Source organism: Atractosteus spatula, chromosome 15, assembly GCF_055471065.1.
Source record: "Atractosteus spatula isolate fAtrSpa1 chromosome 15, fAtrSpa1.hap1, whole genome shotgun sequence".
Classification (NCBI taxonomy): domain Eukaryota; kingdom Metazoa; phylum Chordata; class Actinopteri; order Semionotiformes; family Lepisosteidae; genus Atractosteus; species Atractosteus spatula.
This window is the reverse complement of record NC_142720.1, coordinates 8,893,759-9,037,937: the sequence shown is the minus strand read 5'-3', so window position 1 is coordinate 9,037,937 and position 144,179 is coordinate 8,893,759.

The window sequence follows — 144,179 nt, the reverse complement described above, 5'->3', positions numbered from 1 at the left end:
CATTAAAATATCACATTTCCTAAATTTCACTTCTGTTCTAAAACACAGCCATGCCATCAAGCATCCTCTATGTTTTCTAATAATGCTAACCCTAACCCTAGCTAAGGGTTTGGGCAGTTAGGGTTAGGGGTCAGATTTTCTTCAATGCAACCTAACACTCATTTAAGCAGAAAATAGAACTCAGGGCATCAAAATATTAGTCTGAAAAGACTTAGCAGCCTTGCAACTACAAACAAAATGTCTCTACTGTAGTACAGTTTCATTTTTTGACAAGTATTCTGTTATTGGAAATTTTGAGTCGAATCGTACTCTCCACGAGCATGGTATCAGCCTTCAACAGCCTAGGAGTCTGGAAAACCCAAAATATTTCAGCTACAACTGTAAAAATGGCAGTGCATTGATTGCCAAATGCAACAGATTGAGACGTTTAACCACTTTCTTTCAAACTTTTGCTGTTCGGGGATTTAGACAACATCCTCATTTAGGGCAATGCAGCATATAGAGCCATATATGCAACAAAATTAAAAAGTGAAGAGAACATTAAAATATCACATTTCCTAAATTTCACTTCTGTCCTAAAGCACAGCCATGCCATCAAACATCCTCTATGTTTTCTAATAATGCTAACCCTAACCCTAGCTAAGGATTTGGGCAGTTAGGGTTAGGGGTCAGATTTTCCTCAATGCAACCTAACACTCATTTAAGCAGAAAATAGAACTCAGGGCATCAAAATATTACTATGAAAAGAGTTAGCAGCCTTGCCACAACAAACAAAATGTCTCTACTGTAGTACACTTTCATTTCTTGACAAGTATTCTGTTATTGGAAATTTTGTGTCGAATCGTACTCTCCACGAGCATGGTATCAGCCTTCAACAGATTAGGAGTCTGGAAAACCCAAAATATTTCAGCTACAACTGCAAAAATGGCAGTGCATTGATTGCCAAATGCAACAGATTGAGACGTTTAACCACTTTCTTTCAAACTTTTGCTGTTCGGGGATTTAGACAACATCCTCATTTAGGGCAATGCAGCATATAGAGCCATATAAGCAACAAAATTAAAAAGTGAAGAGAACATTAAAATATCACATTTCCTAAATTTCACTTCTGTCCTAAAACACAGCCATGCCATCAAGCCTCCTCTATGTTTTCTAATAATGCTAACCCTAACCCTAGCTAAGGGTTTGGGCAGTTAGGGTTAGGGGTCAGATTTTCTTCAATGCAACCTAACACTCATTTAAGCAGAAAATAGAACTCAGGGCATGAAAATATTAGTTTGAAAAGACTTAGCAGCCTTGCAACTACAAACAAAATGTCTCTACTGTAGTACAGTTTCATTTTTTGACAAGTATTCTGTTATTGGAAATTTTGTGTCGAATCGTACTCTCCACGAGCATGGTATCGGCCTTCAACAGCCTAGGAGTCTGGAAAACCCAAAATATTTCAGCTAGAACTGTAAAAATGGCAGTGCATTGATTGCCAAATGCAACAGATTGAGACGTTTAACCACTTTCTTTCAAACTTTTGCTGTTCGGGGATTTAGACAAAATCCTCATTTAGGGCAATGCAGCATATAGAGCCATATATGCAACAAAATTAAAAAGTGAAGAGAACATTAAAATATCACATTTCCTACATTTCACTTCTGTCCTAAAACACAGCCATGCCATCAAACATCCTCTATGTTTTCTAATAATGCTAACCCTAACCCTAGCTAAGGGTTTGGGCAGTTAGGGTTAGGGGTCAGATTTTCTTCAATGCAACCTAACACTCATTTAAGCAGAAAATAGAACTCAGGGCATCAAAATATTAGTCTGAAAAGACTTAGCAGCCTTGCCACAACAAACAAAATGTCTCTACCGTAGTACAGTTTCATTTTTTGACAAGTATTCCGTTATTGGAAATTTTGTGTCGAATCGTACTCTCCACGAGCATGGTATCAGCCTTCAACAGATTAGGAGTCTGGAAAACCCAAAATATTTCAGCTACAACTGTAAAAATGGCAGTGCATTGATTGCCAAATGCAACAGATTGAGACGTTTAACCACTTTCTTTCAAACTTTTGCTGTTCGGGGATTTAGACAACATCCTCATTTAGGGCAATGCAGCATATAGAGCCATATATGCAACAAAATTAAAAAGTGAAGAGAACATTAAAATAGCACATTTCCTAAATTTCACTTCTGTCCTAAAGCACAGCCATGCCATCAAACATCCTCTATGTTTTCTAATAATGCTAACCCTAACCCTAGCTAAGGGTTTGGGCAGTTAGGGTTAGGGGTCAGATTTTCTTCAATGCAACCTAACACTCATTTAAGCAGAAAATAGAACTCAGGGCATCAAAATATTAGTCTGAAAAGACTTAGCAGCCTTGCCACAACAAACAAAATGTCTCTACTGTAGTACAGTTTCATTTTTTGACAAGTATTCTGTTATTGGAAATTTTGAGTCGAATTGTACTCTCCACAAGCATGGTATCAGCCTTCAACAGCCTAGGGGTCTGGAAAACCCAAAACATTTCAGCTAGAACTGTAAAAATGGCAGTGCATTGATTGCCAAATGCAACAGATTGAGACATTTAACCACTTTCTTTCAAACTTTTGCTGTTCGGGGATTTAGGCAACATCCTCATTTAGGGCAATGCAGCATATAGAGCCATATATGCAACAAAATTAAAAAGTGAACAGAACATTAAAATATCACATTTCCTAAATTTCACTTCTGTCCTAAAACACAGCCATGCCATCAAACATCCTCTATGTTTTCTAATAATGCTAACCCTAACCCTAGCTTAGGTTTTGGGCAGTTAGGGTTAGGGGTCAGATTTTCTTCAATGCAACGTAACACTCATTTAAGCAGAAAATAGAACTCAGGGCATCAAAATATTTGTCTGAAAAGAATTAGCAGCCTTGCCACAACAAACAAAATGTCTCTACCGTAGTACAGTTTCATTTTTTGACAAGTATTCTGTTATTGGAAATTTTGTGTCGAATCGTAGTCTCCATATGCATGGTATCAGCCTTCAACAGCCTAGGAGTCTGGAAAACCCAAAATATTTCAGCTACAACTGTAAAAATGGCAGTGCATTGATTGCCAAATGCAACAGATTGAGAGGTTTAACCACTTTCTTTCAAACTTTTGCTGTTCGGGGATTTAGACAACATCCTCATTTAGGGCAATGCAGCATATAGAGCCATATATGCAACAAAATTAAAAATTGAACAGAACATTAAAATATCACATTTCCTAAATTTCACTTCTGTCCTAAAACACAGCCATGTTATCAAACATCCTCTATGTTTTCTAATAATGCTAACCCTAACCCTAGCTTAGGGTTTGGGCAGTTAGGGTTAGGGGTCAGATTTTCTTCAATGCAACCTAACACTCATTTAAGCAGAAAATAGATCTCAGGGCATCAAAATATTAGTCTGAAAAGACTTAGCAGCCTTGCCACAACAAACAAAATGTCTCTACCGTAGTACAGTTTCATTTTTTGACAAGTATTCTGTTATTGGAAATTTTGTGTCGAATCGTACTCTCCACGAGCATGGTATCAGCCTTCAACACATTAGGAGTCTGGAAAACCCAAAATATTTCAGCTAGAACTGTAAAAATGGCAGTGCGTTGATTGCCAAATGCAACAGATTGAGACGTTTAACCACTTTCTTTCAAACTTTTGCTGTTCGGGGATTTAGACAACATCCTCATTTAGGGCAATGCAGCATATAGAGCCATATATGCAACAAAATTAAAAAGTGAAGAGAACATTAAAATATCACATTTCCTGCATTTCACTTCTGTCCTAAAACACAGCCATGCCATCAAACATCCTCTATGTTTTCTAATAATGCTAACCCTAACCCTAGCTAAGGGTTTGGGCAGTTAGGGTTAGGGGTCAGATTTTCTTCAATGCAACCTAACACTCATTTAAGCAGAAAATAGAACTCAGGGCATCAAAATATTAGTCTGAAAAGACTTAGCAGCCTTGCCACAACAAACAAAATGTCTCTACCGTAGTACAGTTTCATTTTTTGACAAGTATTCTGTTATTGGAAATTTTGTGTCGAATCGTAGTCTCCATATGCATGGTATCAGCCTTCAACAGCCTAGGAGTCTGGAAAACCCAAAATATTTCAGCTACAACTGTAAAAATGGCAGTGCATTGATTGCCAAATGCAACAGATTGAGACGTTTAACCACTTTCTTTCAAACTTTTGCTGTTCGGGGATTAGACAACATCCTCATTTAGGGCAATGCAGCATATAGAGCCATATATACAACAAAATTAAAAAGTGAAGAGAACATTAAAATATCACATTTGCTAAATTTCACTTCTGTCCTAAAACACAGCCATGCCATCAAACATCCTCTATGTTTTCTAATAATGCTAACCCTAACCCTAGCTAAGGGTTTGGGCAGTTAGGGTTAGGGGTCAGATTTTCTTCAATGCAACCTAACACTAATTTAAGCAGAAAATATAACTCAGGGCATCAAAATATTAGTCTGAAAAGATTTATCAGCCTTGCCACAACAAACAAAATGTCTCTACTGTAGTACAGTTTCATTTCTTGACAAGTATTCTGTTATTGGAAATTTTGTGTCGAATCGTACTCTCCACGAGCATGGTATCAGCCTTCAACACATTAGGAGTCTGGAAAACCCAAAATATTTCAGCTAGAACTGTAAAAATGGCAGTGCATTGATTGCCAAATGCAACAGATTGAGACGTTTAACCACTTTCTTTCAAACTTTTGCTGTTCGGGGATTTAGACAACATCCTCATTTAGGGCAATGCAGCATATAGAGCCATATAAGCAACAAAATTAAAAAGTGAAGAGAACATTAAAATATCACATTTCCTAAATTTCACTTCTGTTCTAAAACACAGCCATGCCATCAAGCATCCTCTATGTTTTCTAATAATGCTAACCCTAACCCTAGCTAAGGGTTTGGGCAGTTAGGGTTAGGGGTCAGATTTTCTTCAATGCAACCTAACACTCATTTAAGCAGAAAATAGAACTCAGGGCATCAAAATATTAGTCTGAAAAGACTTAGCAGCCTTGCAACTACAAACAAAATGTCTCTACTGTAGTACAGTTTCATTTTTTGACAAGTATTCTGTTATTGGAAATTTTGAGTCGAATCGTACTCTCCACGAGCATGGTATCAGCCTTCAACAGCCTAGGAGTCTGGAAAACCCAAAATATTTCAGCTACAACTGTAAAAATGGCAGTGCATTGATTGCCAAATGCAACAGATTGAGACGTTTAACCACTTTCTTTCAAACTTTTGCTGTTCGGGGATTTAGACAACATCCTCATTTAGGGCAATGCAGCATATAGAGCCATATATGCAACAAAATTAAAAAGTGAAGAGAACATTAAAATATCACATTTCCTAAATTTCACTTCTGTCCTAAAGCACAGCCATGCCATCAAACATCCTCTATGTTTTCTAATAATGCTAACCCTAACCCTAGCTAAGGATTTGGGCAGTTAGGGTTAGGGGTCAGATTTTCCTCAATGCAACCTAACACTCATTTAAGCAGAAAATAGAACTCAGGGCATCAAAATATTACTATGAAAAGAGTTAGCAGCCTTGCCACAACAAACAAAATGTCTCTACTGTAGTACACTTTCATTTCTTGACAAGTATTCTGTTATTGGAAATTTTGTGTCGAATCGTACTCTCCACGAGCATGGTATCAGCCTTCAACAGATTAGGAGTCTGGAAAACCCAAAATATTTCAGCTACAACTGCAAAAATGGCAGTGCATTGATTGCCAAATGCAACAGATTGAGACGTTTAACCACTTTCTTTCAAACTTTTGCTGTTCGGGGATTTAGACAACATCCTCATTTAGGGCAATGCAGCATATAGAGCCATATAAGCAACAAAATTAAAAAGTGAAGAGAACATTAAAATATCACATTTCCTAAATTTCACTTCTGTCCTAAAACACAGCCATGCCATCAAGCCTCCTCTATGTTTTCTAATAATGCTAACCCTAACCCTAGCTAAGGGTTTGGGCAGTTAGGGTTAGGGGTCAGATTTTCTTCAATGCAACCTAACACTCATTTAAGCAGAAAATAGAACTCAGGGCATGAAAATATTAGTTTGAAAAGACTTAGCAGCCTTGCAACTACAAACAAAATGTCTCTACTGTAGTACAGTTTCATTTTTTGACAAGTATTCTGTTATTGGAAATTTTGTGTCGAATCGTACTCTCCACGAGCATGGTATCGGCCTTCAACAGCCTAGGAGTCTGGAAAACCCAAAATATTTCAGCTAGAACTGTAAAAATGGCAGTGCATTGATTGCCAAATGCAACAGATTGAGACGTTTAACCACTTTCTTTCAAACTTTTGCTGTTCGGGGATTTAGACAAAATCCTCATTTAGGGCAATGCAGCATATAGAGCCATATATGCAACAAAATTAAAAAGTGAAGAGAACATTAAAATATCACATTTCCTACATTTCACTTCTGTCCTAAAACACAGCCATGCCATCAAACATCCTCTATGTTTTCTAATAATGCTAACCCTAACCCTAGCTAAGGGTTTGGGCAGTTAGGGTTAGGGGTCAGATTTTCTTCAATGCAACCTAACACTCATTTAAGCAGAAAATAGAACTCAGGGCATCAAAATATTAGTCTGAAAAGACTTAGCAGCCTTGCCACAACAAACAAAATGTCTCTACCGTAGTACAGTTTCATTTTTTGACAAGTATTCCGTTATTGGAAATTTTGTGTCGAATCGTACTCTCCACGAGCATGGTATCAGCCTTCAACAGATTAGGAGTCTGGAAAACCCAAAATATTTCAGCTACAACTGTAAAAATGGCAGTGCATTGATTGCCAAATGCAACAGATTGAGACGTTTAACCACTTTCTTTCAAACTTTTGCTGTTCGGGGATTTAGACAACATCCTCATTTAGGGCAATGCAGCATATAGAGCCATATATGCAACAAAATTAAAAAGTGAAGAGAACATTAAAATAGCACATTTCCTAAATTTCACTTCTGTCCTAAAGCACAGCCATGCCATCAAACATCCTCTATGTTTTCTAATAATGCTAACCCTAACCCTAGCTAAGGGTTTGGGCAGTTAGGGTTAGGGGTCAGATTTTCTTCAATGCAACGTAACACTCATTTAAGCAGAAAATAGAACTCAGGGCATCAAAATATTAGTCTGAAAAGATTTACCAGCCTTGCCACAACAAACAAAATGTCACTACTGTAGTACAGTTTCATTTTTTGACAAGTATTCTGTTATTGGAAATTTTGTGTCGAATCGTAGTCTCCACGAGCATGGTATCAGCCTTCAACAGATTAGGAGTCTGGAAAACCCAAAACATTACAGCTAGAACTGTAAAAATGGCAGTGCATTGATTGCCAAATGCAACAGATTGAGACGTTTAACCACTTTCTTTCAAACTTTTGCTGTTCGGGGATTTAGACAACATCCTCATTTAGGGCAATGCAGCATATAGAGCCATATATGCAACAAAATTAAAAAGTGAAGAGAACATTAAAATAGCACATTTCCTAAATTTCACTTCTGTCCTAAAGCACAGCCATGCCATCAAACATCCTCTATGTTTTCTAATAATGCTAACCCTAACCCTAGCTAAGGGTTTGGGCAGTTAGGGTTAGGGGTCAGATTTTCTTCAATGCAACCTAACACTCATTTAAGCAGAAAATAGAACTCAGGGCATCAAAATATTAGTCTGAAAAGACTTAGCAGCCTTGCCACAACAAACAAAATGTCTCTACCGTAGTACAGTTTCATTTTTTGACAAGTATTCTGTTATTGGCAATTTTGTGTCGAATCGTACTCTCCACGAGCATGGTATCAGCCTTCAACAGCCTAGGGGTCTGGAAAACCCAAAATATTACAGCTAGAACCGTAAAAATGGCAGTGCATTGATTGCCAAATGCAACAGATTGAGACGTTTAACCACTTTCTTTCAAACTTTTGCTGTTCGGGGATTTAGACAACATCCTCATTTAGGGCAATGCAGCATATAGAGCCATATATGCAACAAAATTAAAAAGTGAACAGAACATTAAAATTTCACATTTCCTAAATTTCACTTCTGTCCTAAAACACAGCCATGCCATCAAACATCCTCTATGTTTTCTAATAATGCTAACCCTAACCCTAGCTTAGGTTTTGGGAAGTTAGGGTTAGGGGTGAGATTTTCTTCAATGCAACGTAACACTCATTTAAGCAGAAAATAGAACTCAGGGCATCAAAATATTTGTCTGAAAAGACTTAGCAGCCTTGCCACAACAAACAAAATGTCTCTACCGTAGTACAGTTTCATTTTTTGACAAGTATTCTGTTATTGGAAATTTTGTGTCGAATCGTAGTCTCCATATGCATGGTATCAGCCTTCAACAGCCTAGGAGTCTGGAAAACCCAAAAAATTTCAGCTAGAACTGTAAAAATGGCAGTGCATTGATTGCCAAATGCAACAGATTGAGAGGTTTAACCACTTTCTTTCAAACTTTTGCTGTTCGGGGATTTAGACAACATCCTCATTTAGGGCAATGCAGCATATAGAGCCATATATGCAACAAATTTAAAAATTGAACAGAACATTAAAATATCACATTTCCTAAATTTCACTTCTGTCCTAAAACACAGCCATGTTATCAAACATCCTCTATGGTTTCTAATAATGCTAACCCTAACCCTAGCTTAGGGTTTGGGCAGTTAGGGTTAGGGGTCAGATTTTCTTCAATGCAACCTAACACTCATTTAAGCAGAAAATAGAACTCAGGGCATCAAAATATTAGTCTGAAAAGACTTAGCAGCCTTGCCACAACAAACAAAATGTCTCTACCGTAGTACAGTTTCATTTTTTGACAAGTATTCTGTTATTGGAAATTTTGTGTCGAATCGTACTCTCCACGAGCATGGTATCAGCCTTCAACAGATTAGGAGTCTGGAAAACCCAAAACATTTCAGCTAGAAATGTAAAAATGGCAGTGCATTGATTGCCAAATGCAACAGATTGAGACGTTTAACCACTTTCTTTCAAACTTTTGCTGTTCGGGGATTTAGACAACATCCTCATTTAGGGCAATGCAGCATATAGAGCCATATATGCAACAAAATTAAAAAGTGAAGAGAACATTAAAATATCACATTTCCTAAATTTCACTTCTGTCCTAAAGCACAGCCATGCCATCAAACATCCTCTATGTTTTCTAATAATGCTAACCCTAACCCTAGCTAAGGGTTTGGGCAGTTAGGGTTAGGGGTCAGATTTTCTTCAATGCAACCTAACACTCATTTAAGCAGAAAATAGAACTCAGGGCATCAAAATATTAGTCTGAAAAGACTTAGCAGCCTTGCCACAACAAACAAAATGTCTCTACCGTAGTACAGTTTCATTTTTTGACAAGTATTCCGTTATTGGAAATTTTGTGTCGAATCGTACTCTCCACGAGCATGGTATCAGCCTTCAACAGATTAGGAGTCTGGAAAACCCAAAATATTTCAGCTACAATTGAAAAAATGGCAGTGCATTGATTGCCAAATGCAACAGATTGAGACGTTTAACCACTTTCTTTCAAACTTTTGCTGTTCGGGGATTTAGACAACATCCTCATTTAGGGCAATGCAGCATATAGAGCCATATATGCAACAAAATTAAAAAGTGAAGAGAACATTAAAATAGCACATTTCCTAAATTTCACTTCTGTCCTAAAGCACAGCCATGCCATCAAACATCCTCTATGTTTTCTAATAATGCTAACCCTAACTCTAGCTAAGGGTTTGGGCAGTTAGGGTTAGGGGTCAGATTTTCTTCAATGCAACCTAACACTCATTTAAGCAGAAAATAGAACTCAGGGCATCAAAATATTAGTCTGAAAAGACTTAGCAGCCTTGCCACAACAAACAAAATGTCTCTACTGTAGTACAGTTTCATTTTTTGACAAGTATTCTGTTATTGGAAATTTTGAGTCGAATTGTACTCTCCACAAGCATGGTATCAGCCTTCAACAGCCTAGGAGTCTGGAAAACCCAAAAAATTTCAGCTAGAACTGTAAAAATGGCAGTGCATTGATTGCCAAATGCAACAGATTGAGACGTTTAACCACGTTCTTTCAAACTTTTGCTGTTCAGGGATTTAGACAACATCCTCATTTAGGGCAATGCAGCATATAGAGCCACATATGCAACAAAATTAAAAAGTGAACAGAACATTAAAATATCACATTTCCTAAATTTCACTTCTGTCCTAAAACACAGCCATGTTATCAAACATCCTCTATGTTTTCTAATAATGCTAACCCTAACCCTAGCTTAGGGTTTGGGCAGTTAGGGTTAGGGGTCAGATATTCTTCAATGCAACCTAACACTCATTTAAGCAGAAAATGGAACTCAGGGCATCAAAATATTTGTCTGAAAAGACTTAGCAGCCTTGCCACAACAAACAAAATGTCTCTACCGTAGTACAGTTTCATTTTTTGACAAGTATTCTGTTATTGGAAATTTTGTGTCGAATCGTAGTCTCGACAAGCATGGTATCAGCCTTCAACAGCCTAGGAGTCTGGAAAACCCAAAACATTTCAGCTAGAACTGTAAAAATGGCAGTGCATTGATTGCCAAATGCAACAGATTGAGACGTTTAACCACTTTCTTTCAAACTTTTGCTGTTCGGGGATTTAGACAACATCCTCATTTAGGGCAATGCAGCATATAGAGCCATATATGCAACAAAATTAAAAAGTGAAGAGAACATTAAAATATCACATTTCCTACATTTCACTTCTGTCCTAAAACACAGCCATGCCATCAAACATCCTCTATGTTTTCTAATAATGCTAACCCTAACCCTAGCTAAGGGTTTGGGCAGTTAGGGTTAGGGGTCAGATTTTCTTCAATGCAACCTAACAATCATTTAAGCAGAAAATAGAACTCAGGGCATCAAAATATTAGTCTGAAAACACTTAGCAGCCTTGCCACAACAAACAAAATGTCTCTACCGTAGTACAGTTTCATTTTTTGACAAGTATTCCGTTATTGGAAATTTTGTGTCGAATCGTACTCTCCACGAGCATGGTATCAGCCTTCAACAGATTAGGAGTCTGGAAAACCCAAAATATTTCAGCTACAATTGAAAAAATGGCAGTGCATTGATTGCCAAATGCAACAGATTGAGACGTTTAACCACTTTCTTTCAAACTTTTGCTGTTCGGGGATTTAGACAACATCCTCATTTAGGGCAACGCAGCATATAGAGCCATATATGCAACAAAATTAAAAAGTGAAGAGAACATTAAAATAGCACATTTCCTAAATTTCACTTCTGTCCTAAAGCACAGCCATGCCATCAAACATCCTCTATGTTTTCTAATAATGCTAACCCTAACTCTAGCTAAGGGTTTGGGCAGTTAGGGTTAGGGGTCAGATTTTCTTCAATGCAACCTAACACTCATTTAAGCAGAAAATAGAACTCAGGGCATCAAAATATTAGTCTGAAAAGACTTAGCAGCCTTGCCACAACAAACAAAATGTCTCTACTGTAGTACAGTTTCATTTTTTGACAAGTATTCTGTTATTGGAAATTTTGAGTCGAATTGTACTCTCCACAAGCATGGTATCAGCCTTCAACAGCCTAGGAGTCTGGAAAACCCAAAAAATTTCAGCTAGAACTGTAAAAATGGCAGTGCATTGATTGCCAAATGCAACAGATTGAGAGGTTTAACCACTTTCTTTCAAACTTTTGCTGTTCGGGGATTTAGACAACATCCTCATTTAGGGCAATGCAGCATATAGAGCCATATATGCAACAAAATTAAAAATTGAACAGAACATTAAAATATCACATTTCCTAAATTTCACTTCTGTCCTAAAACACAGCCATGTTATCAAACATCCTCTATGTTTTCTAATAATGCTAACCCTAACCCTAGCTTAGGGTTTGGGCAGTTAGGGTTAGGGGTCAGATTTTCTTCAATGCAACCTAACACTCATTTAAGCAGAAAATAGAACTCAGGGCATCAAAATATTAGTCTGAAAAGACTTAGCAGCCTTGCCACAACAAACAAAATGTCTCTACTGTAGTACAGTTTCATTTTTTGACAAGTATTCTGTTATTGGAAATTTTGAGTCGAATTGTACTCTCCACAAGCATGGTATCAGCCTTCAACAGCCTAGGAGTCTGGAAAACCCAAAAAATTTCAGCTAGAACTGTAAAAATGGCAGTGCATTGATTGCCAAATGCAACAGATTGAGAGGTTTAACCACTTTCTTTCAAACTTTTGCTGTTCGGGGATTTAGACAACATCCTCATTTAGGGCAATGCAGCATATAGAGCCATATATGCAACAAAATTAAAAATTGAACAGAACATTAAAATATCACATTTCCTAAATTTCACTTCTGTCCTAAAACACAGCCATGTTATCAAACATCCTCTATGTTTTCTAATAATGCTAACCCTAACCCTAGCTTAGGGTTTGGGCAGTTAGGGTTAGGGGTCAGATTTTCTTCAATGCAACCTAACACTCATTTAAGCAGAAAATAGAACTCAGGGCATCAAAATATTAGTCTGAAAAGACTTAGCAGCCTTGCCACAACAAACAAAATGTCTCTACCGTAGTACAGTTTCATTTTTTGACAAGTATTCTGTTATTGGAAATTTTGTGTCGAATCGTACTCTCCACGAGCATGGTATCAGCCTTCAACAGATTAGGAGTCTGGAAAACCCAAAACATTACAGCTAGAACTGTAAAAATGGCAGTGCATTGATTGCCAAATGCAACAGATTGAGACGTTTAACCACTTTCTTTCAAACTTTTGCTGTTCGGGGATTTAGACAACATCCTCATTTAGGGCAATGCAGCATATAGAGCCATATATGCAACAAAATTAAAAAGTGAAGAGAACATTAAAATAGCACATTTCCTAAATTTCACTTCTGTCCTAAAGCACAGCCATGCCATCAAACATCCTCTATGTTTTCTAATAATGCTAACCCTAACCCTAGCTAAGGGTTTGGGCAGTTAGGGTTAGGGGTCAGATTTTCTTCAATGCAACCTAACACTCATTTAAGCAGAAAATAGAACTCAGGGCATCAAAATATTAGTCTGAAAAGACTTAGCAGCCTTGCCACAACAAAAAAAATGTCTCTACCGTAGTACAGTTTCATTTTTTGACAAGTATTCTGTTATTGGCAATTTTGTGTCGAATCGTACTCTCCACGAGCATGGTATCAGCCTTCAACAGATTAGGAGTCTGGAAAACCCAAAACATTTCAGCTAGAAATGTAAAAATGGCAGTGCATTGATTGCCAAATGCAACAGATTGAGACGTTTAACCACGTTCTTTCAAACTTTTGCTGTTCAGGGATTTAGACAACATCCTCATTTAGGGCAATGCAGCATATAGAGCCACATATGCAACAAAATTAAAAAGTGAACAGAACATTAAAATATCACATTTCCTAAATTTCACTTCTGTCCTAAAACACAGCCATGTTATCAAACATCCTCTATGTTTTCTAATAATGCTAACCCTAACCCTAGCTTAGGGTTTGGGCAGTTAGGGTTAGGGGTCAGATATTCTTCAATGCAACCTAACACTCATTTAAGCAGAAAATGGAACTCAGGGCATCAAAATATTTGTCTGAAAAGACTTAGCAGCCTTGCCACAACAAACAAAATGTCTCTACCGTAGTACAGTTTCATTTTTTGACAAGTATTCTGTTATTGGAAATTTTGTGTCGAATCGTAGTCTCGACAAGCATGGTATCAGCCTTCAACAGCCTAGGAGTCTGGAAAACCCAAAACATTTCAGCTAGAACTGTAAAAATGGCAGTGCATTGATTGCCAAATGCAACAGATTGAGACGTTTAACCACTTTCTTTCAAACTTTTGCTGTTCGGGGATTTAGACAACATCCTCATTTAGGGCAATGCAGCATATAGAGCCATATATGCAACAAAATTAAAAAGTGAAGAGAACATTAAAATATCACATTTCCTACATTTCACTTCTGTCCTAAAACACAGCCATGCCATCAAACATCCTCTATGTTTTCTAATAATGCTAACCCTAACCCTAGCTAAGGGTTTGGGCAGTTAGGGTTAGGGGTCAGATTTTCTTCAATGCAACCTAACAATCATTTAAGCAGAAAATAGAACTCAGGGCATCAAAATATTAGTCTGAAAACACTTAGCAGCCTTGCCACAACAAACAAAATGTCTCTACCGTAATACAGTTTCATTTTTTGACAAGAATTCCGTTTTTGGAAATTTTGTGTCGAATCGAACTCTCCACGAGCATGGTATCAGCCTTCAACAGATTAGGAGTCTGGAAAACCCAAAATATTTCAGCTACAACTGTAAAAATGGCAGTGCATTGATTGCCAAATGCAACAGATTGAGACGTTTAACCACTTTCTTTCAAACTTTTGCTGTTCGGGGATTTAGACAACATCCTCATTTAGGGCAATGCAGCATATAGAGCCATATATGCAACAAAATTAAAAAGTGAAGAGAACATTAAAATAGCACATTTCCTAAATTTCACTTCTGTCCTAAAGCACAGCCATGCCATCAAACATCCTCTATGTTTTCTAATAATGCTAACCCTAACCCTAGCTAAGGGTTTGGGCAGTTAGGGTTAGGGGTCAGATTTTCTTCAATGCAACCTAACACTCATTTAAGCAGAAAATAGAACTCAGGGCATCAAAATATTAGTCTGAAAAGACTTAGCAGCCTTGCCACAACAAACAAAATGTCTCTACTGTAGTACAGTTTCATTTTTTGACAAGTATTCTATTATTGGAAATTTTGAGTCGAATTGTACTCTCCACAAGCATGGTATCAGCCTTCAACAGCCTAGGGGTCTGGAAAACCCAAAACATTTCAGCTAGAACTGTAAAAATGGCAGTGCATTGATTGCCAAATGCAACAGATTGAGACGTTTAACCACTTTCTTTCAAACTTTTGCTGTTCGGGGATTTAGACAACATCCTCATTTAGGGCAATGCAGCATATAGAGCCATATATGCAACAAAATTAAAAAGTGAAGAGAACATTAAAATATCACATTTCCTAAATTTCACTTCTGTCCTAAAACACAGCCATGCCATCAAACATCCTCTATGTTTTCTAATAATGCTAACCCTAACCGTAGCTTAGGTTTTGGGCAGTTAGGGTTAGGGGTCAGATTTTCTTCAATGCAACGTAACACGCATTTAAGCAGAAAATAGAACTCAGGGCATCAAAATATTTGTCTGAAAAGACTTAGCAGCCTTGCCACAACAAACAAAATGTCTCTACCGTAGTACAGTTTCATTTTTTGACAAGTATTCTGTTATTGGAAATTTTGTGTCGAATCGTAGTCTCCATATGCATGGTATCAGCCTTCAACAGCCTAGGAGTCTGGAAAACCCAAAATATTTCAGCTAGAACTGTAAAAATGGCAGTGCATTGATTGCCAAATGCAACAGATTGAGAGGTTTAACCACTTTCTTTCAAACTTTTGCTGTTCGGGGATTTAGACAACATCCTCATTTAGGGCAATGCAGCATATAGAGCCATATATGCAACAAAATTAAAAAGTGAACAGAACATTAAAATATCACATTTCCTAAATTTCACTTCTGTCCTAAAACACAGCCATGTTATCAAACATCCTCTATGTTTTCTAATAATGCTAACCCTAACCCTAGCTTAGGGTTTGGGCAGTTAGGGTTAGGGGTCAGATTTTCTTCAATGCAACCTAACACTCATTTAAGCAGAAAATAGAACTCAGGGCATCAAAATATTAGTCTGAAAAGACTTAGCAGCCTTGCCACAACAAAGAAAATGTCTCTACCGTAGTACAGTTTCATTTTTTGACAAGTATTCTGTTATTGGAAATTTTGTGTCGAATCGTACTCTCCACGAGCATGGTATCAGCCTTCAACAGATTAGGAGTCTGGAAAACCCAAAACATTTCAGCTAGAACTGTAAAAATGGCAGTGCATTGATTGCCAAATGCAACAGATTGAGACGTTTAACCACTTTCTTTCAAACTTTTGCTGTTCGGGAATTTAGACAACATCCTCATTTAGGGCAATGCAGCATATAGAGCCATATATGCAACAAAATTAAAAAGTGAAGAGAACATTAAAATATTACATTTCCTAAATTTCACTTCTGTCCTAAAACACAGCCATGCCATCAAACATCCTCTATGTTTTCTAATAATGCTAACCCTAACCCTAGCTTAGGGTTTGGGCAGTTAGGGTTAGGGGTCAGATTTTCTTCAATGCAACCTAACACTCATTTAAGCAGAAAATAGAACTCAGGGCATCAAAATATTTGTCTGAAAAGACTTAGCAGCCTTGCCACAACAAACAAAATGTCTTTACCGTAGTACAGTTTCATTTTTTGACAAGTATTCTGTTATTGGGAATTTTGTGTCGAATCGTAGTCTCCACGAGCATGGTATCAGCCTTCAACAGATTAGGAGTCTGGAAAACCCAAAACATTACAGCTAGAACTGTAAAAATGGCAGTGCATTGATTGCCAAATGCAACAGATTGAGACGTTTAACCACTTTCTTTCAAACTTTTGCTGTTCGGGGATTTAGACAACATCCTCATTTAGGGCAATGCAGCATATAGAGCCATATATGCAACAAAATTAAAAAGTGAACAGAACATTAAAATATCACATTTCCTAAATTTCACTTCTGTCCTAAAACACAGCCATGTTATCAAACATCCTCTATGTTTTCTAATAATGCTAACCCTAACCCTAGCTTAGGGTTTGGGCAGTTAGGGTTAGGGGTCAGATTTTCTTCAATGCAACCTAACACTCATTTAAGCAGAAAATGGAACTCAGGGCATCAAAATATTACTCTGAAAAGACTTAGCAGCCTTGCCACAACAAACAAAATGTCTCTACTGTAGTACAGTTTCATTTTTTGACAAGTATTCTGTTATTGGAAATTTTGAGTCGAATTGTACTCTCCACGAGCATGGTATCAGCCTTCAACAGCCTAGGAGTCTGGAAAACCCAAAACATTTCAGCTAGAACTGTAAAAATGGCAGTGCATTGATTGCCAAATGCAACAGATTGAGACGTTTAACCACTTTCTTTTAAACTTTTGCTGTTCGGGAATTTAGACAACATCCTCATTTAGGGAAATGCAGCATATAGAGCCATATATGCAACAAAATTAAAAAGTGAAGAGAACATTAAAATAGCACATTTCCTAAATTTCACTTCTGTCCTAAAGCACAGCCATGCCATCAAACATCCTCTATGTTTTCTAATAATGCTAACCCTAACCCTAGCTAAGGGTTTGGGCAGTTAGGGTTAGGGGTCAGATTTTCTTCAATGCAACCTAACACTCATTTAAGCAGAAAATGGAACTCAGGGCATCAAAATATTTGTCTGAAAAGACTTAGCAGCCTTGCCACAACAAACAAAATGTCTCTACCGTAGTACAGTTTCATTTTTTGACAAGTATTCTGTTATTGGAAATTTTGTGTCGAATCGTAGTCTCGACAAGCATGGTATCAGCCTTCAACAGCCTAGGAGTCTGGAAAACCCAAAACATTTCAGCTAGAACTGTAAAAATGGCAGTGCATTGATTGCCAAATGCAACAGATTGAGACGTTTAACCACTTTCTTTCAAACTTTTGCTGTTCGGGGATTTAGACAACATCCTCATTTAGGGCAATGCAGCATATAGAGCCATATATGCAACAAAATTAAAAAGTGAACAGAACATTAAAATATCACATTTCCTAAATTTCACTTCTGTCCTAAAACACAGCCATGTTATCAAACATCCTCTATGTTTTCTAATAATGCTAACCCTAATCCTAGCTTAGGGTTTGGGCAGTTAGGGTTAGGGGTCAGATTTTCTTCAATGCAACCTAACACTCATTTAAGCAGAAAATAGAACTCAGGGCATCAAAATATTTGTCTGAAAAGACTTAGCAGCCTTGCCACAACAAACAAAATGTCTCTACCATAGTACAGTTTCATTTTTTGACAAGTATTCTGTTATTGGAAATTTTGTGTCGAATCGTAGTCTCCACAAGCATGGTATCAGCCTTCAACAGCCTAGGAGTCTGGAAAACCCAAAATATTTCAGCTAGAACTGTAAAAATGGCAGTGCATTGATTGCCAAATGCAACAGATTGAGACGTTTAACCACTTTCTTTTAAACTTTTGCTGTTCGGGGATTTAGACAACATCCTCATTTAGGGCAATGCAGCATATAGAGCCATATATGCAACAAAATTAAAAAGTGAAGAGAACATTAAAATAGCACATTTCCTAAATTTCACTTCTGTCCTAAAGCACAGCCATGCCATCAAACATCCTCTATGTTTTCTAATAATGCTAACCCTAACCCTAGCTAAGGGTTTGGGCAGTTAGGGTTAGGGGTCAGATTTTCTTCAATGCAACCTAACACTCATTTAAGCAGAAAATAGAACTCAGGGCATCAAAATATTAGTCTGAAAAGACTTAGCAGCCTTGCCACAACAAACAAAATGTCTCTACTGTAGTACAGTTTCATTTTTTGACAAGTATTCTATTATTGGAAATTTTGAGTCGAATTGTACTCTCCACAAGCATGGTATCAGCCTTCAACAGCCTAGGGGTCTGGAAAACCCAAAACATTTCAGCTAGAACTGTAAAAATGGCAGTGCATTGATTGCCAAATGCAACAGATTGAGACGTTTAACCACTTTCTTTCAAACTTTTGCTGTTCGGGGATTTAGACAACATCCTCATTTAGGGCAATGCAGCATATAGAGCCATATATGCAACAAAATTAAAAAGTGAAGAGAACATTAAAATATCACATTTCCTAAATTTCACTTCTGTCCTAAAACACAGCCATGCCATCAAACATCCTCTATGTTTTCTAATAATGCTAACCCTAACCGTAGCTTAGGTTTTGGGCAGTTAGGGTTAGGGGTCAGATTTTCTTCAATGCAACGTAACACGCATTTAAGCAGAAAATAGAACTCAGGGCATCAAAATATTTGTCTGAAAAGACTTAGCAGCCTTGCCACAACAAACAAAATGTCTCTACCGTAGTACAGTTTCATTTTTTGACAAGTATTCTGTTATTGGAAATTTTGTGTCGAATCGTAGTCTCCATATGCATGGTATCAGCCTTCAACAGCCTAGGAGTCTGGAAAACCCAAAATATTTCAGCTAGAACTGTAAAAATGGCAGTGCATTGATTGCCAAATGCAACAGATTGAGAGGTTTAACCACTTTCTTTCAAACTTTTGCTGTTCGGGGATTTAGACAACATCCTCATTTAGGGCAATGCAGCATATAGAGCCATATATGCAACAAAATTAAAAAGTGAACAGAACATTAAAATATCACATTTCCTAAATTTCACTTCTGTCCTAAAACACAGCCATGTTATCAAACATCCTCTATGTTTTCTAATAATGCTAACCCTAACCCTAGCTTAGGGTTTGGGCAGTTAGGGTTAGGGGTCAGATTTTCTTCAATGCAACCTAACACTCATTTAAGCAGAAAATAGAACTCAGGGCATCAAAATATTAGTCTGAAAAGACTTAGCAGCCTTGCCACAACAAACAAAATGTCTCTACCGTAGTACAGTTTCATTTTTTGACAAGTATTCTGTTATTGGAAATTTTGTGTCGAATCGTACTCTCCACGAGCATGGTATCAGCCTTCAACAGATTAGGAGTCTGGAAAACCCAAAACATTTCAGCTAGAACTGTAAAAATGGCAGTGCATTGATTGCCAAATGCAACAGATTGAGACGTTTAACCACTTTCTTTCAAACTTTTGCTGTTCGGGAATTTAGACAACATCCTCATTTAGGGCAATGCAGCATATAGAGCCATATATGCAACAAAATTAAAAAGTGAAGAGAACATTAAAATATTACATTTCCTAAATTTCACTTCTGTCCTAAAACACAGCCATGCCATCAAACATCCTCTATGTTTTCTAATAATGCTAACCCTAACCCTAGCTTAGGGTTTGGGCAGTTAGGGTTAGGGGTCAGATTTTCTTCAATGCAACCTAACACTCATTTAAGCAGAAAATAGAACTCAGGGCATCAAAATATTTGTCTGAAAAGACTTAGCAGCCTTGCCACAACAAACAAAATGTCTTTACCGTAGTACAGTTTCATTTTTTGACAAGTATTCTGTTATTGGGAATTTTGTGTCGAATCGTAGTCTCCACGAGCATGGTATCAGCCTTCAACAGATTAGGAGTCTGGAAAACCCAAAACATTACAGCTAGAACTGTAAAAATGGCAGTGCATTGATTGCCAAATGCAACAGATTGAGACGTTTAACCACTTTCTTTCAAACTTTTGCTGTTCGGGGATTTAGACAACATCCTCATTTAGGGCAATGCAGCATATAGAGCCATATATGCAACAAAATTAAAAAGTGAACAGAACATTAAAATATCACATTTCCTAAATTTCACTTCTGTCCTAAAACACAGCCATGTTATCAAACATCCTCTATGTTTTCTAATAATGCTAACCCTAACCCTAGCTTAGGGTTTGGGCAGTTAGGGTTAGGGGTCAGATTTTCTTCAATGCAACCTAACACTCATTTAAGCAGAAAATGGAACTCAGGGCATCAAAATATTAGTCTGAAAAGACTTAGCAGCCTTGCCACAACAAACAAAATGTCTCTACTGTAGTACAGTTTCATTTTTTGACAAGTATTCTGTTATTGGAAATTTTGAGTCGAATTGTACTCTCCACGAGCATGGTATCAGCCTTCAACAGCCTAGGAGTCTGGAAAACCCAAAACATTTCAGCTAGAACTGTAAAAATGGCAGTGCATTGATTGCCAAATGCAACAGATTGAGACGTTTAACCACTTTCTTTCAAACTTTTGCTGTTCGGGGATTTAGACAACATCCTCATTTAGGGCAATGCAGCATATAGAGCCATATATGCAACAAAATTAAAAAGTGAAGAGAACATTAAAATATCACATTTCCTACATTTCACTTCTGTCCTAAAACACAGCCATGCCATCAAACATCCTCTATGTTTTCTAATAATGCTAACCCTAACCCTAGCTAAGGGTTTGGGCAGTTAGGGTTAGGGGTCAGATTTTCTTCAATGCAACCTAACAATCATTTAAGCAGAAAATAGAACTCAGGGCATCAAAATATTAGTCTGAAAACACTTAGCAGCCTTGCCACAACAAACAAAATGTCTCTACCGTAGTACAGTTTCATTTTTTGACAAGTATTCCGTTATTGGAAATTTTGTGTCGAATCGTACTCTCCACGAGCATGGTATCAGCCTTCAACAGATTAGGAGTCTGGAAAACCCAAAATATTTCAGCTACAATTGAAAAAATGGCAGTGCATTGATTGCCAAATGCAACAGATTGAGACGTTTAACCACTTTCTTTCAAACTTTTGCTGTTCGGGGATTTAGACAACATCCTCATTTAGGGCAATGCAGCATATAGAGCCATATATGCAACAAAATTAAAAAGTGAAGAGAACATTAAAATAGCACATTTCCTAAATTTCACTTCTGTCCTAAAACACAGCCATGTTATCAAACATCCTCTATGTTTTCTAATAATGCTAACCCTAACTCTAGCTAAGGGTTTGGGCAGTTAGGGTTAGGGGTCAGATTTTCTTCAATGCAACCTAACACTCATTTAAGCAGAAAATAGAACTCAGGGCATCAAAATATTAGTCTGAAAAGACTTAGCAGCCTTGCCACAACAAACAAAATGTCTCTACCGTAGTACAGTTTCATTTTTTGACAAGTATTCTGTTATTGGAAATTTTGTGTCGAATCGTACTCTCCACGAGCATGGTATCAGCCTTCAACAGCCTAGGAGTCTGGAAAACCCAAAACATTACAGCTAGAACTGTAAAAATGGCAGTGCATTGATTGCCAAATGCAACAGATTGAGAGGTTTAACCACTTTCTTTCAAACTTTTGCTGTTCGGGGATTTAGACAACATCCTCATTTAGGGCAATGCAGCATATAGAGCCATATATGCAACAAAATTAAAAAGTGAAGAGAACATTAAAATAGCACATTTCCTAAATTTCACTTCTGTCCTAAAGCACAGCCATGCCATCAAACATCCTCTATGTTTTCTAATAATGCTAACCCTAACCCTAGCTAAGGGTTTGGGCAGTTAGGGTTAGGGGTCAGATTTTCTTCAATGCAACCTAACACTCATTTAAGCAGAAAATAGAACTCAGGGCATCAAAATATTAGTCTGAAAAGACTTAGCAGCCTTGCCACAACAAAAAAAATGTCTCTACCGTAGTACAGTTTCATTTTTTGACAAGTATTCTGTTATTGGCAATTTTGTGTCGAATCGTACTCTCCACGAGCATGGTATCAGCCTTCAACAGATTAGGAGTCTGGAAAACCCAAAACATTTCAGCTAGAAATGTAAAAATGGCAGTGCATTGATTGCGAAATGCAACAGATTGAGACGTTTAACCACGTTCTTTCAAACTTTTGCTGTTCAGGGATTTAGACAACATCCTCATTTAGGGCAATGCAGCATATAGAGCCACATATGCAACAAAATTAAAAAGTGAACAGAACATTAAAATATCACATTTCCTAAATTTCACTTCTGTCCTAAAACACAGCCATGTTATCAAACATCCTCTATGTTTTCTAATAATGCTAACCCTAACCCTAGCTTAGGGTTTGGGCAGTTAGGGTTAGGGGTCAGATATTCTTCAATGCAACCTAACACTCATTTAAGCAGAAAATGGAACTCAGGGCATCAAAATATTTGTCTGAAAAGACTTAGCAGCCTTGCCACAACAAACAAAATGTCTCTACCGTAGTACAGTTTCATTTTTTGACAAGTATTCTGTTATTGGAAATTTTGTGTCGAATCGTAGTCTCGACAAGCATGGTATCAGCCTTCAACAGCCTAGGAGTCTGGAAAACCCAAAACATTTCAGCTAGAACTGTAAAAATGGCAGTGCATTGATTGCCAAATGCAACAGATTGAGACGTTTAACCACTTTCTTTCAAACTTTTGCTGTTCGGGGATTTAGACAACATCCTCATTTAGGGCAATGCAGCATATAGAGCCATATATGCAACAAAATTAAAAAGTGAAGAGAACATTAAAATATCACATTTCCTACATTTCACTTCTGTCCTAAAACACAGCCATGCCATCAAACATCCTCTATGTTTTCTAATAATGCTAACCCTAACCCTAGCTAAGGGTTTGGGCAGTTAGGGTTAGGGGTCAGATTTTCTTCAATGCAACCTAACAATCATTTAAGCAGAAAATAGAACTCAGGGCATCAAAATATTAGTCTGAAAACACTTAGCAGCCTTGCCACAACAAACAAAATGTCTCTACCGTAATACAGTTTCATTTTTTGACAAGAATTCCGTTTTTGGAAATTTTGTGTCGAATCGAACTCTCCACGAGCATGGTATCAGCCTTCAACAGATTAGGAGTCTGGAAAACCCAAAATATTTCAGCTACAACTGTAAAAATGGCAGTGCATTGATTGCCAAATGCAACAGATTGAGACGTTTAACCACTTTCTTTCAAACTTTTGCTGTTCGGGGATTTAGACAACATCCTCATTTAGGGCAATGCAGCATATAGAGCCATATATGCAACAAAATTAAAAAGTGAAGAGAACATTAAAATAGCACATTTCCTAAATTTCACTTCTGTCCTAAAGCACAGCCATGCCATCAAACATCCTCTATGTTTTCTAATAATGCTAACCCTAACCCTAGCTAAGGGTTTGGGCAGTTAGGGTTAGGGGTCAGATTTTCTTCAATGCAACCTAACACTCATTTAAGCAGAAAATAGAACTCAGGGCATCAAAATATTAGTCTGAAAAGACTTAGCAGCCTTGCCACAACAAACAAAATGTCTCTACTGTAGTACAGTTTCATTTTTTGACAAGTATTCTATTATTGGAAATTTTGAGTCGAATTGTACTCTCCACAAGCATGGTATCAGCCTTCAACAGCCTAGGGGTCTGGAAAACCCAAAACATTTCAGCTAGAACTGTAAAAATGGCAGTGCATTGATTGCCAAATGCAACAGATTGAGACGTTTAACCACTTTCTTTCAAACTTTTGCTGTTCGGGGATTTAGACAACATCCTCATTTAGGGCAATGCAGCATATAGAGCCATATATGCAACAAAATTAAAAAGTGAAGAGAACATTAAAATATCACATTTCCTAAATTTCACTTCTGTCCTAAAACACAGCCATGCCATCAAACATCCTCTATGTTTTCTAATAATGCTAACCCTAACCGTAGCTTAGGTTTTGGGCAGTTAGGGTTAGGGGTCAGATTTTCTTCAATGCAACGTAACACGCATTTAAGCAGAAAATAGAACTCAGGGCATCAAAATATTTGTCTGAAAAGACTTAGCAGCCTTGCCACAACAAACAAAATGTCTCTACCGTAGTACAGTTTCATTTTTTGACAAGTATTCTGTTATTGGAAATTTTGTGTCGAATCGTAGTCTCCATATGCATGGTATCAGCCTTCAACAGCCTAGGAGTCTGGAAAACCCAAAATATTTCAGCTAGAACTGTAAAAATGGCAGTGCATTGATTGCCAAATGCAACAGATTGAGAGGTTTAACCACTTTCTTTCAAACTTTTGCTGTTCGGGGATTTAGACAACATCCTCATTTAGGGCAATGCAGCATATAGAGCCATATATGCAACAAAATTAAAAAGTGAACAGAACATTAAAATATCACATTTCCTAAATTTCACTTCTGTCCTAAAACACAGCCATGTTATCAAACATCCTCTATGTTTTCTAATAATGCTAACCCTAACCCTAGCTTAGGGTTTGGGCAGTTAGGGTTAGGGGTCAGATTTTCTTCAATGCAACCTAACACTCATTTAAGCAGAAAATAGAACTCAGGGCATCAAAATATTAGTCTGAAAAGACTTAGCAGCCTTGCCACAACAAAGAAAATGTCTCTACCGTAGTACAGTTTCATTTTTTGACAAGTATTCTGTTATTGGAAATTTTGTGTCGAATCGTACTCTCCACGAGCATGGTATCAGCCTTCAACAGATTAGGAGTCTGGAAAACCCAAAACATTTCAGCTAGAACTGTAAAAATGGCAGTGCATTGATTGCCAAATGCAACAGATTGAGACGTTTAACCACTTTCTTTCAAACTTTTGCTGTTCGGGAATTTAGACAACATCCTCATTTAGGGCAATGCAGCATATAGAGCCATATATGCAACAAAATTAAAAAGTGAAGAGAACATTAAAATATTACATTTCCTAAATTTCACTTCTGTCCTAAAACACAGCCATGCCATCAAACATCCTCTATGTTTTCTAATAATGCTAACCCTAACCCTAGCTTAGGGTTTGGGCAGTTAGGGTTAGGGGTCAGATTTTCTTCAATGCAACCTAACACTCATTTAAGCAGAAAATAGAACTCAGGGCATCAAAATATTTGTCTGAAAAGACTTAGCAGCCTTGCCACAACAAACAAAATGTCTTTACCGTAGTACAGTTTCATTTTTTGACAAGTATTCTGTTATTGGGAATTTTGTGTCGAATCGTAGTCTCCACGAGCATGGTATCAGCCTTCAACAGATTAGGAGTCTGGAAAACCCAAAACATTACAGCTAGAACTGTAAAAATGGCAGTGCATTGATTGCCAAATGCAACAGATTGAGACGTTTAACCACTTTCTTTCAAACTTTTGCTGTTCGGGGATTTAGACAACATCCTCATTTAGGGCAATGCAGCATATAGAGCCATATATGCAACAAAATTAAAAAGTGAACAGAACATTAAAATATCACATTTCCTAAATTTCACTTCTGTCCTAAAACACAGCCATGTTATCAAACATCCTCTATGTTTTCTAATAATGCTAACCCTAACCCTAGCTTAGGGTTTGGGCAGTTAGGGTTAGGGGTCAGATTTTCTTCAATGCAACCTAACACTCATTTAAGCAGAAAATGGAACTCAGGGCATCAAAATATTACTCTGAAAAGACTTAGCAGCCTTGCCACAACAAACAAAATGTCTCTACTGTAGTACAGTTTCATTTTTTGACAAGTATTCTGTTATTGGAAATTTTGAGTCGAATTGTACTCTCCACGAGCATGGTATCAGCCTTCAACAGCCTAGGAGTCTGGAAAACCCAAAACATTTCAGCTAGAACTGTAAAAATGGCAGTGCATTGATTGCCAAATGCAACAGATTGAGACGTTTAACCACTTTCTTTTAAACTTTTGCTGTTCGGGAATTTAGACAACATCCTCATTTAGGGAAATGCAGCATATAGAGCCATATATGCAACAAAATTAAAAAGTGAAGAGAACATTAAAATAGCACATTTCCTAAATTTCACTTCTGTCCTAAAGCACAGCCATGCCATCAAACATCCTCTATGTTTTCTAATAATGCTAACCCTAACCCTAGCTAAGGGTTTGGGCAGTTAGGGTTAGGGGTCAGATTTTCTTCAATGCAACCTAACACTCATTTAAGCAGAAAATGGAACTCAGGGCATCAAAATATTTGTCTGAAAAGACTTAGCAGCCTTGCCACAACAAACAAAATGTCTCTACCGTAGTACAGTTTCATTTTTTGACAAGTATTCTGTTATTGGAAATTTTGTGTCGAATCGTAGTCTCGACAAGCATGGTATCAGCCTTCAACAGCCTAGGAGTCTGGAAAACCCAAAACATTTCAGCTAGAACTGTAAAAATGGCAGTGCATTGATTGCCAAATGCAACAGATTGAGACGTTTAACCACTTTCTTTCAAACTTTTGCTGTTCGGGGATTTAGACAACATCCTCATTTAGGGCAATGCAGCATATAGAGCCATATATGCAACAAAATTAAAAAGTGAACAGAACATTAAAATATCACATTTCCTAAATTTCACTTCTGTCCTAAAACACAGCCATGTTATCAAACATCCTCTATGTTTTCTAATAATGCTAACCCTAATCCTAGCTTAGGGTTTGGGCAGTTAGGGTTAGGGGTCAGATTTTCTTCAATGCAACCTAACACTCATTTAAGCAGAAAATAGAACTCAGGGCATCAAAATATTTGTCTGAAAAGACTTAGCAGCCTTGCCACAACAAACAAAATGTCTCTACCATAGTACAGTTTCATTTTTTGACAAGTATTCTGTTATTGGAAATTTTGTGTCGAATCGTAGTCTCCACAAGCATGGTATCAGCCTTCAACAGCCTAGGAGTCTGGAAAACCCAAAATATTTCAGCTAGAACTGTAAAAATGGCAGTGCATTGATTGCCAAATGCAACAGATTGAGACGTTTAACCACTTTCTTTTAAACTTTTGCTGTTCGGGGATTTAGACAACATCCTCATTTAGGGCAATGCAGCATATAGAGCCATATATGCAACAAAATTAAAAAGTGAAGAGAACATTAAAATAGCACATTTCCTAAATTTCACTTCTGTCCTAAAGCACAGCCATGCCATCAAACATCCTCTATGTTTTCTAATAATGCTAACCCTAACCCTAGCTAAGGGTTTGGGCAGTTAGGGTTAGGGGTCAGATTTTCTTCAATGCAACCTAACACTCATTTAAGCAGAAAATAGAACTCAGGGCATCAAAATATTAGTCTGAAAAGACTTAGCAGCCTTGCCACAACAAACAAAATGTCTCTACTGTAGTACAGTTTCATTTTTTGACAAGTATTCTATTATTGGAAATTTTGAGTCGAATTGTACTCTCCACAAGCATGGTATCAGCCTTCAACAGCCTAGGGGTCTGGAAAACCCAAAACATTTCAGCTAGAACTGTAAAAATGGCAGTGCATTGATTGCCAAATGCAACAGATTGAGACGTTTAACCACTTTCTTTCAAACTTTTGCTGTTCGGGGATTTAGACAACATCCTCATTTAGGGCAATGCAGCATATAGAGCCATATATGCAACAAAATTAAAAAGTGAAGAGAACATTAAAATATCACATTTCCTAAATTTCACTTCTGTCCTAAAACACAGCCATGCCATCAAACATCCTCTATGTTTTCTAATAATGCTAACCCTAACCGTAGCTTAGGTTTTGGGCAGTTAGGGTTAGGGGTCAGATTTTCTTCAATGCAACGTAACACGCATTTAAGCAGAAAATAGAACTCAGGGCATCAAAATATTTGTCTGAAAAGACTTAGCAGCCTTGCCACAACAAACAAAATGTCTCTACCGTAGTACAGTTTCATTTTTTGACAAGTATTCTGTTATTGGAAATTTTGTGTCGAATCGTAGTCTCCATATGCATGGTATCAGCCTTCAACAGCCTAGGAGTCTGGAAAACCCAAAATATTTCAGCTAGAACTGTAAAAATGGCAGTGCATTGATTGCCAAATGGAACAGATTGAGAGGTTTAACCACTTTCTTTCAAACTTTTGCTGTTCGGGGATTTAGACAACATCCTCATTTAGGGCAATGCAGCATATAGAGCCATATATGCAACAAAATTAAAAAGTGAACAGAACATTAAAATATCACATTTCCTAAATTTCACTTCTGTCCTAAAACACAGCCATGTTATCAAACATCCTCTATGTTTTCTAATAATGCTAACCCTAACCCTAGCTTAGGGTTTGGGCAGTTAGGGTTAGGGGTCAGATTTTCTTCAATGCAACCTAACACTCATTTAAGCAGAAAATAGAACTCAGGGCATCAAAATATTAGTCTGAAAAGACTTAGCAGCCTTGCCACAACAAACAAAATGTCTCTACCGTAGTACAGTTTCATTTTTTGACAAGTATTCTGTTATTGGAAATTTTGTGTCGAATCGTACTCTCCACGAGCATGGTATCAGCCTTCAACAGATTAGGAGTCTGGAAAACCCAAAACATTTCAGCTAGAACTGTAAAAATGGCAGTGCATTGATTGCCAAATGCAACAGATTGAGACGTTTAACCACTTTCTTTCAAACTTTTGCTGTTCGGGAATTTAGACAACATCCTCATTTAGGGCAATGCAGCATATAGAGCCATATATGCAACAAAATTAAAAAGTGAAGAGAACATTAAAATATTACATTTCCTAAATTTCACTTCTGTCCTAAAACACAGCCATGCCATCAAACATCCTCTATGTTTTCTAATAATGCTAACCCTAACCCTAGCTTAGGGTTTGGGCAGTTAGGGTTAGGGGTCAGATTTTCTTCAATGCAACCTAACACTCATTTAAGCAGAAAATAGAACTCAGGGCATCAAAATATTTGTCTGAAAAGACTTAGCAGCCTTGCCACAACAAACAAAATGTCTTTACCGTAGTACAGTTTCATTTTTTGACAAGTATTCTGTTATTGGGAATTTTGTGTCGAATCGTAGTCTCCACGAGCATGGTATCAGCCTTCAACAGATTAGGAGTCTGGAAAACCCAAAACATTACAGCTAGAACTGTAAAAATGGCAGTGCATTGATTGCCAAATGCAACAGATTGAGACGTTTAACCACTTTCTTTCAAACTTTTGCTGTTCGGGGATTTAGACAACATCCTCATTTAGGGCAATGCAGCATATAGAGCCATATATGCAACAAAATTAAAAAGTGAACAGAACATTAAAATATCACATTTCCTAAATTTCACTTCTGTCCTAAAACACAGCCATGTTATCAAACATCCTCTATGTTTTCTAATAATGCTAACCCTAACCCTAGCTTAGGGTTTGGGCAGTTAGGGTTAGGGGTCAGATTTTCTTCAATGCAACCTAACACTCATTTAAGCAGAAAATGGAACTCAGGGCATCAAAATATTAGTCTGAAAAGACTTAGCAGCCTTGCCACAACAAACAAAATGTCTCTACTGTAGTACAGTTTCATTTTTTGACAAGTATTCTGTTATTGGAAATTTTGAGTCGAATTGTACTCTCCACGAGCATGGTATCAGCCTTCAACAGCCTAGGAGTCTGGAAAACCCAAAATATTTCAGCTAGAACTGTAAAAATGGCAGTGCATTGATTGCCAAATGCAACAGATTGAGACGTTTAACCACTTTCTTTTAAACTTTTGCTGTTCGGGAATTTAGACAACATCCTCATTTAGGGAAATGCAGCATATAGAGCCATATATGCAACAAAATTAAAAAGTGAAGAGAACATTAAAATAGCACATTTCCTAAATTTCACTTCTGTCCTAAAGCACAGCCATGCCATCAAACATCCTCTATGTTTTCTAATAATGCTAACCCTAACCCTAGCTAAGGGTTTGGGCAGTTAGGGTTAGGGGTCAGATTTTCTTCAATGCAACCTAACACTCATTTAAGCAGAAAATGGAACTCAGGGCATCAAAATATTTGTCTGAAAAGACTTAGCAGCCTTGCCACAACAAACAAAATGTCTCTACCGTAGTACAGTTTCATTTTTTGACAAGTATTCTGTTATTGGAAATTTTGTGTCGAATCGTAGTCTCGACAAGCATGGTATCAGCCTTCAACAGCCTAGGAGTCTGGAAAACCCAAAACATTTCAGCTAGAACTGTAAAAATGGCAGTGCATTGATTGCCAAATGCAACAGATTGAGACGTTTAACCACTTTCTTTCAAACTTTTGCTGTTCGGGGATTTAGACAACATCCTCATTTAGGGCAATGCAGCATATAGAGCCATATATGCAACAAAATTAAAAAGTGAACAGAACATTAAAATATCACATTTCCTAAATTTCACTTCTGTCCTAAAACACAGCCATGTTATCAAACATCCTCTATGTTTTCTAATAATGCTAACCCTAATCCTAGCTTAGGGTTTGGGCAGTTAGGGTTAGGGGTCAGATTTTCTTCAATGCAACCTAACACTCATTTAAGCAGAAAATAGAACTCAGGGCATCAAAATATTTGTCTGAAAAGACTTAGCAGCCTTGCCACAACAAACAAAATGTCTCTACCATAGTACAGTTTCATTTTTTGACAAGTATTCTGTTATTGGAAATTTTGTGTCGAATCGTAGTCTCCACAAGCATGGTATCAGCCTTCAACAGCCTAGGAGTCTGGAAAACCCAAAATATTTCAGCTAGAACTGTAAAAATGGCAGTGCATTGATTGCCAAATGCAACAGATTGAGACGTTTAACCACTTTCTTTTAAACTTTTGCTGTTCGGGGATTTAGACAACATCCTCATTTAGGAAATGCAGCATATAGAGCCATATATGCAACAAAATTAAAAAGTGAAGAGAACATTAAAATAGCACATTTCCTAAATTTCACTTCTGTCCTAAAACACAGCCATGCCATCAAACATCCTCTATTTTTTCTAATAATGCTAACCCTAACCCTAGCTAAGGGTTTGGCAGTTAGGGTTAGGGGTCAGATTTTCTTCAATGCAACCTAACACTCATTTAAGCAGAAAATAGAACTCAGGGCATCAAAATATTAGTCTGAAAAGACTTAGCAGCCTTGCCAGAACAAACAAAATGTCTCTACCGTAGTACAGTTTCATTTTTTGACAAGTATTCTGTTATTGGAAATTTTGTGTTGAATTGTAGTCTCCACGAGCATGGTATCAGCCTTCAACAGGTTAGGAGTCTGGAAAACCCAAAACATTTCAGCTAGAACTGTAAAAATGGCAGTGCATTGATTGCCAAATGCAACAGATTGAGACGTTTAACCACTTTCTTTCAAACTTTTGCTGTTCGGGGATTTAGACAACATCCTCATTTAGGGCAATGCAGCATATAGAGCCATATATGCAACAAAATTAAAAAGTGAACAGAACATTAAAATATCACATTTCCTAAATTTCACTTCTGTCCTAAAACACAGCCATGTTATCAAACATCCTCTATGTTTTCTAATAATGCTAACCCTAACCCTAGCTTAGGGTTTGGGCAGTTAGGGTTAGGGGTCAGATTTTCTTCAATGCAACCTAACACTCATTTAAGCAGAAAATAGAACTCAGGGCATCAAAATATTTGTCTGAAAAGACTTAGCAGCCTTGCCACAACAAACAAAATGTCTCTACCGTAGCACAGTTTCATTTTTTGACAAGTATTCTGTTATTGGAAATTTTGTGTCGAATCGTAGTCTCCACAAGCATGGTATCAGCCTTCAACAGCCTAGGAGTCTGGAAAACCCAAAATATTTCAGCTAGAACTGTAAAAATGGCAGTGCATTGATTGCCAAATGCAACAGATTGAGACGTTTAACCACTTTCTTTTAAACTTTTGCTCTTCGGGGATTTAGACAACATCCTCATTTAGGGAAATGCAGCATATAGAGCCATATATGCAACAAAATTAAAAAGTGAAGAGAACATTAAAATAGCACATTTCCTAAATTTCACTTCTGTCCTAAAGCACACCCATGCCATCAAACATCCTCTATGTTTTCTAATAATGCTAACCCTAACCCTAACTAAGGGTTTGGGCAGTTAGGGTTAGGGGTCAGATTTTCTTCAATGCAACCTAACACTAATTTAAGCAGAAAATATAACTCAGGGCATCAAAATATTAGTCTGAAAAGACTTAGCAGCCTTGCCACAACAAACAAAATGTCTCTACCGTAGTACAGTTTCATTTTTTGACAAGTATACTGTTATTGGAAATTTTGTGTCGAATCGTACTCTCCACGAGCATGGTATCAGCCTTCAACAGATTAGGAGTCTGGAAAACCCAAAACATTTCAGCTAGAACTGTAAAAATGGCAGTGCATTGATTGCCAAATGCAACAGATTGAGACGTTTAACCACTTTCTTTCAAACTTTTGCTGTTCGGGAATTTAGACAACATCCTCATTTAGGGCAATGCAGCATATAGAGCCATATATGCAACAAAATTAAAAAGTGAACAGAACATTAAAATATCACATTTCCTAAATTTCACTTCTGTCCTAAAACACAGCCATGCCATCAAACATCCTCTATGTTTTCTAATAATGCTAACCCTAATCCTAGCTTAGGGTTTGGGCAGTTAGGGTTAGGGGTCAGATTTTCTTCAATGCAACCTAACACTCATTTAAGCAGAAAATAGAACTCAGGGCATCAAAATATTTGTCTGAAAAGACTTAGCAGCCTTGCCACAACAAACAAAATGTCTCTACCGTAGTACAGTTTCATTTTTTGACAAGTATTCTGTTATTGGAAATTTTGTGTCGAATCGTACTCTCCACGAGCATGGTATCAGCCTTCAACAGATTAGGAGTCTTGAAAACCCAAAACATTTCAGCTAGAACTGTAAAAATGGCAGTGCATTGATTTCCAAATGCAACAGATTGAGACGTTTAACCACTTTCTTTCAAACTTTTGCTGTTCGGGAATTTAGACAACATCCTCATTTAGGGCAATGCAGCATATAGAGCCATATATGCAACAAAATTAAAAAGTGAACAGAACATTAAAATATCACATTTCCTAAATTTCACTTCTGTCCTAAAACACAGCCATGCCATCAAACATCCTCTATGTTTTCTAATAATGCTAACTCTAATCCTAGCTTAGGGTTTGGGCAGTTAGGGTTAGGGGTCAGATTTTCTTCAATGCAACCTAACACTCATTTAAGCAGAAAATAGAACTCAGGGCATCAAAATATTTGTCTGAAAAGACTTAGCAGCCTTGCCACAACAAACAAAATGTCTCTACCGTAGTACAGTTTCATTTTTTGACAAGTATTCTGTTATTGGAAATTTTGTGTCGAATCGTAGTCTCCACAAGCATTGTATCAGCCTTCAACAGCCTAGGAGTCTGGAAAACCCAAAATATTTCAGCTAGAACTGTAAAAATGGCAGTGCATTAATTGCCAAATGCAACAGATTGAGACGTTTAACCACTTTCTTTTAAACTTTTGCTGTTCGGGGATTTAGACAACATCCTCATTTAGGGAAATGCAGCATATAGAGCCATATATGCAACAAAATTAAAAAGTGAAGAGAACATTAAAATAGCAAATTTCCTAAATTTCACTTCTGTCCTAAAGCACAGCCATGCCATCAAACATCCTCTATGTTTTCTAATAATGCTAACCCTAACCCTAACTAAGGGTTTGGGCAGTTAGGGTTAGGGGTCAGATTTTCTTCAATGCAACCTAACACTAATTTAAGCAGAAAATAGAACTCAGGGCATCAAAATATTTGTGTGAAAAGACTTAGCAGCCTTGCCACAACAAACAAAATGTCTCTACCGTAGTACAGTTTCATTTTTTGACAAGTATTCTGTTATTGGAAATTTTGTGTCGAATCGTATTCTCCACGAGCATGGTATCAGCCTTCAACAGATTAGGAGTCTGGAAAACCCAAAACATTTCAGCTAGAACTGTAAAAATGGCAGTGCATTGATTGCCAAATGCAACAGATTGAGACGTTTAACCACTTTCTTTCAAACTTTTGCTGTTCGGGGATTTAGACAACATCCTCATTTAGGGCAATGCCGCATATAGAGCCATATATGCAACAAAATTAAAAAGTGAACAGAACATTAAAATATCACATTTCCTAAATTTCACTTCTGTCCTAAAACACAGCCATGTTATCAAACATCCTCTATGTTTTCTAATAATGCTAACCCTAACCCTAGCTTAGGGTTTGGGCAGTTAGGGTTAGGGGTCAGATTTTCTTCAATGCAACCTAACACTCATTTAAGCAGAAAATAGAACTCAGGGCATCAAAATATTTGTCTGAAAAGACTTAGCAGCCTTGCCACAACAAACAAAATGTCTCTACCGTAGTACAGTTTCATTTTTTGACAAGTATTCTGTTATTGGAAATTTTGTGTCGAATCGTAATCTCGACAAGCATGGTATCAGCCTTCAACAGCCTAGGAGTCTGGAAAACCCAAAACATTTCAGCTAGAACTGTAAAAATGGCAGTGCATTGATTGCCAAATGCAACAGATTGAGACGTTTAACCACTTTCTTTCAAACTTTTGCTGTTCGGGGATTTAGACAACATCCTCATTTAGGGCAATGCAGCAAATAGAGCCATATATGCAACAAAATTAAAAAGTGAACAGAACATTAAAATATCACATTTCCTAAATTTCACTTCTGTCCTAAAACACAGCCATGTTATCAAACATCCTCTATGTTTTCTAATAATGCTAACCCTAACCCTAGCTTAGGGTTTGGGCAGTTAGGGTTAGGGGTCAGATTTTCTTCAATGCAACCTAACACTCATTTAAGCAGAAAATAGAACTCAGGGCATCAAAATATTTGTCTGAAAAGACTTAGCAGCCTTGCCACAACAAACAAAATGTCTCTACCGTAGCACAGTTTCATTTTTTGACAAGTATTCTGTTATTGGAAATTTTGTGTCGAATCGTAGTCTCCACAAGCATGGTATCAGCCTTCAACAGCCTAGGAGTCTGGAAAACCCAAAATATTTCAGCTAGAACTGTAAAAATGGCAGTGCATTGATTGCCAAATGCAACAGATTGAGACGTTTAACCACTTTCTTTTAAACTTTTGCTCTTCGGGGATTTAGACAACATCCTCATTTAGGGAAATGCAGCATATAGAGCCATATATGCAACAAAATTAAAAAGTGAAGAGAACATTAAAATAGCACATTTCCTAAATTTCACTTCTGTCCTAAAGCACACCCATGCCATCAAACATCCTCTATGTTTTCTAATAATGCTAACCCTAACCCTAACTAAGGGTTTGGGCAGTTAGGGTTAGGGGTCAGATTTTCTTCAATGCAACCTAACACTAATTTAAGCAGAAAATATAACTCAGGGCATCAAAATATTAGTCTGAAAAGACTTAGCAGCCTTGCCACAACAAACAAAATGTCTCTACCGTAGTACAGTTTCATTTTTTGACAAGTATACTGTTATTGGAAATTTTGTGTCGAATCGTACTCTCCACGAGCATGGTATCAGCCTTCAACAGATTAGGAGTCTGGAAAACCCAAAACATTTCAGCTAGAACTGTAAAAATGGCAGTGCATTGATTGACAAATGCAACAGATTGAGACGTTTAACCACTTTCTTTCAAACTTTTGCTGTTCGGGAATTTAGACAACATCCTCATTTAGGGCAATGCAGCATATAGAGCCATATATGCAACAAAATTAAAAAGTGAACAGAACATTAAAATATCACATTTCCTAAATTTCACTTCTGTCCTAAAACACAGCCATGCCATCAAACATCCTCTATGTTTTCTAATAATGCTAACCCTAATCCTAGCTTAGGGTTTGGGCAGTTAGGGTTAGGGGTCAGATTTTCTTCAATGCAACCTAACACTCATTTAAGCAGAAAATAGAACTCAGGGCATCAAAATATTTGTCTGAAAAGACTTAGCAGCCTTGCCACAACAAACAAAATGTCTCTACCGTAGTACAGTTTCATTTTTTGACAAGTATTCTGTTATTGGAAATTTTGTGTCGAATCGTACTCTCCACGAGCATGGTATCAGCCTTCAACAGATTAGGAGTCTTGAAAACCCAAAACATTTCAGCTAGAACTGTAAAAATGGCAGTGCATTGATTTCCAAATGCAACAGATTGAGACGTTTAACCACTTTCTTTCAAACTTTTGCTGTTCGGGAATTTAGACAACATCCTCATTTAGGGCAATGCAGCATATAGAGCCATATATGCAACAAAATTAAAAAGTGAACAGAACATTAAAATATCACATTTCCTAAATTTCACTTCTGTCCTAAAACACAGCCATGCCATCAAACATCCTCTATGTTTTCTAATAATGCTAACTCTAATCCTAGCTTAGGGTTTGGGCAGTTAGGGTTAGGGGTCAGATTTTCTTCAATGCAACCTAACACTCATTTAAGCAGAAAATAGAACTCAGGGCATCAAAATATTTGTCTGAAAAGACTTAGCAGCCTTGCCACAACAAACAAAATGTCTCTACCGTAGTACAGTTTCATTTTTTGACAAGTATTCTGTTATTGGAAATTTTGTGTCGAATCGTAGTCTCCACAAGCATTGTATCAGCCTTCAACAGCCTAGGAGTCTGGAAAACCCAAAATATTTCAGCTAGAACTGTAAAAATGGCAGTGCATTGATTGCCAAATGCAACAGATTGAGACGTTTAACCACTTTCTTTTAAACTTTTGCTGTTCGGGGATTTAGACAACATCCTCATTTAGGGAAATGCAGCATATAGAGCCATATATGCAACAAAATTAAAAAGTGAAGAGAACATTAAAATAGCAAATTTCCTAAATTTCACTTCTGTCCTAAAGCACAGCCATGCCATCAAACATCCTCTATGTTTTCTAATAATGCTAACCCTAACCCTAACTAAGGGTTTGGGCAGTTAGGGTTAGGGGTCAGATTTTCTTCAATGCAACCTAACACTAATTTAAGCAGAAAATATAACTCAGGGCATCAAAATATTAGTCTGAAAAGACTTAGCAGCCTTGCCACAACAAACAAAATGTCTCTACCGTAGTACAGTTTCATTTTTTGACAAGTATTCTGTTATTGGAAATTTTGTGTCGAATCGTATTCTCCACGAGCATGGTATCAGCCTTCAACAGATTAGGAGTCTGGAAAACCCAAAACATTTCAGCTAGAACTGTAAAAATGGCAGTGCATTGATTGCCAAATGCAACAGATTGAGACGTTTAACCACTTTCTTTCAAACTTTTGCTGTTCGGGGATTTAGACAACATCCTCATTTAGGGCAATGCCGCATATAGAGCCATATATGCAACAAAATTAAAAAGTGAACAGAACATTAAAATATCACATTTCCTAAATTTCACTTCTGTCCTAAAACACAGCCATGTTATCAAACATCCTCTATGTTTTCTAATAATGCTAACCCTAACCCTAGCTTAGGGTTTGGGCAGTTAGGGTTAGGGGTCAGATTTTCTTCAATGCAACCTAACACTCATTTAAGCAGAAAATAGAACTCAGGGCATCAAAATATTTGTCTGAAAAGACTTAGCAGCCTTGCCACAACAAACAAAATGTCTCTACCGTAGTACAGTTTCATTTTTTGACAAGTATTCTGTTATTGGAAATTTTGTGTCGAATCGTAATCTCGACAAGCATGGTATCAGCCTTCAACAGCCTAGGAGTCTGGAAAACCCAAAACATTTCAGCTAGAACTGTAAAAATGGCAGTGCATTGATTGCCAAATGCAACAGATTGAGACGTTTAACCACTTTCTTTCAAACTTTTGCTGTTCGGGGATTTAGACAACATCCTCATTTAGGGCAATGCAGCAAATAGAGCCATATATGCAACAAAATTAAAAAGTGAACAGAACATTAAAATATCACATTTCCTAAATTTCACTTCTGTCCTAAAACACAGCCATGTTATCAAACATCCTCTATGTTTTCTAATAATGCTAACCCTAACCCTAGCTTAGGGTTTGGGCAGTTAGGGTTAGGGGTCAGATTTTCTTCAATGCAACCTAACAATCATTTAAGCAGAAAATAGAACTCAGGGCATCAAAATATTTGTCTGAAAAGACTTAGCAGCCTTGCCACAACAAACAAAATGTCTCTACCGTAGTACAGTTTCATTTTTTGACAAGTATTCTGTTATTGGAAATTTTGTGTCGAATCGTAGTCTCCACAAGCATGGTATCAGCCTTCAACAGCCTAGGAGTCTGGAAAACCCAAAATATTTCAGCTAGAACTATAAAAATGGCAGTGCATTGATTGCCAAATGCAACAGATTGAGACGTTTAACCACTTTCTTTTAAACTTTTGCTGTTCGGGGATTTAGACAACATCCTCATTTAGGAAATGCAGCATATAGAGCCATATATGCAACAAAATTAAAAAGTGAAGAGAACATTAAAATAGCACATTTCCTAAATTTCACTTCTGTCCTAAAGCACAGCCATGCCATCAAACATCCTCTATGTTTTCTAATAATGCTAACCCTAACCCTAGCTAAGGGTTTGGGCAGTTAGGGTTAGGGGTCAGATTTTCTTCAATGCAACCTAACACTCATTTAAGCAGAAAATAGAACTCAGGGCATCAAAATATTAGTCTGAAAAGACATAGCAGCCTTGCCAAAACAAACAAAATGTCTCTACCGTAGTACAGTTTCATTTTTTGACAAGTATTCTGTTATTGGAAATTTTGTGTCGAATCGTACTCTCCACGAGCATGGTATGAGCCTTCAACAGATTAGGAGTCTGGAAAACCCAAAACATTTCAGCTAGAACTGTAAAAATGGCAGTGCATTGATTGCCAAATGCAACAGATTGAGACGTTTAACCACTTTCTTTCAAACTTTTGCTGTTCGGGGATTTAGACAACATCCTCATTTAGGGCAATGCAGCATATAGAGCCATATATGCAACAAGATTAAAAAGTGAACAGAACATTAAAATATCACATTTCCTAAATTTCACTTCTGTCCTAAAACACAGCCATGTTATCAAACATCCTCTATGTTTTCTAATAATGCTAACCCTAACCCTAGCTTAGGGTTTGGGCAGTTAGGGTTAGGGGTCAGATTTTCTTCAATGCAACCTAACACTCATTTAAGCAGAAAATAGAACTCAGGGCATCAAAATATTTGTCTGAAAAGACTTAGCAGCCTTGCCACGACAAACAAAATGTCTCTACCGTAGTACAGTTTCATTTTTTGACAAGTATTCTGTTATTGGAAATTTTGTGTCGAATTGTAGTCTCCACGAGCATGGTATCAGCCTTCAACAGATTAGGAGTCTGGAAAACCCAAAACATTTCAGCTAGAACTGTAAAAATGGCAGTGCATTGATTGCCAATTGCAACAGATTGAGACGTTTAACCACTTTCTTTCAAACTTTTGCTTATCGGGAGTTTAGACAACATCCTCATTTAGGGCAATGCAGCATATAGAGCCATATATGCAACAAAATTAAAAAGTGAAGATGACATTAAAATAGCACATTTCCTAAATTTCACTTCTGTCCTAAAACACAGCCATGCCATCAAACATCCTCTATGTTTTCTAATAATGCTAACCCTAACCCTAGCTAATGGTTTGGGCAGTTAGGGTTAGGGGTCAGATTTTCTTCAATGCAACCTAACACTCATTTAAGCAGAAAATAGAACTCAGGGCATCAAAATATTTGTCTGAAAAGACTTAGCAGCCTTGCCACAACAAACAAAATGTCTCTACCGTAGTACAGTTTCATTTTTTGACAAGTATTCTGTTATTGGAAATTTTGTGTCGAATCGTAATCTCGACAAGCATGGTATCAGCCTTCAACAGCCTAGGAGTCTGGAAAACCCAAAACATTTCAGCTAGAACTGTAAAAATGGCAGTGCATTGATTGCCAAATGCAACAGATTGAGACGTTTAACCACTTTCTTTCAAACTTTTGCTGTTCGGGGATTTAGACAACATCCTCATTTAGGGCAATGCAGCAAATAGAGCCATATATGCAACAAAATTAAAAAGTGAACAGAACATTAAAATATCACATTTCCTAAATTTCACTTCTGTCCTAAAACACAGCCATGTTATCAAACATCCTCTATGTTTTCTAATAATGCTAACCCTAACCCTAGCTTAGGGTTTGGGCAGTTAGGGTTAGGGGTCAGATTTTCTTCAATGCAACCTAACAATCATTTAAGCAGAAAATAGAACTCAGGGCATCAAAATATTTGTCTGAAAAGACTTAGCAGCCTTGCCACAACAAACAAAATGTCTCTACCGTAGTACAGTTTCATTTTTTGACAAGTATTCTGTTATTGGAAATTTTGTGTCGAATCGTAGTCTCCACAAGCATGGTATCAGCCTTCAACAGCCTAGGAGTCTGGAAAACCCAAAATATTTCAGCTAGAACTATAAAAATGGCAGTGCATTGATTGCCAAATGCAACAGATTGAGACGTTTAACCACTTTCTTTTAAACTTTTGCTGTTCGGGGATTTAGACAACATCCTCATTTAGGAAATGCAGCATATAGAGCCATATATGCAACAAAATTAAAAAGTGAAGAGAACATTAAAATAGCACATTTCCTAAATTTCACTTCTGTCCTAAAGCACAGCCATGCCATCAAACATCCTCTATGTTTTCTAATAATGCTAACCCTAACCCTAGCTAAGGGTTTGGGCAGTTAGGGTTAGGGGTCAGATTTTCTTCAATGCAACCTAACACTCATTTAAGCAGAAAATAGAACTCAGGGCATCAAAATATTAGTCTGAAAAGACATAGCAGCCTTGCCAAAACAAACAAAATGTCTCTACCGTAGTACAGTTTCATTTTTTGACAAGTATTCTGTTATTGGAAATTTTGTGTCGAATCGTACTCTCCACGAGCATGGTATGAGCCTTCAACAGATTAGGAGTCTGGAAAACCCAAAACATTTCAGCTAGAACTGTAAAAATGGCAGTGCATTGATTGCCAAATGCAACAGATTGAGACGTTTAACCACTTTCTTTCAAACTTTTGCTGTTCGGGGATTTAGACAACATCCTCATTTAGGGCAATGCAGCATATAGAGCCATATATGCAACAAGATTAAAAAGTGAACAGAACATTAAAATATCACATTTCCTAAATTTCACTTCTGTCCTAAAACACAGCCATGTTATCAAACATCCTCTATGTTTTCTAATAATGCTAACCCTAACCCTAGCTTAGGGTTTGGGCAGTTAGGGTTAGGGGTCAGATTTTCTTCAATGCAACCTAACACTCATTTAAGCAGAAAATAGAACTCAGGGCATCAAAATATTTGTCTGAAAAGACTTAGCAGCCTTGCCACGACAAACAAAATGTCTCTACCGTAGTACAGTTTCATTTTTTGACAAGTATTCTGTTATTGGAAATTTTGTGTCGAATTGTAGTCTCCACGAGCATGGTATCAGCCTTCAACAGATTAGGAGTCTGGAAAACCCAAAACATTTCAGCTAGAACTGTAAAAATGGCAGTGCATTGATTGCCAATTGCAACAGATTGAGACGTTTAACCACTTTCTTTCAAACTTTTGCTGTTCGGGGATTTAGAGAACATCCTCATTTAGGGCAATGCAGCATATAGAGCCATATATGCAACAAAATTAAAAAGTGAAGAGAACATTAAAATATCACATTTCCTAAATTTCACTTCTGTCCTAAAACACAGCCATGTTATCAAACATCCTCTATGTTTTCTAATAATGCTAACCCTAACCCTAGCTTAGGGTTTGGGCAGTTAGGGTTAGGGGTCAGATTTTCTTCAATGCAACCTAACACTCATTTAAGCAGAAAATAGAACTCAGGGCATCAAAATATTTGTCTGAATAGACTTAGCAGCCTTGCCACAACAAACAAAATGTCTCTACCGTAGTACAGTTTCATTTTTTGACAAGTATTCTGTTATTGGAAATTTTGTGTCGAATCGTAGTCTCGACAAGCATGGTATCAGCCTTCAACAGCCTAGGAGGCTGGAAAACCCAAAACATTTCAGCTAGAACTGTAAAAATGGCAGTGCATTGATTGCCAAATGCAACAGATTGAGACGTTTAACCACTTTCTTTCAAACTTTTGCTGTTCGGGGATTTAGACAACATCCTCCTTTAGGGCAATGCAGCATATAGAGCCATATATGCAACAAAATTAAAAAGTAAACAGAACATTAAAATATCACATTTCCTAAATTTCACTTCTGTCCTAAAACACAGCCATGTTATCAAACATCCTCTATGTTTTCTAATAATGCTAACCCTAACCCTAGCTTAGGGTTTGGGCAGTTAGGGTTAGGGGTCAGATTTTCTTCAATGCAACCTAACAATCATTTAAGCAGAAAATAGAACTCAGGGCATCAAAATATTTGTGTGAAAAGACTTAGCAGCCTTGCCACAACAAACAAAATGTCTCTACCGTAGTACAGTTTCATTTTTTGACAAGTATTCTGTTATTGGAAATTTTGTGTCGAATCATAGTCTCCACAAGCATGGTATCAGCCTTCAACAGTCTAGGAGTCTGGAAAACCCAAAATATTTCAGCTAGAACTGTGAAAATGGCAGTGCATTGATTGCCAAATGCAACAGATTGAGACGTTTAACCACTTTCTTTCAAACTTTTGCTGTTCGGGAATTTAGACAACATCCTCATTTAGGGCAATGCAGCATATAGAGCCATATATGCAACAAAATTAAAAAGTGAAGAGAACATTAAAATATCACATTTCCTAAATTTCTCTTCTGTCCTAAAACACAGCCATGCCATCAAACATCCTCTATGTTTTCTAATAATGCTAACCCTAACCCTAGCTTAGGGTTTGGGCAGTTAGGGTTAGGGGTCAGATTTTCTTCAATGCAACCTAACACTCATTTAAGCAGAAAATAGAACTCAGGGCATCAAAATATTAGTCTGAAAAGACTTAGCAGCCTTGCCACAACAAACAAAATGTCTCTACAGTAGTACAGTTTCATTTTTTGACAAGTATTCTGTTATTGGAAATTTTGTGTCGAATCGTACTCTCCACGAGCATGGTATCAGCCTTCAACAGATTAGGAGTCTGAAACCCAAAACATTTCAGCTAGAACTGTAAAAATGGCAGTGCATTGATTGCCAAATGCAACAGATTGAGACGTTTAACCACTTTCTTTCAAACTTTTGCTGTTCGGGGATTTAGACAACATCATCATTTAGGGCAATGCAGCATATAGAGTCATATATGCAACAAAATTAAAAAGTGAAGAGAACATTAAAATATCACATTTCCTAAATTTCACTTCTGTCCTAAAACACAGCCATGTTATCAAACATCCTCTATGTTTTCTAATAATGCTAACCCTAACCCTAGCTTAGGGTTTGGGCAGTTAGGGTTAGGGGTCAGATTTTCTTCAATGCAACCTAACACTCATTTAAGCAGAAAATAGAACTCAGGGCATCAAAATATTTGTCTGAAAAGACTTAGCAGCCTTGCCACAACAAACAAAATGTCTCTACCGTAGTACAGTTTCATTTTTTGACAAGTATTCTGTTATTGGAAATTTTGTGTCGAATCGTAGTCTCGACAAGCATGGTATCAGCCTTCAACAGCCTAGGAGTCTGGAAAACCCAAAACATTTCAGCTAGAACTGTAAAAATGGCAGTGCATTGATTGCCAAATGCAACAGATTGAGACGTTTAACCACTTTCTTTCAAACTTTTGCTGTTCGGGGATTTAGACAACATCCTCATTTAGGGCAATGCAGCATATAGAGCCATATATGCAACAAAATTAAAAAGTGAACAGAACATTAAAATATCACATTTCCTAAATTTCACTTCTGTCCTAAAACACAGCCATGTTATCAAACATCCTCTATGTTTTCTAATAATGCTAACCCTAACCCTAGCTTAGGGTTTGGGCAGTTAGGGTTAGGGGTCAGATTTTCTTCAATGCAACCTAACACTCATTTAAGCAGAAAATAGAACTCAGGGCATCAAAATATTTGTCTGAAAAGACTTAGCAGCCTTTCCACAACAAACAAAATGTCTCTACTGTAGTACAGTTTCATTTTTTGACAAGTATTCTGTTATTGGAAATTTTGAGTCGAAATGTACTCTCCACGAGCATGGTATCAGCCTTCAACAGCCTAGGAGTCTGGAAAACCCAAAACATTTCAGCTAGAACTGTAAAAATGGCAGTGCATTGATTGCCAAATGCAACAGATTGAGACGTTTAACCACTTTCTTTTAAACTTTTGCTGTTCGGGGATTTAGACAACATCCTCATTTAGGGCAATGCAGCATATAGAGCCATATATGGAACAAAATTAAAAAGTGAAGAGAACATTAAAATAGCACATTTCCTAAATTTCACTTCTGTCCTAAAGCACAGCCATGCCATCAAACATCCTCTATGTTTTCTAATAATGCTAACCCTAACCCTAGCTAAGGGTTTGGGCAGTTAGGGTTAGGGGTCAGATTTTCTTCAATGCAACCTAACACTCATTTAAGCAGAAAATAGAACTCAGGGCATCAAAATATTAGTCTGAAAAGACTAAGCAGCCTTGCCACAACAAACAAAATGTCTCTACCGTAGTACAGTTTCATTTTTTGACAAGTATTCTGTTATTGGAAATTTTGTGTCGAATCGTACTCTCCACGAGCATGGTATCAGCCTTCAACAGATTAGGAGTCTGAAACCCAAAACATTTCAGCTAGAACTGTAAAAATGGCAGTGCATTGATTGCCAAATGCAACAGATTGAGACGTTTAACCACTTTCTTTCAAACTTTTGCTGTTCGGGGATTTAGACAACATCATCATTTAGGGCAATGCAGCATATAGAGCCATATATGCAACAAAATTAAAAAGTGAAGAGAACATTAAAATATCACATTTCCTAAATTTCACTTCTGTCCTAAAACACAGCCATGTTATCAAACATCCTCTATGTTTTCTAATAATGCTAACCCTAACCCTAGCTTAGGGTTTGGGCAGTTAGGGTTAGGGGTCAGATTTTCTTCAATGCAACCTAACACTCATTTAAGCAGAAAATAGAACTCAGGGCATCAAAATATTTGTCTGAAAAGACTTAGCAGCCTTGCCACAACAAACAAAATGTCTCTACCGTAGTACAGTTTCATTTTTTGACAAGTATTCTGTTATTGGAAATTTTGTGTCGAATCGTAGTCTCGACAAGCATGGTATCAGCCTTCAACAGCCTAGGAGTCTGGAAAACCCAAAACATTTCAGCTAGAACTGTAAAAATGGCAGTGCATTTATTGCCAAATGCAACAGATTGAGACGTTTAACCACTTTCTTTCAAACTTTTGCTGTTCGGGGATTTAGACAACATCCTCATTTAGGGCAATGCAGCATATAGAGCCATATATGCAACAAAATTAAAAAGTGAACAGAACATTAAAATATCACATTTCCTAAATTTCACTTCTGTCCTAAAACACAGCCATGTTATCAAACATCCTCTATGTTTTCTAATAATGCTAACCCTAACCCTAGCTTAGGGTTTGGGCAGTTAGGGTTAGGGGTCAGATTTTCTTCAATGCAACCTAACACTCATTTAAGCAGAAAATGGAACTCAGGGCATCAAAATATTAGTCTGAAAAGACTTAGCAGCCTTGCCACAACAAACAAAATGTCTCTACTGTAGTACAGTTTCATTTTTTGACAAGTATTCTGTTATTGGAAATTTTGAGTCGAATTGTACTCTCCACGAGCATGGTATCAGCCTTCAACAGCCTAGGAGTCTGGAAAACCCAAAACATTTCAGCTAGAACTGTAAAAATGGCAGTGCATTGATTGCCAAAATCAACAGATTGAGACGTTTAACCACTTTCTTTTAAACTTTTGCTGTTCGGGGATTTAGACAACATCCTCATTTAGGGCAATGCAGCATATAGAGCCATATATGGAACAAAATTAAAAAGTGAAGAGAACATTAAAATAGCACATTTCCTAAATTTCACTTCTGTCCTAAAGCACAGCCATGCCATCAAACATCCTCTATGTTTTCTAATAATGCTAACCCTAACCCTAGCTAAGGGTTTGGGCAGTTAGGGTTAGGGGTCAGATTTTCTTCAATGCAACCTAACACTCATTTAAGCAGAAAATAGAACTCAGGGCATCAAAATATTAGTCTGAAAAGACTAAGCAGCCTTGCCACAACAAACAAAATGTCTCTACCGTGGTACAGTTTCATTTTTTGACAAGTATTCTGTTATTGGAAATTTTGTGTCGAATCGTACTCTACACGAGCATGGTATTAGCCTTCAACAGCCTAGGAGTCTGGAAAACCCAAAACATTTCAGCTAGAACTGTAAAAATGGCAGTGCATTGATTGCCAAATGCAACAGATTGAGACGTTTAACCGCTTTCTTTCAAACTTTTGCTGTTCGGGGATTTAGACAACATCCTCATTTAGGGTAATGCAGTATATACAGCCATATATGCAACAAAATTAAAAAGAGAAGAGAACATTAAAATATCACATTTCCTAAATTTCACTTCTGTCCTAAAACACAGCCATGCCATCAAACATCCTCTATGTTTTCTAATAATGCTAAGCCTAACCCTAGCTTAGGGTTTGGGCAGTTAGGGTTAGGGGTCAGATTTTCTTCAATGCAACCTAACACTCATTTAAGCAGAAAATAGAACTCAGGGCATCAAAATATTTGTCTGAAAAGACTTAGCAGCCTTGCCACAACAAACAAAATGTCTCTACCGTAGTACAGTTTCATTTTTTGACAAGTATTCTGTTATTGGAAATTTTGTGTCGAATCGTAGTCTCCACAAGCATGGTATCAGCCTTCAACAGCCTAGGAGTCTGGAAAACCCAAAATATTTCAGCTAGAATTGTAAAAATGGCAGTGCATTTATTACCAAATGCAACAGATTGTGACGTTTAACCACTTTCTTTCAAACTTTTGCTGTTCGGGGATTTAGACAACATCCTCATTTAGGGCAATGCAGCATATAGAGCCATATATGCAACAAAATTAAAAAGTGAACAGAACATTAAAATATCACATTTCCTAAATTTCACTTCTGTCCTAAAACACAGCCATGTTATCAAACATCCTCTATGTTTTCTAATAATGCTAACCCTAACCCTAGCTTAGGGTTTGGGCAGTTAGGGTTAGGGGTCAGATTTTCTTCAATGCAACCTAACACTCATTTAAGCAGAAAATGGAACTCAGGGCATCAAAATATTAGTCTGAAAAGACTTAGCAGCCTTGCCACAACAAACAAAATGTCTCTACTGTAGTACAGTTTCATTTTTTGACAAGTATTCTGTTATTGGAAATTTTGAGTCGAATTGTACTCTCCACGAGCATGGTATCAGCCTTCAACAGCCTAGGAGTGTGGAAAACCCAAAACATTTCAGCTAGAACTGTAAAAATGGCAGTGCATTGATTGCCAAATGCAACAGATTGAGACGTTTAACCACTTTCTTTTAAACTTTTGCTGTTCGGGGATTTAGACAACATCCTCATTTAGGGCAATGCAGCATATAGAGCCATATATGGAACAAAATTAAAAAGTGAAGAGAACATTAAAATAGCACATTTCCTAAATTTCACTTCTGTCCTAAAGCACAGCCATGCCATCAAACATCCTCTATGTTTTCTAATAATGCTAACCCTAACCCTAGCTAAGGGTTTGGGCAGTTAGGGTTAGGGGTCAGATTTTCTTCAATGCAACCTAACACTCATTTAAGCAGAAAATAGAACTCAGGGCATCAAAATATTTGTCTGAAAAGACTTAGCAGCCTTGCCACAACAAACAAAATGTCTCTACCGTAGTACAGTTTCATTTTTTGACAAGTATTCTGTTATTGGAAATTTTGAGTCGAATTGTACTCTCCACGAGCATGGTATCAGCCTTCAACAGATTAGGAGTCTGGAAAACCCAAAACATTTCAGCTAGAACTGTAAAAATGGCAGTGCATTGATTGACAAATGCAACAGATTGAGACGTTTAACCACTTTCTTTTAAACTTTTGCTGTTCGGGGATTTAGACAACATCCTCATTTAGGGCAATGCAGCATATAGAGCCATATATGGAACAAAATTAAAAAGTGAAGAGAACATTAAAATAGCACATTTCCTAAATTTCACTTCTGTCCTAAAACACAGCTATGCCATCAAACATCCTCTATGTTTTCTAATAATGCTAACCCTAACCCTAGCTAAGGGTTTGGGCAGTTAGGGTTAGGGGTCAGATTTTCTTCAATGCAACCTAACACTCATTTAAGCAGAAAATAGAACTCAGGGCATCAAAATATTAGTCTGAAAAGACTAAGCAGCCTTGCCACAACAAACAAAATGTCTCTACCGTGGTACAGTTTCATTTTTTGACAAGTATTCTGTTATTGGAAATTTTGTGTCGAATCGTACTCTCCACGAGCATGGTATTAGCCTTCAACAGCCTAGGAGTCTGGAAAACCCAAAACATTTCAGCTAGAACTGTAAAAATGGCAGTGCATTGATTGCCAAATGCAACAGATTGAGACGTTTAACCGCTTTCTTTCAAACTTTTGCTGTTCGGGGATTTAGACAACATCCTCATTTAGGGTAATGCAGTATATACAGCCATATATGCAACAAAATTAAAAAGAGAAGAGAACATTAAAATATCACATTTCCTAAATTTCACTTCTGTCCTAAAACACAGCCATGCCATCAAACATCCTCTATGTTTTCTAATAATGCTAACCCTAACCCTAGCTTAGGGTTTGGGCAGTTAGGGTTAGGGGTCAGATTTTCTTCAATGCAACCTAACACTCATTTAAGCAGAAAATAGAACTCAGGGCATCAAAATATTTGTCTGAAAAGACTTAGCAGCCTTGCCACAACAAACAAAATGTCTCTACCGTAGTACAGTTTCATTTTTTGACAAGTATTCTGTTATTGGAAATTTTGTGTCGAATCGTAGTCTCCACAAGCATGGTATCAGCCTTCAACAGCCTAGGAGTCTGGAAAACCCAAAATATTTCAGCTAGAATTGTAAAAATGGCAGTGCATTTATTGCCAAATGCAACAGATTGTGACGTTTAACCACTTTCTTTCAAACTTTTGCTGTTCGGGGATTTAGACAACATCCTCATTTAGGGCAATGCAGCATATAGAGCCATATATGCAACAAAATTAAAAAGTGAACAGAACATTAAAATATCACATTTCCTAAATTTCACTTCTGTCCTAAAACACAGCCATGTTATCAAACATCCTCTATGTTTTCTAATAATGCTAACCCTAACCCTAGCTTAGGGTTTGGGCAGTTAGGGTTAGGGGTCAGATTTTCTTCAATGCAACCTAACACTCATTTAAGCAGAAAATGGAACTCAGGGCATCAAAATATTAGTCTGAAAAGACTTAGCAGCCTTCCACAACAAACAAAATGTCTCTACTGTAGTACAGTTTCATTTTTTGACAAGTATTCTGTTATTGGAAATTTTGAGTCGAATTGTACTCTCCACGAGCATGGTATCAGCCTTCAACAGCCTAGGAGTGTGGAAAACCCAAAACATTTGAGCTAGAACTGTAAAAATGGCAGTGCATTGATTGCCAAATGCAACAGATTGAGACGTTTAACCACTTTCTTTTAAACTTTTGCTGTTCGGGGATTTAGACAACATCCTCATTTAGGGCAATGCAGCATATAGAGCCATATATGGAACAAAATTAAAAAGTGAAGAGAACATTAAAATAGCACATTTCCTAAATTTCACTTCTGTCCTAAAGCACAGCCATGCCATCAAACATCCTCTATGTTTTCTAATAATGCTAACCCTAACCCTAGCTAAGGGTTTGGGCAGTTAGGGTTAGGGGTCAGATTTTCTTCAATGCAACCTAACACTCATTTAAGCAGAAAAAAGAACTCAGGGCATCAAAATATTAGTCTGAAAAGACTAAGCAGCCTTGCCACGACAAACAAAATGTCTCTACCGTAGTACAGTTTCATTTTTTGACAAGTATTCTGTTATTGGAAATTTTGTGTCGAATCGTACTCTCCACGAGCATGGTATCTGCCTTCAACAGATTAGGAGTCTGGAAAACCCAAAACATTTCAGCTAGAACTGTAAAAATGCAGTGCATTGATTGACAAATGCAACAGATTGAGACGTTTAACCACTTTCTTTCAAACTTTTGCTGTTCGGGAATTTAGACAACATCCTCGTTTAGGGCAATGCAGCATATAGAGCCATATATGCAACAAAATTAAAAAGTGAAGAGAACATTAAAATAGCACATTTCCTAAATTTCACTTCTGTCCTAAAACACAGCTATGCCATCAAACATCCTCTATGTTTTCTAATAATACTAACCCTAACCCTAGCTTAGGGTTTGGGCAGTTAGGGTTAGGGGTCAGATTTTCTTCAATGCAACCTAACACTCATTTAAGCAGAAAATAGAACTCAGGGCATCAAAATATTTGTCTGAAAAGACTTAGCAGCCTTGCCACAACAAACAAAATGTCTCTACCGTAGTACAGTTTCATTTTTTGACAAGTATTCTGTTATTGGAAATTTTGTGTCGAATCGTAGTCTCCACAAGCATGGTATCAGCCTTCAACAGCCTAGGAGTCTGGAAAACCCAAAATATTTCAGCTACAACTGTAAAAATGGCAGTGCATTGATTGCCAAATGCAACAGATTGAGACGTTTAACCACGTTCTTTCAAACTTTTGCTGTTCGGGGATTTAGACATCATCCTCATTTAGGGCAATGCAGCATATAGAGCCATATACAGATGCAGCCATTCAAAATGCGTGCGTTATTTTGCGGCATACCCCGGTGGGCGTGGCGCGGCATCTCGCAGTGTCACGCAGTGTGACGTGTTAATCGCGCGTCATTTGACGCTCTGCCGGAAACTATCCGGCGTCACCTTGTAAAACCGCCAGGGGGAGCTTAACCTCTCATGTACAGCATTTGAGCCTTTAATTTTGAACAGTGTATTACAGCATGTTAATCTTCAGTCATTAAAATGTTGGTATATTTTATGAAAGCAAGATTGCTCAGTTGGACAAAAGTACACAACCTACCTTTATCAGAAATATTTATGCATCAAAGCCTTTACCGGAGATATTACTAATAGTATTAATAATGGATGACTTTGGACAAGCTGTATACTCAAAGTATAATTTCTTTAGCACATTTGTACAAGCACTTGGAATCTGTCCAAGCCATACTTTGTCAGGCATTTTGTTTTACTTCAACGGGCATAAAAACTTCCTTGCTTTTAACAGGGCGTTTCATAATTTCTAACTACGAAAATGATTTAAAATGCGACACCTATCATTCAACTAGAGCTTAAAATATCACAAGGAAAAATACACACCGGTATTCCATTTCTCCCTAAACATTGTAAGCTTCGAAGTCTTTAACTAACGTGATACCGGAGTCAACAAGCATACTTTTAGAATTTGATTAAAAGGGAATATAATATGGAATCGCGTATCTCAAGAATTTAATAACGGTATGAGTATATCCATGTACTGCGGCAGGGCTGTGTAGGGCTGTTTCGCCTGCCTGCTCATGCGAGCTGACTGTAGCCGACTGGTCTAGGTGCGTGCCTGCCAACGGGCAGGGTGTGTGCTCGAATCCAGCTGGTGCTGAACCTTCCAGTTTTATTTATTTATTTTTTAATCGCGTAACATATTACCGTATGCAAACTGTACTGTATACAGTATGTATATGTATATTTAATGTCTTAATTGTGCCCGTTTAATTGAATTTTAAAAAATTATTTAACACGAACATTAAGCTGTTTACATCTTCCGCCTGAGAACAGTCACCCGTTGCTACCCAACGCAGAATGGTGATTGGCTGACACCATCTGACACCCCTCTGATTGGAGAAAAAAGACGTGCTAGTTTGCTATACATACTGTAACAGGAAGAGGATTTCTTTCTATTCAAAACGTGTACTTTAAAAGTTTAAGAAGTAAAAACCTTACAGCGTACACAGATTTCTAAACTGATCAGGATCGTTATCTTTGTCTTATGCATAACAATATTCACCGCTCTGTGCAGCAAATTAATAATAAACTTTATTTTATATAGCGTTTTAAACGAATAAGTAATTAGATTGCTCATAAACCTAATCACTTGCTTTTTCTTTTTATTTAGGCTCAGATTTCAACTATAGATCGTATTATTAATACCCTTGGTGATACCCCTTGGTGTTTCTCTCGCTCTCTCTCGGGTCACCTGATCATTAGCTCGAAAGATTTGAGTGCTTTGTGTATATTCTAATGGTAGTGGGGGCAGGGTGTGTGGGAACAGGTTTGGTTGAAATTGCATTGGAGATCTATGTTCTTCACACCTGAAACATTTTCTCTGAAAGCATTTTCTTCGCTGTTTAACCGATCTTGTTACAGCATGTTACAGTTTACTATTATTAACCATATTAATTTTAAGTGCTTAATGTAAAATCTTGTAAAAATATATTTTCATTGTTCAAATATACATTAAGTCTGACTATCATATAATAAGTTAAATACAAAACTAAAGAAAAAATAGGGTTAAATATAATTCAAAATATTTTGCTAACAATGTTAACTGTTTATGAATAATAAAATGTATTAGCTAAGGCGTAGGATGGCACAGTTGTTAGTATGTTTTTTGTTTTGTTTCTTTTTCATAAATACAACAGTAGTACCTGATGTCTCAGTGGCTTTCAAAATTAAATTATGCATGCAAACCTGTGAACTAGAAAGATAACTAAGATATCCATCCATTTATAATGGTGGCAAAGTGGTTAGCATTGCTATCTTGCAGCACTGGGGTCCTAGGTTCAATTCCTGCCATCCTGTGTGTGTGGGGTTTACATGTTCTCTCTGGGTTACATGGTTTTTCTCCATATGTGTGATATGACTCCCTCTCGCACTCCAAAACATACTGGTAAGTTAATTAGTTTATGGGAAACCTGGCCCTGGTCTGTGTGTGTTTGTGTCTGTCTGTCCTGTGATGGACTGGCGCTATGTCCAGGGTGTATTCTGCCTTGTGTCCGTTGCTTACTGGGATAGGCTCCAAATCCTCTGTACTGGATAAAGAGATTAGAAATGGAAGTAAAGGCACTGTGTGGATGGAACTATACACAGTGTTAGAAACCCACTATGAAATGGCAGCATCTCACTGAGAATAAAATATTTTTTACTGCTGGCTTAAGGAAACAGCCTTTCCACCTCTCTTGCACATCAGTATCCATACCTAGTTATTTAAACAAATTGCCTCTAATTATAAACATCTTAATATGCTGGCTCTGTGGATCCGCATCAGCTATGTTTGCCCATTCCTTCAATTCATGTGCATCCAACACACAGTTCAATGCCAGCAACTACACATAATCTAAAATACAATCCTTATTTCAGTATCTATGTAAACATATAGTCTGTTAACTTCATCATCTTCATCAAAAGTATGCCTAACCCCATTAGGAAGTGTTCTTGTTATAAGTGTATTCCTCAGCTTTCCCCAAACTATCTTCTTCTTGCCAACATCTCTAGTCTTTTATCCTGCAATAACTCAGCCAACACTTAAATCTCCAAAAGCTGCTTGTGTTAATTTCTTTAAATCACAAATATCATGTGTAAATACTGGCCATGTAATACTCTGCATTGTGGAATAATAGTTTATTTTAAAGGGAACTAGAGAAACTAAGAACTAGAGAAATCAAGAAAGGCTTTTTTTCTAGAATTAATAAATGCACATCCTGTTCACTGGGGAAATTAAATCCACACTGAGCAATCTTCAATATGTTCAGAATATGACAGCAAGAATCCTATCAGGGATGCATTACACCTGTTTTCAAGTCCTTGCACTGGTTACCTATCAGATTTCGAGTCAACTTCAAAATCCTTATCCTCCTTATATACTGTCCTACAACTGGTATTATTGTTCTCCGAATTATTGTACTTGACATGACTTCATTCAGCCTTTCCTGAACGTCTATGACAGGCAGAGTGAGTGCTGTTTCTGGTGCGATCTTTTACAGCTGACATTTCACTGTTTTAAACGAACAAGAAATTAGATTGCTCATAAATCACTTATTCTATATAAACACAGCGTAATTGCCCTCCGAAAATCTTCTTTTTCTTGTTCGTTTTAGAGACCTTGATCGAAACTGATTTTAGATGTCAGAAAGAATTTATTTTCTCTGTATTTCCTACATTGCTTTGTCAAGATTTTAACTTTATATCTAACTTTATATCTAGGCTCAGATTTCAACTATAAATCGTACAGTAATTAATAGCAGTAAATACTGATGTTTATACATAAAAAAGTCATGCCTTGGAGTATAGACCCCCAAAGGAATGCCATAGACTCAAACTGCAAAATAAACACATACAGAAAGAAAGTATTTGTATTGTAATTGCAAATCCTGGTACTGTATGAGTGATTGGTATGACTTTCCTCATTACAAATCTCTTATTAGAATTTAAATTTCTCTGTAACTCCAGGTCAGAACAGAGAAAATGTAACTGCCTTAAGGAGTTTACGATTATGAAAAATAGAAGGATAAGCATGATACGCATGTCTTCTGTCATTTTCTAAGTCATGTTACTGAGCACCAAATCTTATTGAGAATATGAATCCATTTAAGGTTTATACCATTAAAGTAACAGTTTATTCCATGCTGAAAATGTTTGTACCAGACTTTTTTGAGGCCTGTTTAATTGTGTCTGAAGTCTGATGTTGTAAATTTTATTGTTAAAAAGATCCATGAAAATGTCACTACTAAAGTTAGCTGGTACTGTTGGTACTGTAAGTGGCAAGTAGAGCTCATATTTTAGATTTTGTGTAGTTGCTAGCGTTGAACTGTGTGTTGGATGCACATGAATGAAGCGACGGACACAAGGCAGAATACACCCTGGACATAGCGCCAGTCCATCACAGGACAGACACAAACACACACACACCAGGGCCACTTTAAATCTAACCTCAGAACCTTTCTTTTCAGAAGACTTAGTGTCTGTATCTGCTTCATTTTCTAATTTTGGTAGCACCTCTACCTGCTTGTCTTTCTTATATGCATTTACTTTGTAATCTGTGGTCCTTTTATCTGTTTTTACATCTACTGTATTGCTTTGAGATGCCACCTTTAATGGTGATATATCAAATAAAGTTTTTTATTATTGTTATAGGGAAACATGATCAGATTGTCCCTGGTTCAGAAAAAAAAGATCTAAAGTATACTAGTTTGTCACTCTTCTAATTCCCTTTGCTAAATGACTTTTCATACTAATCTGATCAATCTAACTGCCAGTTTTCTGTGCTTTCTCTATCCTGCTAGATTTGCAATTATTCTGAAAATTTTCATCTTGAAATAACTAATTTCTAAATACCTTTTTCACTGTTAACATCTTGCAGCAACTCTGCGACAAAATATACACTCTGACAGTTCATCCTGCTACCAACATTAAATAAAACAAATCTTAAGATTTCTATATTTATGTCTTTATTTAGTGGTTTCATTAGTGACAAAGGCTAAACTTTCTTGGAAAAATGTCTTTTATGTGTTGCGGAAAAAACTGACTTGCTTTAACAAAATATGTTTACAAATCCTTTCACTTGGCATTTTCGTAGTTAGAAATTATGGAGCGCTCTATTAAAAGCAAGGGAGTTTTTATGTCCGTTGCAGTTCTTTTGCAACATGAATATAATTATATCGTTATTAATTTCTTGAGATACGCGATTCCATATTATATTCCCTTTTAATCAAATTCTAAAAGTATGCTTGTTGACTCCGGTATCGCGGTAGTTAAAGACTTCGATGCTTAAAATGTTTAGGGAGAAATGGAATACTGGTGTGTATGTTTTCTTTAAAGTACCGATACCAGCCATATACTGTATGTTTAAGTTCCAAAATTAATATCGTTTATGGACTTCACACGCGTTGCAGTATGCTCCTATTCTTTTTATGCTCAGGCACAAAGTAAAAGGGGATGCTTCATATTGCTTGACTAATTTTAAAAACTAAGTTAGAAATGCAGACGCTCCCTCGGTGCGCTGCTCTGGTGTGCCGGCTCTTACACAGTGCCTGTCTGCCGTAAGCGTTACAATATACATACCCAACACTGCTTGTACCCATCTGTCATGCAAATAAAACACCTTGAATTGAATTGAATTGAGGGGAGAGGGGGGGAATACTAAAGCCAATACTGGCTCAATACCCTCGATGGGCTTTGACGTGCTAATGCGTTGGTTTAAGAGTCCGGGTGTGGCAGGCTTCCAATGTCAACTCGACTCGATTGGAAGACAATGAACATATTTTGTGATATTTAGAAATATAAATTTGTTTGGTGCGAGTGAGGTTTTATTTAATCTCTGACCAAGGGAAACGTTTCATTTTTTCAAAGAAATGTTTGTTAAAAAAATAAGTCATAGTTCTATGGGATTCAATCACAGACCATGTGACATGGGAGTCACGAAACTACTGTAACACACAGCGCCACCAGATTTAATAACGCAATAAAAACGCTATAAAATAATGTGACTAGGCACAGAAAAAGTTTACAGCACAGTACGATAATAAATGCTGACCATGACTTTAGAAGCATAAATTACCTTACACTCAATTTAAACACAAGCTGTCTTTCTGTATGAACCTCTAAGCTGGTTCATACAGAAAATGTAGGAATGCATTAGCCTGATTATGATTAAAAAACACATAATTAAACACGCGTTTGCGATTTAAATCAGAACACGATTTAAATCAATATAAATGTTTATATTGTAACGCATACTGTCCAGCCTCCATTTCTCTATAAAAAATTACTCTGTTGCACACACACACACAATAGAAGGAGGAACCGCTGTCAGAAGGGAAGATATGTTCAAAATATCGCAAATATCGATCATGTTGCGATATTTTGAAATATAAAAGTCAATTGATTGTCCATAATATCGCTATTCTATTTTTTCGAAGAAATGTTTGTTAAAAGAAAAGTCCGGTACCAGCTGGATTTGAACACACAACCTACCAGTTGCTAGGCACGCACCTAGACCAGTCGGCTACAACACAGCTCGCATGACCAGGCAGGCGAAACAGCCCTACACAGCCCTGTCGCAGCACACGAATACCATTATTAAATTCCTTAGATACGCGATTCCATATTATATTCCCTTTTAATCAAATTCTAAAAGTATGCTTGTTGACTCCGGTATCACATTAGTTAAAGACTTCAAAGCTTAAAATGTTTAGGGAGAAATGGAATACTGGTGTGTATTTTTTTCTTTAAAGTACCAAGACCAGCTATATACTGTATGTTTATGTTCCAAAATTAATATCGTTTATGGCCTTCACACGCGTTACAGTATGCTCCTATTCTTTTTATGCTCAGCTACTAAGATTTCCCTTCATTGGTAAATTCAATATCTACAACGGGCACAGCAAAGACGTTTTTACTGTAAGTCTTTCTACGACAGACCAACGGACCACGAGTGCCCCTGTCGGTCAACCAATCACTTACTGCGGTGCCGCGCGTCATCTTGCGTCATACTGAGCGACGTCACCTGCGGTACGTGTCTGTGACGCACACTTTGAATGGCTGCATCTGTATGCAACAAAATTAAAAAGTGAAGAGAACATTAAAATATCACATTTCCTAAATTTCACTTCTGTCCTAAAACACAGCCATGTTATCAAACATCCTCTATGTTTTCTAATAATGCTAACCCTAACCCTAGCTAAGGGTTTGGGCAGTTAGGGTTAGGGGTCAGATTTTCTTCAATGCAACCTAACACTCATTTAAGCAGAAAATAGAACTTAGGGCATCAAAATATTTGTCTGAAAAGACTTAGCAGCCTTGCCACAACAAACAAAATGTCTCTACCGTAGTACAGTTTCATTTTTTGACAAGTATTCTGTTATTGGAAATTTTGTGTCGAATCGTAGTCTCGACAAGCATGGTATCAGCCTTCAACAGCCTAGGGGTCTGGAAAACCCAAAACATTTCAGCTAGAACTGTAAAAATGGCAGTGCATTGATTTCCAAATGCAACAGATTGAGACGTTTAACCACTTTCTTTTAAACTTTTGCTGTTCGGGGATTTAGACAACATCCTCATTTAGGGCAATGCAGCATATAGAGCCATATATGGAACAAAATTAAAAAGTGAAGAGAACATTAAAATAGCACATTTCCTAAATTTCACTTCTGTCCTAAAGCACAGCCATGCCATCAAACATCCTCTATGTTTTCTAATAATGCTAACCCTAACCCTAGCTAAGGGTTTGGGCAGTTAGGGTTAGGGGTCAGATTTTCTTCAATGCAACCTAACACTCATTTAAGCAGAAAATAGAACTCAGGGCATCAAAATATTAGTCTGAAAAGACTAAGCAGCCTTGCCACAACAAACAAAATGTCTCTACCGTAGTACAGTTTCATTTTTTGACAAGTATTCTGTTATTGGAAATTTTGTGTCGAATCGTACTCTCCACGAGCATGGTATCTGCCTTCAACAGATTAGGAGTCTGGAAAACTCAAAACATTTCAGCTAGAACTGTAAAAATGGCAGTGCATTGATTGCCAAATGCAACAGATTGAGACGTTTAACCACTTTCTTTCAAACTTTTGCTGTTCGGGGATTTAGACAACATCCTCATTTAGGGCAATGCAGCATATAGAGCCATATATGCAACAAAATTAAAAAGTGAACAGAACATTAAAATATCACATTTCCTAAATTTCACTTCTGTCCTAAAACACAGCCATGTTATCAAACATCCTCTATGTTTTCTAATAATGCTAACCCTAACCCTAGCTTAGGGTTTGGGCAGTTAGGGTTAGGGGTCAGATTTTCTTCAATGCAACCTAACACTCATTTAAGCAGAAAATAGAACTCAGGGCATCAAAATATTTGTCTGAAAAGACTTAGCAGCCTTGCCACAACAAACAAAATGTCTCTACTGTAGTACAGTTTCATTTTTTGACAAGTATTCTGTTATTGGAAATTTTGAGTCGAATTGTACTCTCCACGAGCATGGTATCAGCCTTCAACAGCCTAGGAGTCTGGAAAACCCAAAACATTTCAGCTAGAACTGTAAAAATGGCAGTGCATTGATTGCCAAATGCAACAGATTGAGACGTTTAACCACTTTCTTTTAAACTTTTGCTGTTCGGGGATTTAGACAACATCCTCATTTAGGGCAATGCAGCATATAGAGCCATATATGGAACAAAATTAAAAAGTGAAGAGAACATTAAAATAGCACATTTCCTAAATTTCACTTCTGTCCTAAAGCACAGCCATGCCATCAAACATCCTCTATGTTTTCTAATAATGCTAACCCTAACCCTAGCTAAGGGTTTGGGCAGTTAGGGTTAGGGGTCAGATTTTCTTCAATGCAACCTAACACTCATTTAAGCAGAAAATAGAACTCAGGGCATCAAAATATTAGTCTGAAAAGACTAAGCAGCCTTGCCACAACAAACAAAATGTCTCTACCGTGGTACAGTTTCATTTTTTGACAAGTATTCTGTTATTGGAAATTTTGTGTCGAATCGTACTCTCCACGAGCATGGTATCTGCCTTCAACAGATTAGGAGTCTGGAAAACCCAAAACATTTCAGCTAGAACTGTAAAAATGGCAGTGCATTGATTGACAAATGCAACAGATTGAGACGTTTAACCACTTTCTTTCAAACTTTTGCTGTTCGGGAATTTAGACAACATCCTCATTTAGGGCAATGCAGCATATAGAGCCATATATGCAACAAAATTAAAAAGTGAAGAGAACATTAAAATAGCACATTTCCTAAATTTCACTTCTGTCCTAAAACACAGCCATGTTATCAAACATCCTCTATGTTTTCTAATAATGCTAACCCTAACCCTAGCTTAGGGGTTGGGCAGTTAGGGTTAGGGGTCAGATTTTCTTCAATGCAACCTAAAAGTCATTTACGCAGAAAATAGAACTCAGGGCATCAAAATATTTGTCTGAAAAGACTTAGCAGCCTTGCCACAACAAACAAAATGTCTCTACCGTAGTACAGTTTCATTTTTTGACAAGTATTCTGTTATTGGAAATTTTGTGTCGAATCGTACTCTCCATGAGCATGGTATCAGCCTTCAACAGCCTAGGAGTCTGGAAAACCCAAAACATTTCAGCTAGAACTGTAAAAATGGCAGTGCATTGATTGCCAAATGCAACAGATTGAGACGTTTAACCGCTTTCTTTCAAACTTTTGCTGTTCGGGGATTTAGACAACATCCTCATTTAGGGCAATGCAGCATATAGAGCCATATATGGAACAAAATTAAAAAGTGAAGAGAACATTAAAATAGCACATTTCCTAAATTTCACTTCTGTCCTAAAGCACAGCCATGCCATCAAACATCCTCTATGTTTTCTAATAATGCTAACCCTAACCCTAGCTAAGGGTTTGGGCAGTTAGGGTTAGGGGTCAGATTTTCTTCAATGCAACCTAACACTCATTTAAGCAGAAAATAGAACTCAGGGCATCAAAATATTAGTCTGAAAAGACTAAGCAGCCTTGCCACAACAAACAAAATGTCTCTACCGTGGTACAGTTTCATTTTTTGACAAGTATTCTGTTATTGGAAATTTTGTGTCGAATCGTACTCTCCACGAGCATGGTATCTGCCTTCAACAGATTAGGAGTCTGGAAAACCCAAAACATTTCAGCTAGAACTGTAAAAATGGCAGTGCATTGATTGACAAATGCAACAGATTGAGACGTTTAACCACTTTCTTTCAAACTTTTGCTGTTCGGGAATTTAGACAACATCCTCATTTAGGGCAATGCAGCATATAGAGCCATATATGCAACAAAATTAAAAAGTGAAGAGAACATTAAAATAGCACATTTCCTAAATTTCACTTCTGTCCTAAAACACAGCCATGCCATCAAACATCCTCTATGTTTTCTAATAATGCTAACCCTAACCCTAGCTTAGGGTTTGGGCAGTTAGGGTTAGGGGTCAGATTTTCTTCAATGCAACCTAACACTCATTTAAGCAGAAAATGGAACTCAGGGCATCAAAATATTAGTCTGAAAAGACTTAGCAGCCTTGCCACAACAAACAAAATGTCTCTACTATAGTACAGTTTCATTTTTTGACAAGTATTCTGTTATTGGAAATTTTGAGTCAAATTGTACTCTCCACGAGCATGGTATCAGCCTTCAACAGCCTAGGAGTCTGGAAAACCCAAAACATTTCAGCTAGAACTGTAAAAATGGCAGTGCATTGATTGCCAAATGCAACAGATTGAGACGTTTAACCACTTTCTTTTAAACTTTTGCTGTTCGGGGATTTAGACAACATCCTCATTTAGGGCAATGCAGCATATAGAGCCATATATGGAACAAAATTAAAAAGTGAAGAGAACATTAAAATAGCACATTTCCTAAATTTCACTTCTGTCCTAAAGCACAGCCATGCCATCAAACATCCTCTATGTTTTCTAATAATGCTAACCCTAACCCTAGCTAAGGGTTTGGGCAGTTAGGGTTAGGGGTCAGATTTTCTTCAATGCAACCTAACACTCATTTAAGCAGAAAATAGAACTCAGGGCATCAAAATATTAGTCTGAAAAGACTAAGCAGCCTTGCCACAACAAACAAAATGTCTCTACCGTAGTACAGTTTCATTTTTTGACAAGTATTCTGTTATTGGAAATTTTGTGTCGAATCGTACTCTCCACGAGCATGGTATCTGCCTTCAACAGATTAGGAGTCTGGAAAACCCAAAACATTTCAGCTAGAACTGTAAAAATGGCAGTGCATTGATTGACAAATGCAACAGATTGAGACGTTTAACCACTTTCTTTCAAACTTTTGCTGTTCGGGAATTTAGACAACATCCTCACTTAGGGCAATGCAGCATATAGAGCCATATATGCAACAAAATTAAAAAGTGAAGAGAACATTAAAATAGCACATTTCCTAAATTTCACTTCTGTCCTAAAACACAGCCATGTTATCAAACATCCTCTATGTTTTCTAATAATGCTAACCCTAACCCTAGCTTAGGGTTTGGGCAGTTAGGGTTAGGGGTCAGATTTTCTTCAATGCAACCTAAAAGTCATTTACGCAGAAAATAGAACTCAGGGCATCAAAATATTTGTCTGAAAAGACTTAGCAGCCTTGCCACAACAAACAAAATGTCTCTACCGTAGTACAGTTTCATTTTTTGACAAGTATTCTGTTATTGGAAATTTTGTGTCGAATCGTACTCTCTACGAGCATGGTATCAGCCTTCAACAGCCTAGGAGTCTGGAAAACCCAAAACATTTCAGCTAGAACTGTAAAAATGGCAGTGCATTGATTGCCAAATGCAACAGATTGAGACGTTTAACCGCTTTCTTTCAAACTTTTGCTGTTCGGGGATTTAGACAACATCCTCATTTAGGGTAATGCAGTATATACAGCCATATATGCAACAAAATTAAAAAGAGAAGAGAACATTAAAATATCACATTTCCTAAATTTCACTTCTGTCCTAAAACACAGCCATGCCATCAAACATCCTCTATGTTTTCTAATAATGCTAACCCTAACCCTAGCTTAGGGTTTGGGCAGTTAGGGTTAGGGGTCAGATTTTCTTCAATGCAACCTAACACTCATTTAAGCAGAAAATAGAACTCAGGGCATCAAAATATTTGTCTGAAAAGACTTAGCAGCCTTGCCACAACAAACAAAATGTCTCTACCGTAGTACAGTTTCATTTTTTGACAAGTATTCTGTTATTGGAAATTTTGTGTCGAATCGTAGTCTCCACAAGCATGGTATCAGCCTTCAACAGCCTAGGAGTCTGGAAAACCCAAAATATTTCAGCTAGAATTGTAAAAATGGCAGTGCATTGATTGCCAAATGCAGCAGATTGTGACGTTTAACCACTTTCTTTCAAACTTTTGCTGTTCGGGGATTTAGACAACATCCTCATTTAGGGCAATGCAGCATATAGAGCCATATATGCAACAAAATTAAAAAGTGAACAGAACATTAAAATATCACATTTCCTAAATTTCACTTCTGTCCTAAAACACAGCCATGCTATCAAACATCCTCTATGTTTTCTAATAATGCTAACCCTAACCCTAGCTTAGGGTTTGGGCAGTTAGGGTTAGGGGTCAGATTTTCTTCAATGCAACCTAACACTCATTTAAGCAGAAAATGGAACTCAGGGCATCAAAATATTAGTCTGAAAAGACTTAGCAGCCTTGCCACAACAAACAAAATGTCTCTACTGTAGTACAGTTTCATTTTTTGACAAGTATTCTGTTATTGGAAATTTTGAGTCGAATTGTACTCTCCACGAGCATGGTATCAGCCTTCAACAGCCTAGGAGTCTGGAAAACCCAAAACATTTCAGCTAGAACTGTAAAAATGGCAGTGCATTGATTGCCAAAATCAACAGATTGAGACGTTTAACCACTTTCTTTTAAACTTTTGCTGTTCGGGGATTTAGACAACATCCTCATTTAGGGCAATGCAGCATATAGAGCCATATATGGAACAAAATTAAAAAGTGAAGAGAACATTAAAATAGCACATTTCCTAAATTTCACTTCTGTCCTAAAGCACAGCCATGCCATCAAACATCCTCTATGTTTTCTAATAATGCTAACCCTAACCCTAGCTAAGGGTTTGGGCAGTTAGGGTTAGGGGTCAGATTTTCTTCAATGCAACCTAACACTCATTTAAGCAGAAAATAGAACTCAGGGCATCAAAATATTAGTCTGAAAAGACTAAGCAGCCTTGCCACAACAAACAAAATGTCTCTACCGTAGTACAGTTTCATTTTTTGACAAGTATTCTGTTATTGGAAATTTTGTGTCGAATCGTACTCTCCACGAGCATGGTATCTGCCTTCAACAGATTAGGAGTCTGGAAAACCCAAAACATTTCAGCTAGAACTGTAAAAATGGCAGTGCATTGATTGACAAATGCAACAGATTGAGACGTTTAACCACTTTCTTTCAAGCTTTTGCTGTTCGGGAATTTAGACAACATCCTCATTTAGGGCAATGCAGCATATAGAGCCATATATGCAACAAAATTAAAAAGTGAAGAGAACATTAAAATAGCACATTTCCTAAATTTCACTTCTGTCCTAAAACACAGCCATGTTATCAAACATCCTCTATGTTTTCTAGTAATGCTAACCCTATCCCTAGCTTAGGGTTTGGGCAGTTAGGGTTAGGGGTCAGATTTTCTTCAATGCAACCTAACACTCATTTAAGCAGAAAATAGAACTCAGGGCATCAAAATATTTGTCTGAAAAGACTTAGCAGCCTTGCCACAACAAACAAAATGTCTCTACTGTAGTACAGTTTCATTTTTTGACAAGTATTCTGTTATTGGAAATTTTGTGTCGAATCGTAGTCTCCACAAGCATGGTATCAGCCTTCAACAGCCTAGGAGTCTGGAAAACCCAAAATATTTCAGCTAGAACTGTAAAAATGGCAGTGCATTGATTGCCAAATGCAACAGATTGAGACGTTTAACCACGTTCTTTCAAACTTTTGCTGTTCGGGGATTTAGACAACATCCTCATTTAGGGCAATGCAGCATATAGAGCCATATATGCAACAAAATTAAAAAGTGAACAGAACATTAAAATATCACATTTCCTAAATTTCACTTCTGTCCTAAAACACAGCCATGTTATCAAACATCCTCTATGTTTTCTAATAATGCTAACCCTAACCCTAGCTTAGGGTTTGGGCAGTTAGGGTTAGGGGTCAGATTTTCTTCAATGCAACCTAACACTCATTTAAGCAGAAAATAGAACTCAGGGCATCAAAATATTTGTCTGAAAAGACTTAGCAGCCTTGCCACAACAAACAAAATGTCTCTACTGTAGTACAGTTTCATTTTTTGACAAGTATTCTGTTATTGGAAATTTTGAGTCGAATTGTACTCTCCACGAGCATGGTATCAGCCTTCAACAGCCTAGGAGTCTGGAAAACCCAAAACATTTCAGCTAGAACTGTAAAAATGGCAGTGCATTGATTTCCAAATGCAACAGATTGAGACGTTTAACCACTTTCTTTTAAACTTTTGCTGTTCGGGGATTTAGACAACATCCTCATTTAGGGCAATGCAGCATATAGAGCCATATATGGAACAAAATTAAAAAGTGAAGAGAACATTAAAATAGCACATTTCCTAAATTTCACTTCTGTCCTAAAACACAGCCATGTTATCAAACATCCTCTATGTTTTCTAATAATGCTAACCCTAACCCTAGCTAAGGGTTTGGGCAGTTAGGGTTAGGGGTCAGATTTTCTTCAATGCAACCTAACACTCATTTAAGCAGAAAATAGAACTCAGGGCATCAAAATATTTGTCTGAAAAGACTTAGCAGCCTTGCCACAACAAACAAAATGTCTCTACTGTAGTACAGTTTCATTTTTTGACAAGTATTCTGTTATTGGAAATTTTGAGTCGAATTGTACTCTCCACGAGCATGGTATCAGCCTTCAACAGCCTAGGAGTCTGGAAAACCCAAAACATTTCAGCTAGAACTGTAAAAATGGCAGTGCATTGATTGCCAAATGCAACAGATTGAGACGTTTAACCACTTTCTTTTAAACTTTTGCTGTTCGGGGATTTAGACAACATCCTCATTTAGGGCAATGCAGCATATAGAGCCATATATGGAACAAAATTAAAAAGTGAAGAGAACATTAAAATAGCACATTTCCTAAATTTCACTTCTGTCCTAAAGCACAGCCATGCCATCAAACATCCTCTATGTTTTCTAATAATGCTAACCCTAATCCTAGCTAAGGGTTTGGGCAGTTAGGGTTAGGGGTCAGATTTTCTTCAATGCAACCTAACACTCATTTAAGCAGAAAATAGAACTCAGGGCATCAAAATATTAGTCTGAAAAGACTAAGCAGCCTTGCCACAACAAACAAAATGTCTCTACCGTGGTACAGTTTCATTTTTTGACAAGTATTCTGTTATTGGAAATTTTGTGTCGAATCGTACTCTCCACGAGCATGGTATCTGCCTTCAACAGATTAGGAGTCTGGAAAACCCAAAACATTTCAGCTAGAACTGTAAAAATGGCAGTGCATTGATTGACAAATGCAACAGATTGAGACGTTTAACCACTTTCTTTCAAACTTTTGCTGTTCGGGAATTCAGACAACATCCTCATTTAGGGCAATGCAGCATATAGAGCCATATATGCAACAAAATTAAAAAGTGAAGAGAACATTAAAATAGCACATTTCCTAAATTTCACTTCTGTCCTAAAACACAGCCATGCCATCAAACATCCTCTATGTTTTCTAATAATGCTAACCCTAACCCTAGCTTAGGGTTTGGGCAGTTAGGGTTAGGGGTCAGATTTTCTTCAATGCAACCTAACACTCATTTAAGCAGAAAATGGAACTCAGGGCATCAAAATATTAGTCTGAAAAGACTTAGCAGCCTTGCCACAACAAACAAAATGTCTCTACTGTAGTACAGTTTCATTTTTTGACAAGTATTCTGTTATTGGAAATTTTGAGTCGAATTGTACTCTCCACGAGCATGGTATCAGCCTTCAACAGCCTAGGAGTCTGGAAAACCCAAAACATTTCAGCTAGAACTGTAAAAATGGCAGTGCATTGATTGCCAAATGCAACAGATTGAGACGTTTAACCACTTTCTTTTAAACTTTTGCTGTTCGGGGATTTAGACAACATCCTCATTTAGGGCAATGCAGCATATAGAGCCATATATGGAACAAAATTAAAAAGTGAAGAGAACATTAAAATAGCACATTTCCTAAATTTCACTTCTGTCCTAAAGCACAGCCATGCCATCAAACATCTTCTATGTTTTCTAATAATGTTAACCCTAACCCTAGCTAAGGGTTTGGGCAGTTAGGGTTAGGGGTCAGATTTTCTTCAATGCAACCTAACACTCATTTAAGCAGAAAATAGAACTCAGGGCATCAAAATATTAGTCTGAAAAGACTTAGCAGCCTTGCCACAACAAACAAAATGTCTCTACCGTGGTACAGTTTCATTTTTTGACAAGTATTCTGTTATTGGAAATTTTGTGTCGAATCGTACTCTCCACGAGCATGGTATCTGCCTTCAACAGATTAGGAGTCTGGAAAACCCAAAACATTTCAGCTAGAACTGTAAAAATGGCAGTGCATTGATTGACAAATGCAACAGATTGAGACGTTTAACCACTTTCTTTCAAACTTTTGCTGTTCGGGAATTTAGACAACATCCTCATTTAGGGCAATGCAGCATATAGAGCCATATATGCAACAAAATTAAAAAGTGAAGAGAACATTAAAATAGCACATTTCCTAAATTTCACTTCTGTCCTAAAACACAGCCATGCCATCAAACATCCTCTATGTTTTCTAATAATGCTAACCCTAACCCTAGCTTAGGGTTTGGGCAGTTAGGGTTAGGGGTCAGATTTTCTTCAATGCAACCTAACACTCATTTAAGCAGAAAATGGAACTCAGGGCATCAAAATATTAGTCTGAAAAGACTTAGCAGCCTTGCCACAACAAACAAAATGTCTCTACTGTAGTACAGTTTCATTTTTTGACAAGTATTCTGTTATTGGAAATTTTGAGTCGAATTGTACTCTCCACGAGCATGGTATCAGCCTTCAACAGCCTAGGAGTCTGGAAAACCCAAAACATTTCAGCTAGAACTGTAAAAATGGCAGTGCATTGATTACCAAATGCAACAGATTGAGACGTTTAACCACTTTCTTTTAAACTTTTGCTGTTCGGGGATTTAGACAACATCCTCATTTAGGGCAATGCAGCATATAGAGCCATATATGGAACAAAATTAAAAAGTGAAGAGAACATTAAAATAGCACATTTCCTAAATTTCACTTCTGTCCTAAAGCACAGCCATGCCATCAAACATCCTCTATGTTTTCTAATAATGCTAACCCTAACCCTAGCTAAGGGTTTGGGCAGTTAGGGTTAGGGGTCAGATTTTCTTCAATGCAACCTAACACTCATTTAAGCAGAAAATAGAACTCAGGGCATCAAAATATTAGTCTGAAAAGACTAAGCAGCCTTGCCACAACAAACAAAATGTCTCTACCGTAGTACAGTTTCATTTTTTGACAAGTATTCTGTTATTGGAAATTTTGTGTCGAATCGTACTCTCCACGAGCATGGTATCTGCCTTCAACAGATTAGGAGTCTGGAAAACCCAAAACATTTCAGCTAGAACTGTAAAAATGGCAGTGCATTGATTGACAAATGCAACAGATTGAGACGTTTAACCACTTTCTTTCAAACTTTTGCTGTTCGGGAATTTAGACAACATCCTCATTTAGGGCAATGCAGCATATAGAGCCATATTTGCAACAAAATTAAAAAGTGAAGAGAACATTAAAATAGAACATTTCCTAAATTTCACTTCTGTCCTAAAACACAGCCATGTTATCAAACATCCTCTATGTTTTCTAATAATGCTAACCCTAACCCTAGCTTAGGGTTTGGGCAGTTAGGGTTAGGGGTCAGATTTTCTTCAATGCAACCTAAAAGTCATTTACGCAGAAAATAGAACTCAGGGCATCAAAATATTTGTCTGAAAAGACTTAGCAGCCTTGCCACAACAAACAAAATGTCTCTACCGTAGTACAGTTTCATTTTTTGACAAGTATTCTGTTATTGGAAATTTTGTGTCGAATCGTACTCTCCACGAGCATGGTATCAGCCTTCAACAGCCTAGGAGTCTGGAAAACCCAAAACATTTCAGCTAGAACTGTAAAAATGGCAGTGCATTGATTGCCAAATGCAACAGATTGAGACGTTTAACCGCTTTCTTTCAAACTTTTGCTGTTCGGGGATTTAGACAACATCCTCATTTAGGGCAATGCAGCATATAGAGCCATATATGCAACAAAATTAAAAAGTGAACAGAACATTAAAATATCACATTTCCTAAATTTCACTTCTGTCCTAAAACACAGCCATGTTATCAAACATCCTCTATGTTTTCTAATAATGCTAACCCTAACCCTAGCTTAGGGTTTGGGCAGTTAGGGTTAGGGGTCAGATTTTCTTCAATGCAACCTAACACTCATTTAAGCAGAAAATAGAACTCAGGGCATCAAAATATTTGTCTGAAAAGACTTAGCAGCCTTGCCACAACAAACAAAATGTCTCTACCGTAGTACAGTTTCATTTTTTGACAAGTATTCTGTTATTGGAAATTTTGTGTCGAATCGTAGTCTCCACAAGCATGGTATCAGCCTTCAACAGCCTAGGAGTCTGGAAAACCCAAAATATTTCAGCTAGAACTGTAAAAATGGCAGTGCATTGATTGCCAAATGCAACAGATTGAGACGTTTAACCACGTTCTTTCAAGCTTTTGCTGTTCGGGGATTTAGACAACATCCTCATTTAGGGCAATGCAGCATATAGAGCCATATATGCAACAAAATTAAAAAGTGAACAGAACATTAAAATATCACATTTCCTAAATTTCACTTCTGTCCTAAAACACAGCCATGTTATCAAACATCCTCTATGTTTTCTAATAATGCTAACCCTAACCCTAGCTTAGGGTTTGGGCAGTTAGGGTTAGGGGTCAGATTTTCTTCAATGCAACCTAACACTCATTTAAGCAGAAAATAGAACTCAGGGCATCAAAATATTTGTCTGAAAAGACTTAGCAGCCTTGCCACAACAAACAAAATGTCTCTACTGTAGTACAGTTTCATTTTTTGACAAGTATTCTGTTATTGGAAATTTTGAGTCGAATTGTACTCTCCACGAGCATGGTATCAGCCTTCAACAGCCTAGGAGTCTGGAAAACCCAAAACATTTCAGCTAGAACTGTAAAAATGGCAGTGCATTGATTGCCAAATGCAACAGATTGAGACGTTTAACCACTTTCTTTTAAACTTTTTCTGTTCGGGGATTTAGACAACATCCTCATTTAGGGCAATGCAGCATATAGAGCCATATATGGAACAAAATTAAAAAGTGAAGAGAACATTAAAATAGCACATTTCCTAAATTTCACTTCTGTCCTAAAGCACAGCCATGCCATCAAACATCCTCTATGTTTTCTAATAATGCTAACCCTAATCCTAGCTAAGGGTTTGGGCAGTTAGGGTTAGGGGTCAGATTTTCTTCAATGCAACCTAACACTCATTTAAGCAGAAAATATAACTCAGGGCATCAAAATATTAGTCTGAAAAGACTAAGCAGCCTTGCCACAACAAACAAAATGTCTCTACCGTGGTACAGTTTCATTTTTTGACAAGTATTCTGTTATTGGAAATTTTGTGTCGAATCGTACTCTCCACGAGCATGGTATCTGCCTTCAACAGATTAGGAGTCTGGAAAACCCAAAACATTTCAGCTAGAACTGTAAAAATGGCAGTGCATTGATTGACAAATGCAACAGATTGAGACGTTTAACCACTTTCTTTCAAACTTTTGCTGTTCGGGAATTCAGACAACATCCTCATTTAGGGCAATGCAGCATATAGAGCCATATATGCAACAAAATTAAAAAGTGAAGAGAACATTAAAATAGCACATTTCCTAAATTTCACTTCTGTCCTAAAACACAGCCATGCCATCAAACATCCTCTATGTTTTCTAATAATGCTAACCCTAACCCTAGCTTAGGGTTTGGGCAGTTAGGGTTAGGGGTCAGATTTTCTTCAATGCAACCTAACACTCATTTAAGCAGAAAATGGAACTCAGGGCATCAAAATATTAGTCTGAAAAGACTTAGCAGCCTTGCCACAACAAACAAAATGTCTCTACTGTAGTACAGTTTCATTTTTTGACAAGTATTCTGTTATTGGAAATTTTGAGTCGAATTGTACTCTCCACGAGCATGGTATCAGCCTTCAACAGCCTAGGAGTCTGGAAAACCCAAAACATTTCAGCTAGAACTGTAAAAATGGCAGTGCATTGATTGCCAAATGCAACAGATTGAGACGTTTAACCACTTTCTTTTAAACTTTTGCTGTTCGGGGATTTAGACAACATCCTCATTTAGGGCAATGCAGCATATAGAGCCATATATGGAACAAAATTAAAAAGTGAAGAGAACATTAAAATAGCACATTTCCTAAATTTCACTTCTGTCCTAAAGCACAGCCATGCCATCAAACATCCTCTATGTTTTCTAATAATGCTAACCCTAACCCTAGCTAAGGGTTTGGGCAGTTAGGGTTAGGGGTCAGATTTTCTTCAATGCAACCTAACACTCATTTAAGCAGAAAATAGAACTCAGGGCATCAAAATATTAGTCTGAAAAGACTAAGCAGCCTTGCCACAACAAACAAAATGTCTCTACCGTAGTACAGTTTCATTTTTTGACAAGTATTCTGTTATTGGAAATTTTGTGTCGAATCGTACTCTCCACGAGCATGGTATCTGCCTTCAACAGATTAGGAGTCTGGAAAACCCAAAACATTTCAGCTAGAACTGTAAAAATGGCAGTGCATTGATTGACAAATGCAACAGATTGAGACGGTTAACCACTTTCTTTCAAACTTTTGCTGTTCGGGAATTTAGACAACATCCTCATTTAGGGCAATGCAGCATATAGAGCCATATTTGCAACAAAATTAAAAAGTGAAGAGAACATTAAAATAGCACATTTCCTAAATTTCACTTCTGTCCTAAAACACAGCCATGTTATCAAACATCCTCTATGTTTTCTAATAATGCTAACCCTAACCCTAGCTTAGGGTTTGGGCAGTTAGGGTTAGGGGTCAGATTTTCTTCAATGCAACCTAAAAGTCATTTACGCAGAAAATAGAACTCAGGGCATCAAAATATTTGTCTGAAAAGACTTAGCAGCCTTGCCACAACAAACAAAATGTCTCTACCGTAGTACAGTTTCATTTTTTGACAAGTATTCTGTTATTGGAAATTTTGTGTCGAATCGTACTCTCCACGAGCATGGTATCAGCCTTCAACAGCCTAGGAGTCTGGAAAACCCAAAACATTTCAGCTAGAACTGTAAAAATGGCAGTGCATTGATTGCCAAATGCAACAGATTGAGACGTTTAACCGCTTTCTTTCAAACTTTTGCTGTTCGGGGATTTAGACAACATCCTCATTTAGGGCAATGCAGCATATAGAGCCATATATGCAACAAAATTAAAAAGTGAACAGAACATTAAAATATCACATTTCCTAAATTTCACTTCTGTCCTAAAACACAGCCATGTTATCAAACATCCTCTATGTTTTCTAATAATGCTAACCCTAACCCTAGCTTAGGGTTTGGGCAGTTAGGGTTAGGGGTCAGATTTTCTTCAATGCAACCTAACACTCATTTAAGCAGAAAATAGAACTCAGGGCATCAAAATATTTGTCTGAAAAGACTTAGCAGCCTTGCCACAACAAACAAAATGTCTCTACCGTAGTACAGTTTCATTTTTTGACAAGTATTCTGTTATTGGAAATTTTGTGTCGAATCGTAGTCTCCACAAGCATGGTATCAGCCTTCAACAGCCTAGGAGTCTGGAAAACCCAAAATATTTCAGCTAGAATTGTAAAAATGGCAGTGCATTGAATGCCAAATGCAGCAGATTGTGACGTTTAACCACTTTCTTTCAAACTTTTGCTGTTCGGGGATTTAGACAACATCCTCATTTAGGGCAAAGCAGCATATAGAGCCATATATGCAACAAAATTAAAAAGTGAAGAGAACATTAAAATATCACATTTCCTAAATTTCACTTCTGTCCTAAAACACAGCCATGTTATCAAACATCCTCTATGTTTTCTAATAATGCTAACCCTAACCCTAGCTTAGGGTTTGGGCAGTTAGGGTTAGGGGTCAGATTTTCTTCAATGCAACCTAACACTCATTTAAGCAGAAAATAGAACTCAGGGCATCAAAATATTTGTCTGAAAAGACTTAGCAGCCTTGCCACAACAAACAAAATGTCTCTACAGTAGTACAGTTTCATTTTTTGACAAGTATTCTGTTATTGGAAATTTTGAGTCGAATTGTACTCTCCACGAGCATGGTATCAGCCTTCAACAGCCTAGGAGTCTGGAAAACCCAAAACATTTCAGCTAGAACTGTAAAAATGGCAGTGCATTGATTGCCAAATGCAACAGATTGAGACGTTTAACCACTTTCTTTTAAACTTTTGCTGTTCGGGGATTTAGACAACATCCTCATTTAGGGCAATGCAGCATATAGAGCCATATATGGAACAAAATTAAAAAGTGAAGAGAACATTAAAATAGCACATTTCCTAAATTTCACTTCTGTCCTAAAGCACAGCCATGCCATCAAACATCCTCTATGTTTTCTAATAATGCTAACCCTAACCCTAGCTAAGGGTTTGGGCAGTTAGTGTTAGGGGTCAGATTTTCTTCAATGCAACCTAACACTCATTTAAGCAGAAAATAGAACTCAGGGCATCAAAATATTAGTCTGAAAAGACTAAGCAGCCTTGCCACAACAAACAAAATGTCTCTACCGTAGTACAGTTTCATTTTTTGACAAGTATTCTGTTATTGGAAATTTTGTGTCGAATCGTACTCTCCACGAGCATGGTATCTGCCTTCAACAGATTAGGAGTCTGGAAAACCCAAAACATTTCAGCTAGAACTGTAAAAATGGCAGTGCATTGATTGACAAATGCAACAGATTGAGACGTTTAACCACTTTCTTTCAAACTTTTGCTGTTCGGGAATTTAGACAACATCCTCATTTAGGGCAATGCAGCATATAGAGCCATATATGCAACAAAATTAAAAAGTGAAGAGAACATTAAAATAGCACATTTCCTAAATTTCACTTCTGTCCTAAAACACAGCCATGTTATCAAACATCCTCTATGTTTTCTAATAATGCTAACCCTAACCCTAGCTTAGGGTTTGGGCAGTTAGGGTTAGGGGTCAGATTTTCTTCAATGCAACCTAAAAGTCATTTACGCAGAAAATAGAACTCAGGGCATCAAAATATTTGTCTGAAAAGACTTAGCAGCCTTGCCACAACAAACAAAATGTCTCTACCGTAGTACAGTTTCATTTTTTGACAAGTATTCTGTTATTGGAAATTTTGTGTCGAATCGTAGTCTCCACAAGCATGGTATCAGCCTTCAACAGCCTAGGAGTCTGGAAAACCCAAAATATTTCAGCTAGAATTGTAAAAATGGCAGTGCATTGATTGCCAAATGCAGCAGATTGTGACGTTTAACCACTTTCTTTCAAACTTTTGCTGTTCGGAGATTTAGACAACATCCTCATTTAGGGCAATGCAGCATATAGAGCCATATATGGAACAAAATTAAAAAGTGAAGAGAACATTAAAATAGCACATTTCCTAAATTTCACTTCTGTCCTAAAGCACAGCCATGCCATCAAACATCCTCTATGTTTTCTAATAATGCTAACCCTAACCCTAGCTAAGGGTTTGGGCAGTTAGGGTTAGGGGTCAGATTTTCTTCAATGCAACCTAACACTCATTTAAGCAGAAAATAGAACTCAGGGCATCAAAATATTAGTCTGAAAAGACTAAGCAGCCTTGCCACAACAAACAAAATGTCTCTACCGTGGTACAGTTTCATTTTTTGACAAGTATTCTGCTATTGGAAATTTTGTGTCGAATCGTACTCTCCACGAGCATGGTATCTGCCTTCAACAGATTAGGAGTCTGGAAAACCCAAAACATTTCAGCTAGAACTGTAAAAATGGCAGTGCATTGATTGACAAATGCAACAGATTGAGACGTTTAACCACTTTCTTTCAAACTTTTGCTGTTCGGGAATTTAGACAACATCCTCATTTAGGGCAATGCAGCATATAGAGCCATATATGCAACAAAATTAAAAAGTGAAGAGAACATTAAAATAGCACATTTCCTAAATTTCACTTCTGTCCTAAAACACAGCCATGCCATCAAACATCCTCTATGTTTTCTAATAATGCTAACCCTAACCCTAGCTTAGGGTTTGGGCAGTTAGGGTTAGGGGTCAGATTTTCTTCAATGCAACCTAACACTCATTTAAGCAGAAAATGGAACTCAGGGCATCAAAATATTAGTCTGAAAAGACTTAGCAGCCTTGCCACAACAAACAAAATGTCTCTACTGTAGTACAGTTTCATTTTTTGACAAGTATTCTGTTATTGGAAATTTTGAGTCGAATTGTACTCTCCACGAGCATGGTATCAGCCTTCAACAGCCTAGGAGTCTGGAAAACCCAAAACATTTCAGCTAGAACTGTAAAAATGGCAGTGCATTGATTGCCAAATGCAACAGATTGAGACGTTTAACCACTTTCTTTTAAACTTTTGCTGTTCGGGGATTTAGACAACATCCTCATTTAGGGCAATGCAGCATATAGAGCCATATATGGAACAAAATTAAAAAGTGAAGAGAACATTAAAATAGCACATTTCCTAAATTTCACTTCTGTCCTAAAGCACAGCCATGCCATCAAACATCCTCTATGTTTTCTAATAATGCTAACCCTAACCCTAGCTAAGGGTTTGGGCAGTTAGGGTTAGGGGTCAGATTTTCTTCAATGCAACCTAACACTCATTTAAGCAGAAAATAGAACTCAGGGCATCAAAATATTAGTCTGAAAAGACTAAGCAGCCTTGCCACAACAAACAAAATGTCTCTACCGTAGTACAGTTTCATTTTTTGACAAGTATTCTGTTATTGGAAATTTTGTGTCGAATCGTACTCTCCACGAGCATGGTATCTGCCTTCAACAGATTAGGAGTCTGGAAAACCCAAAACATTTCAGCTAGAACTGTAAAAATGGCAGTGCATTGATTGACAAATGCAACAGATTGAGACGTTTAACCACTTTCTTTCAAACTTTTGCTGTTCGGGAATTTAGACAACATCCTCATTTAGGGCAATGCAGCATATAGAGCCATATATGCAACAAAATTAAAAAGTGAAGAGAACATTAAAATAGCACATTTCCTAAATTTCACTTCTGTCCTAAAACACAGCCATGTTATCAAACATCCTCTATGTTTTCTAATAATGCTAACCCTAACCCTAGCTTAGGGTTTGGGCAGTTAGGGTTAGGGGTCAGATTTTCTTCAATGCAACCTAAAAGTCATTTACGCAGAAAATAGAACTCAGGGCATCAAAATATTTGTTTGAAAAGACTTAGCAGCCTTGCCACAACAAACAAAATGTCTCTACCGTAGTACAGTTTCATTTTTTGACAAGTATTCTGTTATTGGAAATTTTGTGTCGAATCGTACTCTCCACGAGCATGGTATCAGCCTTCAACAGCCTAGGAGTCTGGAAAACCCAAAACATTTCAGCTAGAACTGTAAAAATGGCAGTGCATTGATTGCCAAATGCAACAGATTGAGACGTTTAACCGCTTTCTTTCAAACTTTTGCTGTTCGGGGATTTAGACAACATCCTCATTTAGGGTAATGCAGTATATACAGCCATATATGCAACAAAATTAAAAAGAGAAGAGAACATTAAAGTATCACATTTCCTAAATTTCACTTCTGTCCTAAAACACAGCCATGCCATCAAACATCCTCTATGTTTTCTAATAATGCTAACCCTAACCCTAGCTTAGGGTTTGGGCAGTTAGGGTTAGGGGTCAGATTTTCTTCAATGCAACCTAACACTCATTTAAGCAGAAAATAGAACTCAGGGCATCAAAATATTTGTCTGAAAAGACTTAGCAGCCTTGCCACAACAAACAAAATGTCTCTACCGTAGTACAGTTTCATTTTTTGACAAGTATTCTGTTATTGGAAATTTTGTGTCGAATCGTAGTCTCCACAAGCATGGTATCAGCCTTCAACAGCCTAGGAGTCTGGAAAACCCAAAATATTTCAGCTAGAATTGTAAAAATGGCAGTGCATTGATTGCCAAATGCAGCAGATTGTGACGTTAAACCACTTTCTTTCAAACTTTTGCTGTTCGGGGATTTAGACAACATCCTCATTTAGGGCAATGCAGCATATAGAGCCATATATGCAACAAAATTAAAAAGTGAAGAGAACATTAAAATAGCACATTTCCTAAATTTCACTTCTGTCCTAAAACACAGCCATGTTATCAAACATCCTCTATGTTTTCTAATAATGCTAACCCTAACCCTAGCTTAGGGTTTGGGCAGTTAGGGTTAGGGGTCAGATTTTCTTCAATGCAACCTAACACTCATTTAAGCAGAAAATAGAACTCAGGGCATCAAAATATTTGTCTGAAAAGACTTAGCAGCCTTGCCACAACAAACAAAATGTCTCTACCGTAGTACAGTTTCATTTTTTGACAAGTATTCTGTTATTGGAAATTTTGTGTCGAATCGTACTCTCCACGAGCATGGTATCAGCCTTCAACAGCCTAGGAGTCTGGAAAACCCAAAACATTTCAGCTAGAACTGTAAAAATGGCAGTGCATTGATTGCCAAATGCAACAGATTGAGACGTTTAACCGCTTTCTTTCAAACTTTTGCTGTTCGGGGATTTAGACAACATCCTCATTTAGGGCAATGCAGCATATAGAGCCATATATGCAACAAAATTAAAAAGTGAAGAGAACATTAAAATAGCACATTTCCTAAATTTCACTTCTGTCCTAAAACACAGCCATGCCATCAAACATCCTCTATGTTTTCTAATAATGCTAACCCTAACCCTAGCTAAGGGTTTGGGCAGTTAGGGTTAGGGGTCAGATTTTCTTCAATGCAACCTAACACTCATTTAAGCAGAAAATAGAACTCAGGGCATCAAAATATTAGTCTGAAAAGACTAAGCAGCCTTGCCACAACAAACAAAATGTCTCTACCGTAGTACAGTTTCATTTTTTGACAAGTATTCTGTTATTGGAAATTTTGTGTCGAATCGTACTCTCCACGAGCATGGTATCTGCCTTCAACAGATTAGGAGTCTGGAAAACCCAAAACATTTCAGCTAGAACTGTAAAAATGGCAGTGCATTGATTGACAAATGCAACAGATTGAGACGTTTAACCACTTTCTTTCAAACTTTTGCTGTTCGGGAATTTAGACAACATCCTCATTTAGGGCAATGCAGCATATAGAGCCATATATGCAACAAAATTAAAAAGTGAAGAGAACATTAAAATAGCACATTTCCTAAATTTCACTTCTGTCCTAAAACACAGCCATGCCATCAAACATCCTCTATGTTTTCTAATAATGCTAACCCTAACCCTAGCTTAGGGTTTGGGCAGTTAGGGTTAGGGGTCAGATTTTCTTCAATGCAACCTAACACTCATTTAAGCAGAAAATAGAACTCAGGGCATCAAAATATTTGTCTGAAAAGACTTAGCAGCCTTGCCACAACAAACAAAATGTCTCTACCGTAGTACAGTTTCATTTTTTGACAAGTATTCTGTTATTGGAAATTTTGTGTCGAATCGTAGTCTCCACAAGCATGGTATCAGCCTTCAACAGCCTAGGAGTCTGGAAAACCCAAAATATTTCAGCTAGAACTGTAAAAATGGCAGTGCATTGATTGCCAAATGCAACAGATTGAGACGTTTAACCACGTTCTTTCAAACTTTTGCTGTTCGGGGATTTAGACAACATCCTCATTTAGGGCAATGCAGCATATAGAGCCATATATGCAACAAAATTAAAAAGTGAACAGAACATTAAAATATCACATTTCCTTAATTTCACTTCTGTCCTAAAACACAGCCATGTTATCAAACATCCTCTATGTTTTCTAATAATGCTAACCCTAACCCTAGCTAAGGGTTTGGGCAGTTAGGGTTAGGGGTCAGATTTTCTTCAATGCAACCTAACACTCATTTAAGCAGAAAATAGAACTCAGGGCATCAAAATATTAGTCTGAAAAGACTAAGCAGCCTTGCCCAACAAACAAAATGTCTCTACCGTAGTACAGTTTCATTTTTTGACAAGTATTCTGTTATTGGAAATTTTGTGTCGAATCGTACTCTCCACGAGCATGGTATCTGCCTTCAACAGATTAGGAGTCTGGAAAACCCAAAACATTTCAGCTAGAACTGTAAAAATGGCAGTGCATTGATTGACAAATGCAACAGATTGAGACGTTTAACCACTTTCTTTCAAACTTTTGCTGTTCGGGAATTTAGACAACATCCTCATTTAGGGCAATGCAGCCTATAGAGCCATATATGCAACAAAATTAAAAAGTGAAGAGATCATTAAAATAGCACATTTCCTAAATTTCACTTCTGTCCTAAAACACAGCCATGCCATCAAACATCCTCTATGTTTTCTAATAATGCTAACCCTAACCCTAGCTTAGGGTTTGGGCAGAGGGTTAGGGGTCAGATTTTCTTCAATGCAACCTAACACTCTTTTAAGCAGAAAATAGAACTCAGGGCATCAAAATATTTGTCTGAAAAGACTTAGCAGCCTTGCCACAACAAACAAAATGTCTCTACCGTAGTACAGTTTCATTTTTTGACAAGTATTCTGTTATTGGAAATTTTGTGTCGAATCGTACTCTCCACGAGCATGGTATCAGCCTTCAACAGCCTAGGAGTCTGGAAAACCCAAAACATTTCAGCTAGAACTGTAAAAATGGCAGTGCATTGATTGCCAAATGCAACAGATTGAGACGTTTAACCACTTTCTTTCAAACTTTTGCTGTTCGGGGATTTAGACAACATCCTCATTTAGGGCAATGCAGCATATAGAGCCATATATGCAACAAAATTAAAAAGTGAAGAGAACATTAAAATAGCACATTTCCTAAATTTCACTTCTGTCCTAAAACACAGCCATGTTATCAAACATCCTCTATGTTTTCTAATAATGCTAACCCTAACCCTAGCTTAGGGTTTGGGCAGTTAGGGTTAGGGGTCAGATTTTCTTCAATGCAACCTAACACTCATTTAAGCAGAAAATAGAACTCAGGGCATCAAAATATTTGTCTGAAAAGACTTAGCAGCCTTGCCACAACAAACAAAATGTCTCTACCGTAGTACAGTTTCATTTTTTGACAAGTATTCTGTTATTGGAAATTTTGTGTCGAATCGTACTCTCCACGAGCATGGTATCAGCCTTCAACAGCCTAGGAGTCTGGAAAACCCAAAACATTTCAGCTAGAACTGTAAAAATGGCAGTGCATTGATTGCCAAATGCAACAGATTGAGACGTTTAACCGCTTTCTTTCAAACTTTTGCTGTTCGGGGATTTAGACAACATCCTCATTTAGGGCAATGCAGCATATAGAGCCATATATGCAACAAAATTAAAAAGTGAAGAGAACATTAAAATAGCACTTTTCCTAAATTTCACTTCTGTCCTAAAACACAGCCATGCCATCAAACATCCTCTATGTTTTCTAATAATGCTAACCCTAACCCTAGCTTAGGGTTTGGGCAGTTAGGGTTAGGGGTCAGATTTTCTTCAATGCAACCTAACACTCATTTAAGCAGAAAATAGAACTCAGGGCATCAAAATATTTGTCTGAAAAGACTTAGCAGCCTTGCCACAACAAACAAAATGTCTCTACCGTAGTACAGTTTCATTTTTTGACAAGTATTCTGTTATTGGAAATTTTGTGTCGAATCGTAGTCTCCACAAGCATGGTATCAGCCTTCAACAGCCTAGGAGTCTGGAAAACCCAAAATATTTCAGCTAGAACTGTAAAAATGGCAGTGCATTGATTGCCAAATGCAACAGATTGAGACGTTTAACCACGTTCTTTCAAACTTTTGCTGTTCGGGGATTTAGACAACATCCTCATTTAGGGCAATGCAGCATATAGAGCCATATATGCAACAAAATTAAAAAGTGAACAGAACATTAAAATATCACATTTCCTTAATTTCACTTCTGTCCTAAAACACAGCCATGTTATCAAACATCCTCTATGTTTTCTAATAATGCTAACCCTAACCCTAGCTAAGGGTTTGGGCAGTTAGGGTTAGGGGTCAGATTTTCTTCAATGCAACCTAACACTCATTTAAGCAGAAAATAGAACTCAGGGCATCAAAATATTAGTCTGAAAAGACTAAGCAGCCTTGCCCAACAAACAAAATGTCTCTACCGTAGTACAGTTTCATTTTTTGACAAGTATTCTGTTATTGGAAATTTTGTGTCGAATCGTACTCTCCACGAGCATGGTATCTGCCTTCAACAGATTAGGAGTCTGGAAAACCCAAAACATTTCAGCTAGAACTGTAAAAATGGCAGTGCATTGATTGACAAATGCAACAGATTGAGACGTTTAACCACTTTCTTTCAAACTTTTGCTGTTCGGGAATTTAGACAACATCCTCATTTAGGGCAATGCAGCCTATAGAGCCATATATGCAACAAAATTAAAAAGTGAAGAGAACATTAAAATAGCACATTTCCTAAATTTCACTTCTGTCCTAAAACACAGCCATGCCATCAAACATCCTCTATGTTTTCTAATAATGCTAACCCTAACCCTAGCTTAGGGTTTGGGCAGAGGGTTAGGGGTCAGATTTTCTTCAATGCAACCTAACACTCTTTTAAGCAGAAAATAGAACTCAGGGCATCAAAATATTTGTCTGAAAAGACTTAGCAGCCTTGCCACAACAAACAAAATGTCTCTACCGTAGTACAGTTTCATTTTTTGACAAGTATTCTGTTATTGGAAATTTTGTGTCGAATCGTACTCTCCACGAGCATGGTATCAGCCTTCAACAGCCTAGGAGTCTGGAAAACCCAAAACATTTCAGCTAGAACTGTAAAAATGGCAGTGCATTGATTGCCAAATGCAACAGATTGAGACGTTTTACCGCTTTCTTTCAAACTTTTGCTGTTCGGGGATTTAGACAACATCCTCATTTAGGGTAATGCAGTATATACAGCCATATATGCAACAAAATTAAAAAGTGAACAGAACATTAAAATATCACATTTCCTAAATTTCACTTCTGTCCTAAAACACAGCCATGCTATCAAACATCCTCTATGTTTTCTAATAATGCTAACCCTAACTCTAGCTAAGGGTTTGGGCAGTTAGGGTTAGGGGTCAGATTTTCTTCAATGCAACCTAACACTCATTTAAGCAGAAAATAGAACTCAGGGCATCAAAATATTAGTCTGAAAAGACTTAGCAGCCTTGCCACAACAAACAAAATGTCTCTACCGTAGTACAGTTTCATTTTTTGACAAGTATTCTGTTATTGGAAATTTTGTGTCGAATCGTACTCTCCACGAGCATGGTATCAGCCTTCAACAGATTAGGAGTCTGGAAAACCCAAAACATTTCAGCTAGAACTGTAAAAATGGCAGTGCATTGATTGCCAAATGCAACAGATTGAGACGTTTAACCACTTTCTTTCAAACTTTTGCTGTTTGGGAATTTAGACAACATCCTCATTTAGGGCAATGCAGCATATAGAGCCATATATGCAACAAAATTAAAAAGTGAAGAGAACATTAAAATATCACATTTCCTAAATTTCACTTCTGTCCTAAAACACAGCCATGCCATCAAACATCCTCTATGTTTTCTAATAATGCTAACCCTAACCCTAGCTTAGGGTTTGGGCAGTTAGGGTTAGGGGTCAGATTTTCTTCAATGCAACCTAACACTCATTTAAGCAGAAAATAGAACTCAGGGCATCAAAATATTTGTCTGAAAAGACTTAGCAGCCTTGCCACAACAAACAAAATGTCTCTACCGTAGTACAGTTTCATTTTTTGACAAGTATTCTGTTATTGGAAATTTTGTGTCGAATCGTAGTCTCCTCAAGCATGGTATCAGCCTTCAACAGCCTAGGAGTCTGGAAAACCCAAAATATTTCAGCTAGAACTGTAAAAATGGCAGTGCATTGATTGCCAAATGCAACAGATTGAGACGTTTAACCACTTTCTTTTAAACTTTTGCTGTTCGGGGATTTAGACAACATCCTCATTTAGGGAAATGCAGCATATAGAGCCATATATGCAACAAAATTAAAAAGTGAAGAGAACATTAAAATAGCACATTTCCTAAATTTCACTTCTGTCCTAAAGCACAGCCATGCCATCAAACATCCTCTATGTTTTCTAATAATGCTAACCCTAACCCTAGCTAAGGGTTTGGGCAGTTAGGGTTAGGGGTCAGATTTTCTTCAATGCAACCTAACACTCATTTAAGCAGAAAATAGAACTTAGGGCATCAAAATATTTGTCTGAAAAGACTTAGCAGCCTTGCCACAACAAACAAAATGTCTCTACCGTAGTACAGTTTCATTTTTTGACAAGTATTCTGTTATTGGAAATTTTGTGTCGAATCGTAGTCTCGACAAGCATGGTATCAGCCTTCAACAGCCTAGGAGTCTGGAAAACTCAAAACATTTCAGCTAGAACTGTAAAAATGGCAGTGCATTGATTGCCAAATGCAACAGATTGAGACGTTTAACACCTTTCTTTCAAACTTTTGCTGTTCGGGGATTTAGACAACATCCTCATTTAGGGAAATGCAGCATATAGAGCCATATATGCAACAAAATTAAAAGGTGAAGAGAACATTAAAATAGCACATTTCCTAAATTTCACTTCTGTCCTAAAGCACAGCCATGCCATCAAACATCCTCTATGTTTTCTAATAATGCTAACCCTAACCCTAGCTAAGGGTTTGGGCAGTTAGGGTTAGGGGTCAGATTTTCTTCAATGCAACCTAACACTCATTTAAGCAGAAAATAGAACTCAGGGCATCAAAATATTAGTCTGAAAAGACTAAGCAGCCTTGCCACAACAAACAAAATGTCTCTACCGTAGTACAGTTTCATTTTTTGACAAGTATTCTGTTATTGGAAATTGTGTGTCGAATCGTACTCTCCACGAGCATGGTATCTGCCTTCAACAGATTAGGAGTCTGGAAAACCCAAAACATTTCAGCTAGAACTGTAAAAATGGCAGTGCATTGATTGACAAATGCAACAGATTGAGACGTTTAACCACTTTCTTTCAAACTTTTGCTGTTCGGGAATTTAGACAACATCCTCATTTAGGGCAATGCAGCATATAGAGCCATATATGCAACAAAATTAAAAAGTGAAGAGAACATTAAAATAGCACATTTCCTAAATTTCACTTCTGTCCTAAAACAATGCCATGCCATCAAACATCCTCTATGTTTTCTAATAATGCTAACCCTAACCCTAGCTTAGGGTTTGGGCAGTTAGGGTTAGGGGTCAGATTTTCTTCAATGCAACCTAACACTCATTTAAGCAGAAAATAGAACTTAGGGCATCAAAATATTTGTCTGAAAAGACTTAGCAGCCTTGCCACAACAAACAAAATGTCTCTACCGTAGTACAGTTTCATTTTTTGACAAGTATTCTGTTATTGGAAATTTTGTGTCGAATCGTAGTCTCGACAAGCATGGTATCAGCCTTCAACAGCCTAGGAGTCTGGAAAACTCAAAACATTTCAGCTAGAACTGTAAAAATGGCAGTGCATTGATTGCCAAATGCAACAGATTGAGACGTTTAACCACTTTCTTTCAAACTTTTGCTGTTCGGGGATTTAGACAACATCCTCATTTAGGGCAATGCAGCATATAGAGCCATATATGCAACAAAATTAAAAAAGTGAACAGAACATTAAAATAGCACATTTCCTAAATTTCACTTCTGTCCTAAAACACAGCCATGTTATCAAACATCCTCTATGTTTTCTAATAATGCTAACCCTAACCCTAGCTTAGGGTTTGGGCAGTTAGGGTTAGGGGTCAGATTTTCTTCAATGCAACCTAAAAGTCATTTACGCAGAAAATAGAACTCAGGGCATCAAAATATTTGTCTGAAAAGACTTAGCAGCCTTGCCACAACAAACAAAATGTCTCTACCGTAGTACAGTTTCATTTTTTGACAAGTATTCTGTTATTGGAAATTTTGTGTCGAATCGTACTCTCCACGAGCATGGTATCAGCCTTCAACAGCCTAGGAGTCTGGAAAACCCAAAACATTTCAGCTAGAACTGTAAAAATGGCAGTGCATTGATTGCCAAATGCAACAGATTGAGACGTTTAACCGCTTTCTTTCAAACTTTTGCTGTTCGGGGATTTAGACAACATCCTCATTTAGGGTAATGCAGTATATACAGCCATATATGCAACAAAATTAAAAAGAGAAGAGAACATTAAAATATCACATTTCCTAAATTTCACTTCTGTCCTAAAACACAGCCATGCCATCAAACATCCTCTATGTTTTCTAATAATGCTAACCCTAACCCTAGCTTAGGGTTTGGGCAGTTAGGGTTAGGGGTCAGATTTTCTTCAATGCAACCTAACACTCATTTAAGCAGAAAATAGAACTCAGGGCATCAAAATATTTGTCTGAAAAGACTTAGCAGCCTTGCCACAACAAACAAAATGTCTCTACCGTAGTACAGTTTCATTTTTTGACAAGTATTCTGTTATTGGAAATTTTGTGTCGAATCGTAGTCTCCACAAGCATGGTATCAGCCTTCAACAGCCTAGGAGTCTGGAAAACCCAAAATATTTCAGCTAGAATTGTAAAAATGGCAGTACATTGATTGCCAAATGCAATAGATTGTGACGTTTAACCACTTTCTTTCAAACTTTTGCTGTTCGGGGATTTAGACAACATCCTCATTTAGGGCAATGCAGCATATAGAGCCATATATGCAACAAAATTAAAAAGTGAACAGAACATTAAAATATCACATTTCCTAAATTTCACTTCTGTCCTAAAACACAGCCATGTTATCAAACATCCTCTATGTTTTCTAATAATGCTAACCCTAACCCTAGCTTAGGGTTTGGGCAGTTAGGGTTAGGGGTCAGATTTTCTTCAATGCAACCTAACACTCATTTAAGCAGAAAATGGAACTCAGGGCATCAAAATATTAGTCTGAAAAGACTTAGCAGCCTTGCCACAACAAACAAAATGTCTCTACTGTAGTACAGTTTCATTTTTTGACAAGTATTCTGTTATTGGAAATTTTGAGTCGAATTGTACTCTCCACGAGCATGGTATCAGCCTTCAACAGCCTAGGAGTCTGGAAAACCCAAAACATTTCAGCTAGAACTGTAAAAATGGCAGTGCACTGATTGCCAAATGCAACAGATTGAGACGTTTAACCACTTTCTTTTAAACTTTTGCTGTTCGGGGATTTAGACAACATCCTCATTTAGGGCAATGCAGCATATAGAGCCATATATGGAACAAAATTAAAAAGTGAAGAGAACATTAAAATAGCACATTTCCTAAATTTCACTTCTGTCCTAAAGCACAGCCATGCCATCAAACATCCTCTATGTTTTCTAATAATGCTAACCCTAACCCTAGCTAAGGGTTTGGGCAGTTAGGGTTAGGGGTCAGATTTTCTTCAATGCAACCTAACACTCATTTAAGCAGAAAATAGAACTCAGGGCATCAAAATATTAGTCTGAAAAGACTAAGCAGCCTTTCCACAACAAACAAAATGTCTCTACCGTAGTACAGTTTCATTTTTTGACAAGTATTCTGTTATTGGAAATTTTGTGTCGAATCGTACTCTCCACGAGCATGGTATCTGCCTTCAACAGATTAGGAGTCTGGAAAACCCAAAACATTTCAGCTAGAACTGTAAAATGGCAGTGCATTGATTGACAAATGCAACAGATTGAGACGTTTAACCACTTTCTTTCAAACTTTTGCTGTTCGGGAATTTAGACAACATCCTCATTTAGGGTAATGCAGTATATACAGCCATATATGCAACAAAATTAAAAAGAGAAGAGAACATTAAAATATCACATTTCCTAAATTTCACTTCTGTCCTAAAACACAGCCATGCCATCAAACATCCTCTATGTTTTCTAATAATGCTAACCCTAACCCTAGCTTAGGGTTTGGGCAGTTAGGGTTAGGTGTCAGATTTTCTTCAATGCAACCTAACACTCATTTAAGCAGAAAATAGAACTCAGGGCATCAAAATATTAGTCTGAAAAGACTTAGCAGCCTTGCCACAACAAACAAAATGTCTCTACTGTAGTACAGTTTCATTTTTTGGCAAGTATTTTGTTATTGGAAATTTTGTGTCGAATCGTAGTCTCCACAAGCATGGTATCAGCCTTCAACAGCCTAGGAGTCTGGAAAACCCAAAATATTTCAGCTAGAATTGTAAAAATGGCAGTGCATTGATTGCCAAATGCAACAGATTGTGACGTTTAACCACTTTCTTTCAAACTTTTGCTGTTCGGGGATTTAGACAACATCCTCATTTAGGGCAATGCAGCATATAGAGCCATATATGGAACAAAATTAAAAAGTGAAGAGAACATTAAAATAGCACATTTCCTAAATTTCACTTCTGTCCTAAAGCACAGCCATGCCATCAAACATCCTCTATGTTTTCTAATAATGCTAACCCTAACCCTAGCTAAGGGTTTGGGCAGTTAGGGTTAGGGGTCAGATTTTCTTCAATGCAACCTAACACTCATTTAAGCAGAAAATAGAACTCAGGGCATCAAAATATTAGTCTGAAAAGACTAAGCAGCCTTGCCACAACAAACAAAATGTCTCTACCGTAGTACAGTTTCATTTTTTGACAAGTATTCTGTTATTGGAAATTTTGTGTCGAATCGTACTCTCCACGAGCATGGTATCTGCCTTCAACAGATTAGGAGTCTGGAAACCCCAAAACATTTCAGCTAGAACTGTAAAAATGGCAGTGCATTGATTGACAAATGCAACAGATTGAGACGTTTAACCACTTTCTTTCAAACTTTTGCTGTTCGGGAATTTAGACAACATCCTCATTTAGGGCAATGCAGCATATAGAGCCATATATGCAACAAAATTAAAAACTGAAGAGAACATTAAAATATCACATTTCCTAAATTTCACTTCTGTCCTAAAACACAGCCATGCCATCAAACATCCTCTATGTTTTCTAATAATGCTAACCCTAACCCTAGCTTAGGGTTTGGGCAGTTAGGGTTAGGGGTCAGATTTTCTTCAATGCAACCTAACACTCATTTAAGCAGAAAATAGAACTCAGGGCATCAAAATATTTGTCTGAAAAGACTTAGCAGCCTTGCCACAACAAACAAAATGTCTCTACCGTAGTACAGTTTCATTTTTTGACAAGTATTCTGTTATTGGAAATTTTGTGTCGAATCGTACTCTCCACGAGCATGGTATCTGCCTTCAACAGATTAGGAGTCTGGAAAACCCAAAACATTTCAGCTAGAACTGTAAAAATGGCAGTGCATTGATTGACAAATGCAACAGATTGAGACGTTTAACCACTTTCTTTCAAACTTTTGCTGTTCGGGGATTTAGACAACATCCTCATTTAGGGCAATGCAGCATATAGAGCCATATATGCAACAAAATTAAAAAGTGAAGAGAACATTAAAATATCACATTTCCTAAATTTCACTTCTGTCCTAAAACACAGCCATGCCATCAAACATCCTCTATGTTTTCTAATAATGCTAACCCTAACCCTAGCTTAGGGTTTGGGCAGTTAGGGTTAGGGGTCAGATTTTCTTCAATGCAACCTAACACTCATTTAAGCAGAAAATGGAACTCAGGGCATCAAAATATTAGTCTGAAAAGACTTAGCAGCCTTGCCACAACAAACAAAATGTCTCTACTGTAGTACAGTTTCATTTTTTGACAAGTATTCTGTTATTGGAAATTTTGAGTCGAATTGTACTCTCCACGAGCATGGTATCAGCCTTCAACAGCCTAGGAGTCTGGAAAACCCAAAACATTTCAGCTAGAACTGTAAAAATGGCAGTGCATTGATTGCCAAATGCAACAGATTGAGACGTTTAACCACTTTCTTTTAAACTTTTGCTGTTCGGGGATTTAGACAACATCCTCATTTAGGGCAATGCAGCATATAGAGCCATATATGGAACAAAATTAAAAAGTGAAGAGAACATTAAAATAGCACATTTCCTAAATTTCACTTCTGTCCTAAAGCACAGCCATGCCATCAAACATCCTCTATGTTTTCTAATAATGCTAACCCTAACCCTAGCTAAGGGTTTGGGCAGTTAGGGTTAGGGGTCAGATTTTCTTCAATGCAACCTAACACTCATTTAAGCAGAAAATAGAACTCAGGGCATCAAAATATTAGTCTGAAAAGACTAAGCAGCCTTGCCACAACAAACAAAATGTCTCTACCGTAGTACAGTTTCATTTTTTGACAAGTATTCTGTTATTGGAAATTTTGTGTCGAATCGTACTCTCCACGAGCATGGTATCTGCCTTCAACAGATTAGGAGTCTGGAAACCCCAAAACATTTCAGCTAGAACTGTAAAAATGGCAGTGCATTGATTGACAAATGCAACAGATTGAGACGTTTAACCACTTTCTTTCAAACTTTTGCTGTTCGGGAATTTAGACAACATCCTCATTTAGGGCAATGCAGCATATAGAGCCATATATGCAACAAAATTAAAAAGTGAAGAGAACATTAAAGTAGCACATTTCCTAAATTTCACTTCTGTCCTAAAACACAGCCATGCTATCAAACATCCTCTATGTTTTCTAATAATGCTAACCCTAACTCTAGCTAAGGGTTTGGGCAGTTAGGGTTAGGGGTCAGATTTTCTTCAATGCAACCTAACACTCATTTAAGCAGAAAATAGAACTCAGGGCATCAAAATATTAGTCTGAAAAGACTTAGCAGCCTTGCCACAACAAACAAAATGTCTCTACCGTAGTACAGTTTCATTTTTTGACAAGTATTCTGTTATTGGAAATTTTGTGTCGAATCGTACTCTCCACGAGCATGGTATCAGCCTTCAACAGATTAGGTGTCTGGAAAACCCAAAACATTTCAGCTAGAACTGTAAAAATGGCAGTGCATTGATTGCCAAATGCAACAGATTGAGACGTTTAACCGCTTTCTTTCAATCTTTTGCTGTTCGGGGATTTAGACAACATCCTCATTTAGGGTAATGCAGTATATAGAGCCATATATGCAATAAAATTAAAAAGAGAAGAGAACATTAAAATATCACATTTCCTAAATTTCACTTCTATCCTAAAACACAGCCATGCCATCAAACATCCTCTATGTTTTCTAATAATGCTAACCCTAACCCTAGCTTAGGGTTTGGGCAGTTAGGGTTAGGGGTCAGATTTTCTTCAATGCAACCTAAAAGTCATTTACGCAGAAAATAGAACTCAGGGCATCAAAATATTTGTCTGAAAAGACTTAGCAGCCTTGCCACAACAAACAAAATGTCTCTAACGTAGTACAGTTTCATTTTTTGACAAGTATTCTGTTATTGGAAATTTTGTGTCGAATCGTACTCTCCACGAGCATGGTATCAGCCTTCAACAGCCTAGGAGTCTGGAAAACCCAAAACATTTCAGCTAGAACTGTAAAAATGGCAGTGCATTGATTGCCAAATGCAACAGATTGAGACGTTTAACCGCTTTCTTTCAAACTTTTGCTGTTCGGGGATTTAGACAACATCCTCATTTAGGGTAATGCAGTATATACAGCCATATATGCAACAAAATTAAAAAGAGAAGAGAACATTAACCTATCACATTTCCTAAATTTCACTTCTATCCTAAAACACAGCCATGTTATCAAACATCCTCTATGTTTTCTAATAATGCTAACCCTAACCCTAGCTTAGGGTTTGGGCAGTTAGGGTTAGGGGTCAGATTTTCTTCAATGCAACCTAACACTCATTTAAGCAGAAAATGGAACTCAGGGCATCAAAATATTAGTCTGAAAAGACTTAGCAGCCTTGCCACAACAAACAAAATGTCTCTACTGTAGTACAGTTTCATTTTTTGACAAGTATTCTGTTATTGGAAATTTTGTGTCGAATCGTAGTCTCCACAAGCATGGTATCAGCCTTCAACAGCCTAGGAGTCTGGAAAACCCAAAACATTTCAGCTAGAACTGTAAAAATGGCAGTGCATTGATTGCCAAATGCAACAGATTGAGACGTTTAACCACTTTCTTTTAAACTTTTGCTGTTCGGGGATTTAGACAACATCCTCATTTAGGGCAATGCAGCATATAGAGCCATATATGGAACAAAATTAAAAAGTGAAGAGAACATTAAAATAGCACATTTCCTAAATTTCACTTCTGTCCTAAAGCACAGCCATGCCATCAAACATCCTCTATGTTTTCTAATAATGCTAACCCTAACCCTAGCTAAGGGTTAGGGCAGTTAGGGTTAGGGGTCAGATTTTCTTCAATGCAACCTAACACTCATTTAAGCAGAAAATAGAACTCAGGGCATCAAAATATTAGTCTGAAAAGACTAAGCAGCCTTGCCACAACAAACAAAATGTCTCTACCGTAGTACAGTTTCATTTTTTGACAAGTATTCTGTTATTGGAAATTTTGTGTCGAATCGTACTCTCCACGAGCATGGTATCTGCCTTCAACAGATTAGGAGTCTGGAAAACCCAAAACATTTCAGCTAGAACTGTAAAAATGGCAGTGCATTGATTGACAAATGCAACAGATTGAGACGTTTAACCACTTTCTTTCAAACTTTTGCTGTTCGGGAATTTAGACAACATCCTCATTTAGGGCAATGCAGCATATAGAGCCATATATGCAACAAAATTAAAAAGTGAAGAGAACATTAAAATAGCACATTTCCTAAATTTCACTTCTGTCCTAAAACACAGCCATGCCATCAAACATCCTCTATGTTTTCTAATAATGCTAACCCTAACCCTAGCTTAGGGTTTGGGCAGTTAGGGTTAGGGGTCAGATTTTCTTCAATGCAACCTAACACTCATTTAAGCAGAAAATAGAACTCAGGGCATCAAAATATTAGTCTGAAAAGACTTAGCAGCCTTACCACAACAAACAAAATGTCTCTACTGTAGTACAGTTTCATTTTTTGACAAGTATTCTGTTATTGGAAATTTTGTGTCGAATCGTACTCTCCACGAGCATGGTATCAGCCTTCAACAGATTAGGTGTCTGGAAAACCCAAAACATTTCAGCTAGAACTGTAAAAATGGCAGTGCATTGATTGCCAAATGCAACAGATTGAGACGTTTAACCGCTTTCTTTCAATCTTTTGCTGTTCGGGGATTTAGACAACATCCTCATTTAGGGTAATGCAGTATATAGAGCCATATATGCAACAAAATTAAAAAGAGAAGAGAACATTAAAATATCACATTTCCTAAATTTCACTTCTATCCTAAAACACAGCCATGCCATCAAACATCCTCTATGTTTTCTAATAATGCTAACCCTAACCCTAGCTTAGGGTTTGGGCAGTTAGGGTTAGGGGTCAGATTTTCTTCAATGCAACCTAACACTCATTTAAGCAGAAAATGGAACTCAGGGCATCAAAATATTAGTCTGAAAAGACTTAGCAGCCTTGCCACAACAAACAAAATGTCTCTACTGTAGTACAGTTTCATTTTTTGACAAGTATTCTGTTATTGGAAATTTTGTGTCGAATCGTAGTCTCCACAAGCATGGTATCAGCCTTCAACAGCCTAGGAGTCTGGAAAACCCAAAACATTTCAGCTAGAACTGTAAAAATGGCAGTGCATTGATTGCCAAATGCAACAGATTGAGACGTTTAACCACTTTCTTTTAAACTTTTGCTGTTCGGGGATTTAGAGAACATCCTCATTTAGGGCAATGCAGCATATAGAGCCATATATGGAACAAAATTAAAAAGTGAAGAGAACATTAAAATAGCACATTTCCTATATTTCACTTCTGTCCTAAAGCACAGCCATGCCATCAAACATCCTCTATGTTTTCTAATAATGCTAACCCTCACCCTAGCTAAGGGTTTGGGCAGTTAGGGTTAGGGGTCAGATTTTCTTCAATGCAACCTAACACTCATTTAAGCAGAAAATAGAACTCAGGGCATCAAAATATTAGTCTGAAAAGACTAAGCAGCCTTGCCACAACAAACAAAATGTCTCTACCGTAGTACAGTTTCATTTTTTGACAAGTATTCTGTTATTGGAAATTTTGTGTCGAATCGTCCTCTCCACGAGCATGGTATCTGCCTTCAACAGATTAGGAGTCTGGAAAACCCAAAACATTTCAGCTAGAACTGTAAAAATGGCAGTGCATTGATTGACAAATGCAACAGATTGAGACGTTTAACCACTTTCTTTCAAACTTTTGCTGTTCGGGAATTTAGACAACATCCTCATTTAGGGCAATGCAGCATATAGAGCCATATATGCAACAAAATTAAAAAGTGAAGAGAACATTAAAATAGCACATTTCCTAAATTTCACTTCTGTCCTAAAACACAGCCATGCCATCAAACATCCTCTATGTTTTCTAATAATGCTAACCCTAACCCTAGCTTAGGGTTTGGGCAGTTAGGGTTAGGGGTCAGATTTTCTTCAATGCAACCTAACACTCATTTAAGCAGAAAATAGAACTCAGGGCATCAAAATATTTGTCTGAAAAGACTTAGCAGCCTTGCCACAACAAACAAAATGTCTCTACCGTAGTACAGTTTCATTTTTTGACAAGTATTCTGTTATTGGAAATTTTGTGTCGAATCGTACTCTCCACGAGCATGGTATCTGCCTTCAACAGATTAGGAGTCTGGAAAACCCAAAACATTTCAGCTAGAACTGTAAAAATGGCAGTGCATTGATTGACAAATGCAACAGATTGAGACGTTTAACCACTTTCTTTCAAACTTTTGCTGTTCGGGGATTTAGACAACATCCTCATTTAGGGCAATGCAGCATATAGAGCCATATATGCAACAAAATTAAAAAGTGAAGAGAACATTAAAATAGCACATTTCCTAAATTTCACTTCTGTCCTAAAACACAGCCATGCCATCAAACATCCTCTATGTTTTCTAATAATGCTAACCCTAACCCTAGCTTAGGGTTTGGGCAGTTAGGGTTAGGGGTCAGATTTTCTTCAATGCAACCTAACACTCATTTAAGCAGAAAATAGAACTCAGGGCATCAAAATATTAGTCTGAAAAGACTTAGCAGCCTTACCACAACAAACAAAATGTCTCTACTGTAGTACAGTTTCATTTTTTGACAAGTATTCTGTTATTGGAAATTTTGTGTCGAATCGTACTCTCCACGAGCATGGTATCAGCCTTCAACAGATTAGGTGTCTGGAAAACCCAAAACATTTCAGCTAGAACTGTAAAAATGGCAGTGCATTGATTGCCAAATGCAACAGATTGAGACGTTTAACCGCTTTCTTTCAATCTTTTGCTGTTCGGGGATTTAGACAACATCCTCATTTAGGGTAATGCAGTATATAGAGCCATATATGCAACAAAATTAAAAAGAGAAGAGAACATTAAAATATCACATTTCCTAAATTTCACTTCTATCCTAAAACACAGCCATGCCATCAAACATCCTCTATGTTTTCTAATAATGCTAACCCTAACCCTAGCTTAGGGTTTGGGCAGTTAGGGTTAGGGGTCAGATTTTCTTCAATGCAACCTAACACTCATTTAAGCAGAAAATGGAACTCAGGGCATCAAAATATTAGTCTGAAAAGACTTAGCAGCCTTGCCACAACAACCAAAATGTCTCTACTGTAGTACAGTTTCATTTTTTGACAAGTATTCTGTTATTGGAAATTTTGTGTCGAATCGTAGTCTCCACAAGCATGGTATCAGCCTTCAACAGCCTAGGAGTCTGGAAAACCCAAAACATTTCAGCTAGAACTGTAAAAATGGCAGTGCATTGATTGCCAAATGCAACAGATTGAGACGTTTAACCACTTTCTTTTAAACTTTTGCTGTTCGGGGATTTAGACAACATCCTCATTTAGGGCAATGCAGCATATAGAGCCATATATGGAACAAAATTAAAAAGTGAAGAGAACATTAAAATAGCACATTTCCTATATTTCACTTCTGTCCTAAAGCACAGCCATGCCATCAAACATCCTCTATGTTTTCTAATAATGCTAACCCTAACCCTAGCTAAGGGTTTGGGCAGTTAGGGTTAGGGGTCAGATTTTCTTCAATGCAACCTAACACTCATTTAAGCAGAAAATAGAACTCAGGGCATCAAAATATTAGTCTGAAAAGACTTAGCAGCCTTACCACAACAAACAAAATGTCTCTACTGTAGTACAGTTTCATTTTTTGACAAGTATTCTGTTATTGGAAATTTTGTGTCGAATCGTACTCTCCACGAGCATGGTATCAGCCTTCAACAGATTAGGTGTCTGGAAAACCCAAAACATTTCAGCTAGAACTGTAAAAATGGCAGTGCATTGATTGCCAAATGCAACAGATTGAGACGTTTAACCGCTTTCTTTCAATCTTTTGCTGTTCGGGGATTTAGACAACATCCTCATTTAGGGTAATGCAGTATATAGAGCCATATATGCAACAAAATTAAAAAGAGAAGAGAACATTAAAATATCACATTTCCTAAATTTCACTTCTATCCTAAAACACAGCCATGCCATCAAACATCCTCTATGTTTTCTAATAATGCTAACCCTAACCCTAGCTTAGGGTTTGGGCAGTTAGGGTTAGGGGTCAGATTTTCTTCAATGCAACCTAACACTCATTTAAGCAGAAAATGGAACTCAGGGCATCAAAATATTAGTCTGAAAAGACTTAGCAGCCTTGCCACAACAAACAAAATGTCTCTACTGTAGTACAGTTTCATTTTTTGACAAGTATTCTGTTATTGGAAATTTTGTGTCGAATCGTAGTCTCCACAAGCATGGTATCAGCCTTCAACAGCCTAGGAGTCTGGAAAACCCAAAACATTTCAGCTAGAACTGTAAAAATGGCAGTGCATTGATTGCCAAATGCAACAGATTGAGACGTTTAACCACTTTCTTTTAAACTTTTGCTGTTCGGGGATTTAGAGAACATCCTCATTTAGGGCAATGCAGCATATAGAGCCATATATGGAACAAAATTAAAAAGTGAAGAGAACATTAAAATAGCACATTTCCTATATTTCACTTCTGTCCTAAAGCACAGCCATGCCATCAAACATCCTCTATGTTTTCTAATAATGCTAACCCTCACCCTAGCTAAGGGTTTGGGCAGTTAGGGTTAGGGGTCAGATTTTCTTCAATGCAACCTAACACTCATTTAAGCAGAAAATAGAACTCAGGGCATCAAAATATTAGTCTGAAAAGACTAAGCAGCCTTGCCACAACAAACAAAATGTCTCTACCGTAGTACAGTTTCATTTTTTGACAAGTATTCTGTTATTGGAAATTTTGTGTCGAATCGTCCTCTCCACGAGCATGGTATCTGCCTTCAACAGATTAGGAGTCTGGAAAACCCAAAACATTTCAGCTAGAACTGTAAAAATGGCAGTGCATTGATTGACAAATGCAACAGATTGAGACGTTTAACCACTTTCTTTCAAACTTTTGCTGTTCGGGAATTTAGACAACATCCTCATTTAGGGCAATGCAGCATATAGAGCCATATATGCAACAAAATTAAAAAGTGAAGAGAACATTAAAATAGCACATTTCCTAAATTTCACTTCTGTCCTAAAACACAGCCATGCCATCAAACATCCTCTATGTTTTCTAATAATGCTAACCCTAACCCTAGCTTAGGGTTTGGGCAGTTAGGGTTAGGGGTCAGATTTTCTTCAATGCAACCTAACACTCATTTAAGCAGAAAATAGAACTCAGGGCATCAAAATATTTGTCTGAAAAGACTTAGCAGCCTTGCCACAACAAACAAAATGTCTCTACCGTAGTACAGTTTCATTTTTTGACAAGTATTCTGTTATTGGAAATTTTGTGTCGAATCGTACTCTCCACGAGCATGGTATCTGCCTTCAACAGATTAGGAGTCTGGAAAACCCAAAACATTTCAGCTAGAACTGTAAAAATGGCAGTGCATTGATTGACAAATGCAACAGATTGAGACGTTTAACCACTTTCTTTCAAACTTTTGCTGTTCGGGGATTTAGACAACATCCTCATTTAGGGCAATGCAGCATATAGAGCCATATATGCAACAAAATTAAAAAGTGAAGAGAACATTAAAATAGCACATTTCCTAAATTTCACTTCTGTCCTAAAACACAGCCATGCCATCAAACATCCTCTATGTTTTCTAATAATGCTAACCCTAACCCTAGCTTAGGGTTTGGGCAGTTAGGGTTAGGGGTCAGATTTTCTTCAATGCAACCTAACACTCATTTAAGCAGAAAATAGAACTCAGGGCATCAAAATATTAGTCTGAAAAGACTTAGCAGCCTTACCACAACAAACAAAATGTCTCTACTGTAGTACAGTTTCATTTTTTGACAAGTATTCTGTTATTGGAAATTTTGTGTCGAATCGTACTCTCCACGAGCATGGTATCAGCCTTCAACAGATTAGGTGTCTGGAAAACCCAAAACATTTCAGCTAGAACTGTAAAAATGGCAGTGCATTGATTGCCAAATGCAACAGATTGAGACGTTTAACCGCTTTCTTTCAATCTTTTGCTGTTCGGGGATTTAGACAACATCCTCATTTAGGGTAATGCAGTATATAGAGCCATATATGCAACAAAATTAAAAAGAGAAGAGAACATTAAAATATCACATTTCCTAAATTTCACTTCTATCCTAAAACACAGCCATGCCATCAAACATCCTCTATGTTTTCTAATAATGCTAACCCTAACCCTAGCTTAGGGTTTGGGCAGTTAGGGTTAGGGGTCAGATTTTCTTCAATGCAACCTAACACTCATTTAAGCAGAAAATGGAACTCAGGGCATCAAAATATTAGTCTGAAAAGACTTAGCAGCCTTGCCACAACAACCAAAATGTCTCTACTGTAGTACAGTTTCATTTTTTGACAAGTATTCTGTTATTGGAAATTTTGTGTCGAATCGTAGTCTCCACAAGCATGGTATCAGCCTTCAACAGCCTAGGAGTCTGGAAAACCCAAAACATTTCAGCTAGAACTGTAAAAATGGCAGTGCATTGATTGCCAAATGCAACAGATTGAGACGTTTAACCACTTTCTTTTAAACTTTTGCTGTTCGGGGATTTAGACAACATCCTCATTTAGGGCAATGCAGCATATAGAGCCATATATGGAACAAAATTAAAAAGTGAAGAGAACATTAAAATAGCACATTTCCTATATTTCACTTCTGTCCTAAAGCACAGCCATGCCATCAAACATCCTCTATGTTTTCTAATAATGCTAACCCTAACCCTAGCTAAGGGTTTGGGCAGTTAGGGTTAGGGGTCAGATTTTCTTCAATGCAACCTAACACTCATTTAAGCAGAAAATAGAACTCAGGGCATCAAAATATTAGTCTGAAAAGACTAAGCAGCCTTGCCACAACAAACAAAATGTCTCTACCGTAGTACAGTTTCATTTTTTGACAAGTATTCTGTTATTGGAAATTTTGTGTCGAATCGTCCTCTCCACGAGCATGGTATCTGCCTTCAACAGATTAGGAGTCTGGAAAACCCAAAACATTTCAGCTAGAACTGTAAAAATGGCAGTGCATTGATTGACAAATGCAACAGATTGAGACGTTTAACCACTTTCTTTCAAACTTTTGCTGTTCGGGAATTTAGACAACATCCTCATTTAGGGCAATGCAGCATATAGAGCCATATATGCAACAAAATTAAAAAGTGAAGAGAACATTAAAATAGCACATTTCCTAAATTTCACTTCTGTCCTAAAACACAGCCATGCCATCAAACATCCTCTATGTTTTCTAATAATGCTAACCCTAACCCTAGCTTAGGGTTTGGGCAGTTAGGGTTAGGGGTCAGATTTTCTTCAATGCAACCTAACACTCATTTAAGCAGAAAATAGAACTCAGGGCATCAAAATATTTGTCTGAAAAGACTTAGCAGCCTTGCCACAACAAACAAAATGTCTCTACCGTAGTACAGTTTCATTTTTTGACAAGTATTCTGTTATTGGAAATTTTGTGTCGAATCGTACTCTCCACGAGCATGGTATCTGCCTTCAACAGATTAGGAGTCTGGAAAACCCAAAACATTTCAGCTAGAACTGTAAAAATGGCAGTGCATTGATTGACAAATGCAACAGATTGAGACGTTTAACCACTTTCTTTCAAACTTTTGCTGTTCGGGGATTTAGACAACATCCTCATTTAGGGCAATGCAGCATATAGAGCCATATATGCAACAAAATTAAAAAGTGAAGAGAACATTAAAATATCACATTTCCTAAATTTCACTTCTGTCCTAAAACACAGCCATGTTATCAAACATCCTCTATGTTTTCTAATAATGCTAACCCTATCCCAAGCTTAGGGTTTGGGCAGTTAGGGTTAGGGGTCAGATTTTCTTCAATGCAACCTAAAAGTCATTTACGCAGAAAATAGAACTCAGGGCATCAAAATATTTGTCTGAAAAGACTTAGCAGCCTTGCCACAACAAACAAAATGTCTCTACCGTAGTACAGTTTCATTTTTTGACAAGTATTCTGTTATTGGAAATTTTGTGTCGAATCGTACTCTCCACGAGCATGGTATCAGCCTTCAACAGCCTAGGAGTCTGGAAAACCCAAAACATTTCAGCTAGAACTGTAAAAATGGCAGTGCATTGATTGCCAAATGCAACAGATTGAGACGTTTTACCGCTTTCTTTCAAACTTTTGCTGTTCGGGGATTTAGACAACATCCTCATTTAGGGTAATGCAGTATATACAGCCATATATGCAACAAAATTAAAAAGTGAACAGAACATTAAAATATCACATTTCCTAAATTTCACTTCTGTCCTAAAACACAGCCATGCTATCAAACATCCTCTATGTTTTCTAATAATGCTAACCCTAACTCTAGCTAAGGGTTTGGGCAGTTAGGGTTAGGGGTCAGATTTTCTTCAATGCAACCTAACACTCATTTAAGCAGAAAATAGAACTCAGGGCATCAAAATATTAGTCTGAAAAGACTTAGCAGCCTTGCCACAACAAACAAAATGTCTCTACCGTAGTACAGTTTCATTTTTTGACAAGTATTCTGTTATTGGAAATTTTGTGTCGAATCGTACTCTCCACGAGCATGGTATCTGCCTTCAACAGATTAGGTGTCTGGAAAACCCAAAACATTTCAGCTAGAACTGTAAAAATGGCAGTGCATTGATTGCCAAATGCAACAGATTGAGACGTTTAACCGCTTTCTTTCAATCTTTTGCTGTTCGGGGATTTAGACAACATCCTCATTTAGGGTAATGCAGTATATAGAGCCATATATGCAACAAAATTAAAAAGAGAAGAGAACATTAAAATATCACATTTCCTAAATTTCACTTCTATCCTAAAACACAGCCATGCCATCAAACATCCTCTATGTTTTCTAATAATGCTAACCCTAACCCTAGCTTAGGGTTTGGGCAGTTAGGGTTAGGGGTCAGATTTTCTTCAATGCAACCTAACACTCATTTAAGCAGAAAATAGAACTCAGGGCATCAAAATATTAGTCTGAAAAGACTAAGCAGCCTTGCCACAACAAACAAAATGTCTCTACCGTAGTACAGTTTCATTTTTTGACAAGTATTCTGTTATTGGAAATTTTGTGTCGAATCGTACTCTCCACGAGCATGGTATCTGCCTTCAACAGATTAGGAGTCTGGAAAACCCAAAACATTTCAGCTAGAACTGTAAAAATGGCAGTGCATTGATTGCCAAATGCAACAGATTGAGACGTTTAACCACTTTCTTTCAAACTTTTGCTGTTCGGGGATTTAGACAACATCCTCATTTAGGGCAATGCAGCATATAGAGCCATATATGCAACAAAATAAAAAAGTGAAGAGAACATTAAAATATCACATTTCCTAAATTTCACTTCTATCCTAAAACACAGCCATGTTATCAAACATCCTCTATGTTTTCTAATAATGCTAACCCTAACCCTAGCTTAGGGTTTGGGCAGTTAGGGTTAGGGGTCAGATTTTCTTCAATGCAACCTAACACTCATTTAAGCAGAAAATGGAACTCAGGGCATCAAAATATTAGTCTGAAAAGACTTAGCAGCCTTGCCACAACAAACAAAATGTCTCTACTGTAGTACAGTTTCATTTTTTGACAAGTATTCTGTTATTGGAAATTTTGAGTCGAATTGTACTCTCCACGAGCATGGTATCAGCCTTCAACAGCCTAGGAGTCTGGAAAACCCAAAACATTTCAGCTAGAACTGTAAAAATGGCAGTGCATTGATTGCCAAATTCAACAGATTGAGACGTTTAACCACTTTCTTTTAAACTTTTGCTGTTCGGGGATTTAGACAACATCCTCATTTAGGGCAATGCAGCATATAGAGCCATATATGGAACAAAATTAAAAAGTGAAGAGAACATTAAAATAGCACATTTCCTAAATTTCACTTCTGTCCTAAAGCACAGCCATGCCATCAAACATCCTCTATGTTTTCTAATAATGCTAACCCTAACCCTAGCTAAGGGTTTGGGCAGTTAGGGTTAGGGGTCAGATTTTCTTCAATGCAACCTAACACTCATTTAAGCAGAAAATAGAACTCAGGGCATCAAAATATTATTCTGAAAAGACTAAGCAGCCTTGCCACAACAAACAAAATGTCTCTACCGTAGTACAGTTTCATTTTTTGACAAGTATTCTGTTATTGGAAATTTTGTGTCGAATCGTACTCTCCACGAGCATGGTATCTGCCTTCAACAGATTAGGAGTCTGGAAAACCCAAAACATTTCAGCTAGAACTGTAAAAATGGCAGTGCATTGATTGACAAATGCAACAGATTGAGACGTTTAACCACTTTCTTTCAAACTTTTGCTGTTCGGGGATTTAGACAACATCCTCATTTACGGCAATGCAGCATATAGAGCCATATATGCAACAAAATTAAAAAGTGAACAGAACATTAAAATATCACATTTCCTAAATTTCACTTCTGTCCTAAAACACAGCCATGTTATCAAACATCCTCTATGTTTTCTAATAATGCTAACCCTAACCCTAGCTAAGGGTTTGGGCAGTTAGGGTTAGGGGTCAGATTTTCTTCAATGCAACCTAACACTCATTTAAGCAGAAAATAGAACTCAGGGCATCAAAATATTAGTCTGAAAAGACTAAGCAGCCTTGCCACAACAAACAAAATGTCTCTACCGTAGTACAGTTTCATTTTTTGACAAGTATTCTGTTATTGGAAATTTTGTGTTGAATCGTACTCTCCACGAGCATGGTATCTGCCTTCAACAGATTAGGAGTCTGGAAAACCCAAAACATTTCAGCTAGAACTGTAAAAATGGCAGTGCATTGATTGACAAATGCAACAGATTGAGACGTTTAACCACTTTCTTTCAAACTTTTGCTGTTCGGGGATTTAGACAACATCCTCATTTAGGGCAATGCAGCATATAGAGCCATATATGCAACAAAATTAAAAAGTGAAGAGAACATTAAAATATCACATTTCCTAAATTTCACTTCTGTCCTAAAACACAGCCATGTTATCAAACATCCTCTATGTTTTCTAATAATGCTAACCCTAACCCTAGCTAAGGGTTTGGGCAGTTAGGGTTAGGGGTCAGATTTTCTTCAATGCAACCTAACACTCATTTAAGCAGAAAATAGAACTCAGGGCATCAAAATATTAGTCTGAAAAGACTAAGCAGCCTTGCCACAACAAACAAAATGTCTCTACCGTAGTACAGTTTCATTTTTTGACAAGTATTCTGTTATTGGAAATTTTGTGTCGAATCGTCCTCTCCACGAGCATGGTATCTGCCTTCAACAGATTAGGAGTCTGGAAAACCCAAAACATTTCAGCTAGAACTGTAAAAATGGCAGTGCATTGATTGACAAATGCAACAGATTGAGACGTTTAACCACTTTCTTTCAAACTTTTGCTGTTCGGGAATTTAGACAACATCCTCATTTAGGGCAATGCAGCATATAGAGCCATATATGCAACAAAATTAAAAAGTGAAGAGAACATTAAAATAGCACATTTCCTAAATTTCACTTCTGTCCTAAAACACAGCCATGCCATCAAACATCCTCTATGTTTTCTAATAATGCTAACCCTAACCCTAGCTTAGGGTTTGGGCAGTTAGGGTTAGGGGTCAGATTTTCTTCAATGCAACCTAACACTCATTTAAGCAGAAAATAGAACTCAGGGCATCAAAATATTTGTCTGAAAAGACTTAGCAGCCTTGCCACAACAAACAAAATGTCTCTACCGTAGTACAGTTTCATTTTTTGACAAGTATTCTGTTATTGGAAATTTTGTGTCGAATCGTACTCTCCACGAGCATGGTATCTGCCTTCAACAGATTAGGAGTCTGGAAAACCCAAAACATTTCAGCTAGAACTGTAAAAATGGCAGTGCATTGATTGACAAATGCAACAGATTGAGACGTTTAACCACTTTCTTTCAAACTTTTGCTGTTCGGGGATTTAGACAACATCCTCATTTAGGGCAATGCAGCATATAGAGCCATATATGCAACAAAATTAAAAAGTGAAGAGAACATTAAAATATCACATTTCCTAAATTTCACTTCTGTCCTAAAACACAGCCATGTTATCAAACATCCTCTATGTTTTCTAATAATGCTAACCCTATCCCAAGCTTAGGGTTTGGGCAGTTAGGGTTAGGGGTCAGATTTTCTTCAATGCAACCTAAAAGTCATTTACGCAGAAAATAGAACTCAGGGCATCAAAATATTTGTCTGAAAAGACTTAGCAGCCTTGCCACAACAAACAAAATGTCTCTACCGTAGTACAGTTTCATTTTTTGACAAGTATTCTGTTATTGGAAATTTTGTGTCGAATCGTACTCTCCACGAGCATGGTATCAGCCTTCAACAGCCTAGGAGTCTGGAAAACCCAAAACATTTCAGCTAGAACTGTAAAAATGGCAGTGCATTGATTGCCAAATGCAACAGATTGAGACGTTTTACCGCTTTCTTTCAAACTTTTGCTGTTCGGGGATTTAGACAACATCCTCATTTAGGGTAATGCAGTATATACAGCCATATATGCAACAAAATTAAAAAGTGAACAGAACATTAAAATATCACATTTCCTAAATTTCACTTCTGTCCTAAAACACAGCCATGCTATCAAACATCCTCTATGTTTTCTAATAATGCTAACCCTAACTCTAGCTAAGGGTTTGGGCAGTTAGGGTTAGGGGTCAGATTTTCTTCAATGCAACCTAACACTCATTTAAGCAGAAAATAGAACTCAGGGCATCAAAATATTAGTCTGAAAAGACTTAGCAGCCTTGCCACAACAAACAAAATGTCTCTACCGTAGTACAGTTTCATTTTTTGACAAGTATTCTGTTATTGGAAATTTTGTGTCGAATCGTACTCTCCACGAGCATGGTATCTGCCTTCAACAGATTAGGTGTCTGGAAAACCCAAAACATTTCAGCTAGAACTGTAAAAATGGCAGTGCATTGATTGCCAAATGCAACAGATTGAGACGTTTAACCGCTTTCTTTCAATCTTTTGCTGTTCGGGGATTTAGACAACATCCTCATTTAGGGTAATGCAGTATATAGAGCCATATATGCAACAAAATTAAAAAGAGAAGAGAACATTAAAATATCACATTTCCTAAATTTCACTTCTATCCTAAAACACAGCCATGCCATCAAACATCCTCTATGTTTTCTAATAATGCTAACCCTAACCCTAGCTTAGGGTTTGGGCAGTTAGGGTTAGGGGTCAGATTTTCTTCAATGCAACCTAACACTCATTTAAGCAGAAAATAGAACTCAGGGCATCAAAATATTAGTCTGAAAAGACTAAGCAGCCTTGCCACAACAAACAAAATGTCTCTACCGTAGTACAGTTTCATTTTTTGACAAGTATTCTGTTATTGGAAATTTTGTGTCGAATCGTACTCTCCACGAGCATGGTATCTGCCTTCAACAGATTAGGAGTCTGGAAAACCCAAAACATTTCAGCTAGAACTGTAAAAATGGCAGTGCATTGATTGCCAAATGCAACAGATTGAGACGTTTAACCACTTTCTTTCAAACTTTTGCTGTTCGGGGATTTAGACAACATCCTCATTTAGGGCAATGCAGCATATAGAGCCATATATGCAACAAAATAAAAAAGTGAAGAGAACATTAAAATATCACATTTCCTAAATTTCACTTCTATCCTAAAACACAGCCATGTTATCAAACATCCTCTATGTTTTCTAATAATGCTAACCCTAACCCTAGCTTAGGGTTTGGGCAGTTAGGGTTAGGGGTCAGATTTTCTTCAATGCAACCTAACACTCATTTAAGCAGAAAATGGAACTCAGGGCATCAAAATATTAGTCTGAAAAGACTTAGCAGCCTTGCCACAACAAACAAAATGTCTCTACTGTAGTACAGTTTCATTTTTTGACAAGTATTCTGTTATTGGAAATTTTGAGTCGAATTGTACTCTCCACGAGCATGGTATCAGCCTTCAACAGCCTAGGAGTCTGGAAAACCCAAAACATTTCAGCTAGAACTGTAAAAATGGCAGTGCATTGATTGCCAAATGCAACAGATTGAGACGTTTAACCACTTTCTTTTAAACTTTTGCTGTTCGGGGATTTAGACAACATCCTCATTTAGGGCAATGCAGCATATAGAGCCATATATGGAACAAAATTAAAAAGTGAAGAGAACATTAAAATAGCACATTTCCTAAATTTCACTTCTGTCCTAAAGCACAGCCATGCCATCAAACATCCTCTATGTTTTCTAATAATGCTAACCCTAACCCTAGCTAAGGGTTTGGGCAGTTAGGGTTAGGGGTCAGATTTTCTTCAATGCAACCTAACACTCATTTAAGCAGAAAATAGAACTCAGGGCATCAAAATATTATTCTGAAAAGACTAAGCAGCCTTGCCACAACAAACAAAATGTCTCTACCGTAGTACAGTTTCATTTTTTGACAAGTATTCTGTTATTGGAAATTTTGTGTCGAATCGTACTCTCCACGAGCATGGTATCTGCCTTCAACAGATTAGGAGTCTGGAAAACCCAAAACATTTCAGCTAGAACTGTAAAAATGGCAGTGCATTGATTGACAAATGCAACAGATTGAGACGTTTAACCACTTTCTTTCAAACTTTTGCTGTTCGGGGATTTAGACAACATCCTCATTTACGGCAATGCAGCATATAGAGCCATATATGCAACAAAATTAAAAAGTGAACAGAACATTAAAATATCACATTTCCTAAATTTCACTTCTGTCCTAAAACACAGCCATGTTATCAAACATCCTCTATGTTTTCTAATAATGCTAACCCTAACCCTAGCTAAGGGTTTGGGCAGTTAGGGTTAGGGGTCAGATTTTCTTCAATGCAACCTAACACTCATTTAAGCAGAAAATAGAACTCAGGGCATCAAAATATTAGTCTGAAAAGACTAAGCAGCCTTGCCACAACAAACAAAATGTCTCTACCGTAGTACAGTTTCATTTTTTGACAAGTATTCTGTTATTGGAAATTTTGTGTTGAATCGTACTCTCCACGAGCATGGTATCTGCCTTCAACAGATTAGGAGTCTGGAAAACCCAAAACATTTCAGCTAGAACTGTAAAAATGGCAGTGCATTGATTGACAAATGCAACAGATTGAGACGTTTAACCACTTTCTTTCAAACTTTTGCTGTTCGGGGATTTAGACAACATCCTCATTTAGGGCAATGCAGCATATAGAGCCATATATGCAACAAAATTAAAAAGTGAAGAGAACATTAAAATATCACATTTCCTAAATTTCACTTCTGTCCTAAAACACAGCCATGTTATCAAACATCCTCTATGTTTTCTAATAATGCTAACCCTATCCCTAGCTTAGGGTTTGGGCAGTTAGGGTTAGGGGTCAGATTTTCTTCAATGCAACCTAAAAGTCATTTACGCAGAAAATAGAACTCAGGGCATCAAAATATTTGTCTGAAAAGACTTAGCAGCCTTGCCACAACAAACAAAATGTCTCTACCGTAGTACAGTTTCATTTTTTGACAAGTATTCTGTTATTGGAAATTTTGTGTCGAATCGTACTCTCCACGAGCATGGTATCAGCCTTCAACAGCTTAGGAGTCTGGAAAACCCAAAACATTTCAGCTAGAACTGTAAAAATGGCAGTGCATTGATTGCCAAATGCAACAGGTTGAGACGTTTTACCGCTTTCTTTCAAACTTTTGCTGTTTGGGGATTTAGACAACATCCTCATTTAGGGTAATGCAGTATATACAGCCATATATGCAACAAAATTAAAAAGTGAACAGAACATTAAAATATCACATTTCCTAAATTTCACTTCTGTCCTAAAACACAGCCATGCTATCAAACATCCTCTATGTTTTCTATTAATGCTAACCCTAACTCTAGCTAAGGGTTTGGGCAGTTAGGGTTAGGGGTCAGATTTTCTTCAATGCAACCTAACACTCATTTAAGCAGAAATTAGAACTCAGGGCATCAAAATATTAGTCTGAAAAGACTTAGCAGCCTTGCCACAACAAACAATATGTCTCTACCGTAGTACAGTTTCATTTTTTGACAAGTATTCTGTTATTGGAAATTTTGTGTCGAATCGTACTCTCCACGAGCATGGTATCAGCCTTCAACAGATTAGGAGTCTGGAAAACCCAAAACATTTCAGCTAGAACTGTAAAAATGGCAGTGCATTGATTGACAAATGCAACAGATTGAGACGTTTAACCACTTTCTTTCAAACTTTTGCTGTTCGGGAATTTAGACAACATCCTCATTTAGGGCAATGCAGCATATAGAGCCATATATGCAACAAAATTAAAAAGTGAAGAGAACATTAAAATATCACATTTCCTAAATTTCACTTCTGTCCTAAAACACAGCCATGCCATCAAACATCCTCTATGTTTTCTAATAATGCTAACCCTAACCCTAGCTTAGAGTTTGGGCAGTTAGGGATAGGGGTCAGATTTTCTTCAATGCAACCTAACACTCATTTAAGCAGAAAATAGAACTCAGGGCATCAAAATATTTGTCCGAAAAGACTTAGCAGCCTTGCCACAACAAACAAAATGTCTCTACCGTAGTACAGTTTTATTTTTTGACAAGTATTCTGTTATTGGAAATTTTGTGTCGAATCGTAGTCTCCACAAGGATGGTATCAGCATTCAACAGCCTAGGAGTCTGGAAAACCCAAAATATTTCAGCTAGAACTGTAAAAATGGCAGTGCATTGATTGCCAAATGCAACAGATTGAGACGTTTAACCACTTTCTTTCAAACTTTTGCTGTTCGGGAATTTAGACAACATCCTCATTTAGGGCAATGCAGCATATAGAGCCATATATGCAACAAAATTAAAAAGTGAAGAGAACATTAAAATAGCACATTTCCTAAATTTCACTTCTGTCCTAAAACACAGCCATGCCATCAAACATCCTCTATGTTTTCTAATAATGCTAACCCTAACCCTAGCTTAGGGTTTGGGCAGTTAGGGTTAGGGGTCAGATTTTCTTCAATGCAACCTAACACTCATTTAAGCAGAAAATAGAACTCAGGGCATCAAAATATTTGTCTGAAAAGACTTAGCAGCCTTGCCACAACAAACAAAATGTCTCTACCGTAGTACAGTTTCATTTTTTGACAAGTATTCTGTTATTGGAAATTTTGTGTCGAATCGTAGTCTCCACAAGCATGGTATCAGCCTTCAACAGCCTAGGAGTCTGGAAAACCCAAAATATTTCAGCTAGAACTGTAAAAATGGCAGTGCATTGATTGCCAAATGCAACAGATTGAGACGTTTAACCACGTTCTTTCAAACTTTTGCTGTTCGGGGATTTAGACAACATCCTCATTTAGGGCAATGCAGCATATAGAGCCATATATGCAACAAAATTAAAAAGTGAACAGAACATTAAAATATCACATTTCCTAAATTTCACTTCTGTCCTAAAACACAGCCATGTTATCAAACATCCTCTATGTTTTCTAATAATGCTAACCCTAACCCTAGCTAAGGGTTTGGGCAGTTAGGGTTAGGGGTCAGATTATCTTCAATGCAACCTAACACTCATTTAAGCAGAAAATAGAACTCAGGGCATCAAAATATTAGTCTGAAAAGACTAAGCAGCCTTGCCACAACAAACAAAATGTCTCTACCGTAGTACAGTTTCATTTTTTGACAAGTATTCTGTTATTGGAAATTTTGTGTCGAATCGTACTCTCCACGAGCATGGTATCTGCCTTCAACAGATTAGGAGTCTGGAAAACCCAAAACATTTCAGCTAGAACTGTAAAAATGGCAGTGCATTGATTGCCAAATGCAACAGATTGAGACGTTTAACCGCTTTCTTTCAAACTTTTGCTGTTCGGGGATTTAGACAACATCCTCATTTAGGGTAATGCAGTATATACAGCCATATATGCAACAAAATTAAAAAGAGAAGAGAACATTAAAATATCACATTTCCTAAATTTCACTTCTGTCCTAAAACACAGCCATGTTATCAAACATCCTCTATGTTTTCTAATAATGCTAACCCTAACCCTAGCTTAGGGTTTGGGCAGTTAGGGTTAGGGGTCAGATTTTCTTCAATGCAACCTAAAAGTCATTTACGCAGAAAATAGAACTCAGGGCATCAAAATATTTGTCTGAAAAGACTTAGCAGCCTTGCCACAACAAACAAAATGTCTCTACCGTAGTACAGTTTCATTTTTTGACAAGTATTCTGTTATTGGAAATTCTGTGTCGAATCGTACTCTCCACGAGCATGGTATCAGCCTTCAACAGCCTAGGAGTCTGGAAAACCCAAAACATTTCAGCTAGAACTGTAAAAATGGCAGTGCATTGATTGCCAAATGTAACAGATTGAGACGTTTAACCACTTTCTTTCAAACTTTTGCTGTTCGGGAATTTAGACAACATCCTCATTTAGGGCAATGCAGCATATAGAGCCATATATGCAACAAAATTAAAAAGTGAAGAGAACATTAAAATATCACATTTCCTAAATTTCACTTCTGTCCTAAAACACAGCCATGCCATCAAACATCCTCTATGTTTTCTAATAATGCTAACCCTAACCCTAGCTTAGGGTTTGGGCAGTTAGGGTTAGGGGTCAGATTTTCTTCAATGCAACCTAACACTCATTTAAGCAGAAAATAGAACTCAGGGCATCAAAATATTTGTCTGAAAACACTTAGCAGCCTTGCCACAACAAACAAAATGTCTCTACCGTAGTACAGTTTTATTTTTTGACAAGTATTCTGTTATTGGAAATTTTGTGTCGAATCGTAGTCTCCACAAGGATGGTATCAGCATTCAACAGCCTAGGAGTCTGGAAAACCCAAAATATTTCAGCTAGAACTGTAAAAATGGCAGTGCATTGATTGCCAAATGCAACAGATTGAGACGTTTAACCACTTTCTTTCAAACTTTTGCTGTTCGGGGATTTAGACAACATCCTCATTTAGGGCAATGCAGCATATAGAGCCATATATGCAACAAAATTAAAAAGTGAACAGAACATTAAAATATCACATTTCCTAAATTTCACTTCTTTCCTAAAACACAGCCATGTTATCAAACATCCTCTATGTTTTCTAATAATGCTAACCCTAACCCTAGCTTAGGGTTTGGGCAGTTAGGGTTAGGGGTCAGATTTTCTTCAATGCAACCTAACACTCATTTAAGCAGAAAATATAACTCACGGCATCAAAATATTTGTCTGAAAAGACTTAGCAGCCTTTCCACAACAAACAAAATGTCTCTAACGTAGTACAGTTTCATTTTTTGACAAGTATTCTGTTATTGGAAATTTTGTGTCGAATCGTACTCTCCACGAGCATGGTATCAGCCTTCAACAGCCTAGGAGTCTGGAAAACCCAAAACATTTCAGCTAGAACTGTAAAAATGGCAGTGCATTGATTGCCAAATGCAACAGATTGAGACGTTTAACCGCTTTCTTTCAAACTTTTGCTGTTCGGGGATTTAGACAACATCCTCATTTAGGGTAATGCAGTATATACAGCCATATATGCAACAAAATTAAAAAGAGAAGAGAACATTAAAATATCACATTTCCTAAATTTCACTTCTGTCCTAAAACACAGCCATGTTATCAAACATCCTCTATGTTTTCTAATAATGCTAACCCTAACCCTAGCTTAGGGTTTGGGCAGTTAGGGTTAGGGGTCAGATTTTCTTCAATGCAACCTAACACTCATTTAAGCAGAAAATAGAACTCAGGGCATCAAAATATTTGTCTGAAAAGACTTAGCAGCCTTGCCACAACAAACAAAATGTCTCTACCGTAGTACAGTTTCATTTTTTGACAAGTATTCTGTTATTGGAAATTTTGTGTCGAATCGTAGTCTCCACAAGCATGGTATCAGCCTTCAACAGCCTAGGAGTCTGGAAAACCCAAAATATTTCAGCTAGAATTGTAAAAAAGGCAGTGCATTGATTGCCAAATGCAACAGATTGTGACGTTTAACCACTTTCTTTCAAACTTTTGCTGTTCGGGGATTTAGACAACATCCTCATTTAGGGCAATGCAGCATATAGAGCCATATATGCAACAAAATTAAAAAGTGAACAGAACATTAAAATATCACATTTCCTAAATTTCACTTCTGTCCTAAAACACAGCCATGTTATCAAACATCCTCTATGTTTTCTAATAATGCTAACCCTAATCCTAGCTTAGGGTTTGGGCAGTTAGGGTTAGGGGTCAGATTTTCTTCAATGCAACCTAACACTCATTTAAGCAGAAAATGGAACTCAGGGCATCAAAATATTAGTCTGAAAAGACTTAGCAGCCTTGCCACAACAAACAAAATGTCTCTACTGTAGTACAGTTTCATTTTTTGACAAGTATTCTGTTATTGGAAATTTTGAGTCGAATTGTACTCTCCACGAGCATGGTATCAGCCTTCAACAGCCTAGGAGTCTGGAAAACCCAATACATTTCAGCTAGAATTGTAAAAATGGCAGTGCATTGATTGCCAAATGCAACAGATTGAGACGTTTAACCACTTTCTTTTAAACTTTTGCTGTTCGGGGATTTAGACAACATCCTCATTTAGGGCAATGCAGCATATAGAGCCATATATGGAACAAAATTAAAAAGTGAAGAGAACATTAAAATAGCACATTTCCTAAATTTCACTTCTGTCCTAAAGCACAGCCATGCCATCAGACATCCTCTATGTTTTCTAATAATGCTAACCCTAACCCTAGCTAAGGGTTTGGGCAGTTAGGGTTAGGGGTCAGATTTTCTTCAATGCAACCTAACACTCATTTAAGCAGAAAATAGAACTCAGGGCATCAAAATATTAGTCTGAAAAGACTAAGCAGCCTTGCCACAACAAACAAAATGTCTCTACCGTAGTACAGTTTCATTTTTTGACAAGTATTCTGTTATTGGAAATTTTGTGTCGAATCGTACTCTCCACGAGCATGGTATCTGCCTTCAACAGATTAGGAGTCTGGAAAACCCAAAACATTTCAGCTAGAACTGTAAAAATGGCAGTGCATTGATTGACAAATGCAACAGATTGAGACGTTTAACCACTTTCTTTCAAACTTTTGCTGTTCGGGAATTTAGACAACATCCTCATTTAGGGCAATGCAGCATATAGAGCCATATATGCAACAAAATTAAAAAGTGAAGAGAACATTAAAATAGCACATTTCCTAAATTTCACTTCTGTCCTAAAACACAGCCATGCCATCAAACATCCTCTATGTTTTCTAATAATGCTAACCCTAACCCTAGCTTAGGGTTTGGGCAGTTAGGGTTAGGGGTCAGATTTTCTTCAATGCAACCTAACACTCATTTAAGCAGAAAATAGAACTCAGGGCATCAAAATATTTGTCTGAAAAGACTTAGCAGCCTTGCCACAACAAACAAAATGTCTCTACCGTAGTACAGTTTCATTTTTTGACAAGTATTCTGTTATTGGAAATTTTGTGTCGAATCGTAGTCTCCACAAGCATGGTATCAGCCTTCAACAGCCTAGGAGTCTGGAAAACCCAAAATATTTCAGCTAGAACTGTAAAAATGGCAGTGCATTGATTGCCAAATGCAACAGATTGAGACGTTTAACCACGTTCTTTCAAACTTTTGCTGTTCGGGGATTTAGACAACATCCTCATTTAGGGCAATGCAGCATATAGAGCCATATATGCAACAAAATTAAAAAGTGAACAGAACATTAAAATATCACATTTCCTAAATTTCACTTCTGTCCTAAAACACAGCCATGTTATCAAACATCCTCTATGTTTTCTAATAATGCTAACCCTAACCCTAGCTAAGGGTTTGGGCAGTTAGGGTTAGGGGTCAGATTTTCTTCAATGCAACCTAACACTCATTTAAGCAGAAAATAGAACTCAGGGCATCAAAATATTAGTCTGAAAAGACTAAGCAGCCTTGCCACAACAAACAAAATGTCTCTACCGTAGTACAGTTTCATTTTTTGACAAGTATTCTGTTATTGGAAATTTTGTGTCGAATCGTACTCTCCACGAGCATGGTATCTGCCTTCAACAGATTAGGAGTCTGGAAAACCCAAAACATTTCAGCTAGAACTGTAAAAATGGCAGTGCATTGATTGACAAATGCAACAGATTGAGACGTTTAACCACTTTCTTTCAAACTTTTGCTGTTCGGGGATTTAGACAACATCCTCATTTAGGGCAATGCAGCATATAGAGCCATATATGCAACAAAATTAAAAAGTGAAGAGAACATTAAAATATCACATTTCCTAAATTTCACTTCTGTCCTAAAACACAGCCATGTTATCAAACATCCTCTATGTTTTCTAATAATGCTAACCCTATCCCTAGCTTAGGGTTTGGGCAGTTAGGGTTAGGGGTCAGATTTTCTTCAATGCAACCTAAAAGTCATTTACGCAGAAAATAGAACTCAGGGCATCAAAATATTTGTCTGAAAAGACTTAGCAGCCTTGCCACAACAAACAAAATGTCTCTACCGTAGTACAGTTTCATTTTTTGACAAGTATTCTGTTATTGGAAATTTTGTGTCGAATCGTACTCTCCACGAGCATGGTATCAGCCTTCAACAGCCTAGGAGTCTGGAAAACCCAAAACATTTCAGCTAGAACTGTAAAAATGGCAGTGCATTGATTGCCAAATGCAACAGATTGAGACGTTTTAACGCTTTCTTTCAAACTTTTGCTGTTTGGGGATTTAGACAACATCCTCATTTAGGGTAATGCAGTATATACAGCCATATATGCAACAAAATTAAAAAGTGAACAGAACATTAAAATATCACATTTCCTAAATTTCACTTCTGTCCTAAAACACAGCCATGCTATCAAACATCCTCTATGTTTTCTAATAATGCTAACCCTAACTCTAGCTAAGGGTTTGGGCAGTTAGGGTTAGGGGTCAGATTTTCTTCAATGCAACCTAACACTCATTTAAGCAGAAAATAGAACTCAGGGCATCAAAATATTAGTCTGAAAAGACTTAGCAGCCTTGCCACAACAAACAAAATGTCTCTACCGTAGTACAGTTTCATTTTTTGACAAGTATTCTGTTATTGGAAATTTTGTGTCGAATCGTACTCTCCACGAGCATGGTATCAGCCTTCAACAGATTAGGACTCTGGAAAACCCAAAACATTTCAGCTAGAACTGTAAAAATGGCAGTGCATTGATTGACAAATGCAACAGATTGAGACGTTTAACCACTTTCTTTCAAACTTTTGCTGTTCGGGAATTTAGACAACATCCTCATTTAGGGCAATGCAGCATATAGAGCCATATATGCAACAAAATTAAAAAGTGAAGAGAACATTAAAATATCACATTTCCTAAATTTCACTTCTGTCCTAAAACACAGCCATGCCATCAAACATCCTCTATGTTTTCTAATAATGCTAACCCTAACCCTAGCTTAGGGTTTGGGCAGTTAGGGTTAGGGGTCAGATTTTCTTCAATGCAACCTAACACTCATTTAAGCAGAAAATAGAACTCAGGGCATCAAAATATTTGTCTGAAAAGACTTAGCAGCCTTGCCACAACAAACAAAATGTCTCTACCGTAGTACAGTTTCATTTTTTGACAAGTATTCTGTTATTGGAAATTTTGTGTCGAATCGTACTCTCCACGAGCATGGTATCTGCCTTCAACAGATTAGGAGTCTGGAAAACCCAAAACATTTCAGCTAGAACTGTAAAAATGGCAGTGCATTGATTGACAAATGCAACAGATTGAGACGTTTAACCACTTTCTTTCAAACTTTTGCTGTTCGGGGATTTAGACAACATCCTCATTTAGGGCAATGCAGCATATAGAGCCATATATGCAACAAAATTAAAAAGTGAAGAGAACATTAAAATAGCACATTTCCTAAATTTCACTTCTGTCCTAAAACACAGCCATGCCATGAAACATCCTGTATGTTTTCTAATAATGCTAACCCTAACCCTAGCTAAGGGTTTGGTCAGTTAGGGTTAGGGGTCAGATTTTCTTCAATGCAACCTAACACTCATTTAAGCAGAAAATAGAACTCAGGGCATCAAAATATTTGTCTGAAAAGACTTAGCAGCCTTGCCACAACAAACAAAATGTCTCTACGGTAGTACAGTTTCATTTTTTGACAAGTATTCTGTTATTGGATATTTTGTGTCGAATCGTAGTCTCGACAAGCATGGTATCAGCCTTCAACAGCATAGGAGTCTGGAAAACCCAAAACATTTCAGCTAGAACTGTAAAAATGGCAGTGCATTGATTGCCAAATGCAACAGATTGAGACGTTTAACCGCTTTCTTTCAAACTTTTGCTGTTCGGGGATTTAGACAACATCCTCATTTAGGGTAATGCAGTATATACAGCCATATATGCAACAAAATTAAAAAGAGAAGAGAACATTAAAATATCACATTTCCTAAATTTCACTTCTGTCCTAAAACACAGCCATGTTATCAAACATCCTCTATGTTTTCTAATAATGCTAACCCTAACCCTAGCTTAGGGTTTGGGCAGTTAGGGTTAGGGGTCAGATTTTCTTCAATGCAACCTAACACTCATTTAAGCAGAAAATAGAACTCAGGGCATCAAAATATTTGTCTGAAAAGACTTAGCAGCCTTGCCACAACAAACAAAATGTCTCTACCGTAGTACAGTTTCATTTTTTGACAAGTATTCTGTTATTGGAAATTTTGTGTCGAATCGTAGTCTCCACAAGCATGGTATCAGCCTTCAACAGCCTAGGAGTCTGGAAAACCCAAAATATTTCAGCTAGAATTGTAAAAAAGGCAGTGCATTGATTGCCAAATGCAACAGATTGTGACGTTTAACCACTTTCTTTCAAACTTTTGCTGTTCGGGGATTTAGACAACATCCTCATTTAGGGCAATGCAGCATATAGAGCCATATATGCAACAAAATTAAAAAGTGAACAGAACATTAAAATATCACATTTCCTAAATTTCACTTCTGTCCTAAAACACAGCCATGTTATCAAACATCCTCTATGTTTTCTAATAATGCTAACCCTAATCCTAGCTTAGGGTTTGGGCAGTTAGGGTTAGGGTTCAGATTTTCTTCAATGCAACCTAACACTCATTTAAGCAGAAAATGGAACTCAGGGCATCAAAATATTAGTCTGAAAAGACTTAGCAGCCTTGCCACAACAAACAAAATGTCTCTACTGTAGTACAGTTTCATTTTTTGACAAGTATTCTGTTATTGGAAATTTTGAGTCGAATTGTACTCTCCACGAGCATGGTATCAGCCTTCAACAGCCTAGGAGTCTGGAAAACCCAATACATTTCAGCTAGAATTGTAAAAATGGCAGTGCATTGATTGCCAAATGCAACAGATTGAGACGTTTAACCACTTTCTTTTAAACTTTTGCTGTTCGGGGATTTAGACAACATCCTCATTTAGGGCAATGCAGCATATAGAGCCATATATGGAACAAAATTAAAAAGTGAAGAGAACATTAAAATAGCACATTTCCTAAATTTCACTTCTGTCCTAAAGCACAGCCATGCCATCAGACATCCTCTATGTTTTCTAATAATGCTAACCCTAACCCTAGCTAATGGTTTGGGCAGTTAGGGTTAGGGGTCAGATTTTCTTCAATGCAACCTAACACTCATTTAAGCAGAAAATAGAAGTCAGGGCATCAAAATATTAGTCTGAAAAGACTAAGCAGCCTTGCCACAACAAACAAAATGTCTCTACCGTAGTACAGTTTCATTTTTTGACAAGTATTCTGTTATTGGAAATTTTGTGTCGAATCGTACTCTCCACGAGCATGGTATCTGCCTTCAACAGATTAGTAGTCTGGAAAACCCAAAACATTTCAGCTAGAACTGTAAAAATGGCAGTGCATTGATTGACAAATGCAACAGATTGAGACGTTTAACCACTTTCTTTCAAACTTTTGCTGTTCGGGAATTTAGACAACATCCTCATTTAGGGCAATGCAGCATATAGAGCCATATATGCAACAAAATTAAAAAGTGAAGAGAACATTAAAATAGCACATTTCCTAAATTTCACTTCTGTCCTAAAACACAGCCATGCCATCAAACATCCTCTATGTTTTCTAATAATGCTAACCCTAACCCTAGCTTAGGGTTTGGGCAGTTAGGGTTAGGGGTCAGATTTTCTTCAATGCAACCTAACACTCATTTAAGCAGAAAATAGAACTCAGGGCATCAAAATATTTGTCTGAAAAGACTTAGCAGCCTTGCCACAACAAACAAAATGTCTCTACCGTAGTACAGTTTCATTTTTTGACAAGTATTCTGTTATTGGAAATTTTGTGTCGAATCGTAGTCTCCACAAGCATGGTATCAGCCTTCAACAGCCTAGGAGTCTGGAAAACCCAAAATATTTCAGCTAGAACTGTAAAAATGGCAGTGCATTGATTGCCAAATGCAACAGATTGAGACGTTTAACCACGTTCTTTCAAACTTTTGCTGTTCGGGGATTTAGACAACATCCTCATTTAGGGCAATGCAGCATATAGAGCCATATATGCAACAAAATTAAAAAGTGAACAGAACATTAAAATATCACATTTCCTAAATTTCACTTCTGTCCTAAAACACAGCCATGTTATCAAACATCCTCTATGTTTTCTAATAATGCTAACCCTAACCCTAGCTAAGGGTTTGGGCAGTTAGGGTTAGGGGTCAGATTTTCTTCAATGCAACCTAACACTCATTTAAGCAGAAAATAGAACTCAGGGCATCAAAATATTAGTCTGAAAAGACTAAGCAGCCTTGCCACAACAAACAAAATGTCTCTACCGTAGTACAGTTTTATTTTTTGACAAGTATTCTGTTATTGGAAATTTTGTGTCGAATCGTACTCTCCACGAGCATGGTATCTGCCTTCAACAGATTAGGAGTCTGGAAAACCCAAAACATTTCAGCTAGAACTGTAAAAATGGCAGTGCATTGATTGACAAATGCAACAGATTGAGACGTTTAACCACTTTCTTTCAAACTTTTGCTGTTCGGGAATTTAGACAACATCCTCATTTAGGGCAATGCAGCATATAGAGCCATATATGCAACAAAATTAAAAAGTGAAGAGAACATTAAAATAGCACATTTCCTAAATTTCACTTCTGTCCTAAAACACAGCCATGCCATCAAACATCCTCTATGTTTTCTAATAATGCTAACCCTAACCCTAGCTTAGGGTTTGGGCAGTTAGGGTTAGGGGTCAGATTTTCTTCAATGCAACCTAACACTCATTTAAGCAGAAAATAGAACTCAGGGCATCAAAATATTTGTCTGAAAAGACTTAGCAGCCTTGCCACAACAAACAAAATGTCTCTACCGTAGTACAGTTTCATTTTTTGACAAGTATTCTGTTATTGGAAATTTTGTGTCGAATCGTAGTCTCCACAAGCATGGTATCAGCCTTCAACAGCCTAGGAGTCTGGAAAACCCAAAATATTTCAGCTAGAACTGTAAAAATGGCAGTGCATTGATTGCCAAATGCAACAGATTGAGACGTTTAACCACGTTCTTTCAAACTTTTGCTGTTCGGGGATTTAGACAACATCCTCATTTAGGGCAATGCAGCATATAGAGCCATATATGCAACAAAATTAAAAAGTGAACAGAACATTAAAATATCACATTTCCTAAATTTCACTTCTGTCCTAAAACACAGCCATGTTATCAAACATCCTCTATGTTTTCTAATAATGCTAACCCTAACCCTAGCTAAGGGTTTGGGCAGTTAGGGTTAGGGGTCAGATTTTCTTCAATGCAACCTAACACTCATTTAAGCAGAAAATAGAACTCAGGGCATCAAAATATTAGTCTGAAAAGACTAAGCAGCCTTGCCACAACAAACAAAATGTCTCTACCGTAGTACAGTTTCATTTTTTGACAAGTATTCTGTTATTGGAAATTTTGTGTCGAATCGTACTCTCCACGAGCATGGTATCTGCCTTCAACAGATTAGGAGTCTGGAAAACCCAAAACATTTCAGCTAGAACTGTAAAAATGGCAGTGCATTGATTGACAAATGCAACAGATTGAGACGTTTAACCACTTTCTTTCAAACTTTTGCTGTTCGGGGATTTAGACAACATCCTCATTTAGGGCAATGCAGCATATAGAGCCATATATGCAACAAAATTAAAAAGTGAAGAGAACATTAAAATATCACATTTCCTAAATTTCACTTCTGTCCTAAAACACAGCCATGTTATCAAACATCCTCTATGTTTTCTAATAATGCTAACCCTATCCCTAGCTTAGGGTTTGGGCAGTTAGGGTTAGGGGTCAGATTTTCTTCAATGCAACCTAAAAGTCATTTACGCAGAAAATAGAACTCAGGGCATCAAAATATTTGTCTGAAAAGACTTAGCAGCCTTGCCACAACAAACAAAATGTCTCTACCGTAGTACAGTTTCATTTTTTGACAAGTATTCTGTTATTGGAAATTTTGTGTCGAATCGTACTCTCCACGAGCATGGTATCAGCCTTCAACAGCCTAGGAGTCTGGAAAACCCAAAACATTTCAGCTAGAACTGTAAAAATGGCAGTGCATTGATTGCCAAATGCAACAGATTGAGACGTTTTAACGCTTTCTTTCAAACTTTTGCTGTTTGGGGATTTAGACAACATCCTCATTTAGGGTAATGCAGTATATACAGCCATATATGCAACAAAATTAAAAAGTGAACAGAACATTAAAATATCACATTTCCTAAATTTCACTTCTGTCCTAAAACACAGCCATGCTATCAAACATCCTCTATGTTTTCTAATAATGCTAACCCTAACTCTAGCTAAGGGTTTGGGCAGTTAGGGTTAGGGGTCAGATTTTCTTCAATGCAACCTAACACTCATTTAAGCAGAAAATAGAACTCAGGGCATCAAAATAATAGTGTGAAAAGACTTAGCAGCCTTGCCACAACAAACAAAATGTCTCTACCGTAGTACAGTTTCATTTTTTGACAAGTATTCTGTTATTGGAAATTTTGAGTCGAATTGTACTCTCCACGACCATGGTATCAGCCTTCAACAGCATAGGAGTCTGGAAAACCCAAAATATTTCAGCTAGAACTGTAAAAATGGCAGTGCATTGATTGCCAAATGCAACAGATTGAGACGTTTAACCACTTTCTTTCAAACTTTTGCTGTTCGGGGATTTAGACAACATCCTCATTTAGGGCAATGCAGCATATAGAGCCATATATGCAACAAAATTAAGAAGTGAACAGAACATTAAAATATCACATTTCCTAAATTTCACTTCTGTCCTAAAGCACAGCCATGCCATCAAACATCCTCTATGTTTTCTAATAATGCTAACCCTAACCCTAGCTAAGGGTTTGGGCAGTTAGGGTTAGGGGTCAGATTTTCTTCAATGCAACCTAACACTCATTTAAGCAGAAAATAGAACTCAGGGCATCAAAATATTAGTCTGAAAAGACTAAGCAGCCTTGCCACAACAAACAAAATGTCTCTACCGTAGTACAGTTTCATTTTTTGACAAGTATTCTGTTATTGGAAATTTTGTGTCGAATCGTACTCTCCACGAGCATGGTATCTGCCTTCAACAGATTAGGAGTCTGGAAAACCCAAAACATTTCAGCTAGAACTGTAAAAATGGCAGTGCATTGATTGACAAATGCAACAGACTGAGACGTTTAACCACTTTCTTTCAAACTTTTGCTGTTCGGGAATTTAGACAACATCCTCATTTAGGGCAATGCAGCATATAGAGCCATATATGCAACAAAATTAAAAAGTGAAGAGAACATTAAAATAGCACATTTCCTAAATTTCACTTCTGTCCAAAAACACAGCCATGCCATCAAACATCCTCTATGTTTTCTAATAATGCTAACCCTAACCCTAGCTTAGGGTTTGGGCAGTTAGGGTTAGGGGTCAGATTTTCTTCAATGCAACCTAAAAGTCATTTACGCAGAAAATAGAACTCAGGGCATCAAAATATTTGTCTGAAAAGACTTAGCAGCCTTGCCACAACAAACAAAATGTCTCTACCGTAGTACAGTTTCATTTTTTGACAAGTATTCTGTTATTGGAAATTTTGTGTCGAATCGTACTCTCCACGAGCATGGTATCAGCCTTCAACAGCCTAGGAGTCTGGAAAACCCAAAACATTTCAGCTAGAACTGTAAAAATGGCAGTGCATTGATTGCCAAATGCAACAGATTGAGACGTTTTAACGCTTTCTTTCAAACTTTTGCTGTTTGGGGATTTAGACAACATCCTCATTTAGGGTAATGCAGTATATACAGCCATATATGCAACAAAATTAAAAAGTGAACAGAACATTAAAATATCACATTTCCTAAATTTCACTTCTGTCCTAAAACACAGCCATGCTATCAAACATCCTCTATGTTTTCTAATAATGCTAACCCTAACTCTAGCTAAGGGTTTGGGCAGTTAGGGTTAGGGGTCAGATTTTCTTCAATGCAACCTAACACTCATTTAAGCAGAAAATAGAACTCAGGGCATCAAAATATTTGTCTGAAAAGACTTAGCAGCCTTGCCACAACAAACAAAATGTCTCTACCGTAGTACAGTTTCATTTTTTGACAAGTATTCTGTTATTGGAAATTTTGAGTCGAATTGTACTCTCCACGACCATGGTATCAGCCTTCAACAGCATAGGAGTCTGGAAAACCCAAAATATTTCAGCTAGAACTGTAAAAATGGCAGTGCATTGATTGCCAAATGCAACAGATTGAGACGTTTAACCACTTTCTTTCAAACTTTTGCTGTTCGGGGATTTAGACAACATCCTCATTTAGGGCAATGCAGCATATAGAGCCATATATGCAACAAAATTAAGAAGTGAACAGAACATTAAAATATCACATTTCCTAAATTTCACTTCTGTCCTAAAGCACAGCCATGCCATCAAACATCCTCTATGTTTTCTAATAATGCTAACCCTAACCCTAGCTAAGGGTTTGGGCAGTTAGGGTTAGGGGTCAGATTTTCTTCAATGCAACCTAACACTCATTTAAGCAGAAAATAGAACTCAGGGCATCAAAATATTAGTCTGAAAAGACTAAGCAGCCTTGCCACAACAAACAAAATGTCTCTACCGTAGTACAGTTTCATTTTTTGACAAGTATTCTGTTATTGGAAATTTTGTGTCGAATCGTACTCTCCACGAGCATGGTATCTGCCTTCAACAGATTAGGAGTCTGGAAAACCCAAAACATTTCAGCTAGAACTGTAAAAATGGCAGTGCATTGATTGACAAATGCAACAGATTGAGACGTTTAACCACTTTCTTTCAAACTTTTGCTGTTCGGGAATTTAGACAACATCCTCATTTAGGGCAATGCAGCATATAGAGCCATATATGCAACAAAATTAAAAAGTGAAGAGAACATTAAAATAGCACATTTCCTAAATTTCACTTCTGTCCAAAAACACAGCCATGCCATCAAACATCCTCTATGTTTTCTAATAATGCTAACCCTAACCCTAGCTTAGGGTTTGGGCAGTTAGGGTTAGGGGTCAGATTTTCTTCAATGCAACCTAACACTCATTTAAGCAGAAAATAGAACTCAGGGCATCAAAATATTTGTCTGAAAAGACTTAGCAGCCTTGCCACAACAAACAAAATGTCTCTACCGTAGTACAGTTTCATTTTTTGACAAGTATTCTGTTATTGGAAATTTTGTGTCGAATCGTAGTCTCCACAAGCATGGTATCAGCCTTCAACAGCCTAGGAGTCTGGAAAACCCAAAATATTTCAGCTAGAACTGTAAAAATGGCAGTGCATTGATTGCCAAATGCAACAGATTGAGACGTTTAACCACGTTCTTTCAAACTTTTGCTGTTCGGGGATTTAGACAACATCCTCATTTAGGGCAATGCAGCATATAGAGCCATATATGCAACAAAATTAAAAAGTGAACAGAACATTAAAATATCACATTTCCTAAATTTCACTTCTGTCCTAAAACACAGCCATGTTATCAAACATCCTCTATGTTTTCTAATAATGCTAACCCTAACCCTAGCTAAGGGTTTGGGCAGTTAGGGTTAGGGGTCAGATTTTCTTCAATGCAACCTAACACTCATTTAAGCAGAAAATAGAACTCAGGGCATCAAAATATTAGTCTGAAAAGACTAAGCAGCCTTGCCACAACAAACAAAATGTCTCTACCGTAGTACAGTTTCATTTTTTGACAAGTATTCTGTTATTGGAAATTTTGTGTCGAATCGTACTCTCCACGAGCATGGTATCTGCCTTCAACAGATTAGGAGTCTGGAAAACCCAAAACATTTCAGCTAGAACTGTAAAAATGGCAGTGCATTGATTGCCAAATGCAACAGATTGAGACGTTTAACCACTTTCTTTCAAACTTTTGCTGTTCGGGGATTTAGACAACATCCTCATTTAGGGCAATGCAGCATATAGAGCCATACTGTATATGCAACAAAATTAAAAAGTGAAGAGAACATTAAAATATCACATTTCCTAAATTTCACTTCTGTCCTAAAACACAGTCATGTTATCAAACATCCTCTATGTTTTCTAATAATGCTAACCCTAACCCTAGCTTAGGGTTTGGGCAGTTAGGGTTAGGGGTCAGATTTTCTTCAATGCAACCTAACACTCATTTAAGCAGAAAATAGAACTCAGAGCATCAAAATATTTGTCTGAAAAGACTTAGCAGCCTTGCCACAACAAACAAAATGTCTCTACTGTAGTACAGTTTCATTTTTTGACAAGTATTCTGTTATTGGAAATTTTGAGTCGAATTGTACTCTCCACGACCATGGTATCAGCCTTCAAAAGCCTAGGAGTCTGGAAAACCCAAAACATTTCAGCTAGAACTGTAAAAATGGCAGTGCATTGATTGCCAAATGCAACAGATTGAGACGTTTAACCACTTTCTTTCAAACTTTTGCTGTTCGGGGATTTAGACAACATCCTCATTTAGGGCAATGCAGCATATAGAGCCATATATGCAACAAAATTAAAAAGTGAACAGAACATTAAAATATCACATTTCCTAAATTTCACTTCTGTCCTAAAACACAGTCATGTTATCAAACATCCTCTATGTTTTCTAATAATGCTAACCCTAACCCTAGCTTAGGGTTTGGGCAGTTAGGGTTAGGGGTCAGATTTTCTTCAATGCAACCTAACACTCATTTAAGCAGAAAATAGAACTCAGAGCATCAAAATATTTGTCTGAAAAGACTTAGCAGCCTTGTCACAACAAACAAAATGTCTCTACCGTAGTACAGTTTCATTTTTTGACAAGTATTCTGTTATTGGAAATTTTGAGTCGAATTGTACTCTCCACGAGCATGGTATCAGCCTTCAACAGCCTAGGAGTCTGGAAAACCCAAAACATTTCAGCTAGAACTGTAAAAATGGCAGTGCATTGATTGCCAAATGCAACAGATTGAGACGTTTAACCACTTTCTTTCAAACTTTTGCTGTTCGGGGATTTAGACAACATCCTCATTTAGGGCAATGCAGCATATAGAGCCATATATGCAACAAAATTAAAAAGTGAAGAGAACATTAAAATATCACATTTCCTAAATTTCACTTCTGTCCTAAAGCACAGCCATGCCATCAAACATCCTCTATGTTTTCTAATTATGCTAACCCTAACCCTAGCTTAGGGTTTGGGCAGTTAGGGTTAGGGGTCAGATTTTCTTCAATGCAACCTAACACTCATTTAAGCAGAAAATAGAACTCAGGGCATCAAAATATTAGTCTGAAAAGACTTAGCAGCCTTGCCACAACAAACAAAATGTCTCTACCGTAGTACAGTTTCATTTTTTGACAAGTATTCTGTTATTGGAAATTTTGTGTCGAATCGTACTCTCCACGAGCATGGTATCAGCCTTCAACAGATTAGGAGTCTGGAAAACCCAAAATATTTCAGCTAGAACTGTAAAAATGGCAGTGCATTGATTGCCAAATGCAACAGATTGAGACGTTTAACCACTTTCTTTCAAACTTTTGCTGTTCGGGGATTTAGACAACATCCTCATTTAGGGCAATGCAGCATATAGAGCCATATATGCAACAAAATTAAACAGTGAAGAGAACATTAAAATATCACATTTCCTAAATTTCACTTCTGTCCTAAAACACAGCCATGCCATCAAACATCCTCTATGTTTTCTAATAATGCTAACCCTAACCCTAGCTAAGGGTTTGGGCAGTTAGGGTTAGGGGTCAGATTTTCTTCAATGCAACCTAACACTCATTTAAGCAGAAAATAGAACTCAGGGCATCAAAATATTAGTCTGATAGACTTAGCAGCCTTGCCACAACAAACAAAATGTCTCTACCGTAGTACAGTTTCATTTTTTGACAAGTATTCTGTTATTGGAAATTTTGTGTCGAATCGTACTCTCCACGAGCATGGTATCAGCCTTCAACAGCCTAGGAGTCTGGAAAACCCAAAATATTTCAGCTAGAACTGTAAAAATGGCAGTGCATTGATTGCCAAATGCAACAGATTGAGACGTTTAACCACTTTCTTTCAAACTTTTGCTGTTCGGGGATTTAGACAACATCCTCATTTAGGGCAATGCAGCATATAGAGCCATATATGCAACAAAATTAAAAAGTGAACAGAACATTAAAATATCACATTTCCTAAATTTCACTTCTGTCCTAAAACACAGCCATGTTATCAAACATCCTCTATGTTTTCTAATAATGCTAACCCTAACCCTAGCTTAGGGTTTGGGAAGTTAGGGTTAGGGGTCAGATTTTCTTCAATGCAACCTAACACTCATTTAAGCAGAAAATAGAACTCAGAGCATCAAAATATTTGTCTGAAAAGACTTAGCAGCCTTGCCACAACAAACAAAATGTCTCTACTGTAGTACAGTTTCATTTTTTGACAAGTATTCTGTTATTGGAAATTTTGAGTCGAATTGTACTCTCCACGAGCATGGTATCAGCCTTCAACAGCCTAGGAGTCTGGAAAACCCAAAACATTTCAGCTAGAACTGTAAAAATGGCAGTGCATTGATTGCCAAATGCAACAGATTGAGACGTTTAACCACTTTCTTTCAAACTTTTGCTGTTCGGGGATTTAGACAACATCCTCATTTAGGGCAATGCAGCATATAGAGCCATATATGCAACAAAATTAAAAAGTGAAGAGAACATTAAAATAGCACATTTCCTAAATTTCACTTCTGTCCTAAAGCACAGCCATGCCATCAAACATCCTCTATGTTTTCTAATAATGCTAACCCTAACCCTAGCTAAGGGTTTGGGCAGTTAGGGTTAGGGGTCAGATTTTCTTCAATGCAACCTAACACTCATTTAAGCAGAAAATAGAACTCAGGGCATCAAAATATTTGTCTGAAAAGACTTAGCAGCCTTGCCACAACAAACAAAATGTCTCTACCGTAGTACAGTTTCATTTTTTGACAAGTATTCTGTTATTGGATATTTTGTGTCGAATCGTAGTCTCGACAAGCATGGTATCAGCCTTCAACAGCCTAGGAGTCTGGAAAACCCAAAACATTTCAGCTAGAACTGTAAAAATGGCAGTGCATTGATTGCCAAATGCAACAGATTGAGACGTTTAACCACTTTCTTTCAAACTTTTGCTGTTCGGGAATTTAGACAACATCCTCATTTAGGGCAATGCAGCATATAGAGCCATATATGCAACAAAATTAAAAAGTGAACAGAACATTAAAATATCACATTTCCTAAATTTCACTTCTGTCCTAAAACACAGTCATGTTATCAAACATCCTCTATGTTTTCTAATAATGCTAACCCTAACCCTAGCTTAGGGTTTGGGCAGTTAGGGTTAGGGGTCAGATTTTCTTCAATGCAACCTAACACTCATTTAAGCAGAAAATAGAACTCAGAGCATCAAAATATTTGTCTGAAAAGACTTAGCAGCCTTGCCACAACAAACAAAATGTCTCTACCGTAGTACAGTTTCATTTTTTGACAAGTATTCTGTTATTGGAAATTTTGAGTCGAATTGTACTCTCCACGAGCATGGTATCAGCCTTCAACAGCCTAGGAGTCTGGAAAACCCAAAACATTTCAGCTAGAACTGTAAAAATGGCAGTGCATTGATTGCCAAATGCAACAGATTGAGACGTTTAACCACTTTCTTTCAAACTTTTGCTGTTCGGGGATTTAGACAACATCCTCATTTAGGGCAATGCAGCATATAGAGCCATATATGCAACAAAATTAAAAAGTGAAGAGAACATTAAAATAGCACATTTCCTAAATTTCACTTCTGTCCTAAAGCACAGCCATGCCATCAAACATCCTCTATGTTTTCTAATTATGCTAACCCTAACCCTAGCTAAGGGTTTGGGCAGTTAGGGTTAGGGGTCAGATTTTCTTCAATGCAACCTAACACTCATTTAAGCAGAAAATAGAACTCAGGGCATCAAAATATTAGTCTGATAGACTTAGCAGCCTTGCCACAACAAACAAAATGTCTCTACCGTAGTACAGTTTCATTTTTTGACAAGTATTCTGTTATTGGAAATTTTGTGTCGAATCGTACTCTCCACGAGCATGGTATCAGCCTTCAACAGCCTAGGAGTCTGGAAAACCCAAAATATTTCAGCTAGAACTGTAAAAATGGTAGAGCATTGATTGCCAAATGCAACAGATTGAGACGTTTAACCACTTTCTTTCAAACTTTTGCTGTTCGGGGATTTAGACAACATCCTCATTTAGGGCAATGCAGCATATAGAGCCATATATGCAACAAAATTAAAAAGTGAAGAGAACATTAAAATAGCACATTTCCTAAATTTCACTTCTGTCCTAAAGCACAGCCATGCCATCAAACATCCTCTATGTTTTCTAATAATGCTAACCCTAACCCTAGCTAAGGGTTTGGGCAGTTAGGGTTAGGGGTCAGATTTTCTTCAATGCAACCTAACACTCATTTAAGCAGAAAATAGAACTCAGGGCATCAAAATATTAGTCTGAAAAGACTTAGCAGCCTTGCCACAACAAACAAAATGTCTCTACCGTAGTACAGTTTCATTTTTTGACAAGTATTCTGTTATTGGAAATTTTGTGTCGAATCGTAGTCTCGACAAGCATGGTATCAGCCTTCAACAGCCTAGGAGTCTGGAAAACCCAAAACATTTCAGCAAGAACTGTAAAAATGGCAGTGCATTGATTGCCAATTGCAACAGATTGAGACGTTTAACCACTTTCTTTCAAACTTTTGCTGTTCGGGGATTTAGACAACATCCTCATTTAGGGCAATGCAGCATATAGAGCCATACTGTATATGCAACAAAATTAAAAAGTGAACAGAACATTAAAATATCACATTTCCTAAATTTCACTTCTATCCTAAAACACAGCCATGTTATCAAACATCTTCTATGTTCTCTAATAATGCTAACCATAACCCTAGCTTAGGGTTTGGGCAGTTAGGGTTAGGGGTCAGATTTTCTTCAATGCAACCTAACACTCATTTAAGCAGAAAATAGAACTCAGGGCATCAAAATATTTGTCTGAAAAGACTTAGCAGCCTTGCCACAACAAACAAAATGTCTCTACGGTAGTACAGTTTCATTTTTTGACAAGTATTCTGTTATTGGATATTTTGTGTCGAATCGTAGTCTCGACAAGCATGGTATCAGCCTTCAACAGCATAGGAGTCTGGAAAACCCAAAATATTTCAGCTAGAACTGTAAAAATGGCAGTGCATTGATTGCCAAATGCAACAGATTGAGACGTTTAACCACTTTCTTTCAAACATTTGCTGTTCGGGGATTTAGACAACAACCTCATTTAGGGCAATGCAGCATATAGAGCCATATATGCAACAAAATTAAAAAGTGAAAAGAACATTAAAATATCACATTTCCTAAATTTCACTTCTGTCCTAAAGCACAGCCATGCCATCAAACATCCTCTATGTTTTCTAATAATGCTAACCCTAACCCTAGCTAAGGGTTTGGGCAGTTATGGTTAGGGGTCAGATTTTCTTCAATGCAACCTAACACTCATTTAAGCAGAAAATAGAACTCAGGGCATCAAAATATTAGTCTGATAGACTTAGCAGCCTTACCACAACCAACAAAATGTCTCTACCGTAGTACAGTTTCATTTTTTGACAAGTATTCTGTTATTGGAAATTTTGTGTCGAATCGTACTCTCCACGAGCATGGTATCAGCCTTCAACAGATTAGGAGTCTGGAAAACCCCAAATATTTCAGCTAGAACTGTAAAAATGGCAGTGCATTGATTGCCAAATGCAACAGATTGAGACGTTTAACCAATTTCTTTCAAACTTTTGCTGTTTGGGGATTTAGACAACATCCTTATTTAGGGCAATGCAGCATATAGAGCCATATATGCAACAAAATTAAAAAGTGAAGAGAACATTAAAATATCACATTTCCTAAATTTCACTTCTGTCCTAAAACACATCCATGCTATCAAACATCCTCTATGTTTTCTAATAATGCTAACCCTAACCCTAGCTTAGGGTTTGGGCAGTTAGGGTTAGGGGTCAGATTTTCTTCAATGCAACCTAACACTCATTTAAGCAGAAAATAGAACTCACGGCATCAAAATATTTGTCTGAAAAGACTTAGCAGCCTTGCCACAACAAACAAAATGTCTCTACTGTAGTACAGTTTCATTTTTTGACAAGTATTGTTTTATTGGAAATTTTGAGTCGAATTGTACTCTCCACGAGCATGGTATCAGCCTTCAACAGCCTAGGAGTCTGGAAAACCCAAAACATTTCAGCTAGAACTGTAAAAATGGCAGTGCATTGATTGCCAAATGCAACAGATTGAGACGTTTAACCACTTTCTTTCAAACTTTTGCTGTTCGGGGATTTAGACAACATCCTCATTTAGGGCAATGCAGCATATAGAGCCATATATGCAACAAAATTAAAAAGTGAACAGAACATTAAAATATCACATTTCCTAAATTTCACTTCTATCCTAAAACACAGCCATGTTATCAAACATCCTCTATGTTTTCTAATAATGCTAACCCTAACCCTAGCTTAGGGTTTGGGCAGTTAGGGTTAGGGGTCAGATTTTCTTCAATGCAACCTAACACTCATTTAAGCAGAAAATAGAACTCAGGGCATCAAAATATTTGTCTGAAAAGACTTAGCAGCCTTACCACAACAAACAAAATGTCTCTACGGTAGTACAGTTTCATTTTTTGACAAGTATTCTGTTATTGGATATTTTGTGTCGAATCGTAGTCTCGACAAGCATGGTATCAGCCTTCAACAGCATAGGAGTCTGGAAAACACAAAATATTTCAGCTAGAACTGTAAAAATGGCAGTGCATTGATTGCCAAATACAACAGATTGAGACGTTTAACCACTTTCTTTCAAACATTTGCTGTTCGGGGATTTAGACAACATACTCATTTAGGGCAAGGCAGCATATAGAGCCATATATGCAACAAAATTAAAAAGTGAAAAGAACATTAAAATATCACATTTCCTAAATTTCACTTCTGTCCTAAAACATAGCCATGTTATCAAACATCCTCTATGTTTTCTAATAATGCTAACCCTAACCCTAGCTTAGGGTTTGGGCAGTTAGGGTTAGGGGTCAGATTTTCTTCAATGCAACCTAACACTCATTTAAGCAGAAAATAGAACTCAGGGCATCAAAATATTAGTCTGAAAAGACTTAGCAGCCTTGCCATAACAAACAAAATGTCTCTACGGTAGTACAGTTTCATTTTTTGACAAGTATTCTGTTATTGGATATTTTGTGTCGAATCGTAGTCTCGACAAGCATGGTATCAGCCTTCAACAGCATAGGAGTCTGGAAAACCCAAAATATTTCAGCTAGAACTGTAAAAATGGCAGTGCATTGATTGCCAAATGCAACAGATTGAGACGTTTAACCACTTTCTTTCAAACATTTGCTGTTCGGGGATTTAGACAACAACCTCATTTAGGGCAATGCAGCATATAGAGCCATATATGCAACAAAATTAAAAAGTGAAAAGAACATTAAAATATCACATTTCCTAAATTTCACTTCTGTCCTAAAGCACAGCCATGCCATCAAACATCCTCTATGTTTTCTAATAATGCTAACCCTAACCCTAGCTAAGGGTTTGGGCAGTTAGGGTTAGGGGTCAGATTTTCTTCAATGCAACCTAACACTCATTTAAGCAGAAAATAGAACTCAGGGCATCAAAATATTAGTCTGATAGACTTAGCAGCCTTGCCACAACCAACAAAATGTCTCTACCGTAGTACAGTTTCATTTTTTGACAAGTATTCTGTTATTGGAAATTTTGTGTCGAATCGTACTCTCCACGAGCATGGTATCAGCCTTCAACAGATTAGGAGTCTGGAAAACCCAAAATATTTCAGCTAGAACTGTAAAAATGGCAGTGCATTGATTGCCAAATGCAACAGATTGAGACGTTTAACCAATTTCTTTCAAACTTTTGCTGTTTGGGGATTTAGACAACATCCTTATTTAGGGCAATGCAGCATATAGAGCCATATATGCAACAAAATTAAAAAGTGAAGAGAACATTAAAATATCACATTTCCTAAATTTCACTTCTGTCCTAAAACACATCCATGCTATCAAACATCCTCTATGTTTTCTAATAATGCTAACCCTAACCCTAGCTTAGGGTTTGGGCAGTTAGGGTTAGGGGTCAGATTTTCTTCAATGCAACCTAACACTCATTTAAGCAGAAAATAGAACTCACGGCATCAAAATATTTGTCTGAAAAGACTTAGCAGCCTTGCCACAACAAACAAAATGTCTCTACTGTAGTACAGTTTCATTTTTTGACAAGTATTCTGTTATTGGAAATTTTGAGTCGAATCGTACTCTCCACGAGCATGGTATCAGCCTTCAACAGCCTAGGAGTCTGGAAAACCCAAAATATTTCAGCTAGAATTGTAAAAATGGCAGTGCATTGATTGCCAAATGCAACAGATTGAGACGTTTAACCACTTTGTTTCAAACTTTTGCTGTTCGGGGATTTAGACAACATCCTCATTTAGGGCAATGCAGCATATAGAGCCATATATGCAACAAAATTAAAAAGTGAACAGAACATTAAAATATCACATTTCCTAAATTTCACTTCTGTCCTAAAACACAGCCATGCCATCAAACATCCTGTATGTTTTCTAATAATGCTAACCCTAACCCTAGCTAAGGGTTTGGGCAGTTATGGTTAGGGGTCAGATTTTCTTCAATGCAACCTAACACTCACTTAAGCAGAAAATAGAACTCAGGGCATCAAAATATTTGTCTGAAAAGACTTAGCAGCCTTGCCACAACAAACAAAATGTCTCTACGGTAGTACAGTTTCATTTTTTGACAAGTATTCTGTTATTGGATATTTTGTGTCGAATCGTAGTCTCGACAAGCATGGTATCAGCCTTCAACAGCCTAGGAGTCTGGAAAACCCAAAATATTTCAGCTAGAACTGTAAAAATGGCAGTGCATTGATTGCCAAATGCAACAGATTGAGACGTTTAACCACTTTCTTTCAAACTTTTGCTGTTCGGGGATTTAGACAACATCCTCATTTAGGGCAATGCAGCATATAGAGCCATATATGCAACAAAATTAAAAAGTGAAGAGAACACTAAAATATCACATTTCCTAAATTTCACTTCTGTCCTAAAACACATCCATGCTATCAAACATCCTCTATGTTTTCTAATAATGCTAACCCTAACCCTAGCTTAGGGTTTGGGCAGTTAGGGTTAGGGGTCAGATTTTCTTCAATGCAACCTAACACTCATTTAAGCAGAAAATAGAACTCAGGGCATCAAAATATTTGTCTGAAAAGACTTAGCAGCCTTGCCACAACAAACAAAATGTCTCTACCGTAGTACAGTTTCATTTTTTGACAAGTATTCTGTTATTGGAAATTTTGTGTCGAATCGTAGTCTCGACAAGCATGGTATCAGCCTTCAACAGCCTAGGAGTCTGGAAAACCCAAAACATTTCAGCTAGAACTGTAAAAATGGCAGTGCATTGATTGCCAAATGCAACAGATTGAGACGTTTAACCACTTTCTTTCAAACTTTTGCTGTTCGGGGATTTAGACAACATCCTCATTTAGGGCAATGCAGCATATAGAGCCATACTGTATATGCAACAAAATTAAAAAGTGAAGAGAACATTAAAATATCACATTTCCTAAATTTCACTTCTGTCCTAAAACACAGTCATGTTATCAAACATCCTCTATGTTTTCTAATAATGCTAACCCTAACCCTAGCTTAGGGTTTGGGCAGTTAGGGTTAGGGGTCAGATTTTCTTCAATGCAACCTAACACTCATTTAAGCAGAAAATAGAACTCAGAGCATCAAAATATTTGTCTGAAAAGACTTAGCAGCCTTGCCACAACAAACAAAATGTCTCTACTGTAGTACAGTTTCATTTTTTGACAAGTATTCTGTTATTGGAAATTTTGAGTCGAATTGTACTCTCCACGACCATGGTATCAGCCTTCAACAGCCTAGGAGTCTGGAAAACCCAAAACATTTCAGCTAGAACTGTAAAAATGGCAGTGCATTGATTGCCAAATGCAACAGATTGAGACGTTTAACCACTTTCTTTCAAACTTTTGCTGTTCGGGGATTTAGACAACATCCTCATTTAGGGCAATGCAGCATATAGAGCCATATATGCAACAAAATTAAAAAGTGAACAGAACATTAAAATATCACATTTCCTAAATTTCACTTCTGTCCTAAAACACAGCCATGTTATCAAACATCCTCTATGTTTTCTAATAATGCTAACCCTAACCCTAGCTTAGGGTTTGGGCAGTTAGGGTTAGGGGTCAGATTTTCTTCAATGCAACCTAACACTCATTTAAGCAGAAAATAGAACTCAGGGCATCAAAATAATAGTGTGAAAAGACTTAGCAGCCTTGCCACAACAAACAAAATGTCTCTTCTGTAGTACAGTTTCATTTTTTGACAAGTATTCTGTTATTGGAAATTTTGTGTCGAATCGTAGTCTACACGAGAATGGTATCAGCCTTCAACAGCCTAGGAGTCTGGAAAACCCAAAACATTTCAGCTAGAACTGTAAAAATGGCAGTGCATTGATTGCCAAATGCAACAGATTGAGACGTTTAACCACTTTCTTTCAAACTTTTGCTGTTCGGGGATTTAGACAACATCCTCATTTAGGGCAATGCAGCATATAGAGCCATATATGCAACAAAATTAAAAAGTGAAGAGAACATTAAAATAGCACATTTCCTAAATTTCACTTCTGTCCTAAAGCACAGCCATGCCATCAAACATCCTCTATGTTTTCTAATTATGCTAACCCTAACCCTAGCTAAGGGTTTGGGCAGTTAGGGTTAGGGGTCAGATTTTCTTCAATGCAACCTACTGTAACACTCATTTAAGCAGAAAATAGAACTCAGGGCATCAAAATATTAGTCTGATAGACTTAGCAGCCTTGCCACAACAAACAAAATGTCTCTACCGTAGTACAGTTTCATTTTTTGACAAGTATTCTGTTATTGGAAATTTTGTGTCGAATCGTACTCTCCACGAGCATGGTTTCAGCCTTCAACAGCCTAGGAGTCTGGAAAACCCAAAATATTTCAGCTAGAACTGTAAAAATGGCAGTGCATTGATTGCCAAATGCAACAGATTGAGACGTTTAACCACTTTCTTTCAAACTTTTGCTGTTCGGGGATTTAGACAACATCCTCATTTAGGGCAATGCAGCATATAGAGCCATATATGCAACAAAATTAAAAAGTGAACAGAACATTAAAATATCACATTTCCTAAATTTCACTTCTGTCCTAAAACACAGCCATGCCATCAAACATCCTGTATGTTTTCTAATAATGCTAACCCTAACCCTAGCTAAGGGTTTGGGCAGTTATGGTTAGGGGTCAGATTTTCTTCAATGCAACCTAACACTCATTTAAGCAGAAAATAGAACTCAGGGCATCAAAATATTTGTCTGAAAAGACTTAGCAGCCTTGCCACAACAAACAAAATGTCTCTACGGTAGTACAGTTTCATTTTTTGACAAGTATTCTGTTATTGGATATTTTGTGTCGAATCGTAGTCTCGACAAGCATGGTATCAGCCTTCAACAGCCTAGGAGTCTGGAAAACCCAAAATATTTCAGCTAGAACTGTAAAAATGGCAGTGCATTGATTGCCAAATGCAACAGATTGAGACGTTTAACCACTTTCTTTCAAACTTTTGCTGTTCGGGGATTTAGACAACATCCTCATTTAGGGCAATGCAGCATATAGAGCCATATATGCAACAAAATTAAAAAGTGAAGAGAACATTAAAATATCACATTAACTAAATTTCACTTCTGTCCTAAAACACAGCCATGTTCTAAAACATCCTCTATGATTTCTAATAATGCTAACCCTAACCCTAGCTAAGGGTTTGGGCAGTTAGGGTTAGGGGTCAGATTTTCTTCAATGCAACCTAACACTCATTTAAGCAGAAAATAGAACTCAGAGCATCAAAATATTTGTCTGAAAAGACTTAGCAGCCTTGCCACAACAAACAAAATGTCTCTACTGTAGTACAGTTTCATTTTTTGACAAGTATTCTGTTATTGGAAATTTTGAGTCGAATTGTACTCTCCACGACCATGGTATCAGCCTTCAACAGCCTAGGAGTCTGGAAAACCCAAAACATTTCAGCTAGAACTGTAAAAATGGCAGTGCATTGATTGCCAAATGCAACAGATTGAGACGTTTAACCACTTTCTTTCAAACTTTTGCTGTTCGGGGATTTAGACAACATCCTCATTTAGGGCAATGCAGCATATAGAGCCATATATGCAACAAAATTAAAAAGTGAAGAGAACATTAAAATAGCACATTTCCTAAATTTCACTTCTGTCCTAAAGCACAGCCATGCCATCAAACATCCTCTATGTTTTCTAATTATGCTAACCCTAACCCTAGCTAACGGTTTGGGCAGTTAGGGTTAGGGGTCAGATTTTCTTCAATGCAACCTACTGTAACACTCATTTAAGCAGAAAATAGAACTCAGGGCATCAAAATATTAGTCTGATAGACTTAGCAGCCTTGCCACAACAAACAAAATGTCTCTACCGTAGTACAGTTTCATTTTTTGACAAGTATTCTGTTATTGGAAATTTTGTGTCGAATCGTACTCTCCACGAGCATGGTTTCAGCCTTCAACAGCCTAGGAGTCTGGAAAACCCAAAATATTTCAGCTAGAACTGTAAAAATGGCAGTGCATTGATTGCCAAATGCAACAGATTGAGACGTTTAACCACTTTCTTTCAAACTTTTGCTGTTCGGGGATTTAGACAACATCCTCATTTAGGGCAATGCAGCATATAGAGCCATATATGCAACAAAATTAAAAAGTGAAGAGAACATTAAAATATCACATTTCCTAAATTTCACTTCTGTCCTAAAACACATCCATGCTATCAAACATCCTCTATGTTTTCTAATAATGCTAACCCTAACCCTAGCTTAGGGTTTGGGCAGTTAGGGTTAGGGGTCAGATTTTCTTCAATGCAACCTAACACTCATTTAAGCAGAAAATAGAACTCACGGCATCAAAATATTTGTCTGAAAAGACTTAGCAGCCTTGCCACAACAAACAAAATGTCTCTACTGTAGTACAGTTTCATTTTTTGACAAGTATTCTGTTATTGGAAATTTTGAGTCGAATTGTACTCTCCACGAGCATGGTATCAGCCTTCAACAGCCTAGGAGTCTGGAAAACCCAAAACATTTCAGCTAGAACTGTAAAAATGGCAGTGCATTGATTGCCAAATGCAACAGATTGAGACGTTTAACCACTTTCTTTCAAACTTTTGCTGTTCGGGGATTTAGACAACATCCTCATTTAGGGCAATGCAGCATATAGAGCCATATATGCAACAAAATTAAAAAGTGAACAGAACATTAAAATATCACATTTCCTAAATTTCACTTCTATCCTAAAACACAGCCATGTTATCAAACATCCTCTATGTTTTCTAATAATGCTAACCCTAACCCTAGCTTAGGGTTTGGGCAGTTAGGGTTAGGGGTCAGATTTTCTTCAATGCAACCTAACACTCATTTAAGCAGAAAATAGAACTCAGGGCATCAAAATATTTGTCTGAAAAGACTTAGCAGCCTTACCACAACAAACAAAATGTCTCTACGGTAGTACAGTTTCATTTTTTGACAAGTATTCTGTTATTGGATATTTTGTGTCGAATCGTAGTCTCGACAAGCATGGTATCAGCCTTCAACAGCATAGGAGTCTGGAAAACCCAAAATATTTCAGCTAGAACTGTAAAAATGGCAGTGCATTGATTGCCAAATACAACAGATTGAGACGTTTAACCACTTTCTTTCAAACATTTGCTGTTCGGGGATTTAGACAACATACTCATTTAGGGCAAGGCAGCATATAGAGCCATATATGCAACAAAATTAAAAAGTGAAAAGAACATTAAAATATCACATTTCCTAAATTTCACTTCTGTCCTAAAACATAGCCATGTTATCAAACATCCTCTATGTTTTCTAATAATGCTAACCCTAACCCTAGCTTAGGGTTTGGGCAGTTAGGGTTAGGGGTCAGATTTTCTTCAATGCAACCTAACACTCATTTAAGCAGAAAATAGAACTCAGGGCATCAAAATATTAGTCTGAAAAGACTTAGCAGCCTTGCCATAACAAACAAAATGTCTCTACGGTAGTACAGTTTCATTTTTTGACAAGTATTCTGTTATTGGATATTTTGTGTCGAATCGTAGTCTCGACAAGCATGGTATCAGCCTTCAACAGCATAGGAGTCTGGAAAACCCAAAATATTTCAGCTAGAACTGTAAAAATGGCAGTGCATTGATTGCCAAATGCAACACATTGAGACGTTTAACCACTTTCTTTCAAACATTTGCTGTTCGGGGATTTAGACAACAACCTCATTTAGGGCAATGCAGCATATAGAGCCATATATGCAACAAAATTAAAAAGTGAAAAGAACATTAAAATATCACATTTCCTAAATTTCACTTCTGTCCTAAAGCACAGCCATGCCATCAAACATCCTCTATGTTTTCTAATAATGCTAACCCTAACCCTAGCTAAGGGTTTGGGCAGTTAGGGTTAGGGGTCAGATTTTCTTCAATGCAACCTAACACTCATTTAAGCAGAAAATAGAACTCAGGGCATCAAAATATTAGTCTGATAGACTTAGCAGCCTTGCCACAACCAACAAAATGTCTCTACCGTAGTACAGTTTCATTTTTTGACAAGTATTCTGTTATTGGAAATTTTGTGTCGAATCGTACTCTCCACGAGCATGGTATCAGCCTTCAACAGATTAGGAGTCTGGAAAACCCAAAATATTTCAGCTAGAACTGTAAAAATGGCAGTGCATTGATTGCCAAATGCAACAGATTGAGACGTTTAACCAATTTCTTTCAAACTTTTGCTGTTTGGGGATTTAGACAACATCCTTATTTAGGGCAATGCAGCATATAGAGCCATATATGCAACAAAATTAAAAAGTGAAGAGAACATTAAAATATCACATTTCCTAAATTTCACTTCTGTCCTAAAACACATCCATGCTATCAAACATCCTCTATGTTTTCTAATAATGCTAACCCTAACCCTAGCTTAGGGTTTGGGCAGTTAGGGTTAGGGGTCAGATTTTCTTCAATGCAACCTAACACTCACTTAAGCAGAAAATAGAACTCAGGGCATCAAAATATTTGTCTGAAAAGACTTAGCAGCCTTGCCACAACAAACAAAATGTCTCTACGGTAGTACAGTTTCATTTTTTGACAAGTATTCTGTTATTGGATATTTTGTGTCGAATCGTAGTCTCGACAAGCATGGTATCAGCCTTCAACAGCCTAGGAGTCTGGAAAACCCAAAATATTTCAGCTAGAACTGTAAAAATGGCAGTGCATTGATTGCCAAATGCAACAGATTGAGACGTTTAACCACTTTCTTTCAAACTTTTGCTGTTCGGGGATTTAGACAACATCCTCATTTAGGGCAATGCAGCATATAGAGCCATATATGCAACAAAATTAAAAAGTGAAGAGAACACTAAAATATCACATTTCCTAAATTTCACTTCTGTCCTAAAACACATCCATGCTATCAAACATCCTCTATGTTTTCTAATAATGCTAACCCTAACCCTAGCTTAGGGTTTGGGCAGTTAGGGTTAGGGGTCAGATTTTCTTCAATGCAACCTAACACTCATTTAAGCAGAAAATAGAACTCAGGGCATCAAAATATTTGTCTGAAAAGACTTAGCAGCCTTGCCACAACAAACAAAATGTCTCTACTGTAGTACAGTTTCATTTTTTGACAAGTATTCTGTTATTGGAAATTTTGAGTCGAATTGTACTCTCCACGACCATGGTATCAGCCTTCAACAGCCTAGGAGTCTGGAAAACCCAAAACATTTCAGCTAGAACTGTAAAAATGGCAGTGCATTGATTGCCAAATGCAACAGATTGAGACGTTTAACCACTTTCTTTCAAACTTTTGCTGTTCGGGGATTTAGACAACATCCTCATTTAGGGCAATGCAGCATATAGAGCCATATATGCAACAAAATTAAAAAGTGAACAGAACATTAAAATATCACATTTCCTAAATTTCACTTCTGTCCTAAAACACAGCCATGTTATCAAACATCCTCTATGTTTTCTAATAATGCTAACCCTAACCCTAGCTTAGGGTTTGGGCAGTTAGGGTTAGGGGTCAGATTTTCTTCAATGCAACCTAACACTCATTTAAGCAGAAAATAGAACTCAGGGCATCAAAATAATAGTGTGAAAAGACTTAGCAGCCTTGCCACAACAAACAAAATGTCTCTTCTGTAGTACAGTTTCATTTTTTGACAAGTATTCTGTTATTGGAAATTTTGTGTCGAATCGTAGTCTACACGAGAATGGTATCAGCCTTCAACAGCCTAGGAGTCTGGAAAACCCAAAACATTTCAGCTAGAACTGTAAAAATGGCAGTGCATTGATTGCCAAATGCAACAGATTGAGACGTTTAACCACTTTCTTTCAAACTTTTGCTGTTCGGGGATTTAGACAACATCCTCATTTAGGGCAATGCAGCATATAGAGCCATATATGCAACAAAATTAAAAAGTGAAGAGAACATTAAAATAGCACATTTCCTAAATTTCACTTCTGTCCTAAAGCACAGCCATGCCATCAAACATCCTCTATGTTTTCTAATTATGCTAACCCTAACCCTAGCTAAGGGTTTGGGCAGTTAGGGTTAGGGGTCAGATTTTCTTCAATGCAACCTACTGTAACACTCATTTAAGCAGAAAATAGAACTCAGGGCATCAAAATATTAGTCTGATAGACTTAGCAGCCTTGCCACAACAAACAAAATGTCTCTACCGTAGTACAGTTTCATTTTTTGACAAGTATTCTGTTATTGGAAATTTTGTGTCGAATCGTACTCTCCACGAGCATGGTTTCAGCCTTCAACAGCCTAGGAGTCTGGAAAACCCAAAATATTTCAGCTAGAACTGTAAAAATGGCAGTGCATTGATTGCCAAATGCAACAGATTGAGACGTTTAACCACTTTCTTTCAAACTTTTGCTGTTCGGGGATTTAGACAACATCCTCATTTAGGGCAATGCAGCATATAGAGCCATATATGCAACAAAATTAAAAAGTGAACAGAACATTAAAATATCACATTTCCTAAATTTCACTTCTGTCCTAAAACACAGCCATGCCATCAAACATCCTGTATGTTTTCTAATAATGCTAACCCTAACCCTAGCTAAGGGTTTGGGCAGTTATGGTTAGGGGTCAGATTTTCTTCAATGCAACCTAACACTCATTTAAGCAGAAAATAGAACTCAGGGCATCAAAATATTTGTCTGAAAAGACTTAGCAGCCTTGCCACAACAAACAAAATGTCTCTACGGTAGTACAGTTTCATTTTTTGACAAGTATTCTGTTATTGGATATTTTGTGTCGAATCGTAGTCTCGACAAGCATGGTATCAGCCTTCAACAGCCTAGGAGTCTGGAAAACCCAAAATATTTCAGCTAGAACTGTAAAAATGGCAGTGCATTGATTGCGAAATGCAACAGATTGAGACGTTTAACCACTTTCTTTCAAACTTTTGCTGTTCGGGGATTTAGACAACATCCTCATTTAGGGCAATGCAGCATATAGAGCCATATATGCAACAAAATTAAAAAGTGAAGAGAACATTAAAATATCACATTAACTAAATTTCACTTCTGTCCTAAAACACAGCCATGTTCTAAAACATCCTCTATGATTTCTAATAATGCTAAACCTAACCCTAGCTAAGGGTTTGGGCAGTTAGGGTTAGGGGTCAGATTTTCTTCAATGCAACCTAACACTCATTTAAGCAGAAAATAGAACTCAGGGCATCAAAATATTAGTCTGATAGACTTAGCAGCCTTGCCACAACAAACAAAATGTCTCTACCGTAGTACAGTTTCATTTTTTGATAAGTATTCTGTTATTGGAAATTTTGAGTCGAATTGTACTCTCCACGAGCATGGTATCAGCCTTCAACAGCCTAGGAGTCTGGAAAACCCAAAACATTTCAGCTAGAACTGTAAAAATGGCAGTGCATTGATTGCCAAATGCAACAGATTGAGACGTTTAACCACTTTCTTTCAAACTTTTGCTGTTCGGGGATTTAGACAACATCCTCATTTAGGGCAATGCAGCATATAGAGCCATACTGTATATGCAACAAAATTAAAAAGTGAAGAGAACATTAAAATATCACATTTCCTAAATTTCACTTCTGTCCTAAAACACAGTCATGTTATCAAACATCCTCTATGTTTTCTAATAATGCTAACCCTAACCCTAGCTTAGGGTTTGGGCAGTTAGGGTTAGGGGTCAGATTTTCTTCAATGCAACCTAACACTCATTTAAGCAGAAAATAGAACTCAGAGCATCAAAATATTTGTCTGAAAAGACTTAGCAGCCTTGCCACAACAAACAAAATGTCTCTACTGTAGTACAGTTTCATTTTTTGACAAGTATTCTGTTATTGGAAATTTTGAGTCGAATTGTACTCTCCACGACCATGGTATCAGCCTTCAACAGCCTAGGAGTCTGGAAAACCCAAAACATTTCAGCTAGAACTGTAAAAATGGCAGTGCATTGATTGCCAAATGCAACAGATTGAGACGTTTAACCACTTTCTTTCAAACTTTTGCTGTTCGGGGATTTAGACAACATCCTCATTTAGGGCAATGCAGCATATAGAGCCATATATGCAACAAAATTAAAAAGTGAACAGAACATTAAAATATCACATTTCCTAAATTTCACTTCTGTCCTAAAACACAGCCATGTTATCAAACATCCTCTATGTTTTCTAATAATGCTAACCCTAACCCTAGCTTAGGGTTTGGGCAGTTAGGGTTAGGGGTCAGATTTTCTTCAATGCAACCTAACACTCATTTAAGCAGAAAATAGAACTCAGGGCATCAAAATAATAGTGTGAAAAGACTTAGCAGCCTTGCCACAACAAACAAAATGTCTCTTCTGTAGTACAGTTTCATTTTTTGACAAGTATTCTGTTATTGGAAATTTTGTGTCGAATCGTAGTCTACACGAGAATGGTATCAGCCTTCAACAGCCTAGGAGTCTGGAAAACCCAAAACATTTCAGCTAGAACTGTAAAAATGGCAGTGCATTGATTGCCAAATGCAACAGATTGAGACGTTTAACCACTTTCTTTCAAACTTTTGCTGTTCGGGGATTTAGACAACATCCTCATTTAGGGCAATGCAGCATATAGAGCCATATATGCAACAAAATTAAAAAGTGAAGAGAACATTAAAATAGCACATTTCCTAAATTTCACTTCTGTCCTAAAGCACAGCCATGCCATCAAACATCCTCTATGTTTTCTAATTATGCTAACCCTAACCCTAGCTAAGGGTTTGGGCAGTTAGGGTTAGGGGTCAGATTTTCTTCAATGCAACCTAACACTCATTTAAGCAGAAAATAGAACTCAGGGCATCAAAATATTAGTCTGATAGACTTAGCAGCCTTGCCACAACAAACAAAATGTCTCTACCGTAGTACAGTTTCATTTTTTGACAAGTATTCTGTTATTGGAAATTTTGTGTCGAATCGTACTCTCCACGAGCATGGTTTCAGCCTTCAACAGCCTAGGAGTCTGGAAAACCCAAAATATTTCAGCTAGAACTGTAAAAATGGCAGTGCATTGATTGCCAAATGCAACAGATTGAGACGTTTAACCACTTTCTTTCAAACTTTTGCTGTTCGGGGATTTAGACAACATCCTCATTTAGGGCAATGCAGCATATAGAGCCATATATGCAACAAAATTAAAAAGTGAACAGAACATTAAAATATCACATTTCCTAAATTTCACTTCTGTCCTAAAACACAGCCATGTTATCAAACATCCTCTATGTTTTCTAATAATGCTAACCCTAACCCTAGCTTAGGGTTTGGGCAGTTAGGGTTAGGGGTCAGATTTTCTTCAATGCAACCTAACACTCATTTAA